The sequence below is a fragment of the Melozone crissalis genome, unplaced genomic scaffold (genome assembly GCF_028551555.1).
Source record: "Melozone crissalis strain CALT ecotype California unplaced genomic scaffold, PUWL_Pcris_2 ptg000009l_1, whole genome shotgun sequence".
Classification (NCBI taxonomy): Eukaryota; Metazoa; Chordata; class Aves; order Passeriformes; family Passerellidae; genus Melozone; species Melozone crissalis.
Genome location: NW_026535787.1, coordinates 20,452,936 through 20,597,114, shown reverse-complemented (window position 1 = coordinate 20,597,114; position 144,179 = coordinate 20,452,936). Strand labels below are relative to the sequence as shown.

At 38.9% G+C, this 144,179-nt stretch overlaps 1 protein-coding gene across 1 annotated transcript; it reads right to left on the bottom strand.

Annotated features, from left to right (window-relative positions):
* Nucleotides 1-44,818: 44,818 nt before the first annotated feature.
* On the bottom strand, nucleotides 44,819-105,166 carry NECTIN3 (nectin cell adhesion molecule 3). Its single transcript, XM_054270276.1, has 9 exons — nucleotides 104,893-105,166; nucleotides 81,070-81,408; nucleotides 74,008-74,304; nucleotides 72,196-72,313; nucleotides 69,966-70,117; nucleotides 55,980-56,118; nucleotides 54,545-54,626; nucleotides 47,719-47,781; nucleotides 44,819-47,221 (listed from the first exon to the last, which is right to left on the bottom strand). Exons 1-9 carry the CDS (start codon nucleotides 105,092-105,094, stop codon nucleotides 47,045-47,047), a joined length of 1,569 nt encoding a protein of 522 aa, XP_054126251.1. The 5' UTR covers nucleotides 105,095-105,166; the 3' UTR covers nucleotides 44,819-47,044.
* Between the last annotated feature and the right edge of the window lie 39,013 nt (nucleotides 105,167-144,179).

The window sequence follows — 144,179 nt, the reverse complement described above, 5'->3', positions numbered from 1 at the left end:
GATATTGGGTGGTGAGGTCTGGCCCCAAGGCTGGGGATACAGACCCCACAAGAGAGGAAAAATAAAAAACGAGGGGGTAAGGACTGTCCCCAGAAGGAGAGCAGTGAAGAGAGAGAGAGCACTGCCTGGGGATCAGCCCTTAAAGGAGAAAGGGTAGGGAGTGGTCCCCAAAGCAGGGCATGGTCTCCTAGGGGATTTTAAAAAGACAGGGGGGAAGCCGCTGAGAGTCCCCAGCTCAGGGCCAGGGCTTACCTGGTCCGGTGGTGGCACAAACGAAAACTTGGGCGGTGGTCCTCGTCTTAGAAGTCCTCCTCGGGTGTGGGGAGTTACGACTTCTAATCCCCCAGGAGCACTACCCCTAGAACGGGGTCTGCTACTACCGAGGGTAGTTCGGCGGCCAGTAGAATTATAAAATCCCGTCTGCGGGGTCCGGTGGTCTGGCGTCCACTTGTCCAGTTGTCCACTGAGGGCCTCACGTTGGGCGCAAAACTGCGGCGAGGCGTACGTGGCCCAAAGGGTCAGTGTCCGGCTAGCTAAGGGCAGTGGCCGACGCCCAGCTGCAATTCCCTGCCAGCATCCCTCGGCGTCGGATGGCCTTGGGCAGTGCTGGCTGCGGACAGGCTCTCGCTGATGAAATAGACAAGGCAAGGAGCAGGACACTCACCGGGGGTTAAGTTGGTTTATTGATGTTCCTGATGAACCAACAGAGGAGCAACCAACCAGGGAGTGGCCCCGAGGGGAGGGAGAAGTGGGATTTTAAAGGAAGGGGGTGTATATGGGTGGGATTTACAGGGAACCAATCGGGAAGGGTGGAGGGATGAACTTAACATAACTGACATAAAGGGAAAACCAATAAATACAAAGTAAAGGAGGGGCCCCGGGATCACAGCCAACCACAACTCCCAGAGAGAAGATGATTCTGGAAAGCTAGGAGGAGTGGGGGGTGATTGACTGGGTCTAGGGAGGAGAGAAAGTCCACATATAAGGAAATAAAGGGGGAGGAGGAATTATATAACTTAACTGACAGTTAGTGCCAATGGCGGGAAAACTGGGAAGGGCAGAACCATTTACATAAAATGGGGGGAACAATACAAAATGGGGGACCTAGACAATAAACTTAACAAACACACTACAACATCAGCCTACCCCTCAAAAATGCTCTTACTTGGACAGAAATGCTACAAATAAACTTCTGAAGCCCAAATCAATCTGCATTCTGAGGCAGGGCACCTGTTTGGGTGCAGCCTGGCTCCTGTGGCTTATGAAAAGGTCTCTGCATAGAGTCCTCTCACCACTTTTGTTTTGCCTCTGAGTAACTAAGCCTGTTACTTTCTTGTAATAATGCAAGGAAGGTATGCAAACTGTCCAACACCTCTTTGGCAAGAGAACAGGCTTATCTGCTGCATTTGCCCTAAGGACAGGCAACACAGTTTCAGTGCTAGCCAAGAGCAGGTACTTCCATCTTGTCTAGGTATTGTCAACTGTGAGGTATTTCTGTTGTCACAGTTCAGAGTTCGGGCCTGAAACAAACTTTAAAGAAGGAAGATAAGAAACAGTGCAGCATCCACATCTGCAATCTGTGTAATTCAGCTGCTGTATGAATATGTGTGTTTGGGAATTGAACCCAGCACTAGGAAGACTGAGCTCCTATGGGACTTTTAACACAGGGAGCTGGTATTTTGGGATAACAGGTTCTAAGCTCCCAAAGGAAAAGGCAAAGTGCAGTCATGCCAGCCCACACCTGTTCATTCCAAACTGCTCTTTTACAGAAAGCTGACTGCCATGAAAATCTCACCCTAAATCAGAAGGTAAATAACTAACTTGATTAGGCACTGTAGTATATGGTATAGATAATTAATACTATTAATATATAAAATATTGTAAGATCCAAACTATGTCCTTTGACCATCCTGGCTGGGAGCACTGTCTTATTCATATACACCTAGTTCCTGGACTTGGTTGAGATAACATCGGGGTTTGTTAACGTAAGAATAGAAGCTTCCAGGGCGATAATCGCTGGCTTCCCCGGGTTGCCGGGACCACTCAAGAGTGATTATTGCCTCGAAGATTACATCTACCAAGGATCGAAGGCGCCACCCTAAAACATGTGAATGCTGGCTTCCCCAAAGTCTTCTGACAAGATCGAAACACCTAGACTGAGTCTTTGTCTACCTCTGCACATGAAAAGCCATGGTTATGCGTGTGAAGAGACACAAAGAACATTTGGTCATCTCTGCCTTGGGCAGAATAAACTGTATAAAAACTCGCTGTGAGAGGCAGCATTCGTCAACAGGGGGAGACTCTGACACTCGGGAGGTCAGATCCGTGTTCACCCGGCGCTGACCCTGGGCTCGACGCTGACCCTTGGCTGTGGTGGTTTTTGAAGACTGAACTTTGGTCTCGCAGCCAAATTAATAAATCTTTGCTAAATTTTCTTAAAAGTTTGGCTCTCGATTTGATAATTTATAACAGCACTTACACATACTAAGGGTGAATACTAATCTCTGGCTTAATGCATTCTCCCAGCTCTACTGAAACTTCCTTGGTCCTCTGTCTTTTATAGGTGAATGTCATACTGATGAAAAGCTCTGCCACCAGCACTTTTCCTTCAGTAGAGCTCAAAAATATTTGATCAAAATAGGCTGGTTCAGTATTCTTGTTTTAAGTGCAAGGAAACAGACAGAAGGAAGGGATTACATCCCAATCTCTGCAAATCAGCAGCAAACTGGGAAGAAGGCTCTGTCACGCAGCTCTGCCCCAACACTACAAGGAGGCCAACCCAGCACTGCCTCAGCCCCTGGGATGGAAAAAGACCCCTCTGTCTGTCCATCTATCTCCATGTCTGTCTTGGGGCATCTGCCGGACAGGCGCTGCCCCACGGGCTGCAGTGAAGTCCTTTCCAAGACTCCCACCAACCTCACCTATCAGCAGAAGCCCATAGCTGAAAAAGCCAAATATCAGACCTCATAAGCAATATTTTCTAAAGGGTAGAGAGAACAGATGTCCATGTGTTACAGTGCTAATATAAATATCAAGTCCATTGCTTCTGTTGCCAGGCATTCTGGTTGTGACTTCAGTTTCCCCACAAAGAGAGCACAGAAACAAAGCACAGATGGGAAAATATTAGTTGAACTATAAAAAATAAAAAAGTTATTGTTTTTTTATTTTTTTCTGTAAAAGAAAACAGCTTTTCTAGGAAATGGAAATGTAGTTCCAAGCTAAGTGGTTAATATTTTTTTCAAATTCAAATGGAGTGGTGGATCACATTGGTAATTAGGATTTTAAAGGATGCAAAGCCAAGGCAGCAATCCTCTGGCTTCTGCAAGGGTAATTATCTTTTAAAAAAAATCAATATATACTTCTACATTTTTAAATATGAGGTAAATTCTACAATAAGGGTTAAAATCTGTTCTTGCTTTTCTAGAAATATATATAACATTGGAGAATCATGTAGCATTGTGTGTTTTTTAATTGTAATACATTTCAAGCAGTCAGTTTTGTAATCTTTCTTATTTTGTACTGTTACAACATATTTTATTATTGATGGATTGTTCCTTTCCCCCCATGTTATTGGTTTTGCCCTAGCTGTCCATCTCCCCAAAGATCTGCCCCTCTGTTCCCTGTTCCTCCTCCTATTGAATGTCAGTCCCTCCCCAAGCCTGCCCCCAAGTTTCTCTAGAAACTTCCCTATCAATCTTGTGTCCTTCGAAACCCCACTGGTTTAAGTTGTTCTCCACCCCTGCAGTTCCTTATTGGTTTAATCACTGTATTCCTTGCCTTGTGTTCCACCCCCAATTTCTCCCAATTGGTCAAAGATTGTATCCTTCCCTGGGACCTCCTCCCCCTTATAATCTGATGTATGGTGTTGAGTCTGCCGTTTCTGTCACTGAACCTCTGGGCGTGAGCTTGTTTGGGAGCCATACCGAGTGCCTGGCCCTGGTCCTTGTCCCTACCCTCGGCACAGTCTGCAGTCCACCCGAGCCGTAGAGCCGCCGTGCCCTGCAGCTGCACCCTGGGTTCGAGGGTTTTCTGGGGGCAGCCCACCCGTGCTGTCGGTGTCAGGGGCTGGCCGGGCTGAGGAAATCTAGCATCGTGGCAGAATCACTGTGATGAAATCTAAAAAAAGACTGATTTTTTTTATTCCATTCCAAGTGATGCAAACTATTTTCCAAGAGTGCTTAAGAGTAAAAATAGGATTTTTCCTGGTGTTATAAAAAAAAATCTGCCAATTTTTTTGTGAGAAAAAAGTTACGACTGTTGCTGCTGGGATGCTACTTGTTTGTTATGGTAATTACGGGTCGTTGTCATTACTAGCTGTTTTTGTATCAGTAAAAGCCCTAGCTGGGGCCGAATTAATGGCTCTTCTCTGGGACAGGGAAGGGTGGGGACCTCCTGGAACAGTGAGGAGAAGAGACCTGGGGGGGGGGGGGGGGGAGACATGCAAAATAACCCCAAGACCAGCATGCCACGAGAAGCTACTGCTTCTAGCTTGCTGAAAAGACCCCCAAAACAACGAGCCAACATAGAGTTGAGAGATTGTAGTGATGTCTGGACATCAGGAACGTCCAGCCTGCAGAGATGCGGAACACCTTTGTAGTCCCTCTCACCCTGACCGCGGAGTTGTCCCGACGCCAGGACCGAGAAGGGGGGCGAGACTGCGGGGTTGAAGACCAGAGGTCACATCCTAAAGGCTCCCACGAGGTCTGGACCCCCAGCTCTGCCCCAGTGGACAAATCTGTGCATATCCTTCTCATCGCCCTGGGAGAGACGATGGAGACTGCAGGCCCATCGAGCTGCCCAATCCTGAGCTGCTCACTTTTAATAAAGGCATTAAAAGAAGAAAAAGTCTCCTGCCCTGTTTATTTCACCTGGTATTTTATTAAACTGATTTTTTTTATTACCTGAGAATAAGTTCCTCAAAATATACAGTCTTTAAGGTAATCTATGCATTGTTAATCTTCTGATAATATACACAGTCACATATAAAATGTTTAAAGGTACACCCTGCAGTGTCAGTAATAATAAAAACAAAAATTTTCTCTAATCTGAAGAAAAGAATTGGATGGTTATATGCAAAGATCAAACTATAGGAGGGACTGAGAGACATTCTAAAGGAAAATAAAACAAAATGGGGAAAGCAGCAATACACTGGCAAAAAAGCAGGTATGGTAAGAATGACCAAGGCTGCTATTTTTTACATGCTACCAACTCATTGCCGGACCCAGACCTTTGGTTTTGCTGCCTGTACATGAAAAAAGTATGTTTTAGAGTTTCTGTTACCCTTTACCTCATAGGAGAAGAAATTCCCAGCAAAACAAAGGAATTTTAAAGTTACATGACTGCAGCCTCAAAGAACAAGTTGAATCAATAAACCAAACAGTCAAATAAAAGGCTAGGAGTGTAAATAGAAAAGAAAAAAATTAGGGCCTAAGAAGAAAATAAAGTTAATGTCAGCAGATGTGTCCAAACTTGGAAGAAGTTTGTCATTATTTGTCAACAAGAGGCAGTGAGTACAAACTGAAGTGCAGGAGATTATATTTGAAAAGAAAAAATAAAATCTCTTTACAGTAAGGCTGGTCAAGCACTGGAACATGATGCCCAGAGAAGCTGTGGAGTCACCGTTGTTGGAGTCGCAGTCCTGGACAACTTGCTCTGGCTGACCCCCTTGAGCAGGGGAACAAAGTTAAGTGGTCTTTAGAGGAGCCTTTCAACGTCAACCTTTTGCTGTGTGATTTCATCGAGTGGGCAAAACCCTGTCCACGAGGCAGCACTTCCTGCAGGCCGCTTGCCTTAGTCCAGTGTGATCCAAACAAGAGACATCTCTTGCTTCCCAGGCTCATTTGAACTACACTCTCTCCACCCCATCCCTTGAGACAGCAGCGAAGGAAAGTAATCCTTTTCCTCTCAGATTCTTTAGTAACGTCCTAGACAAACTGCCAAAGCCCTTAATTTTTTTTCTGAGAGTGAACCAAACAGATTTGCAACGCTAACCTTTCCCTGGTTAATGCCTGGGGCAATGAGCTTTAAAGTCATCAATGTGAAGTTAAGTTTGTGCATTAAGTCTTCGTGTCTACTCTGTGAGGTTGCTCAGGAGATGATTTATTACCACAAAACGTGACAATGTTAAAGGCTTTTTACATCATTCCTTAAAAACTAAGCTGGGGATAAAAAAGACCACACGAGTCAAGTAGCAATTAGTCTTTTTCTGCTGAGTTGAGCTAATTCTGGAACATTGTCTCACTTGTAATGTTTTCCTTTCACAAAAAATAAAAAAAAATAAGTGAAAGGAATCAATCTAAAGGTGAAGATAGATCCTGTACACCAAGTTTATTTGACTGTTAAAGATCAGACAGTAGCAGAACATTTTGTATGTAGATTTGCTTTAAAAACTGCTCTCTATCTAAACATGTCCCTGATAACCTAGAGAAATCAACTGATAAGATTGACTGTCTCAATGGGGAAAAAATAATGAAAAGAAAAAAAAATGTACCTTTTCTAATAATTAAATATCAAAGCCTACAAAGTCATGCAAGGTGTCTCTTGCCAGACATCTGGGAAGAAAATTTTGCTCCTTTAAATCTTGCTTCTTTTTCTGAAAAATAATTTAATAGGTGTGATTTCAAAACATACATTAATGCTTTTGCTGCAAATCTATTTCTACAAGTATGAATTAGCAGAAAGGCAGCTCAAGAGATTTCAAGGGTAGGAGCTGAAGGCAGTGAGAGCCCAGCATGTACTTGTGAATGGGAGCAGTAGAAATCAAAGCCTTTACCTTCTGCTTCATGGCTTGATTGACTTGGCAATTACACAGGCCATTGCTCTGATCTGCTACAAACTTTCTCTCACCGTGTCAAGTCTCATTTTTAAGGGCTTACATTCCTGATCAGATTTAGTTTTCAATAACCACTCCTTTTCATCAAGGAATGCTTGACATATAGTAGAGTGAGGTAGAAGCAAAGAAAGAGAAATTATGTAGGAGCAAATTATAAGAGTCCCAGAACAAATTGGCAGTATTTGTTCAGGTGGAAGAAAGTCATATTAAACACTTGCTGTGTTCCAGAACATCACAGAAGGGCACATTGCTGTGTTTTATCGAGGAATTGCATCCTTTTAAAAATCAAAGCCATTGACTTTCTGTTGTTCACCTTGACAGCCACACGAAGGCCACCACTTTGGATTTACAAGCCTGTGAATCATTTCCACTTGATCTATCCATAGCCTGGTCTTGCCATCTCTTGGATGGCTATGGCTCCTTTCAATCTAAAACTTCTGTACAGATCTTGGAAGTCACATATTCAAATGACTGTACTGCAAATGAAAAGATATATACAAAGATTTTATCAGCCTAGGTTTAACAACAAAACAAAACAAAACAATCCATTTTTAAAAACTGAGGAATGTAGAAATAGATTTTTATTCCCCTTGTATTAATAAGGAAAAAATTGTTTCTGAGATTCTCCAGTAAGAATTTGCTATAGAAATACTCCAACATTCTGTGATTGTCTACAAAGGAACACACATTTATTAATCAATCATACTCCCTCACAGACAAAATGAGTGCCAAAGGCTGATGTGCATATTGACAAATGAAACAACAGCAGCCCCAGGAATAGATAACTTTCATCTTCCCTTGTGGTCCATGTTGAAGCAATTAGACATTAATGCTTTCTAATGGTACCCACAATCTATATGCTGCTCTTGCATGCTTTGACAGCTTGGAATAGGCAGAGCTCAATTTTTTTTCCTTATTGACTGAACAAGAAAAGTTTTAACTTCTATGAATGAGATGCATACCCTTGTTTTAAAGAATAGAATAGGATTTAAATTCTGCTCACAGGCAGAAGAAAAATTAGATACTACACTTTTACAATTACACCAAGTGAGGAAAGATGTTTCTCCTTTCAAATGAAGTGAAAGAAATTACTTGGAGCAGTTCATTAGCTACACCAGGGATGTCTGTGCCCTGAGTAGCCCTTGGCTGCCCCAGTCTGGACATGATTTTTGAGGCCAGAGCCAGGGTGTCCTGCTGCCAGGTGCTGCCAGATACAGGGTGACCTCTCCAGCCTCTGGTCACACAGCACCCATGAGGGCAGAGAAGGGCTGAACTACAAACAAGGCATAGCTTGCAGTCCCTTATGTCCCTCTTCTCTGTATTCTATCTGCTTTGTTAACCATCACACAAGACAAGCAAGACGGGCAAGAAGGGGGAACAACCTTGATCCTTGCTTAGAACAAAACCACAGCACACACATGACCCAAGCCAGAAACAGCACCTGCTGACTCAAAGGTTGTGACAGTCAGTTCTTGCCTGAGAAGGCTGGAGACAAGGCAGAGCCACAGGGGTGAGCACGCAGCTCCCGAGAGCCCCGGTGAGCCCTGGTCTCCAGTCTCTCTGGCTCAGGTGTCCTCACAGCCAGGTGTGCTCAGCCATGGCTGCGGCAGCAGCTGCAGGGCGCAGCAGATCAGCCTCTGGCACACACTGTAGTGTTTTATCCATAACCATGTCCTGGAGTTGGCTTCTCAACATCACTGGTGTTTTAGGCAGTATCAGGGGAGAAGTAGGGGAAGAGATAGCCTCAGGAAGAAAAGAAGACAAAATACGAGGTCGCTGTGGGGTAACAGTTACCACTAAAAATCTCAGTGTCATGTAATTCTTCCTGTTTGACTGCTTTGGAAAGCCCACATATTCCATTCCACTGTAGGATCATTACACCTTAGTGGAGATGACTTACTCCAGCTGAGAGCTGCCTACCTGTGGAGAAACACTTTCTGCTCTGCTGTCACATGAGCTACCACTGGTATCACTCTCAGCACATGGCTTTGTTCTGCTTCCAAAATATTCCCAATTGTCTGTCATTTCACACTCTCCTGCCTTCATCTTCCTCATACTCCCTATTATTTCTTTTCCATCTGACACCTTGTCTTCTTCTTCTGTACAGAAGTACAGCCAAATTGCATAAACCTGTTGCATAAATCCCAACTGCAAACACCCCAAGATGCCTGTCGTGATGCCTTGTTTCTGGTATTCTCTTCCTCATTACCCTGCCATCCGCCTCCAATCCCTAATGTTCTCCAGCTTTCTAAGTCTTCAGGCAAGAGCTATCTTACTATCATATTTTCCCCCTGGTGTAATGTCAAAGGCCAACTACCTTGCCAGGTTATTAACAGCAATTATTGCAATTACTAATTCACGAAGAATTATTTTGCAACTAAATTAAATATCTAAAGTAAGAGCAAGTACACGTGACGAATACCCAAGAGCTGTTAAATCTCTGCGATTAGTACGCTGTTCAGAGCTAAAGAAAAAGCCTCTGAAGCAGCACTGAATTATAGCTTTTAAATTTTTTTTAACTATATTTCATTGTGGAGTTGGAGAGAGGATAAATCACACAAACATTACAAACTCCAGACTTCTAGGGGCATTCATTACCCAAAATCTTAAACTTCAAAAAACTTACTGCATATTTACTGACCCCATTAGAAAACAGCAGTCAATTTTCATTTCCCTTTTCGTCAATTTGTGCAAAAAAATGAAAGCAATAAAACTAGACAACTCTGGTGCAATCAAAACTACTTAACTTTTTTGATCTTCTGTTCCCTTCACCATGTTTAAAGCAAAAAAAAAGGCTTCCAGCCAAGGCTTCAGTATCATGCACAGCCATGAGAGACAAAACACTTATTTTATCAGCAATGTATTGACAAGCAGTATTCTATTTCCCCTGCTAAGATGGAGTGAAGGCAGTGTTTTCTGGTGAACTGCATGCATACAGCCTCTAAACTGGCTGGGCAGTGGGATCAAAACAAGAAGACATGACTCTCCATCTTATGGCATTTGTTCAAAATCATACTTTTTCTTTCCTCCACGGAGGACCTTGTAAAAACCGGTTCCAGAGTTTGGTCTTTGCCGAAGGTGCTGCACGACAAATGAATTGTGCAACAAGAAAGCTCCATGGGCAAAGTCATTTGTGCTAAACAACCTCTACTGCCCTGTTTGACAGCTATGGCTGAGGAGCTGCTCCAGATGGGATGGAAATTTCCCCTCTGGGATCAGAGACATTTGTTCATCAGACACCTGTGCCAGCACAGAGGGACCTGTGCCAAGGGAAGACGCTGTGGGCATTTGATTCTTGCTACAGTGTTTATCTCCAGTGCAGGCTGTATTTCTTTACTCTCCTGTAAGGACTGTTTCAGCACCACTGCAAGGGTTTGCAAATTAGGCAAATACCTCCTGTTAAATGTTGTCTCAGTTTTCACCTTCATCTTTCTGAGCATGAAGCTCAAGTAGTGAAAGACCATTTAAGAGTAGGAGCTGTGAGCCCAGCTTTTAAGTGGTCACTCTTGTTAGCAATCTTTCTACATGGAAGATGAAATCATAAAATATTTAGTTAGAAGGGACCCCTAAGGATCAAGTGCATGGATTCAAATCAAACAGTTGATACATGCATTGGTGTACAAAATGTTAAACATGTAATAAAAATACCTAAATGATTTTCAGCCTGCAGGGAACACCTGTTGGCTGGAGTTGGGAAACCCACACCAGGAGTACATTAAACGAGTGTATTCAATTAAGAGCAATCTTAAAAGCAAAGCTTTCATAATTAAGATACTATAAAAGAGACCCAAATCCTTCGGAGATATCAGAAATGCTTAGCACTGCAGTGCTGTTTGTCTGCAGTCTGTTCTCTGTAGAGAATTTTCCTTTGAGCATTGTCTGCTCATAAAAGGAATATCCGTTCCATCAGAACTTTTTACCATTTGCTGAGCTTTGACAGGCTGGAGAATGATGTCCCCCACAGAGTCAAACCATGTGTAAGAACAATGGCTGTGTTGCATTGTTCTCCTTTTTCTCATCTCTCTCAACAGATAATTTCTGAACACAGATTTGCTAAGACTTTTAAGCTATAATCCATCGCTAACCAGAAAGAAACCTGGTAAAACTTGGCATCTCCAGCCTCACTTAAAGTTCCTCAAAAAGCACATTGATACCTGGTTTCAAAAGACATCTTTCAGGTCACAGCATTTTTAGGAAAACTTGACTTTTTGCAAAAATTACTATATTCCATCTCATGCTTTGCACCTGGTTATTATTCAAGCTGTAGCTTGTTAGCATGAAGACTTCCTACAGGCTTTTATGATCTGATAAAGCTCCCAGTATGCATTACGGCCTTCACATTAGAGCTGCATAATACCATTAATAACAGAACATGGAAGGGCAATTTACTGATGAATGACTGTAATTTAATACACACAATACACTAAAAACATTTTAAGAGAAAAATACATTACATATAACAGAGAAATATATCGTTTTAAGAAGGGACTGAAGGCAGCAAGGCAGAGGTAAAAACACCTATTAATAGTAGCTATTCCAGACAGTCTCTTTGCTGGCTTGTTTTTAACATTCATTAATGTAGACTCCACAGCCATGCCACTGCAGGCCACTTTTGCTGAGGCTTTGCTGTCTTTATCATTAGCAAGCTTTGCCAAAGTCCATACTGAACCTCCTGTGCTGCAGAATGTCCTATCCATCAAGGAAACAAATTTCCTATATATTGCAATATCTTTTTAAGCATTTGAAGACTACTATTGTGTGCCCTGTTAGTCTATTCTTTGGGGTGTTTCTGAGTGACCACAAGTTTTTTAGACCTTGCCCTCTCAGTTTCATCCTCAAGGCTTCCTCTGATTGATCCTTCTCTTCCTGAAAGTGTGATGCTCAAATCTGGATATAGCACCTTTGTTGCAGAGTAAGAGGAGAGATGATCTGCTAGCCAACACCTTTGCAAATAAGATTTCTATACTTCCCCTATCGACTATTGCATCTTCATTGCAGTTAGTGCAAGTGAAGACACAGCAGGTCTGCGTAACCTGAAATCAGATCTTCCACTATAAATTAAATTTAAAATCTCAGCCTCACACTGGAAAAGGATTCTCAGTATTTTGGCAAGCTGATTCATTAATGCTATCTCTTTCTGTTGGAAAGAGATGACTTCTAACTGTGAAGACTTCCCAAATGTTTTTCCCACAGGTTGTCATCTTATTGGGATGGAGTTCTAAGATGTAGGTCTGATCTCTGTTCAGCAACTATTTTCAATGGAAATCCCTGTCTTCAAGGATATTTCTGATCGAACATATCCTCAGAGGTCTGCAAGAATCATGACTATTGCTTACTTGGCATCTTTACCTCAAAAAATGAGGTGGAAGAGAGGACCAGTCACAGAGCTGCTAAGCTAAATGGATTTTCTCACAACACAACAGTATTAGTGGAGGCACAGTAATTGGACTGCAAATACTAACCAAACTACCAGAAGAAATCAATCACAAAAAATGGATTCAGAGCAAACCAGTTACCTCACATGATCTAGCGCCTAAGCAAAAGGCCAGAAGGTATAAATACATCAGAGCTATTTCCATAAAGAAGAATCAAAGCACTTCGGCTTATCTATTCCCACCCACCCCCTAGTTACAGTTTCCTTGGGTTTCATGGCGAGTCTGCTGCTAAAACCAAACAGGTGACACAGCTTCACAGTTGATTACAGTACCACAGTGTGCCAGTTTTCCCCTCTGTCCCCTCACTGATGTGCCCAGTAACTGTCATCTCTTGGAATTCAGAGCCAAGGGTCATCCACAAAGTGGAACACACTTCATTTCATGGCTTTCAAAACATCATTTTGAAATGATCACTCATCACATGATCACTCATCATTTCCAAATAAATCAATCATACCTCCGAGGCTGGATACTTAATGCCATACTTATGCTTAACCACCTCCCTAAAATATACTCTCTCCAACAAACTGTCTGCAGGAGGAATATATATCTATGTCAGACCAGCTTCCAAGTAGTACTAAATTCATTAATTCCTATTAAATTTTCCTTTATTTTTTTAAGTGTTTCTCCATCATTTTAAACACCTTCCCCTTTCCTCAAATTCATTAGACAGATCACCATGACCCAAAGCTCTAAGATACAACCTCTCAAGTAATTTTGAGAATATGTATCGGCTTTGCATCTTGGAGCAGTGTTGCCATGTTCTTCTAAAGTTTTTCTAAGCCTTCTGATGTTTTTTGTCATTTTTGTACATTTTTGTACATTTTTGTACATTCTGTACATTTTTGTCATAGAGTTTGTCACGCACTTTTCATGTAAAATAATGATTGTTTTGCATTGCTTTCTAGAGGAGGAATGAATTGATGGACTGTTGGTTTGACCAGTGTGGTTGGAAAATTAGCATCCTCCAATCCATTATCACCTTTGAAATTCTATAAATATTGAAGTCAAGAAATAAATGCGCTCTTTTTTGCCTTAAACATCTCAGCATGTGAGTGTCATTCATTTCAAGTCATTTCGCGACAGACCAGAGGCATGGTTTTTTGCATAGTGTTTTTTTGTGTTTTTTCCAGTCATTCATTTCATCTGGGTATAGAAGAATCATTTAATTTCTACCTACAAACTCTAACAAATCTGTGAATAATTCATGCAGTGAAGGAGACCAAATTACTAACCACCTGTGCCTGTGGATGTCGAGGGATTAATAATAATTTATAAACTCACTTTTCTCTTAAACTGCATTCCTGTGGCACCAAACAACACACTTGATCAGCAGCGCTGTCAACTTGGGAAAGCGAAACAGATGCATTACTGGAAGGCAAAAGTTCTTTTCTAGATTAAAGATAATTCCTGAGGAAGAGACACTGTAAATCACCTCACCCGAGACTTTGAGGTTAACACCTTATTTCATAGTGGAAGAACAGTATGTCCTTATGCCACAGCTTCAACCTGGGAGTCCATCTATGCATGAGGGGGAAAAACAAACAGATAAACCCACAACCCCTGTGTTGTGGACCTCAGTATACGGCAAAAGGAAATCAATATTTTCCTTTTTTTGTTACCAGTCAGTGAAGCCGGTCTGTCTGACCCTCTTCCACACACACTGACCAAAGACTTTTGCTGTTCTGCACAAGAAAGTACCAGCTGCCAATGCTAGATCAGATCAATTCCCTTGCGCCTGCTTTGTAAGCGAAGAGGAAAATCTTTTATTCTAGAAGCCCTCCTGCTTCAAGAATAGAGCCTGAAGTGCTGTCTCTGTTGTGACGGTGGAGCTCAGGTCTCTCAAGCAGGGGTGCTGCACAATGCAGAGCTCTGTCACAACTCAAGGGGCTCTGCCAGGTTTTGTACGAAACACTGTTGATTGCCCCAGCCATGCCTATGGAGTATTTGATCCAGAGTTGCTTCCTTTTGCACATTCAGCACACTGGGTTGCCTCCATCTCTCCTGGGAACACTGGCATCTCCCACCCTGGGAAAAGTGTTGCTCCTAGGGTCTTCCTTCCCTGCCCTGAGCTTAGGGGTTGTCATTGCAGCCAGGAGAGGCTCTCAGCCCTGCACCCTGTCCTGGGCTGGCTATATGGTGCTTGTATCCCCAGTCATCTGTTCTATTTATGCTGGATAATAAGTTTTGCACCTTTGTTATCAGAAACTACTTGCTCCCTCGCATCCTATCCTGGACTGTGTTGTCTGTGGATGGACAGAGCTCTCGTTTGCTTTTAGTCAGTTTCTAACTAATTGTGGCAGAGAAGTTCCCTGGACTGTGGTTTTTCTTTTTTCTTTGGAGCTGTTCAAACCTGCTCTGGACTGAACATCCAGGGGAGCACCGGCAGCTCACACCTGTGGCCCCAGGCAGGGCCGGGCCTGGCCTGCAACATTTCCAGCACCTGAGGGACTGATAACAGACTGAGCTGAGCTACAGCCTATGAAGTGAACTTGCTGAGTTTGTCATCTTTTCGGAGCAGCGAGAGGTTTTATTGCTTAATATTGTTCATATTGTTCACTTTTCTCCAAGAAAATATTTTTCCTGAACCAGCTGGGAGAGGGGCCACTTGAATTTGTTTTCTAGAGGAAACACCTTTAGTGGTTTTTCTCCCAAAATTGCCCTAAACCAGGACAACCCATCAGCTACCCACAGGGACACACCCAGCCAAGAACTTGGAGCTGCTGCACCAGTGCCATCTCCTCCACCTCCTCTCCCCATGTGCTGAGGGCCCTTGGCTGCAGAGGATGCCGTGGGACAAGCCCAAGGACACTGCCTGAAGCCCCTCAGTGTGCCCCCTGTCCTGAAGACAAGCCACCAAGGGTCACCATGGATGCTCATGGTGCATGTGCAAGGGCGGCAGAGCTCAGGCGCTTGATGCCCTCCCTGCCCACTGCCCTGTTCCAAGAGTGACCACTGACACCCCTGGCTGAGCCTGCCAGGCCAGCACAGCTTCTCCTCCTCCCACACCGTGGAAGCACCACATGAGGTTTGCGCACTATCTCCTGGGTTCATTTGTCTCTCCAGCTGGCAGTGGGCTCCCAGCTCGCTGCTGTGCCACCCTTCAGTGATTGCTTGGATCTGGGACTGCACTGCACTGCTGGCGTGCCTCCTCTTGCTGGAAACATGGACAATATTTTCCTGGAGGTTAATGCAGAAAATGCAAATTAGGACAAATTGAATCATTTAGCAAATTTTCCCTTAAATTTGTTTCAAAAGAAACTTAAATTATTAAACATACGGAAAAAAGCTTTCTTCCTTCCTGTTACCAAGGGGCAGCGGGAGGTATCTTAATTTCAGTTTAATATTTTTTTAAAATCCTAAGATTTTAGAGATACTATGAAACATTTTTTTTCACTACAAGCAGCAAGAAAGTATCCAAGCATGCAAGTTACATTACAGATTTACCTTTTCCACTTGCCTCAAACATATTGTCATTAGTCTGCAGTCATTTACTTTTGCCATGGTTGTGGATTGGGGGTTGTTATTTTTGGGGTTTTTGTTTGGGGACAGTGTGTTTTATTTTTAAGGTTTCTAGCCTATAGATAAAACACTCCCCATATTCATGATGATATATTAAGAATAAAAGGAATAATTACTTTCCAAATAAAGGGTAAACAAGTAACATTTCACCATCTGTAGCCTTAAGTAACAATACTCAGTTTCTCTTAGGTGTCTCAGTAAAAGCCAGTAAAGCTCTAAAGCATAAAAGTATCTTTTTCAAGAAGTCTTCTTTCAAGGCCTTCTATTATATCCAAAAAACACATAGGCTTTGTTTGCTGATTAGGAATAGTCACAATATGTAGCTAAAAATTGTTTGACATAATCTTTCACTCAGTAATTTCAGGTACCAGCATCAGGTAAAGGCACATGTGTATGACCTAAATCACCCTAAAATACCATGGCTACTGGAAGCTGTTTACAAGCATTGCTTTCATGTGAAAAATGTCTGCTCTGGAGCTGGAATATTTCTCAAGGAGGTCAGAATCTGCATGGACAGTGCTGGATTGACTCTCCTTCACATCTTCTTACTATCTTCTTACTATCTTCTTACTGACTTATTACAGTTCTGCACCTAATCAGTCAGCTGGCTTTGCCTAAATTTGTGTCTGGTTCTAGTTGATGTCAGCTTCATGTCAATTCCCAGTTCTATCACACGGCTGAAACTGCCTATCTGGAAAAAAAACCCAGACAAACAATAAGACTTATCCTAGGAACATCCAGTGCTTCCACTCCCTGCAAATGAAGCCAATCAACTGTGAGCTAAACTAAGAACAGAAATTGGCATGAACTACCAAGCTATCTCAGCTGAACATTTTTTTCCCATCATCATATCCCTGCTTTACCTAATGCAGGAAAATTCTTTCAGACAGCTGTTATTTTTTCTGGCTTCTTTTATTCATCACCAGGAGCACCTCCCGCTGGGTTTCTCAGGAGATTGCTAAAATAACACAAGTAATACAGCACAAGTATTCTATCCTTAGTCATTGGGAAGGAGATCATTCTGGCTTTGTCTGCTTCTCTCTGTGATTTCTTTCACTGCATCAGTACAGTCCTTTGTTCTCTGTGAACACACTCATCATTCTTCAGTCCTTGTAGTACCCATGTGACAAGTTATTGCACTCAAAGTCTTATTATGGGCAAAAGGGAAAATGCCTCCTTTGGGAGGCCAGGAATTCTATATTAGACTAATTAAAATCTTAACAGCCTAACTAAAATTCAATAAACTGTTATTTCAGTGCAGTTGCAATGACACTAACCTTCGGAGTCCCAGTTATCTAAACAACACAATGCATAGCTCAGTAGTGCAAAGATCACTGTACAGGAGTGTTCCCTGATGTTCTGCTCTGCTCTCTCTTACCGTGTCCCTCAGGCTTTCAAGTGTGACATAAATCAGCCTCAAAGATCAGCTCACGGAGAAGGACAGGGGACAAGGGTTGAAACATTTTGTTAGCATTCCCAGTCCTTTGTTAGAAGGATGTTCATGATGGGGTTTCTTCCTCTCCTTTGCTGAGGATTATGCCACCAATGGCTTCTTTCTTCTCCCTCCAGGGTGCCCATTTGAGTAATTTAATACATTTTCTAGGACAGTTCTATACCTAAATCTTTCCTGCACTGATGTGCAACATTCAGATTTGCTATAGGTAAGAAATTCTCTCCATAAATTGAACACCTCTTCCTTTTCTCTTTATTATGACTAAAACTGGCTTTGTCAAGCTCTACAATTTTTTAACTGAGTGTGTTTGGCAGTTTTTAAACTGAGAATAGTCAGGCCATCAATAGTCTTAGGGCTTCCAGTATTATCCTTTGCCCTCTCCATTGCCCCATGTCTCTACTCCTTTGTAACACATCCTCTGATCCACCGGTGGCCTCTACTGTCTTACTACACCTACATTATCCCATGTTAATTTATGCTATGATAATAAGTGTTAAATTCAAATAACTGCTTCTTATAATACAAAATTAAGCTAATTCCACATGCTTATATATATTGCAAGAGCAAAACAAATTAGTTAACAGCTTCCTTGTCATTAAAAAATAATAAAGAAATGTTGCTGCTAAACAAAAAAGACCTAAAGCACTAGGATGGCTAAGATAAAATCAGGAAGAGCCTAACAAGAATCAGTCCTTACAAAGTAAACAGGTTACAGGGCTATAACAACCAAGATATCCCACTCTTCCCAAAGCATCATGACTCATGTCTTGGTGTTCTGGAGCTTTGTGCACAGCTGCAGCCACTGAAAGGTAGAGTGAACTTCCCTGTGTTGCGTCCACTCCCATGCAGCCAATTATGTCCTCCATAGGCAAAGAAAATGTTTCAGAGATAACTAAAATGATTTAGGAAGAAACACCTCAAATCCAACCATGCAGATCCAGCTATAAATTGATTCAAATGCACCAGGTTCTTTAATTTGCAGCCTTTGCTCCAGATGGTTATTGGGTTTGCTTTGGCTGTTATGAGTATGGATCGGGGTGGAGATCATGACGTGAGCAGCTGGAAAGGTGGAAATCAAACATCTCCACAGTAGGTGGACTACAAGCACCCAGAACAGGTCAGTCACATGTAAGCTTCTCCTGCCTGTGCACCTGTTACACTTGTTAGTCAGCCAGTTATGCTTTTTCTTTTCTGCTGGATACAAGATCTTTAACATTTGTTGATGTGTTTATAATCTGTACTCATTGTGATGAGGTTTTATCCACATAAATTGTCATCTTGTTGCAGCCTCACTTTACACAAGTTTGGCACCAAATTTTAGTCAAACTTGTCAATTCTGCTGAAATATACCATGCAAAAACAAACTGCAGCTTTAGGAGGGCACAAAACAAGACCATGTCACTTGTCACGCATCCCCTCAATGTCATCTCCAAGTAGGTGGGAGGGGAAGCTGCTGGTCTACTTCCCCCTCCTGAGTACCTGGGCAATATCTAAAGTCTGCAAAGTACTTGCAGATTTTCTTCTCATTTGCCAAGACTAAGCAGCTTTCATGGAACTAAATATAGTGGATCCTAATCTACAGGGCTGTGAAAAAGTCAGTCAGGTCCTGACAGCATAAACCAAATGAAAGAGATTTTTTTTTTTCAAGTATAATGTAGTTTAGAGAAGCAGATGTTACCACCTTCTGGCCGAGAAAAAAACCCACATTTTCAGGCAAAACAGTGTCTTAATACATATTGAAGAGCCTGCACAGTGGAATACTTGTTGAAATCCAGAAAAGTCCAACTTGTGAAAGCAAGTAATTGTCTACAGCTCTACTCTGAAACAAAGAAGAAAAGAAGAAAGCTACTGAAGAACTTACCCTTCTATGCTCAGCAGTGTCTGCAGTGCTACATCCTCATTATGCCAGGCACCACACAGAGAGCAGCTTGTAGAAGACTGAAGCCTGTGAGGAGATCTACTGTTACATATATTCACAAAACCAGAATGGTTGCTCTGCTTTGAGCTAAACCTACTCACCTTATTCCAATTTATACTTAAATAAAGCTGTCCTCATTCAAGCTCCAGTGTCACAGAATCCAACTGTATTTTCATAGAATTGTTGAGGTGGGAATGAGACTCTTGAGATCCTTTAGTTCAACCCCTGCTCGGGCAGGGTCAGCTGGAGTGGGTTGCAAAGGTCTGCATCCAGTCAGGCTTTGAATATCCCCAAGAATCAAAAATGTCTCTGGACCACCCACACTGTAAAGCAGTGGTTTCTGATGGAATTTTCTGTTTCATTTGTGCCCAATTCTTCTTAGCCTGCCACAAATTATTATTGAGGATAGTCTGCCTCTGGCTTCTTCACTCCCTATCAGATACACATTGATGAGATCTTCCCAAGCTTTCTCTTCTGGCTGATAAGCCAAAGCTCTTTCACAGACTTTTCTCATGTGAAAAAAGCTCCGTGGCCTTTATCTGGACTCCAGTATGTCCCTGTCTCTCTTCTATTGGCCCGTCACTGGACACCTCTCTCCAGATGCAGCTTTGCCAGTGCTGAGCAGAGGAGCACCCTGCTGTCCATGTGGACTCTCCTTGTCTGCAGAACTGTCTTCCAGCATGATCTGTGATTTGAGCCCACAAACTCATACAAGTGCAGGATAGAGTCCTCATTTCTTGCAGAGACCACCCATGTCCACAAGATATGCCTATGCCACATTGGGATAATGGCACAAGAAGGCTCTACTAGCAAGTACTGGCATTCATTCATTGTCCTTGACATATTAGTACAATTTACTTCCCACCAAGGAATGGCATGGAGCAGTTGGAAATCTTTTCAACTCAATTAAAACTGGCTGATGCTCTCTTAAAACACTATTTCCATGGTCTTCTGTATAAACTACTCTTTCCAGGGAGCTTGGTTTACATGCACTAATGCAAGTTCTTGATCCAGAAGCTGAGAAAATGCCTTGAAATTGCCAATTGCAAATTTCAAGCAATGGAAACCACCTACAATCTGAACCTGGAACCCTCAAAGGGCTTAATTTAAGCGAAAAAACTTCCTTGGTTGGTATGGCATTATGCCCACCCTGTGTTTATTTCCTGTGCTTCAGACTCAGAAGCAGCACCAGGCTGAAAACATCCATTGCTGACAAAGGACAAAAAGCAGGATTAGTCACATTAGAGCATCTGCTTCCATCCCTTCTTAAACCTTGAGAGCCTTTGAGTACTTGCCTAGTTGTTTCTCCTTTCATTTTTATACAAGTCATAGCTGATTCACAGAGGTGGCAGAGGAAAATAATGAGGGAAGCACACATGTTGCAATACTAAAAGAGACATTATTAGTGTAAACAGCCCAGCTGGAAAATGCAAACAACAGAAACATTATGAAACAGTTTGATCTTAAGTTTCCAGTGGAGCTATGTGGATCCTCCCACACACTCACAGCGCTCACCCTCCAGGACTGTTTAGAACTAATTTGCAATCCACCACATGCCGTGAGGGCCTGAGTCCATGCTGCATGATCTATGTGAGCAAAACTCAACAGCAACCCTTTTTTTCATTTTATCCAAGAGAAAAATCTGTGCTTTCTCTGCTCTGGTTGTGCTGAGCTGGAAACAAATAAGGTGGAGCATTTTAGAGTGGCTTCCTGCTAATGAGCTAACATTTCCAAAGTGGACTCGGACAGATGCAGCTATAAAAGTACTGTAATTCCAATTCATTGGCCTCTAGTAGAAATGAAGCAATGAATAAGACAGCTGCTTAAGAGTGATCCAAGAAAGAAAATTATGATTAATATTTGTCTTATTGCCTTAACGTCTTCCTTTTTTTTTGTTATATGAGGCAACAGGTGTGTTCAAGGTAGCATTCAAAGAAAATACTTCATTATTCATATTTCTTCAATCTACAAAGCTAAATATCATCTACATCAAACATGTTCCTGACCTACTGAGGCATGTGGATATGCAATGAGCATGTTTCCTTTCCTGCCAGTATAGCTCTAGTGTTGAAATGATCACACTTTCCACACCCAAGCCCTTCAAACCTCTAACTTCATATGATGTCCAAAGCAACTCCTGCATGATCTAAACTGAATTTGTAAAATTTTCCATCATTCCTTTTCCCTCTCATGTAATGCAGTTGTTGTTTGATCAACATGCCATGAAACAGCTACAGTAAATCATCAACCCACTTGGTACATAACCAGTGGGCTAAGCAAGGAAACCTCGCACTGCCTTAGTGCCCAGTGACCTGCTTCACCTGCTGTAGCAATATTTCAATACATCAGCCATGGCCTGTCCTGGGGTCACAGCCCCTTGAGGGAATTAGTTCTGCGTTTCAGGAGCAGCAGCCTCTGAGCACCGGCCAGCTTGTGGCTCTCCAAACCTCTGGAGCTCTGCAGCCACACAGCTCAGGCTCCTGTGCCGCAGCCAGTGCACAGGCACGCTCTTTCTAGAGACAGCCTCACTTCAGCCTTCTCATTCATCTGGGATCCTTCCCAAATTCTGCTTCAGCTGGGGGAAGAAAAGCACAGAAACACCACTCTCCAGCAGTAGAAATGGAGGCTGGCATTCAGGCAAGTCCCGTTCTCTAAATGAAGCAGAGAGGGATGCAATCCTTTCTTCTAAAAGAATAGCTGCTCTATCAAACACTTATTTTGGCTCATTTTCTTAAGGCAGAGAGGCTTCTTTGAGCCCTCTGAGACAAGCTGCTCACACCCTGGGCCCCTGCTAGATTATCTGAGTTAACACATACTCATAGCAAAGCCTTTTCTGCAGCCACATATTTATTTCCCTTACACCCATATAAGCAAAAATGTGATGACACTGTTTGGAAACATTTTTACTTCCCAAGACAGCTTCAGATACAAACTCTAAAAAAACAATATTATCATATTTTACCAAGTGTTTCAATATTTTCTCCCCTGCACTGGCATCGAAAGCATCACCTGGATCCACACAAGACCTTCATTTAATTTATCAGTAGATAAAGCAAAGTGAAGACATGAAGCACTTTTACATATGTAGGTCCCCCTAATGTGTGGACAGGTTGGTAAATACTTGTTTTCTTAGATGAAGCCACGCATTTCCATGTTCCAGCCCCTTACACCCACAAATCAGCCATTATCACCAGAGCCTTTCAAGGCTCTCCCTTTCCTCTATATTTAGCAGACGGACCAGTGCCTCACCTGCTTCTCTTCTTTTAACCAAATTACATTTGGGTTTTGTTTCTTCCAGGCTTCTTGCTTGAATTTTTGCAGCAGCCACTCCTTTAGTCTTCTATCCCTAGAGACTTTTGGGTGGTGTGTAGCAGATCCATCCACAGACTCCATCACCTCCCTGTGTCCCACAAGGGCTGACTGAGTCATCTGTATCCCTTGGCCACGTCCTCTGCTCCTCTAGAGAGCTGCTGTCCACATGCAGTCCCCCTCCTGAACACCTGAACAAAGCCAAAGCCAACAAGTCCTCCTACAACCTGCTCAGGACTCGACACCACATTTCATGCTCTGAGGTTGAAAAGTCTCAGGAACAGGCCTTCAATGCCCACTTCTACAAATGGAAAAAATTAAATAGAAAAGGGAAAGGGGCATATGACAACAGATTTTGATGAATCCAATCTGAGCATCTGCAGCAAAAATCAAACTTCATGTGCAATAAGCACCCTGGGACCAGTGTTTGAATTAGAAGTTTCTAAGTTATTTGTCAGATCAATCCCTGTAAGAAACAGGTTTTTACTGACATTTTTGTAATGCAAACAATTTTTATTATATTCCCCCATGTATTCCAACAGCTGTGCTAGCAATGCCCTTGGTTATAGACTTCAGACTCTCCAGTTTGTTTGTGTCTGCTATATTTAGGTTTGTTGTTCAAACCTCTTGATCTGACTATTGGTATGACTCATCAATTGTTGGCAGCATATTATTATAACCAATCAGCAACTTACAATTAGAGACAATGGCTTCTGAATAAAATTGTTGACTGGAATCCTTTTTGAGCCTGTTAGCAGTGGCCATTAGAGAAAAAGCTTTACCATTTCTAATTTTGTGTTATTGATCCAAAAATGTTAGAGATAAAACACTACTGGAAAACTTCCTGGAGATTATGTCAATACACACTAAGTATTAATACAATAACTTTTAAGAAGCTAGACATAATGATTCATCCCTCGTAACACAAGCCTGGTCTTTGCAATTACCTTTTATGATTTCCTTGTCATTATTTACACTAACAGAAAAACTTACCTTTCTCCCAAAATATTAATTTTAAGTTTTTACAGGAAAATCTATTCCAGACTGAGCAACAGTTTTCCAAGCAGCTCCTTTAAGCGTCCAGGTCTAATAGACTTTGCAACCACACAGGCAACTATGTGTATGTGTTCCATGAAGGGCAATTTTGGCAAGTTCCCTGTACTGCAATTTTCTCTTGATCCAGTTTCACAATGGAGATCAGTCAATGCAATCTCTGGATTTCATTGCCAGTGGAATATCTGCCCAACAGAGCCTGTGAGGAGATTGGAGTGACATTCAAAACTGGTGGAAGCTGTGGTGTTTGGGGAGAGACAGCAGCCTCCAGCTTTGGGCACATGCTAGAGCCAGATTAGCCAGGAGCCCTGCCTTCTTTTAGGGAGAACACACTTTTTGTTGGCTGCTGAGTGGCATCCAAGAGGCAATATTCCAGCTTCTAGCCCTGTTTGTGGGCATGTTTCACCTATAATTTGGCAAGGCAAATCATTATCTGGCACACCAAAAAGGTTGCTGACTCCAGGTAGAAGCTATTTTGGAATGCTTTTATGGCAGAATACTTTTTCCTCATTTCCATTATCCAGGGAATAATTTATTGCAAAGAAAAATATATTGCCCTGCTATCTTTCGAGAAGAATTCAAATGGGGATTAAGCCAGCATCTTCACAAACAAATCTTTGTTTGCAAGCCCAGCATACCAGCAGTATCTTCAGAGTGCTAATGAAGTTTAATTGATGGCATCGCCCTCCCCGACAAGGCGGGAAACCTTCAAAAAACCCTGTAGAAATTCTGTGAAATCTAATTTTTTCAACTGTACTGATTATTAATTATTTTAGCTCATGGTCATACAGAATTTGCTGTTTGCTGGCTCACATGGTATCAACTTCATCTACAAGCATTCCTGGCACCCTGTGATACCATGACAAGCCAGGGCTACCTGCACAATTCACAACATCTGCACATCAGCCTCCCCAGACCACTGTCCTGAGCACACGAGTTTTAAATGCTGTCAGTCATCACTCCTGCTCAAATGATAGCACAAAACCAGTAAGAACACAGAGCTTGGTGCTTTTTTTCTTCCCCTCCCCATCCTTCAAACGATGTCATCTAAGCTCTGTTTTTACTCCAATCCTTGCTGGTGGTACAAAACTCAGCAGGAGGGTGATGAAAAAAGGTGCAGATCAATCCTGGACTTACCCTGCTGCAAAACACAGGAGCACAGATTATGACATTTCTCAGTAGATCATCTTCTTGAGGGCCTGTCAGTCCAGCATCACTCCTGTGAGAGTCTGAACATCTTAATTGAGATATTCAGCCAGCAGCCTCTGGGACACATCTATACACTATGGAAAATTTGTCCCTCCTTCCCACATGTTGAGTTAGGGAAAGGAAACAAAATGGACATGCTTCATGTGCAGAGGAAATACTTCATGTTAGTCTGCACAAGTGGCAGATTCTAGAACACACACTTGGGCTGTTAATATAGGGTTTAAAAGAGCTAATTAAAAAATCACTCAGGATTAAACTGAATGGACTTACTTCAAGTCCTAAAAAAGCAGAAAACTAGCAACCAGGTTCAGACTTCAGTCCAAAAATTGTTGGAAGAAGCTCACAGTGGCAGAACACTGGGCAGCAGGATTTGCAGCAGCACCATCAATTTTATCCTGAAAGGCTTTCCTGCTACTCATTTACCAGAACAATCAGCCAGATCCCAAGCTATAATTTCAAATTGAGTTTTCATATGTTGGATTTCATCTTTCACAGATGCTTCTTCCTTGGCTTTTCTATGCAGCCATCACAACCACATCATGAGAACAGTAACGCATACAGGTTTATCAGTTCCTCAGCCTTTTGCAGGATCCAACATTTGTACAGTTGTTATTTCCATTCCAAGCCCAAACCCATCCGTTCTCCGCACCATATTTTCTTCTTGCTTTTCTCCTGAGTTCCAAAGGAGATGGGAAGAAGGAAGACCTCCTCTTCCAAAAACATCCTCTTTCCAAGGAAAGCTAAACTGGATGTGGGCATCTTGAGCAATTCCTCAGACTGAACAGTTTCCTTGATGCATAGATGACAGGACAGGATTTCAAATGAGCAGCTAAGTGCTGGAAGTGAACAAATAATTCAGTAGGAGAGATGCCAAGTGTGCCATTCACTAAGATTAATTTATTATGAAAGAAAAAGTTCACAGGAGAAAACTTCTTGGAGGATAGATTTTCTATCAGACAGTGATTTGTGCAAGGACTGCATTGGTTAACTTGCATTTTAGAGCTCTTGACAAAAGTGGCTCTTTGATGTGCCTGGTTGCATGTTCACATTTCTAAAATGCTGCACAGCTGCCATGAACACCACTCATTTCCTGTACAACATGAGACACACACCAGACTGCCTTGAGCTCAGAGATCATTCTGCTAAGCGTAAGGAGAGATAATAGCTGTTATAGATTCAAGCCTAAACAAATCAAGTGAAGAGATTTTTTTCCCTTGGTAAAGGAGATTTTAAATCAAACTTTTACAGGTAGCAACCTTATGTTCAAACCTAACATCTATGAATCAGAGAACATCACCTCATTATACTATTGGCCTCTGAAGAAGTTTTCTGTAATTTCCAGTGAGCTTTAAAATTTTCGTGGGGAATAAATCTCAGCCACTGACACACGCTGCACTTTTCTGCTAGTGACTCCATGAGAAAATGCAACAGAACATCTGAAAGGGTTCAGAACTGCACATGGAAAATTCATTTTCTTCCCATTTCCACCTGTCTGTGCATTGTGCAGTCTCTTCTAACTGCACTTGATACAAGGCATTGCACATCCTGTCCAGATTCTCACCTTGGGAACAGCAACATGAATCTGAACTATTATATCAATGAAGTTGGTTTACTTTGAGAAGCAGGTCCACTTTTAGCCCTCTAAAGAATTACCAAAGTATGGAGATATTTTCAATTTCTAGCAGTTTACATAGATTAATGTGCTCAGGATCCTCCTCTATTTCTTTCTTTCAGTAATTACTGGTCACCCTGGAAGAAAGATTTTGAGGGCCAATAATTGCAACGAGGTTAATTAATTTGTGTCTGGTCTTTATCAAGAAGCAGCAACAAAGTCTCTGGATTTACACTGCTGAAATTTTACTCATTATATGTTTTCAGTTTTAGGTGAATACAAGGTGTTAAATTTTAGTGGTTAGAGCTTTCACACTGAACATGCCTAATCCATCCAAACAGGAGGCTACAGCCAAAGGGGAGGTCTGGCTACCCAAATGTACCTCTTGCTGCCTAAATATTCACCCTGTTTCCTATTGACTGGATTGAACAGTAAGGTGGCTGCAGTGCAAACCTTTGATCCAGCCAGAAAAATAACACCTCCCTAAACTACTGATTAGATTGAAGTGAACTCAGCTGTCAGCTTCCTGACAGGCAGACAAGATGAATGTTGGATTTGATGCCCAGTGCAAGGAAGCAGCTGTGAGACTGGTACAGCCTCTTTCAAAAATCAGTCACTACACAGTTGAGTTTAAACTACTGTTTTAGTAAGTCACAACATGGAGAGGCAGTGGGAGGGAGTAGGCAAAGCAGGAGGATGAGGAAATCTTGGTGAGCTGCTTAGTACAGGGAGAGATGAACCTGCTTGGTAAAAAAGTGTCTCAGAGGTTGGTCTTTGCTGTAGGTGAAGCAAGGCAAGTAAACTGAGCAACCGGAAAGCTCCGTGAGCAAAGTTCTTGCTCATGGTTCCTTTGGCCTAAGCAATTTAAATTAAATAAAAACACTGGAGAAAATACCTACATCATGGAGTAGATTGCAATGGCACTTTATTTTTTTCTAACACTTTATGTGTTAGAAATTCTAAATTAGAAGAAACTCCAGAATTTTTAAAATGAAAAAAAAGCAACTCCTTGTCTTCATTTGGAAAAACAGGTGTCTACTAAGGAAGGAAGGAGCTTCTCCTGAAATGGAAAAATTTAAGCTCCCTCCCTCTGAATTGTTATAAATTTGAAATTAAGGGAGGCTCTCAGACAAAAAATATGGGAGCAGGTATGGTATAACAGTTCTTTATTAGGGAAGAAAATTAGAAGATAAAAATAAGCAATGCAGTAAACTAAAACAACGCTGACAGAGTCAGAGCACAACCTGACACCCTGTTGGTCAGGGTGTTGGTGGCAGTCCAATTGGAGATATGGCTGCAGTCCTCCTGGAGTGTCAGGTGTGGTTCTGTTGGAGCAGGGATCCTGTAGAAAGGATGTAGTTTTCCTCTGAAGATTCAGTGGAAGAGGCAGCTGTTCCTCTGGGAAATTCAGTGGAGAAGCCATGCTGGTGTTCCAGAAACTCAAGATTATAACTGTGTAGGAATGCTTGGCTCCTCCCTCTGGGTGGAGCATCTCACAATGGGATACTATAGCTCCTATCAGTCATGCAGTGATATTCAATAGCTTATTATAAGCAGATGTTTCCCTGGAGGGAGGAGTGGGTGTGGAAGAGATAAAAAAACCTGCCCACTTAACAGAAGACAACTGCCATACAGATGGCAAATAGAATACAATTTCCTTGGCAATCCAGCACACTTCTGAATCACACAATCAAGTGAAATGGGGTATCTTATAAATATGCAGAATTTTGAAACAGGACAGATATTCTCCTAGGTGAACATCAAACTGAAAAGCCATCACCTGATCACAGAGACAAATACCCCAGTGCTTCAGATTCAAGCTTATTCACACTCCACCTAAGTAACTTTATCTTCTCCATCAAAAAAGCCTTTTTTGCTTTTCATGAAAAGACGTGAGGAGAGGTCGATTATAAGTGAATTAAAGATGATACTTGACAATGAAAATTAAGTCAAGAACCAAAAGAAATCACCTGTTAATAGGGAAAAAATGCCACTACATCTGTACCTTAACATTTTAATGACTTCAGCTGTCCCTCTAAGAATTTATTTCTGCTTATACAAAGTAGCCCAGGACTCTCTTCAGCTTTCCTTACCTGCTGGTACAAACGTATCCTGTGCAGAGAACAGTCTTTGGAAAACATATATGATGGAAGGAGAGATCTTAACATTCTGGAGGACTTCCAGCTTCTGAAGAAGGTTTTTTTGAGCCTGCTAGCAGCTTGGAGTGCTTTGAGGCATGGTGTGATACAGGACAGGAGAGGATAGGTCTTCAAGAGATCACTCTGGTGTCCAGCAAGACAGTGATGAAGTCATTGTAGCCTCTGGAACACAGTGTGATGCAAACCCCTCAGTCTAATCAGGCAAGACAACTGCAGTGACTGTTACCTGCCTTCGTTACTGTTTTATCACGTGGCATTGTATGACTTTTGAATTCAGCATTTCTATCACTGTTCTCTATAAGCAGCTCATCTAGGGCATCTAATTCCCAGCTTTGAATACAACAGAGTTGTTCTGGCAGCACAAAGGCTGTATTAGCCTCTAGGTAAGTGCTTTCCGACATGACCTTGGTTGGAACTCCTATTTATTTATTTATTTCACAGTCAATAGAAACACTCTATCCTACCAATTTAGTTTACTACAGGTGCAACTTTAGTTTCCTCATTCCTCTAATCTATGCGTATCCATTTCTATGCTAATTTGACTTTTCACTGTTCCTTAACCACAAGCAGCAGCCTCTCATAAATTTCTTGTTCTGTTATTTACTCATCTGCATTCAAATGTTGTCTTGTGACCAGAATACCCTCAAAGTGTTTCAATGATTTCTAGTTTCTCCATTCGTTTACAAGCACTACCCTTCTCAGAGTTATTCCAGGAAGGGATACATTAATGTATGAGCTCATTGCTACAGAGGATAAGGAGGAGGAATCCTGTGCAAATGCACTTCCATTCAGCCCTACTGCAACAACTAGGCAAAATGAGCAGACAACTATGAGAAAGGCACCTACTGATCTTTTTTTTTTAATGTAAAAACATTTTTTTACAATTAAGATAATCTCCAGGTAGGGAGGTCTGCTGCAAATGCCTGCTCTCTTAGCCTTCCTTCACTACAAAGGGATTAGTTTTCCAAACACTGGTATGAAAGTTGGTCCTGAGAAAGGACCATTTACCTCAGCATTCAAACCATTGGTTAATCCAGCCCAGTAGCTTCACTGCAACAACAGCCAGCTCTTCCTGCTGCAGACACATGCAGAACAGAACAGGTTTGCCACCTGATGTCAGCCAGTCCTCGTGCATTCCCTCCAGGGCTCACAGCTACAGCCTCATAGTGTCCACAGAGCAGCACTACCCTCCCTGCTGAACATACTCCCCCAAAATCAATAGTCTAAGCAAGGTGCAGAGGTGTTAGTCAGGAGGTCACCCTCCTCCCTGCATTCCAAGGTCACCCTTCTCCATGTGCCTTTAGCCAACACCAACCCATAGTACTCAGCTTCCCTCCTTGCCCAGCCAGGCAGCCCCTATTGCAGAAGGGGGGCAGGAAACACAGCCAAGCCCCCTCATTAGTGCACTGCTTTCCTACTTAGAGCCACCAGAGAACTGGGACAGGCCAGCACTGTTTACAATGTCACATGCAGCTGGAGCTCAGACAGAGCTCATTAGGCATTGACAGATCCACCTTTAGAGCGGAAAGTGAAGCTCAAACATTAAAGCAACTGCAGAAATGCATCTTCCGACTCTCTGGGCAAATTCTCAACTTACCTAACATTTTAAAGAGCCTTACAAACATCCTACTCAACATGCCATGGCACTGTGAAGGATTTCTTGTGGACCGCTTGATTAGTTGAAACTTTATCATTCAGTAAAAGATCCCGATGTTGGTTTTCCAGATTTGCCACTGTAATTACAGATTGACTCTGCTTACTGAGGTGCAGAAGGAGACGTGCAAGGGATATAACCACACCACGACAAAGATGACACGTACCACTTCAGATTTATCTCCAGAAAGGATGCATCCCTACTTTCTTCTAAAAAAGCCTCAGTCCTCACTTCAGAGGCATTTCTGAGGTAAAGAAATGCTCTCTGCCCTTTTCTGCAGTGACTGAGGAGCCTGCATGTTCTGAGCTGCAGAGTATACTGAAAGGGCATCCCAGCTCCATATGACACACCAGCCCATATGGTGCTTGTGGCATCTTTCATTTTCCTCTTCCCATAGCCATTGCAAAGGCAGGTCCCCTCCCATGCTTAACCTACTTTCCATAGCAACTAAAAATTCCTTTTCGAATTGCAAGCAACTTGATATTTTACCTCTTTCTCCAGTTGTTTGACATTCTTAATGTGCCTTTGATAAAAAACTGATCAATGTTTTCATGCTAGCAAGATTTAAAATAGCACTACTATTTAAACCTGTAACATTCTTCTCCTTAATAATGCTCCTCAGCAAGCAACTTAGGACAGCAGAGACAAGGCAAAGGACTTTCCTAGACGAAAGCCAAATTGGTAGGCAAGAAAAAAAGAGAGGGAGAACAGTTATGTAGAAATCTCACAGCAATCAGAAAGTTCCTTGCATCAGAGTATCATGTTTATACCAATAATAAAATGTCAAAGGAAGGAAAAAAATTATGTATCTTCAGTGTGTGCTCCAAATGTGCATAAGAGAACCTTTTCTTCATTTTCCTGTATCCACATCTGTAGAAATGAAGGCATAAATCAGATGTATCTATTCTCTCTTAACTAGCTGAACATCCACATTCTTGGTTACAAAGCCATCAGTGCCTATATTTTCATATCATAGTTGATTAGCCAACACTACATTATGCTGAAGGAAGTACTGCTTCCCTGAAAATGGCTATTTGAATTTAATGGTAACTGGTTTATATCCCAGGGGTATTATCACTATTGCAGCCAGATTTCTGCAATTAATTAGTTCATCGTCTGCCCTTGATGGTGAGGAGGCACTTCTCCATGGCAACACTGATTTGTGAAGTTTAGTTTCAGAAAGAGAAGAAACCCACAAACCCTATGAATTCAGCTACACCAGCAGCAAGAGCTCTCAGGCTGCAAATTCTATGAGACAGGAGTTGCTTATCCAGCTTGTGCTGTGCTTCAGTGCTTGGCAGCCTGAGCACTGCCCAGTGACTCACTGGCCCTGTGCTAGGGGCTTGCAGCTCATTAGTGTTGACTCATTATTTCAGACATGTGAGAAAGCCAGCCAACAGCAAGGGACAGAACATATTGGGTTCCGTCCTCATCTAAGCAGCTGAGCCACTGGGGAAGGGCCATTTATTTCTTGCCCCTCTACAGGAGGCCTTGCTTTAAATCGTTCCTTCCCATTGTTTGGCTTAACCATGCTCCTGGCATTTAACACTTTGCAGTAATAATAAGAAATAGCACCTAGGCTTTAAACTGTTTTCTATGTTCAAAGATCCTAAGACAATCTGTACATTTGGTGAAACACACTCAAGACATCTAATAACTTGTCCAGCACTTAATTCCTCTGAGTTGCATAACAATAGAGGCTTAGCAGACATCAAAAGCTGCCACAAACCATTAAACTCACATAGCAAAACCAGAATTACTATGACTCTCTCTGGGTTGTAAAGTTATTGATGTTGAAAAAGTCAAAAGTTGCAAATACTTCCTCATTACTTCAATAAATTGGGGACCTACTGCTATTTTATAAGAAGACACAAAAACCTCAAGAGAATTAATAAGTAATATGAGATTATGTACTATGGAGTCAAAAAAGCCAATCCCAAATTTAAATTTTCCATGCAACTCCATTGTTTGTGGTTGCTAAACTTCAGGATTAATAATCGCTTCTCTGTTCTAGTCACTCTGAACATCCCTTACTGAAGATTTTCTTCTTTTGAAAAATAACTGGGGCAGGAACAAAAGCTTTGTTTGTGCCCACCAAGTAGCTTAATGGAGGTGGTTAAATTCTCTTTTCTGTATAGCAAACACACCATTATTTGTACAAAATCACAGATCCACACCAGAAGAAACCTTCACATTTCAAGGGTGCTCCTTGCGGCTCGTCTCCTGCCCCTGCCAAGGGGAGCCACAGGAACCTCACAGTGCCTGGAAGCACTGCCTAACCCCTGGATCTTCACTGGATGTACCTCTACTGTGAAAAATGCTGGGGGTGGGAGGGTTATATTTAGACCCCCTGTGCATTGTTAACAGCAGGGCTTTCTAAGTGAGTTAAACAACACTGTTTCAGATCCTGCTGCATGCTCCTGGAGTCTCCTCCAAAGACACCATTGCTGTTAGAACCACCAGCTTCCCATTCCCATTGTTGGTGAATAAAGTATCTATATAGAACTGTGATCTATTCTGAATACAAAACAATCCAGGCTTTAAAAGCAGCACAAATCACTGAGTAAGGCCCTGGCAGCAGTTGCCCTGCAGGCCACAGAAGAATGTTGGGTGGGGGAAAATAGGCAATTACAGTTCCAGCTATGCCTGATTTAAGGTGCTCTACTGAGCCAACATATTAGTAGGCAGTGACACAAGCAAGGCCCAGAGAGTTCAGGGTTGGTAGGATTTCAAGTGCACTACAACTCTGCTCTGCAGGGCTTCCTGGCCACTCTGATGGAATTAGTTTCATCCTGATGCCTCATTGTTCATATTATGTGTCCTCCTCCTCCAAATATAGCATTTCAAATAATTAAAGCCAGGTTAATTACTCTGTCAGCCACTGGGAACACTTACAATGCCACCATATGTGGCAAAAGAAGCCCATGCAGCTAAAGAACCTCAAACTGTTTCCCATGTGTTTGGATGGGGGAAAAAACTCCCACCCTTTTCTGCATTTTAATAAATAACACTAACTAAAGCATGGATGCTACGTGTGAGATTTGATATCTGGTATGAGATTTAAAAACCAAAGTTACAAGGGCTCACAACAAAGCAGGCCAGCCAAAGGTTCAGGAACTATTTGTCTTTTGAGGGGTTACATGCAATAGTCTGGCGTTGCCAAGAGAGAGCTGAACTTCATTAACCCAGCCCCATGAAGGGCAAGGGAGAAATACAGCTGCTGGCTACAGAGGCCATTACACCAGGAAGGAAGAATTCAAACTGAAGAAAATTCATTGTAAGAGGAAATAGTATGAATTTACCAAATGCATCTATAAGCTTGAAATCAGGATGTCCCAGCCAGCAGAACCATCACATGTTTAAACAGCCTTCCACAAAACAACAGATTTACACACGAAGCAATGCCAGTCAATGAAAGTGAATATATGAGCAACTAGAAGTGACAGTAGCAAGTTTACTTTCACAGCCTGAGATATCTCCCTAGTCTTAGTTTTAAGTTCGTAAGTACTCCAAATGTCCCAGCAGATTTACTGGGACATTTCTCACATAACTACCCCTGACACCAATGTCTCAGAGCTCAAGCATTTAACAACAGGGAAGCAGTTCACTCTCTAGGCTTTGATGTACCAACCATCTAAACCAGAGAGAGGAAAGCATTTTTGCTCTCTGGGAAGCACAGCTACTACTTACTTAGGATTTCCACAGATAAAATATCTGGAACTACACAAAAAATTTCAAAGTCACAGTAAGCACTTTGTAAGGCTGGAGAGGTACATAGTGCAACATCTGTTACACCCAAAGCAACAAGTACCCCATGTTCTCTCTGATTTCTTTTATAGCTTGGACAATTCAGCAGCCATGCTTTCATTTGCTGCTGTCAGTTCAGACAGCTTTTGTCCCCAGGTTCATAAATGTTACCTAAGTGAGTTTCCAATATAAGTCTGCTTGGATGTTTAACTAGCAATTTAAAACTAATCCTTGTCCCTCTTTCCCTGTTCATCACATCATTCAGAAGCTTGTTTGCACTGTCACTTTCAGGCAGTCTTAGTAAAGTCTGGGAACAGCCATCTTCCACAGCTAGCATTACAATTGAGATGAAAACATCTCCTTAGACTGAGCCACTCACCCAAAGTAATAAACTGCACCTTTTACTCTTTCCTTGCTGGCCAAAACTCATGTTTTCAGAAACTGCAGAATGGATCAACATTTAAAAGAATAAAAAGCATAGTTTAAAATTCTACACTTTTGTAGTGGACCATTCCTCCCCCATGACATAATTATTAATGAAGCCCAATAATATACATTTTGCTCCCCAACTCCATCATGCTGCTTTCAGGAGTTGTTTCCTGGGACTTGGGGTGTGTGTATACCACATTGCTATTTTGTTTTTGTTTTTTTAATCAGATTTTCCAAGAGGTACATTATTCTTTATTCTGAGAAAGAGTGAGCCATGTCCTTTTCCACTCGTAACCATTGTACTTCCTTTTCCATAAATCCTGAATCTGAGTGTTGCAGTGAGTCTGAGAGCAAAATCCACCAATGACTTAAGCTAAACCAGATAATATCCAGATTCTGCCAATAGGGAAGGAAACACACAGGACAGCAGAATTCAATGGATCAGGCTGCTGAGCCTTTCAGGTACCTCCACCTTCTAGATCTGATCACAATAATCAGGCAGATTCAGGGATAGTAAACATGTGAAAGATGATTTTATTGTACAAGGAGTTTTATAAGCCTGCAAGTTAGACAGCTTCCTGAACACTGGGAAAAGTTGGGTACAATGTCTAAGTTACAAATTAATGACCCAAGATGTGTGAGAAAGGTAAAAGACCATATACTCTTCAATACATATATTTGCTAGAAGCTATCCCGGTTATGAAGCTACATATTGCAATAAGCCAGCTATGTGATCATTTGCTAAAGTGATTCTGTCCTTACAACAGGATGGTGAAGAAAAAGGGGCAGCAAATGACACCATTGCTCCTTTTTCTATCTACAAATAATGATTTATTTTTATTGTTTTGAAATACAATATTTTTATTGTATTGAAAGACAATCTCCAGAGCAGGTCTCTGGAGATATTTAAGTGATATTAAAGGCACTATAAGAGATTGAGCTTGTAGTTGACCTACACCTACCACAACTGCTGTGTTGCTGATAACTTTGATTCATTACCATGGCAGCAAGGAATGAAGCATTCCCCTTGCAGTGTGACAAGTAAACCACAAACCCACAGTGAGACCAAACACACAAAGAAAATTTTCCCTTTTTAAGAGAGTCAACATTTTTATCAATGTTGAAGTTCAGTGACCACTACCCGTCAGCACTATTATGCGCAGCACACGTGTATCAAACCAGATGTACGACAGGGTTCAGTTCCTCAGTTATAGAAGCTCAGGTTGATCCATACAATAAGAAATGCAGAAAGTGGGAAAGAACAGAGCAAGTGTTGACTTCTGCAGGAAGACATCTGGGTGCACTGGTGAACTCCACCTTGCAGCAGTGTGCCCTGGTCAGCAGGCCAAGGGAAAAGGCCAGTTCTACTCTCTGTGAAGTCCCCTGGGGAGCACTCTGTCTATCTCGGTCCTTCCAATACAAGACAGAAATTGGCAAGTCTCTTATAGTGACTATGGCTGACAAAAAAATCCCAGACTTCCAAAATGAAGGAAGTGTGCAGTTGAAGCTAAAGTAGGATACTTCCTTTTCAGCAAACCTTCTCCTCATTTGTAAATTCATACCATCAGTTCAGTATCAGGAGGCTATTCTGGCATCATACATGATTCTATCTGAAAGAAGCATCCCACCACTTTCTCCTGTGTTCATTAAGATGATCATCATTATATTTTAAGCAATTCCTTAGGTACTCAGGGCATTTTTAGTCATTTGGAACTGCAAGCAAGTGCAAAAGCAGTAGTGCCTTAATTGCACTCACACTCCATATGGTTTCACTTCAAAGGCACAGGAGCAGCCTGCCAGGGCTGACAGCTCATCCTGGCATTCAGCAGGGATGTGTGGGGTACACAGCGCACATTCAGTGTGGCTCGCACTGGTGACACACTAACCGAAATCACCTGCTAAGCCATCAGCTTTAGACAGACCCCCTGTACTATCTCACAGTTTCTATCTGCTGTCTCACTCTCTTCTACCTGTGACAGACCACAGCACATCAAGGAGCACATTTCTGGGCACAGAGAGTCTCTTGCAGTACCTTTTACAGCTGCTGAAGGTGTCTCATCCTGATGGAATAGGATTTTCTTTCCTCAGTTCACTCTTGCATCCCAAGGTGCATTCATGCAAACAGGGAGAAGTGGCATTATCAACAAATATGTAAGTAAAGGGAGATCTATGCTTTGGCTACACTGTAACTTTCATTTACCAGAAAAAAAAAAACAAACCAAGGAAAATTTCAGAAAAAAAATCTATAATTATTAAGAAGTATTATAGCTGAATGAATTTCTGAGAGACAGCTATTAAGGGCAAACACATGCGATGGAGGATACTGATGAAGAACACAAACTTGATACAGCAGAGAAATAAACCTAAAATTTACTTGTGTTGCAGACATTTTTTTCCTTGTAATCTGATGCACAGAATTTGCAGAAGACTGCAGAATACAACTAGGTTTCAATTCACTATAAAACCACATATCTTCAGGTTTCACAAAGGCTGAATGGAAGTGTAGGTTCTCTTGAAAAATTTTAGTATCAGCTCAAATTTGAACTTCACCTATGTTTTTTCCAAGGTTTGCAATTTGGGAAATAAAGAAGCGTTTCAGTTTCCACTAAGCAATGTCACTGTACATACAATGCTCTCTCAAATAGAAAAAAACAGGAAAAATCTGTCTTTCAAAAGAGAAAATTCACTTGAAGGGGCACAGCAGCATTGTATCATGAGGGTCATACCATTTTATATTTCTCTGTATTTTCCAACTGATTGCACAAATGTTAAGCTGCATAATAATTACTCCAGGCAATCACAGACCTAATGAGGGCAGCAGCACTGACCACCTACCTGGCAGTAACCACCAGCTTTCTTTGGTAACCAACTGTACAGGCCTAAGGGGAAGCAAAATCACTTTGTCCTGACATTTATTGCTTTAATTGAAGATACATAAAAGCTATTACAGGCAGTCCCATGTGTTCACTGAACATATTTTTTGAACAAGAAGTATTTCAATAACAGCAGAGCAATTCAGTGAGAAACATACAAAAAGGTACCTTTGATACTTTTTTATCTAAGAAAGGACTTCACTTTGGGCACTTGCCCAAGCCAGGGGGAGATCCAAACAGCAGGACAAGCAGCTTACCAGTATCAATGTACCAATGGCTCAGAGTTAAATACATTTTACACCGAGGCTGAACTCCATCTTTATCCCTTCACCAGCTGACTTGAAATGGTGACTTTCTGGAATCTCAGTCTTATGGAAGAGCTGTCCCTGCTAGTCTGAGTCTGTGTAAATATCCAAAATGCTTTAGTCTTCTGCATTTACAAAACCAATGTATGCTTATCCTGGTATTGGAGCCAAATATGTATTAAAAAAAAAAAATCAGAGACACAACACTTTTTTCTTTATTTATAGGAACCTTCAGTTTTGAAGACAGTTATTTGACAGTTTTCAAAGTATTCAAGAACATTTCTAATGAAGAGAGCCTGATTATATTTTAATTATTTCCTGTTGCTAATCAGGGTGAGATACAAGCTCTTAATATAACGGAAGCTATCTTGAGATAGGGTGAGTGCTATCCAGATGCACAGTAGTCCTCAACAATCACTATTCCCTTCAGCTTTATTTGTTTAGTGCTCCAGTAAACAAGTGGGACTTCAGTGGCAGCTCTTAAAATGGTCTTTTAGCACTTGGGTGGTAGAATATACCAGCATCCAGTTCGGTGATTTTTTTAATGAGGTTTTTTTTCCCTTCTTTTCAGTTTCATCTTCAAAAAATGTCAGGCATGTAAGTCTAAATTAACTGTAAATCAAAGCAAATACATGTGCTAAATGCACAGACTTACAGAAAATACAAAGGTCAGTAAAAAGATTTCAGATTCCAAGTCACAATGGGAAGGGGGCAGGTTAATCAAAAGCCCCACATACAGGGATCTTGTTTAGAACTTGTTAGTTATGTCTGTCAAGCATGGGCAACAGTGACCTTGTATTTCAAAATTAAATTTCTGTCTCCAAGTAAATAAAGCAATACTTAGTTAAATGCAGAGGAGAAGCAAACCTATCTTTGTAAGAGAAAGTAGTAAATAGGCTTCAGAAGAAATATGAAAAATACTTAGATTTCCTAGAGAATTCCAAAATTTCATTTATAAAAGCCAGCAAACATTTGCTGTTGTAGTGTGCTATTATTGATACAATTAAACTTGTAAGAAATGCCAAGATGGAGTTTGTGACAGCGAACAGTTTCCTGAACTGCATCAATCAGCATGTATCTCATCATATACATATTGTGTGTAGGAACCTTACAAGAATTGTCTTCTGCTTATTTCCCTGAATCTTAAAAAAAAAAAAAAAAAGTATTACTGTGTGACATCAGTGAAATATTTTTATTTACAGAAGCAGCAACTTGGCTAGCTGGAGTTAGGGGAAGTTCAATGTAATTTAAAAAACTTTCTTCCCAGTTTTTTTGCAAGGTTTGGCTTCTCTATAGCTTGGGATTTTAAGGTAAGTGCCTAGCTTGTCTGACTTTTTTCTAAACTATCAGTGAGCTCCCATAGAAACTGCTTAAGCATAGCCCTTAACAAGCTCATTTCAGATTAAAGTTTACTTGCATGTCACTTCAGTGGGTTTTTTTCACCTTTACTAAATGTCTACTCAGGAACTGGAAGACATGAATTGTATGTGATCAAATTAAATGCCATCTGCCTATGAACATTATGCTGTGAGCTGTAATCAAACAAGAAGAAAATTAACAGCAGAAAAAAAGCACTACCACCTCTGTGACTCCATAGGATTTCCTAAGGAAGCTCTTCCTTTTAACGCATGTTAGAACTCTTTCACAGTACTTGTCAAATGGTGCTGGAGTAGGTCCAAAGCATCTCCAAACATCTCAGGGCATTGTTTAGCCTACTACTGCACAATCATATACCATGGTCTGCAATAGTTTGTCTAAGTCACCATCTCAAAAGCTCACCAACATCAGCTCCTTTAACTCTAGAACATTAGGAATTAAAAAAAAACCCAAAACCCAAAATATTGCTAAGTGTCAGCAGAGGGGACAGGGCAAGGGGAGGCAGAAAGCAGAAAGAGTTCAATCCAACTGCTGATGTCAAGAGAAGCTGAATTGCAGTGGAAGCCCTTCTGCCCAGGTTCCCAGCCACCCTCACAGACAGGGCAAGTGGAAGGGGAAGTCAAAGGTGTAGTGAGCACGTGCAGCACCCAGGCATGTCCGTCGGGCATCCCCAGCTTTGTCTTTAGACACCAAAGGCTGATGTCTTTTCCAAGCAAAGGCTTGCAAAGCTCTGATTCATCTTCTGTCTTCCAAGAGGAAGACTTACCTGAAAGCTGAAGCTTCCATTACAAGAGAAGCCAATGCCACTACTTGCTTGGCTATTCAGTTGCAGTTGAAATTATTTTCGACTTTCACCTGAGACTTTGTATTCTGGGGTGTTGACAGCAGCTTCTTCCACCCTCCTCCCTCAGCAGTCTTTAAAGGATAGATTTTCTTGGTTAATTAGATTTTCTTCAGTTGAAAAGACTGAATTATTTCCCAATACAGTAACTCAAAATACTTACTGTATAATCAATGCTTTTAGATACAAGTATCCACTGGGCATTTTATTTCACATACACATGGGGTCAATTACACTTGCTGTGCAAATCACGCACTTGAGTGTGATCAGTGACACTAGAAATCCAATTATCTTTGGCTTTCTACATGAATCTTTGAACAGACTAGGGCAGAGCTGTGTGGCTAATTAAGCTGTATACAAATCCCACATTAAGCAGATGGTGAAACTTGAATGTGATTTCATAGTAACACATTTGAAAGTGACAATTCTAAATTTCTCACTTTGTCTACAAACTGGCTTTGGGATAACCTACTATAACCTGCAACAATCAGCTAAGTAGCATCAACATCCAGATTAACCAGATTCTTCCTGCTACTAGGACACATCCGAAACTGAGGAGCTTTGTAGACAATGGTTACCTTTGGTTCATTTAAAATTGTTTCAGAAAACAGAGTCACTGCTTTGATAGAGAACAATATTTTTCTGTTTGTTTGCTGATTCCTAGCCATACTATTATGTTATCATTATACCACACTTTATTATCACCAGCTATTCTGTCTCAAGAAGGGAATAGGCAAGTAGTCTAAATGTCACCTTCCTGTATAAGCAGGAAGTGTTTCCTCCAAGCTCCATTCCATGTTTGCCATTTATCTTGCTTACTATAAATCACGTATCACCTGAAAGTCAGGTGATTCAACCATCTGCAATGTCACATCATCCTAATTTGTCCAGCTGTAATGAGAATACCTGACGTTAACAAATTACCCATTTTCCACTTTGAAAATTTCTTGGAGTTAAACACAGACACTCCACATTCCTCAAGCTGTTACAGAATATGAAAGAGGAGAAAAAGAATTCAGCAACACTGAATCTCAACCATTTCCATACAGAGTTGAAAATTAACTAACACTGGCCCAAAAAGCCAGAGCAGAAAGGTAAGAGACAAATATGGGACAAAATAGAACTTATTCTCCATTTTTGAACAGCATTAGGTTTTTTTCTTTTGTTAATAAAGCCCTAACTAGGTGTATTAGTGAGAAATAATTTGGCCAATAATATAAAAAAGAATGGAAGAGGTTAAGGAAGAGACTGTTATCTCTCCCAGCTGGAAAAGAGAGAGATATGAGATGACTGAACAAAGAAAAACCGTAAGGACATAGAAGGAGCAAAGGTAGAGGGAAGGGACAGGAGACAGACAACCTACCAAATTATAGAAACAAGCAGGCACTTTTAAGATGTCTGACAACTGTTTAATGTGAAACGCTTTCATTACTAATCCTCAATGGGACTGAATGAAACACATCGTGAAAGAACAGAGGCAAGAAAGAGAACTTTCTGGCTTATACCATTGAGTGTACAAAGTCAGAGGCCACCAGGGGCTTTGCTGGCTGATCAAGTAACAATCCCACAGTGAGGAATTCTGGAAAATCATATTTCTGTCCACACAAACCTTGGCAATGGCCACACCAATCCTAGAAAATTAGAGACCAGTCAATTTTTTTACATGCAGTAGATACACCTGTGCTACATGACTTAAGGTGTGAAGTCCACCCAGGAAGAATTCAGAGTAGGGGGAAGCGTAAAGCAGACGGCTTGACTTTTTGTTAAAGCTAAATCTTCTATTAGAAGATTGGACTTCTAAGAACCAATCTTCTAATAGTCAGATTTAAAACTTCTTAAAAACACATCCAAACAGGTGAGACGTCTTGCCTTGCCCAATATTTGGGTTTTTTGCCACAAATGCAGTGTCATTAGCAGTATTGGTGGCCAAAATGAAAGTAAGCAACACAATGAGATGTCACAAGCATTACTAAAGCTTTGCACCTAAAGTGTGTTCCTTCCTCTGGCCACCCCTTAAGCCTTTTGTCCATTTGCTTAGCCTAGCTGGATAGACCAATCTACATTTGATGCTACCCATCAATCTGAATTTTAAAGCTAATACAAAGACATTTTATTTGCCCACGGCCATTTCTCTCTTACCTCTCAATTCATGTCAAAGAAGCAAAGAACTTTTTTAATTGTGGGATTAAAGTCAGGCTCCTTCAGTTTTTATGCTTAATAAGAGCAGTCATGTCAGTAGGTGAAGTCTGGTCCTCAAAGAGCCAGGTTAGTCAAACATAAGACAGAAATTCAACTGCTCTACTTGATAATGAATTAAGCTTTTGCCACAAATAGTGCCTGAAAGCAATTATTCCCAAATTATGACAGCAGTTCAGAAAAGTTATGCATATCTCTGAATTCTTTTTCTGGTGAGTACAAAACACTATGGTGACACAGCAAAGACCCCATCTGTACAAAGGTCTGCCTCTCTGCTGACCAGCCAGGAGGCAACTGGCAGGGCTGAAGCATCTTCTGTGGGTATGCTGCTGCACTGCACACAACCTCCTACTGCACATAGTCCACATCAGCAGGGAAAGAGTAATTTTCTGGAGTTTGTTATAAGCTGAACTGGGTAAACAATACTGGCCCAAAATACTTTGCTGTTCAAGCACAGAATATCTGAAGTCATACAAAGGACTGTAAGACTTCTTAATAGGACAAGCAAGATGAAGTGTCAGGGAAACTGAAGCTGCAGGCACACCTTAAGAACAGGATCTAATGTGGCAACACTGTTAGAGATCTCACTATTCAGAGATCCAAAACAGTAATAAACAAATAAAATCTAACACTGGGAAAAGGACCAAAAAAAATCCAAAAAACCAACAACAACAACAAAAAACCAACAACAACCAGAAAAGTCAGTGGAATCTTTTATAGCATATTTTAAACTTCTTCCTCTGACAATCAGTATTAGAGAAGTTATTTCCCATAAATCTCTGTTAGATAATAAGTCTAATTTAACCTAGTACACTTCAGATTGGAATATAATAAATCTGTGGCTAAACTCAGTCAAATTGAAATGATGTTTTAATATATTTAGCATGCTCTATGCATTCTGTGTGTAGCCTTGCACAGATATGCAAATTCATCTCAGTTGATGAGGAAGCTGAAGTCTGCTTTAGTTTGAGACCAAGTTGGAAATCATTTCTGATTTAAAGTCTTGAATACTAGTCCCACAAAGGGATAGAAGAGTCACAGTTTGACTTGTAGGCTTTTAAATACAATTTATTTTCTAGTGACATTTGAAGGATCTAGATTTAGATATAGCATAAAATCAAGTAGAAACAAATATAGAAAAAAATTCACTGTGGTGTTGTAAGTGCAGATTAAAATACCTAACACATCCTACTTGGGATTTTCACATTGTTTGAATAATTAATACTAAGATTCACAGGTTATTTTTTGTGCATTGGCAACATAATTCAACTAAAGGTATCAAGTTATTCACCAAGAACCATGTCATACCTTTTAATAAATGCAGAAATATCACATATTTACCTTCTGTCAGAAAGTTAAACCCAGTCTCCCAATACTCTGGACATGTACCACAGGTGGACAGAAAACCCCAGGCCACCTCCCACAGGGCAATCAGGAAGGAAACTACACAGACATTTCTTTTTTCACCTGGAGATTTACCTGTTCTTGTCAGGAACCTCTGAAGTGGCCCAAGTTGTCAAAACAATTTCATCTGCTCTGCAGCTACTTTTTGGTAGAGCACTCACTCAGCCTTCACATAAAACAATGTTCCAGATAGAGTGCTTTCAGGTTTGTGGCATTAAAAAGTTACTATAATAAATTGTAATCACCTATGTAACAACATAGCACCTGAACTTGCATCCCTCAGAGGACAAAAGAGCAGTAACATTGCCAGAAAGAAGGCAAAGTACACAAGTCAGAAGGTGAAAAGTCTCCCTTCACTCTTCGTGAATTATCACACATCTTTATTGTGCTTTACTTGAGCTCAACACAAAATACATTAGATCATTTGTGATTGAACAGTGGGAGTCCTTTAATAATATTTTGTTAGGTATTTCCTTACTTTTAGTAGTACAATTTCTTAGACTGTGGATACAATACAAATGAAAATTTGTATTGTATCCACAGTCATTCTGGACATACTCCAAACATTAAAATCTTAGATTTTTTACAATTAGACTACCTTGTAGAATTTAGAGATACTGGGGCAGAGGACAATTTACATTTACCAATGCTAGAGATGCAAATTACTAATCTTCCCCTCCTCCCTCACCAGAGATTCTGGGTGCTCAGTTCACCTCAGTACTGCATTTTCACACAGTACTATATGTTTCCTGTTATGTAAGATGAAAGTTAGAAGGATTTCAGCAAGCAACACCACAATATCTCAAAGTGGTAGAGTTAGTAAAAAGAACATGTTCTGCATATACAATCACAGAAGAAACATAACACCAAAAATGTGGATGCATTTTACCAGACTTTGCATTTTAAGTAATCTTAAATCTAAACAACAGAAGAAAATGTTATATTTTGAATGTTTTTATTCCAGTCAAATTACAAATACAAGCATTTAAAAATGTACAAAAATATAAAAGGACATTTTCTACATCTTACAAAAGCAGATCAAACTTACTTCTATATGTACAATCCTTTTAGTGAGAAAGCCTAATTAGCAGACATTTTTTCTGTTCTCTTCTGAGCATTCTTTGCCAAATTTCTCCCCCCAAATTCAGCCACACTTAAATCTAAAAGTAACATTTCAAAAACTTAATATACTAAATGTCCCTGAATAGATTACAAGAAACTGTTTCTCACAGATAACAAACCTGTCAGTGGTAATGTATTTCCTTAATGACTTTAGGGCAAACTACATCCTGATGGGTAGTTTGCAAATCAAGCTTTCTGTAGTTTGTTGATATGTAACTTGGACAACACAGCTGGATTACATTTATATTTTTTAAGCTATTTTTACACATTAAAAAAAAATGATAGCTTTGTTGATATAGCATTCTTCCTTCCCTAAAGTTTTATCTCTTTCAAAAAAAAATAAAACAGAAAGGAAAGTATCTGCAAATAATTATAAAAAGCAGTAGAAGAATTTTTTCTGAATCCAAAATAAATGTTTTTTTGCAAAAGGGATTGAAGTGATCACCTGCTCAATACCACATTGTACTAATGAATGCAGAGGAAGCACTGCCACAGCAAAAGTTTTGAGCCATTCTATAATGTCTATTCAAATATTTTTGGTATCAATTTTTGCTCAGTAATATTGATCAAATTATCTTAAGCAGTATAGTTCCTCTCTGCATTCTGTCATTCATTTGTCCACGACACTGTTGTCTTTCAATGTTCTGACAGCTGATGCTTTTTGGAGCTGCAGTAATGTAAGGATAGGCGAGGCAATGCTCATGTAGAGATAGCTACTTAAACTAACATTATGGAAAAACAATTTTGAGGGACACAAGCCCTTTTTTAGGTCTCAAATGCAGCAGGAAACTTTAATATTGAAAACAGCTGCTCAATTTACATGAATGTGCCCAGTTCCCAAGAGAAAAGCAAGGTGCCAATGCTTCAAAGATAGCTCCTAAGAAGCAGGTTCTGTCCAACCTTTCTTTTTTGCCATTTCTTCAGCTGTCATCTTCAACCACATCATTTAACAGAAAGCTGCTTAGCAAGAGAACAGGAAATACCTACTTCTACAGAGTCCAGAATACAGGCACCCAAGCCATAATCTTCTAGATGCTACCTGTAACAAACTAAAAGAATTTTATTTACCTGGCCCAATTGTGGACAGAGGTCCCATGAACTTGTACAGTGATGGAGATGAATGCAGGTTGAATACAGGTTTAACAACAGCCCCCTGTCTGCAGCACACTCACCTATGCTAGCTTTCAATTCTGCTGCTTCTACAGCTTGACTCTGGCCTCTAAAAAAATTCAAACATCTGCAGAAAAACACACTAATACCCCAGAAGTAATGTTCAGTTCTGTACAACAGGTAGTTCAGCATGACACCAAGCATTCTAACATCTTGTCCTTCATGTCATCTGACTGAAAATCATCATTCTGTACTTATGTGCATAATGTACTTAGAGAATACTCAAGTCTCTTAAGTTTCTCTGGCAAATTTTAGACACAACCCATTTTTCTACTGTCTTAAAATATTTTAAGATTGTCCTATGAGCTCATTTCAGCACTAACACATTATATACACATTTTTACTTGCTAAATATTTACTTTTTAGTTCACAGGAAAACTTATTTTTCTAGCAAGATCATGAGCACATTTTTTAAGCATTACCACAGACACAAAAGATTCATGTGGGATACTTTTAGCACTGGTAATGTCAGGACATTCTCCAGTTACTTCCCACTACTGGTTAAGATTAAAGGACAGTGCTAACAAGCATTTGAAGTTGATGAAGCTTTTCTTTTCTTGCTAAGACATAAAAACACATCACAGGCAGTTTTGTTGTAAACTAAGAAAAAAACAAGGAATGTATCTATTACCAAGGAAAATAAACTCTGCAGCACCTAAAATAGGAGTCATATTTGGGAACACAGATGTAGCTTCACAAAAGACACTTACAGAAAGTTCTGTCTGCCTAGTCATCTAATTCCTTCAACTAGGTTTCATGTAGACCTAACTGTAAAACCAAAGCCAGCAACAAGCAGAATCAATAGACAACAAAAAGCTTTTGATGTAAGGCAATTGCTTCACTTTTAAGAAGGTGAGAAGAAAAACAGTGTAGTTTATGGACCAGCCAGTCAGTATTTGAGAGGTAGTCTAGTTTTTCATTTGACTGAGAGAGGTAGAGCTGGTTGAGAAATCAATAGCTAAGGCCAGTCAAATTCATATCTCAAGTTGCTAAGATGGCTCAGCCTGAGACTGCTAATGTTACAAGGGATTCAGCTGTCTTGCTCATATTTACTCACTTTTATATGGGTAAGGTTCTTTTAAAATATCCAGAGAGAATGCTCCCATAGATAGCCAGCAAAAAAAGCTTAACATTTTGGCACGTGCCAAACAATTAATACAGGTTATACAGATTATGACTGTGAAGGTTAAAAAAGCTAAGTGGCTCTCCTCATTTGGCAGATCAATATTACTACAAAAACACAGACATACCAAGTACTAGAGGCAAGTTTTAAATTCCATATGGTTTACCTGTATAAAATTCTCCATCCATTTTTTTCACACATTAAAAAAACCCAATTATTTTAGAGATGAAAGCCAAAAAGACATGAGGGTCATAGAGTCAACAGGTAATAAATTCCTTGTGAAAGACATCTGGGTACAGAATCATACATAATGCTCCCTTGTATTGATGTAGGCTCTTCCAGGTCCTGAGCTTTGTGGGTATCTGTTGCTCCAATTTTTGTAGTGAGTTTGCTGATAAACAGGATACATAGGCTGAAGACCCTCTTGCTCCTGTGGCTCTTCAGCCCCACAAGTAAGTTGCCTTCCATTCACAGTTTTCTAAACACATATAAGAAGTAATAAGTTTCACAGTTCATGTATAGAACCTGAAATTCCTATTCTTGGTAAAGCTTTAAGCAAAATCAAAGATACATTATCTCCAAGACAACCCTATGAATAAAGAAACAGGAACTTATAAATTTCCCTAAGAGACAGTTGACTTCAAATGCTTGTTTCAAATGAAGTTGGACTCTAAAGATCAATAAATCTAAAGAGCAAACCAGCAACTACAAAAATGTCTGTCAACACTCCTCTGCTTTATATTACTCACCAAGAAATGAAAGCTGGAGTGTTTAAGTATTTAAATTAGTCATCAAACTACTATAGGATATTAAAATGGTACTGCCACTTTTCACTTAACTCACACAATCAAACAGTTATTGACCAGGATGGACAAATATTTTTTTTGTTCATGAAAACCAACATTATAAGTTTATTTTATGGAATAAGATGAAATCAAAGCTTCAATCAGGAATTCAAGCCATCTTATTATTTACCATGTGCTGCAAGTTTCCAGCATCTCTCTCTCTGTACTGGCTCTGCAAAGTAAAATGTTCTTTCTGAAAGAAGAAAAGTTACAGGGGAAACAAGTCAAGATTCAAAACTGCAGAAGAGCTTTGGTTAATACAAAAAACCACCAGTCATCCCAAAATACACTCTGCCTTAGGTAGTGTCTTAACTGGTTATCATTTAGAATCCTTCTTACAATCCAATGGCAAGTGGAAAAAAGATGAGGATCAGTCAGGGTCACCTGTCCCAGCTGTGTTCCCTCTCCCAATATCTTGTCTCCCTCCCAATATTCTGTGTACACCCCAAGTCCATCTGCTGGCAGGGCAGTACAAGAAGCAGAATAGGTCCCAATGCTGTCCAGCAATAAAAAACTTCCCTGAGTTATCAACACTATTTTCAGCACAAATCCCAAACACAGCCCCATACCAGCTACTCAGCTACTGCCAAGAAAATTAGTTCCACCCCAGCCAAACTGCCAACAATAAGAGATGAGGTTCAAGATCAGCTAAGGAATCTGGAGGTGAACAAGTTCAGGGGACCTGATAAGATACATTTGCAAGTTCTGAAGACACTTTCACAGGAAGTGACTAACCCACTATCCATCTTGTATTAGAAGTAGTGGCAAGACTGTGGTGCACACTGTCTGAGAAAGGGGAAATAAGACCCCCAGGTCTAAAAACAGATGACCTGAGAAACTACAGGTCAGCCACACTTCAGTGCCCAGCAAGATGAAGGAGCAGAAACTATGCTAAGGCATATAGAAAATAAGGAGATGGTTGGTAACCATCATCATGGTTTCACTAAGGGCAAATTGAGCCTGACAAATTTAGTGGCTGTCTATGACAGGATCATAGTGTTGGTGGAAAAAGGAAGAGCAACTGATGTCACCTACCTGGACTTATGCAAAGCATTTGATGCTGTCTCACAGACATCTCTAAACTGAGGAGACATGGATCTGATGGGTGGACGACTCAGTGGATAAAAAACTGACTGGATGGTCATGCTCAGAGACGGCTCATTGCTGGCTCAAAATCCAAGCAAGGACCAGTGACAAGTGACATTCCTCAGGGGTCCGTATCAGGACCAGCACTGTTTAACATCTCTTTGGCAACATGACAGTGGGATCAAGGTCCCCTCAGCAAGTTTGCCAATAACACCAAGCTGAGTGGTGTGGTAACATGCTGAAGGCAAAGGGATGCCCTCCAGAGGGACCTTGGCAGGCTTGAGAGGTGGCTCTGTGTGAACCTTGTGAAGTTCAACAAGGCCAAGAGAAAAGTCCTGCACCTTTCAGGTGCAATCATAAACACAGGTAAGAGCAATCATAAACACAAACACAAGCTGGGCAGAGAAGTGATTGAGAGCAGTTCTGAGGAGCAGGACTTGGGAATGTTGGTGGATGAGAAGTTACTTCATGCAGAAGCATTGAAATCTCCCTTCTTTCACATTTTTTTTTTTCTTCACCATTATGATAGAAAAACTTTATTTGTGAAATGGACTGTTTTCAAACATCCAGTTAATCACCAACTGCCTGAGTTAATGGCTGATTAAATCACACCAAGTAATGCCATCTAATAGAATTATGATTTAGGGTACAGTTTGTACTCTGGTATCATCACTCCTAGTAAAGTTCTTCCTTTATGCTACACTTAGTACAGGACCACAATAGGCTAAAGCAACACCTTCGCACAATTGTATGTATTTTTTGTTTTGCAATTCCATCTTTTCCCAACAGTATCACAGTGGTAGCAGCAACACAAAGTAGGCTAGGTTGCTGATCTTTGTGCAGAAGCCCCTCCACAAGTATTCATACAGGTAGGTAACATTTCCAGTGGTCATATATCCGTATTCTTACTTCAAGAACTATTTTGAAGAGAACCCAATCTCAGTAATATTTTGTTCTTACTTTCTCCTCCTTCCCCTTAACTTTTTACCTTTCCACATTTGTTTAGTAAAGTTCTGAAGTAATTTTGAGTTAAGTTTTAATATGTAAAATTTCTCCAAAAATCATCTAATATTTCCTAACCTTTTCCACTCGTCCAACAGTTATTTTTCACCATCTTCACAGGTTTATTTTTCAACTTTAGTTTGTCAAGCTTTTTGTCTTATAATTCTATTTCAAAGTATCCCCTCCTGCCCTTAAAGTCAACGTGCTTTTGCTTCTCAAGTCCTAAAATGCAGTCTGCATTTCTGAGAATATGTGACTTACCACTTAGCAGGCAGTGTTGCTCCTTCAAACCTGAGCTGAGAGCATGAGTTCACCACACAAGGAGACAAAACACACATGGGGAACAAAAAAAGTCCCATCTCCACCAAAAGCTAATGTTCTTTAAACAAAAATCAAAACAAAACAACAACAAAAAATCTGCTTGCTTGAGGAATTCTACCCACAGTGGATGTGGACATGATTTAGAGACTCACTGGAAACCAGAATAGCATGTGCCTCATTCTAACCCCAATCTGGTAATTTTGTTTTTCCTATTGCAAGATCCTTCATCAATACAGATTATTTTATTGATGCACATTTTGTGCTCCCTTCCATTCAATCATTTGTCTAAACAGTTCTTTGGTTTAAGGCAAATAATAACAATACTGCTTCCTTTTTCATCAAGGAAGAGATATTCCCACCTGTATAAAAAGCATTAGGAAAAGAAATAGAAGAGTGCAAGAGAACCATAATCCATAAATGAATCAGTATTATACTAGGTTTAAGGGCTCAGTGGCTGATGTTTTCAAATTTGATTCAGAAACATCATTTGATAAATGGTATTTGATACTTTTAATGGTGCTAAGACAACTTCATATTTTTCTTTCCTGTTTTGATCAGTAATACAAATATTACAGTTAAAGAAGTCTGCTTGTCTAAATAGTGAGGCATTCTTCCAACCTGCAAGTCTCAAGTCAGTCTTCTCATGGCCAGACATACCTACTGGGCTGCATTTCCCTTATCCACTCCTATTTCTGTTGTTACAGAAGAGCCTTGTTAAATTCTAAATCCTTCAACAACTCTGAATGCTGCACTGCATTGTGCAAAACATGTTTTTTTCTTTCCTTCAGAAGTACCTGTCAAATTAATAATAACTTCAGTTCTTTAACATTGTCAAAGACTGCCCATCTTGAGCATGTTTAGAGGAAAGTAAATAAGTTTTTGCTTCTTAGCAATATATTGTTTGAAACAGTGAAGCTTACTCTAATGATGCCAAGGACTCCCAGAATTAGCGCACCCTCTTACACGCCTTTTTAAAATATTATGCAATAGAAAAATTCCTGTTTAAGCCACTGGAAATATTCCATTGCTCAACTTCTTCCTTATTCGCCTCAAAACCCACATTGTTAAGCAGAGATTCCTCTCTCAACAAGGACATAACCTTCAGGCTTGCTCACCACTCTTTCACATTACCTGTAATAGATAGTTCTGAGCAACAGAATAGCGTTTCCATGGCAATGATTATTAAAAGAATACCTGGACAAAAGTAACAGTGCTGTTGACAAAAGAGTTGACAAGTCTTCATAGTAAATAAAGCTATAATGTAATTTTTTCCATTGTATTTGTATGCTTTGGACTTTTGCCTTCCTCTTTTAGGGCCATAAGTGACCCAGTTTTTCTCAGTTCTGAAGTGACTCACAAGAACACATGAATTGGTATCTTCAAATACCAGTACAGAGAAATTATGAGTACTCAGTTACATAGTACTTGTACATACTGGTAGCTCATTATTAACACTAGCAGGTAAATGAGAATGTATATTTAAAGTAAACTGAAAGTTTCCGAGTCTCAAGAAGTATCCATGAAAGATACCAGCTGTCCAGTACTATTCACAGGTCCAGTTAATTTCTCTTCATTTTAATGCCATCACCTGCTGACTCAGATATGCATAAAATCAGTTAAATACTGATTGCTGGAGTACAAAAAGGAGAATTTCAGCATCATGTACTGAATCTTAAATACTTTACAAGATAAAAAAAAGCTACTTGTCCATGATTTGAATAACAGCAGAGATGATTGAAAAACTAGCACATTATTTATAACAACTTACCAGAATCAGCCTAAATTGAATAAATCCACTTTCAATTCTAAGTTATTGTGAGTATGCAGAAGACACCATTTAAATTCACTCCTTTACTTTGCACCTTTGTGCAGCCTATCATTTCCACTCAGGCTGAACTGATCATCTGTTGTGGTTGACAAAGCAGTGACATTTCCCCTACAGTTCTTTTTAGAAGATCCAGAAGTTTACATCTTAACTAGCCAGTGAGAGGCTCACCTGGCATCTCATTCTGGGTAGGCACGACAGCAATTGGAACACCAGGTAGTACAGTGGTGAGTACAGACATTTAGTCATACAAGATGAGACATCCTGACAGGCTGCTAACTTTTTTCTCTTGCCTCTTTACAGCTATCCAAATGTTGGCTTGGTACACCAAAACAATACAACCAATCACTTCTTGGCTAAAGCTAGTATTTTGACATTTATTTCTGTTAGATAAAATGAAGCTCTTGCCTCAAGCATAACAGAGTACATACTGATTAGAGGCAGTATCATCTAAGAAGACAGCCTCCAGCTCCAGGTCTTTTCAGTTCTGGAGTTCCACAGACAGAAAGACAGGTACGCTAACAGTGTTGTGGCAACATCCATTTCTTAAATAAAATCTGGCTAACACCTAACCTGAAGGGGAATCTTTCTCCTCCCAAAACAACTTAAAACTCTGTTTATCTAATTTGTGGAAAACAAATATTCAATTCAGTCTCTTTATGATTTTTTCTCTATTTACAAAATACATTTTCATAAAACATTTAATTAAACATTCCAAGACTACAGCCAGGTTCAGCATAAGTTCTTTAGTACCCATTAACAGAAATCACAGTAAGCACAACCTAGAAAAAATTCAAAGACAGCAAAGTTCTGAAGAGGAAAGTAATAAGGTACACATTCTCTTATGTTTACCTCCTTTATAAGTTGCTCTGTAAAGGACAAATAAATGCATTTCCTAGTGTTGTAATTTTGCCATCTAGCAGCACTACAGATGCACAAATACCACAACAGACCATATATTTTGATTCTATAAGCAAGAGAATATTTTTCAAATACTTTAAGCAGAAATATTAGCAGAAGAGTAATTCATGAAAAATTGCAATTGTTGAGTACTGTAGTAATAGAAGAAATAGCCTTGATGCCCATCCTGAGCACAGAAAAGCACTGGTTCTTTTGTATCATCTTTGGTACTTAACTACCTTTAAGGTAAGAAGATGAAGACCTATTATTCTTTATGCCAACAAAATGTTTTCTACCTTCACAATGTTATAATCATCAGGCTGCTACTACTAGATCCGCTACTATTGCAGCAGTGGATCTCAGAATATTTTCCTGCTTCGCTCAGCAACAATATACACAAGTATTACCCATTGTAACATTTATGACATAAGGAAGGCTTTTATCAGCAACTGCTATTTGCTGAGCTTTAGTAACCATCAATCACAAAGAAAATCTACAAGAATATTTTCAATGTTATTAAGAACTCCATCAAAATCTTTCTTAAAGGTAGGTGAAGATTTTTCCCCCTTTTCCCCCTGTATGAGAAAGGACTTTTATAGGTCCTTAAAATTGCAAAAATACATCATAGTATTGGAAAAATGATATTTCTTATAAACAAATTATTATTTTAATTAGCTCAGTGTTATGATTTGGCACATCAGTGGTTAGAATCACATTATTTATGGTATGTACTGAGGATGGAACAAAAATTTTATTAAAAACAATTACAATCTAATTCTTACAAATACTGATAGATGATGGAAATTTTCTTCAATGTAAGCAGAAATCTAAAAAAATCTGACTGATTAATGTAATATAAACACACATACACAAGAGACTTTAGGGGCCATGGCAAGGATCTATAACTGACATTAGCTTAAGTGACCTCTCAAGAACAGGTCTCCTCTACAATGCCTAGTGCAAGAGAAGCCTGAATTCACCTGGGGTTTCCCAAGCACTCTAGTCAACTTCAAAACCGTGCTGTAAGGAAGAACCTACCCTTCCTTGCTCCCCACTTACTCAAAGTGTTTCATTTGCTAGAATCAGCTTTCCAGTGCGACCTCCAAAAATTGGTTTGATCAGACTACACCCACACAAACATTAAATGCTGGTAAAGAAGTTTCTTGCCTATTGCTGTCTTGCTTGGACAGCATTACTTCAGATGACAAGAAGCTACCCCTGAAAGCACATGAAAAATTCAACTGTTTGTCATGAAATTGGTATGGGGTCATTTGCTGCTGGTAAATGCAAGCAGAAAAGATAAAATTAGAAGTTACATAATTGCAAATATTTAAAAATGATTTAGTAATCTTCAACGAGGCTCAAACTCATATTTTGGTAGATTAGCCACGTCAAAGCCCAAATTTCAACCTATCCCCACCCCTCAATCGTTAATAACTCAAAAGATTGGCAGTTGTTACCAGCAAGGGAGCTTTTGATCAGGTCAGTTTTTAAGTTTACAAGCATAATTTTTCCCTTTTATGAAGACTGCTTCATAAAGCTATGTATATTCTCTTACCACAGAATTTCAACTATAGATTTTTCTAATTCAAAAGGAGCTGTGTCTGTCAAAGGCTGTTACAAGTTTCCACCTCTAAGGATGACTTTAACATTATAGATAACAGATCTGGATATCACACACGTAGAGAAACAGCTTGGTTGTGAAACCATTGAAAGGTTTCCATATATTACCGGGAAGACAAAATCAGACCAAGTTAACATAATAAAGCAAAGTTAACACTTTCCTTAAGTCAATTTAAGATGCATATAAACACTTACTCACCTGAAGCATAGCTTCTTTCTGTGGCACTGACAACATTCTCTCTCCAAATGAGGCTGGTTTGTGAGTGGGTGGAAGATCAATCCTGTAGTAAAAGGGGGAATGAAATATAACACATCATGTTTGTCAAGTCCAATTGAATGGTCAGATAATAACTTCCAAATCATCCAGCATTCAGTACTCAGGGACAAACACCTTTCAGTCAGCAATGACTCAGATGTGATATATTGTAATGGAATATGCCTACCACTGGCTATTATTCAGGAAGACACTTTTTGTAGAAAAGCACTATCCAGAATTTGTTATTTATTGCATCCTGTGTTTAGCAGACTGAACTTCCCTCCAAACACTTCAACTAAGGAGGATTAGAAACTACTGGTATCTAACATAGTTTCTAAGTTACGAGATACAGTTTAAACAACTTTTTAAATTATAGACTTCCCTTAGAAAGCCTTTGAGAAAGCCTTACTAGCAATTCTTACATGCAAGACTTTTTCAATTTTAACTTTCTCAGTGAAAGCAAGTGGTTATAAAATAATTTAAATGTTTAAGATCATTCATAGAAATAAGCTTCAGATACAGAATTTAAGAGAAACCATGTTAAAAGTTGCTCAAAAGAAGACTCTTGATTCATCTTGCTAGCTCAATCCAAATGAGGAAACTTATTTTATGCTAAAGGTTCTTAGTTATTTTACTTTAGTTCTCTTTAACTATATGAACAACATTTCTAATTCAGTTTTAGTGTTAACTGTATATGGGATTTAAGAAACTGTATATGGGATGTAAAAAGACATATATTTACAAATATTGTATGCCTTTGTTACTTTTTTATGCATGTTCCAAACAGAATCTAGACATCATCCCCTTGAACTGACAAGATCTTCTCAGACGTTTTTGTTTCCTTCTTTTTTGTTTGATCATATTGAACAAAGTAAACTGCAAGTCTGTGCCAGAGGCTTAAAGAAATAACCAAAATTCCAGAAAGCACAAGAAATCAGTAAGCATGGATCTGTGGAAGCTTGCTTCATTTTACAAACATTTCAGGAATTATTTTAGGGGGCCTTCACGTTTGCAAAGCCTGGCCAATTTACCTTGCAAGTTAGATCTGCAGTTACAACAAACTAGCAGTCACTGGCACCAGTCAAGAGGGAACCCTTTTTTGCCCTCCAGTTAAATCTATGAATAGTTTTCTTTCAAAAAACCCCAAACTTCTCATGAGATAAAGCTCTTTATTACTTCCAAAGTAATTCTTACCTTCCTGATTTCTTTTTTCAGAAATGTGTGATTTCACATTTGTGTACTCTGAAAATAGAGCCCTGAAATTAAAAAAGCTGAATAGCTGCTAAATTAAGTCAGACACTTAAATTACTGTACAGAACAAACTCTTTCTTCATATCGCTTTCAACTGAGTAAGAAAAAAAGTCCAACACATACTCACACTTTGTCAAGATAGGCTGGCCTTTTCTTCCTTGGGGTCAGCAGCACTGTCACAAAGATGGTAATGATAAAAAGAGCAAGGACTGCTCCAATCACAGCCCCTGCTACAGCAACAGAAGATGTCTGCTTAAAGGGCACATCTGCAATGTGATAGCATAGGTTACAACTATAAGAAGTTCATATACTTTTAAAACTCAGATAAGCTACTTCAGCGCTGTTCTGAGAAATGCTTCTTCCTTCCACTGCTAAACAGAAAGCCTTGCCCTGCACTAGCACTTTTGCAGTATTGCTTCAACTTACCCAACTAAATAACTGGGGAAATTAAGAGAGTTCATGAAATCAAAATTTTTGTTTTAAAAATTTTATGGACTACTTTTATTAAGTATGAGCAGCATGCTTTCATTCTCAATTTCAAGGTAAGATGACATTACAAAACATATGATTTGCACTTAAATAAGCTAACAAGGTGTTAATTCAAAAACCTAGGCAACTATGGTCTATTGACAATCTTTCTTTAAAGGCACTAAGTTTGCAGAAAGCAAAAAAGAAAAAACTTAAAATCGGGGTAAAAAACCCATATACTAACTACTAGAAGCAATGAATATGCAAACAAACACTAAATACTTGGCTTACACTTATTAAAGCAAACCCTAAGACCACGTATCATCTTTAGGACTTCACACTTCAAGCTACAAGAAAGTAATTTTTATAAACAAATTTTAACAAAGGGAGAGAAAAAGCTGTGGTTTTTTCCTTTTACAGCATTTTTCTTTTGACCTTAGCATTGTGAAATCCATTGCTGAACAACTCCCATACTGAATTAGCATACTTGTCAGTCTTTAAAGGCCACTCCTTTCACTGTGCTTAGAAATCAAATTTTAAGACTCAAAACTGGAAAAGCTGCTAACATACTTTAACTTAAAATCATCAGTGCTTTAAACTAGTGCCAACAGGCTCAACAAAAAGTTTCACAATTGGAATAATTCATGTCAGCTGCACTAAACACTTACCTACAAAATTTAGGCAGCATACATTAAATAATGCTCTCATTTACATTGAGTACTGAATCACAAAATTCAACAGCGAAGAAATTGAAAATTAACACAGTTACCTTCAATGTATTTCTAAAGCAGTCTATTATTATTCAAATGCAACACAACCATTCTCTATTTAATCTCTTACTGACAGAAATTTTGAGAACCTCTTCAGCTGTATGTTCTATTCACAGATAAAAACCCTGAGACTACACAATATGATTTATCAATTCCTCAGATTTCTTATGTTGTTCTGCCTGCATGCTGGAAAGCTGAGCAAAACCCCTCAATTAAAAAAAAAAAAAAAACAACCTAAAATACAACACTTGATTTGCACTCTAATAAACAATTCCTGTCCCCTCACTGCTTATCAAAGATCTGACATGAACATTCTCCTGGGATTGCACTCACAAAGTATATTTAAGTAACTTGCAAAAAACTGAAATAAGCTTTTTTTTGTGACTTCCTTAATGTTAAGGAATAAAGTCCTAGAGTAACAACTTGCAGAAGTTACTTTGCTCCTCAAAGATGAACGCAACATACTACCCTTGGTTTATATAACGGTTTTCCTGGCATAAGCTCCATGTGTCCATCAGATACCAGCCTGGACACTATAAACTGTCCTGGCTTTGGCTGGGATAGAGTTAATTTCTTCTCAGGAGATTGTACAGTGGTTTGGATTCAGCATGAGAATAGTGCTGATAACCCACCATGTTTTGATTTTTGCTAAGTTGTGTTTATCCTAAGTCAAGGACTTTTATTTTTTGTGTGTGTGCCTCTCTCATGCTCTGCCAGTGAGGAGCTGCACAAAAGCAAACTAGGAGGGAGCATAGTTGGGACAGATCACCTGAAGAGGACAAAGGGATATTCCACACCACAGAACATGCCAAGTGTATAAACTGGGGAAATTACCCAGAAAGAAGTACTGTGCATCACTTGTTTGTTTCCCCCACTTCATTATCCATTACTATTATTATTATATTTTACTTTGTTTTCAATTAAACCGTTCCTATCTCAACCTACAAGTTTTGCTTTTGATTCTCCTCCCCATTCCACCAGGGTGGGAAGAAATGGGGGTGGGGAAAGCAAGCAGTTGTGTTGTGCTTAGCTGCAAGCTGGGCTTAAACTACGACACAAGAATAATTCATAATTTTTCCTGAAGAATGGGCACGTGAATCAGTGGAAGGGTCACCTAACTACTGCATTTTAACTGGCTTAAGTTTAGTTTACATTGGGTGCCCTCTTCTTGAAGTGCAAAAATCTCAACTAACTAATATACATTCTTAGGTGTAGAATTCTTGAAGATGCTTTGGCCTTGTGATTATATCAGAAGAGTTCCTTGACTGCTTCATCCTAACTTCATGGTGCCTTTTCTTCTAGTAAATTCTGCTATCATGTCAAGACATCATAAAGTGTTATAGTTTCAATCAAAGCCCACCCATTGAGTCTGATTTTGGGTGAGATTACAAACACCCATTTACTTCTGAACATCACGAAAAATAGTAACATCCCAGCACAGTGTCACACAAGAACTTAAATGCAATTATCACAGGGTACACTTCATTTGGTTTTTTGAATTGGTTTGGCAAAACATTGGTCTAACCAGCGGAATGATCATAAACCCGGACCACCATGACAAGCTGAACAAGCCAGAGAGCACCTAACATGTATGGTGCTAGCTACAAAGCAATTTAACCACCAGATGGTCAGAAATAGATGAGAATTGATTAATTCCAAGAAATATGGTTAAAGCAAACAAAGACAATAGAATGAAAAAACAAGACTATTTTGATGTATTCAATGCCTAGTTAGTTTATCAGCTGTGCTTGAAAACAAATATTTTGGATGGCAAACACCCCCATTTATCATTCTCTTAATCTTCTTAAAAGAGTTTCTAAAGACACTTGTTTTATAAGTTTATGCTCTCTTAGGTGAATACTAAACAGCCCATCTCAAACAGCTTAAACACTTTAGTTCATTCTATCCAGCCTCTGGGTTTATTGTGCTTTTCCATCTCCAATTTTTAAGAACAGACCTGTGCAACACTTTTGAACACTACCTATGTTCCAGAATGTAAGAAAAAGTTTATTCACACAACAGCCATTTGTACGTACAATCAATTCTTTTTACAGTAGACATAATGTACAAAACATTGCAACGCACGTAAGCCCTATCCCTATTAATAACTTCAACTCCAGAACATTTCAACTTCTCAACCCATAGGAATTAAATATATATATTTTTAAAAAAATCAAAGCAAAAAATCCACAGAGACAAAAGCAAGATATCCCATGTGGAAAACTGGTTTATGGTTATGTTTATTTCCAAGTAAAACCATCTTTTAAAGATGATATATCAAGTTTTTTTTGAAGAGAGGTATAATCTCTTTATTCCAGAGATAATTTGGATCAGAACCCTCTGCTAGAAATTTCACTCCTTTTCTTGTGTTTGCACTCAAACTACAGATAACCACAATATCACTTGCTATTGTTTTTGAGACTGGTCAATCATGTATCAGTACTCCATTAATCCAAACCTAAACTTCAGTTGTTTAGGGATGCTTTTCCATTTGAATTTCAAATAAAGCTGTTGTCTTAATCTTTTTTAAAGACATGCAGTCATATGCAATCACAGTGTATTGTCTACAACACTCAATATAACTATTTTTGGGAAGCTCTAAATGCTGTAAGCTACCAAACATCATGAGGACAGAAAAGAACTTCCAGCATCAATGCTCATGGAGCAGCTGTAATTATGCAGCCTATTTCACATCAACGGTAGCAGACTTCTCCCTTTTCAGTTTTCAAATACTAATAGAGCCATATCAGCTTCAATTTCCTCAAGCTAAACATTGAAAAATGGCACTTCAAAAGATTTAATATTCTACTTATGAATTCATTGTTGTTCTGGAATTTATCTAAAGTTGTTTCATTCCTCCTCACATAATCAGCAGATTTAGTTTGGTGAATCTGCTCAAGATAAAGGAGAACTATTTCACATGTCAGACAAGATTTCCTATGTATAACAGATACAATGTCATTTTAAAGAACATGTAAAATCAGTATGGATTATATGCAGGGAAAACAAATCCACTGCGGTACAGAGACTGCACAGAGACTGAATTCCTGTTTCATAGACTCTAGTTGCACCACTAAAGAGTGCGCTTTCAATACCTAAAGCAGCAGTGCAAGTGTCTACTTCCCTACTAATAATCTGAAACTCTGGCTACCCTCTTCAAAGCAGGTATTGTTACTTAGTCAGAAGCAGCGTAAAACCGCTGTTTTAACTTCTGGTCATAGAAACTCTAATGCTTTTTGGCACCTGGGAAAATAAGCATATTCACATCAGCCTCCAGCTTTGGAATCTATAGGGGTGTTTTCTCCTTAGCTGTGTCCAATTAACCAGCTTTTAAATTCAATGGTAAGATTCCAACAAAGCCTCCAAAACAGGTCTCAAAAATTGCACACTGTGAAGTTGCAAAGAGCATCTTGTATGCATTAATGAGTTTTGACACCCTGCCAATTACAGGCCTAACAAAACATCTCACTGTATGTATATATACAGACACTAAAGTAAGCTTTAGAAATCAATGACTAAAAAAATAACCTTTCATCTTATTCAAATACAAGCCTTTGACCTGTTTACAGTTACTCCTCAAAATGTTGCTGATAAGTTAGTTTCAGTGCAATTACTTAACTTTTAAGTATATAGTTACAAGAAGGCTCATTAAAATGCTAAGAGGTATTCATTTTTATGCAGAAAAAACCCTAGAAAATAAAGCTTTAGTTCTGCTGTAACTCATTTTAATTGGTAAAATATTTGTTATACAGAAGCATTAAGTTTACTGTGGATGGTACCTAGATCGGAGTAATTCAAAGCCCCCAAAGATTATATTTGATCATTGCCTTGGGTAAACTTATTTTTAAATCTGAGAGGCAAGACAGCCATTTTTTATTCTTAAACAATATTGAATGGCAACTTCAATTTAGTCTTTTTTTTTTAACTCTGACATAGACCAATATAAGCACTCTGTGTTAAAACTCAAATCTTAAACAGTAGTACAGCATTGGGAAAAAAAAGCAGCTCAAATACATTTTCCCCAGATTCAGTATTTCCATTGTGTCAAGTCACAATATAAAAACCTTCAAAAAAAGTTTCAAAAAGTTTATTCCTCCTCTTGTGTAAGTATAAACAATCTGAAAGTGACCAGCCAATGAAGTGAACTACAGGTACATGTTAGTTTTCAGTGGTTACTACACATACCACTCCCTCCGAGATATTACCGCGCCATCTAAGTGAGAAACAAAGTCATCTTCCTCATAAAATTCACCATGCATAAAACCCATTCCAAATGTTCCACCTTCATGGTAATCCACTGGTCTTTCATAACGGTCCTGGTACCTGTTAGTATTGTCAACATTGTTCAACTCAGGTTTTCCAGGGTCTTCTAAATAATCTTTAGATATTAAGTTCATTGGGTGCTTTGTTTCTTTTTTTATACTGCCAGGGTAAGAACCCATATCATCTGACTGAAGAACATCTATTTGGGACTCTTTTTGCATATCTGATGGTGGAATGTAGCTCTTAGCAAAGTAGTCACCGCGGAACGTCTTTCTTCTCTTATAGCAGACGGCTCCAACCAGAGTACCAAGAAGTAACAGCAAAAGAACCCCACCCACCACACAACCGACAACGATACCCCAAGTGTCGTCCTGCTTTGTTGGCAAGGTTGATGTTGGGAAATTTATTATTCTAGGTTCTGTTGCTAAACCTGTGGTGCCATCAGTCGAAGGATGCCAGGGAACCGTGGGCAGCCGAGTGGTAGTAGTAGGAGGATCTAATGGAAAGAGCAAAGAAGTAGACAAGACACAGAAAAGGCACAGAATGTCAATGCGAGCTAAATCAGTTAAGGGTTTATAAGAAAGCAAAGTTGATGGGTATGTTCTACAAGAATAGTTTTTCATTCTCAAGTTCATGGCACTATAGAAGTCTTAAATCACTCACAAGCTTTGAACTAGCTTCCTTACACATGGTTTGGAGTTAAGCTGCAGCAGTACAGCAAGTATGAGGATCGAACAAAATAAAAATAACCTTTAGGTACAACAATTGCCCTCCTCAAAATAAGGAGATGGAGTTTTTCTACTCAGATGTTGACTAACATCATTATTTACTTCCTCCAAGGAGGAAAAACCAGAAGCAGTCCTCTAACCTTCCATCCAGCCATAGGGAATTCCGGAGCAAATTAATTCATTATGCCACAGTGTCAACTATTCCACATTAAATTCCCCCTTTAGAAATAATTCAGGGCACTGAATATAAGAATGAAAAACCATGAGTTGCGTGCTCAGTCACATGAACTACTGATTTTAAGCTATTCTCTCAAAAAACATTTGTTTCATTAATAAAACTTACTCAGCCTCACCTTGGGATTAGTGAAAGCATAGTTAAAAATGGCATGTATTAATCTCAAAGTAACATTTATGTTGAGCAAGGAGCCTTCAGGTTTTCAAAACATTAAAAAATTGAAACATTTGAACCAAAAATTATATCTATGCATTCCTTCTATAAGCCATTTGATTCTTCATGCACAAAGAAATTTCCATATTAATTCCTCATTATAAAATATAAACTGATTTCATGTCAGGTTATGCATGTAAACAAGAGACGGCCAGATACCAAGCTTCTCCAGCATGCAGCTTTTTCCTTTGTTCTTTAGGTCTATTGGAGATGTATGCATCTCTATTGCAGGCAAGGTTCCAAGTGATGGGCTGATGACACAGAGACCATACCAATCAACCACAATATTATATACAACTCCACTTCTTATTTCTATGCCACACTGAAAAGAAGTTACTTTTTGCCTTGCCCATTACAAGCTAATGATTTTAAAATCAAAAAAGGAATTCTAAACATGTTATTATAACTTGAACCTTTCAGAGAGAATATTGCATGGACAGTCTATTATATCATGTAATTTAGTTACATGCCCATAAGCAAGATCCATGAAAGCAGTACTACCACCATATCAGAAGTACCCAAAATTTACCACCATAAAGTAAACCAGATAGAACTAGATCTTTGTCAAGCTTTCAGTTATTTGACAAATCACAATTAAATAGCCATAAATATGATTTTTAATCTCACCACTCAGAGACAGACATACAATTTTCTCATACTAGACAGAATTCTCACATTTGTCATGATTACTACATACCTTGCTGCTGAATGCAACATTTTAAGCATAAGTAAAGGTTTACACAGTTTTTCAAAGGGCATAATTTTATTCCTTAACTACGTGAGAAGTGATGGTTCGTTAGGGAACTATGCATAAATGGAATTAATTTGACAGAAGAGAGGAAACTGAACAAGAAAGATGCACTACCAAAATGAATAAGAGGAATTCAGATTATGATTTTAGTAGAAATTGACTTAAAGTGAGTTTGGTAATTTAACAAAGAAGTAGAGATTAAAGAATCCAAGTTTACCAGGGTTCTATGTCCCACACATCCCTAGGTCATGAAGTTCAAATCTCTCCTCCTTGAAAAGGTATTTGCTTAAGACACAAGATTTATGACCTTAAAACACAATTTCAAACAGTACCAGTAAAATCCTTCCAGGCTATATATAGTTCTTTGGCTCTAATTATTTGGCTTTGTAATTGTTTTGCCTCTGATACTGAGGTCCTAAGTCTTATCTCTCCACAATCACAAGGATGTAGTATTTGTATCCTGGCAAATTTTACCATTGCATACATGAAATAAGCACAGTGGCAATTACAACCTTATTAATACATTCAAAATTCAGTGTTTTACAAAGAGTTTTTCCTTCAAAACTTCCCATTCATTCACCAGTTGTCAGGCTGTCCAGCTGCATTACCAACAAGCACTAATTAACATATTAAATCAATTGCAAACACAGGATCAATTAAGCATTTGTTCATATGTATTCCTGCAATACATAACCGTGATAGCGCTAAGATTTTTTTATTTTGGTACTTTTTATTGTTGAAGAATGACAAAATTAAAACTGTACCTTCTTGTTTACAAGGTCAATTGCTACTAAGAATATGTGAGTTCACTTCTGACATCACCCAGAACTTTCTAAATGCAAGCTAATTTTTTTTTCTTCCTGTACCAAGCAAGTTTCCCAAATGGAGAACAACTTTAAGATGAGGAATGCCAAAGTTTTATGTCCACCTCATAATATTTTGCTTGCAAATAACATCTCAGATGTCATCTCCAAATGAAGAAAATGCCACTCATATCTGTAGCTATGAAAGATGACACTATTTCATTTCAGCAAGTTCTTTAATATTTCACATAATCACTGATAAATGTTTGACTTCTTAATGCTTTCCACAAAACATTAAGGGCATAATTTAAATTTTGTTTCATATGGCACTTTATTCAAAAGCAACAATTTCCTACTGATGACTTCCTTTAACACTTTATTTCGTACCCAATGTTTAACAGCTCTTGTCTCTTTCACTGATGTAGGCTTCTGTTGTTGCACAAAGCACAACATATTAAAATATCCATGTGGGTCAGGGAGCTGAAAGTATCAGAAATTCTGGAAAATACCTGAGTTTAGTTTAAATACATCTTGTTTACAGTTTTTGTTTCTTACTATGTTCTGGGGCCTGTTCAAATCCTTATTACATGTACCCTGCAGTAATGATGAGGACAAGCAAAGACCCCAACAAAATTTTTCTACTCTTACATAGCTACCACCCCCATTAAAATAAGAGACATAATTGAACAAAGCAAAACCCAATTTTCTGGTATGGATATAGCAACGAAATTGTCTCCTTCCATTTCCTAGTTGGTTTCAAAGCCTTTGACACCGTTTTCTGCCAATAAAAGCAAGACTTGCTCTTGATTTCAAATGAAGTTCTGATACTACCTCAAATTAAAGGACCATGGTCCCAGTGCACTGCTTAGTTTTCACACTCTTAATTGTTTTCCAGATGTTTCCCATCAAAGTCAGTACCAACTTTCAACAGTGTCAGCTAGATATTTTTATTTTTCCCTTAAATTACTATTCTTGGTATAGTTTTCTCAGGTCTTACAATACCAACAACTTATCTTGGGCAGGGGAGTTTCTACCATTAAGTTTAGTAGAGGCATCCAACTAACATAACATGTTTCGCATCCCAAACACTACATCTCCCTGCTTCAATCCTCCTGCTACACCACATCCTTCAAATTTCTGGGACTCACTTCTGCTTCTGTTGCCAATTCAAAGCCAACAATAAGCCAAATGTCAGAGAGAAGAAAGTAGAAAGAGATGGATAAATCATCCCCTAAAAATCAGATCACTATCTTCAAAGTTTTAGGTTTAAATCCTGTCTTGCTATTATCAGCTTATCATTGTTAAAAAAAAAAAAGTCAACAACAGAACACAATACTCTTAAACCATAAACCATTTTGGATTTAGCCTACTATGAAGTATTTGAGAGGTAAAGTGACCAGTTCTACAACAGGTAAGATAATTCAATACTGTCATAATTTATTTGGGTTAGAATTTGTCATATTACAGAAACAAAGTTTTGGGAAAAAAGGTTCCTTGGAGACTTGCTGTGTGTTAACATAGACAGTCAAAGTCTGTCTGGTTCCAAAAGCCACAACAGAGTGGCCAGAAATAGTTCTCTCTATTTGCAAAAAATAATCCCACACCATTCAAGATTCAAATGTCCCCTTTTTTTGCCTCCTACAAGACAAGGATCTGCTATCAATTACATCTAATCCACAAGTGAGTTGGCTTTGAACAAATTACAAGATCTCTCTTTGCATACACCATTTTACTGAGTGGCAAGGACCTGCCTGTATATGTATTACTTGTATGTTTGCACAGATACATACATACTACTGTGTCTTGACTTGCTGTTCTTGCTAAATCATCCTTAGATGTTAAGTATTTAAAAATTGAAAAATAATTCTGTGCAGTTAGGCCTTAAAAATCTGCTCTTTCAACTGCTGAAAAGCTTATTAGCAACTCCTTTATGACAGCAGGAAAGTCAGCTTTCCATAGAGGAAGACTCAAAGTCTGAGAGCAAATGATTTGGAAATTGATGATTCTTTCTTTCTTTCTTTCTCCAGCCACTGCTACTCTAATGTCAAGTAGTCAGTGAGGATACTGCATAACAGTCACCCCACAGTGTCTTGCCTACAAAGGTTTCACACTGGAGCTAAACATTTTCCTTAGGATTCTTTTCAGTGTGTGCTCCATCACCTCTATTTTGGCAGCATAATACTAATATTGCTATCAACAGTTTCTCTCATCAATCATCCATTTCAAAGTTCAGTGTGCTTTTGTGGTTTCTAGCTGGGATTTTCATGCATCAGATAAAAGACTTCGGTATTTTTTTGGGACACAAGAGAAACTTATTATTATTGTAACCTCCAGCATGGAAGACTATTCAGGAAGGACACTGAAAATTCAAAGCCTACTAGACCAGGGAGCAAAACCCCTTTGCTAAAGAGCAGTTTGTCAACATCCCTCCAATATGTAATTTAGAAAAAAAGAGAGTGCCCGTATTCACAAGGTGCTCTCAGAACAGAGGTTTATATATGAAGCAGCAAAACCTAAAACCAACTATCAGTCTCTGCTATGTTAATCCTCACAGTGTCCACTCTACAAGAAGGTGACCCCTTGTGCTTACAAAATACACCTTTCTAGGATTGCTGCCTAACAAAGGCTGGCTTTACTTTTAACAAAAGTAGTCTCTTCCAAAGGCTGTCATGACAGAAGAAGTATGTTCCAACCTTAAGGCAAGCCTCACAGGTCACCTCTCCCTTGCAAGGGGAGAAAGGGAAAGCCTCAGTAAACAGTATGAAGGTGAAAGATTCAAGAAAACAAAATTCAATTCCTTGTGTAAGAAAACTGAGTAAATCAATATTGTACAAGGAAGAGCTTTATATATCAAATTGACAGCATGTTTTAGAAAACTTACTTCAATGCTTGAACTCCACTAGGAGCATGACTTGCTTTTGCTGGACAACCATGGAAAAAGTTTAGCTTTACATCATTGAATTAATAAAAATTGCTAAAATGACTAGGCCTTAAATGACATATAAAAACAAGTACCACACTTCAAAAACTATTTGAGTATTTCTCTATTCCTATAATGATGTAGAATCTCCTGAAGCTGCAAGCTGAAGATACTATTTAGTTCCTGTTAACTACTCCTCTTTCATTTCTGTATTTCACTTCAAGAATATTAACAAGATTTAGGAGCACAACAGAACTTATTAAAAATATAGCTTTGCCTTTAACAATGAATATCAGGACCAAAACCAATCTTTTGCTCAGCTATATTCCAAACCTACAACACGTTTCAACTTAATAGGTATTTTTTTCTAGCAGTTAAAAAGCTTAACAACTACGAGCATGGTGACTGTTCAGAAACATTAACTTCATAAATCCTTTTTGACAGCTTCATAATTAAAATTTGAAAGATGGTGTGATCATACAGCTTTGTCTGTTAACTTCCAAGTTTCAGTTCACATTTTATACCAAGTTTTATGTAGTGGCTAAGAGCAAAGACAGAAAAATAAGCTAATTGATTATTTCAGCTTATTGCTCTACAGTACATCACTGCCATGTTTACTATTAATAGATACCTGGTCAGTTAAGTCAAATATTACAGGTGGTAAGTGAATTGATTATTGGTCACTTGTCCATCCTGCATCATTTAAGGGCTTTTCAATTAAAGAACCAATCACTTTGTAAAGTTATTTTCAAGAGTTACAATAGAACGTACTTAGTATTTGTTTCTGAGAACAATACAGGTGTTACACTAATAATTGCTTCACCTCTCCTTTTTTTATCAAATCTCCTATATACAAAAAGTTTATACACAGTGCTTTTAATAATTTTGTCGGCATGATCAACATAACACTTTTAAAGACTGAAATTTACTGAGAGCTAAAACCTTTATTGTTACAGGTGGACCTACCTGGCAGAACCATGACACTGTATGACTGCACAATAAGTGAGGCTCAGTTTTGTTGCTCCCTGAAAACAGCTAAAGTTTGCTAATTGCAGTTAAATTGCTACAGTAAAACCAAATTGCTGAGCACAGCTGAAAAGCAGCACACACATAAACAGCGTCCATCAATTCACAGCAAACGCCAACTGCTGCAGCTTAACTATCTCTGCACTGAGCTGTTTTAAACTCTGTAAGATTTGCATTAGGCTAGAACACAAACCATCACCACAGCCCAACTAGCCTGTATGCCTACCCTGCTTTTTAAAAACTTGATTCATTTTAGAAAATATCATCTAGGATTTCCTGGTTGGCCTGTTTTAGTCTGTTAGTTGAAAACATAATTGGAATGACAACCTTTAATTTTCATGCATGACAGTCACGGTAAAAAGCATGAGGTCTATTTAGATCACATAACATTTACAGAACTGACAACTTGAATAAGAGTGGACTTGAAAAAAACTTCTCCCCATTCCTTAGAATAAGGCTGAGAACAGAGCTATAAACTGCACTGTTATTTTTTGAGCAAGTGTATTTGAAAGTTATATTTGAGTCTAACATTTTACCCCATTTAATGATGATTTTCTAATTTTTTGAATTGATATTTCTTACAATGTGCCAGTTTTTGTACTTGTTTTGAGACTGCTATGCAGCCATGAAGTCTTCTCTGTAGAAGCAGCCTTAGAAACAAAACATCCAAAAGTAACTCTCACAGAAATAACTTTCATAACAATTGGCAGCACTTGAAATCTTTTAAATTATATAAAATTCTAGGTATTAAGTAGTTTGCAAGTAATTCAACTGTCTCAAACTATTTAGAAGTTTCCAGTTAACCAGCTCATTGACTAGACAGTTAATTAGAACTTACTAGCTTTCCACAGTGGCCTACAGTGACTGACTTCAACATTATCATTCATTCTAAAGATACAGAGAACTGTCAAAAGTGAATTCTGACTGATATGGTTTCAAACATTTTGTACTTACAGTTTTAGTCTTATATTCTCATTTTAACTCTTAAGTGTTCATATGGAGTTTTAACAAAGAAGTCATCTATGTTTGTATCCACCATCTCTGCATTCTCTAATGGGCCAACATGTGCTTTGACTTAATTTACTTAATGAAATAACTAATATCAAGAACTTACTGGAAAGCAGCAACACAAAACAACATAATGAAGTTCTAATTTTCATGTCTATTATCTTCCTTCAAAACCCCTATAATATTAGCATTTATTCATCAAGCTAATTTACTTAATCCCTTATGGAAATCTGAACAGCTTTTCCACATGTGTATAGAAGTATTCATGCTTACTGTAAGTCATAGTGCTCTTTCACATAAAAGGTGTCACAGTAAAACATTAATTACATTGTGTTAATGATGCAAGGATGTGTGTTCCAGCAGCAGTAGTGCTACACAGACACACAAATTCTCTACATGGTACTAAGTAGATCAGCAAGAGTTCTGCATGAGGTATTTAAGTTGATGATTACTGGGTATCTGCACCCTGAGAAAATGACACAAGTAACTGGTATAAAATGGACACAATTCAGAACATAACTCTAACTTCCTTAAAAGAGCATGTTTAGTTTTACTAAACATAATTGTTTTCCTTCCACTAACATCTGTTTTCTCAATTTATTAAAGACAAGGTACTACTTATTGCAGTCAATGTGTCTTGTCAAACACAGGTTAACACTGCACAAAAAGTAAAATTACCAAGAGAAAAAAATCATCTCAGAAGCACCTTAGCCATAAGAATTTCCACTATATGTTCCTATTCAAGAGTCAGTTTAATCCCAAATTGTGCTGTAGCTTTTAAATCCACACTTTCAATGGTTTTTCACACAAAAAGCATATATTTTTGCTATATTTCATGCAACAACTGGCTCTTCAGTTTGCTCATTTGATCACTGACAAAAAAATATTCCAAGTTAACATACTGTCTTTGCTAAGAAGTAAAACTTACCCAATATGTAGATAGTCTTCTGATCACTTTTCTGACCAAGAGCATTAGTCACCTTACAGATGTAAGTCCCAGTGTAGTTATAAGTCAAAGGGCTGCTGAATTGGAGAGTATTGTTAACAGCCAACAATCCTTCAGGCCACTGTCCATCCAACCTAAAAGAACAGTTATATTTCAAATGTGTATATTTACAACTAGTTTAAACAGAAGGAGTTTAAAATAATATTGCCAATAATCTCTAGAATGAATTTTTCACTGTGCTCTGACACTTCCAGTGGGCTTCCCTTCAATATTCTCAGTGTACACCTGAAGGTTTACTCAGTATTTAATTTCTGGGCAAAATCCTTTAAATGTCAGATCTGCTGGAACTAGCAAGCTGTCTAAAATCAACACTTCTACAGCTAAGCAAACAACATCTCAAAAGGACTTGGAGGAACAAGACAACCCAAGCTCTGAAAACTAACAGTCTAAGAAGCACTTCTGCTGTCAGGATTAGCTGCCTGTTCATTTGCGTCCAGTAGATATTTCTGTCCATACATTATTAATTTGGAGGACATTTTGACTAGAACTTCTGAGCAAGAATTCCAGCACTTTCTCCTCTCCTGAACTGTCTTTTCTTACCTCCCATCACTCTTCTGTCTAAATTACAGCACTGAAATGGAATGTGGTACTTGGCAATACAGCTGGGGAAACAACTGGCTGAATAATTATTTTTTATCAATTGACTTTTCTAAATCTATCATTTCCCTGTACAATTCTGTCTGAGATTGATGTAACAACTGCGTAAACGCAAGAGAAAAAGGGAAAAGGACAAAGGCCCTGGAACTATTCTAACAGAGTTGCCAACTGTTCATTAAACATCTGTAATTCCATGCTATTGAAATCCATTTTGATTTATCTAAATACCTATTAATGGCCAAGCAGGCCTAAATCAATATTCAAACTAGATCACTAGATGACAATATCTTGAAAGCATTTAGAAAGTGTGATTTTCTTTAAAGCAGTATTGAACAAAAAGGCAACCATCACTTTAAAACAGGTACTCAAAGGAAAAGAAACAAACACTTGACAGTTAACACTAAATACAATCTTCAGAAAATGTAGTTCAAGACAAGATCCCTAGTCCTTTGCTGTGATTATTGCCCAGAATTGCTGATAAAAGTCATCAGTCACATACTTCATAATTCACAGTACCAGAAGTACTTATTTCAAGAAATGTTATAAAAACAGTCAAGTGGTTTGAAAGCTCTATCCAAATAAAATTCTCATACATGCAACATTTAAAAATATTACTAACCATGAAAATCTCACTATTCCAGTAAATACTATGCCATCTTGGATTCCAAGGGACAAATCTTGTTGGTAAGGTAGTTCTACAACCTACTGTAATCTGATACCAGTCAAACAGTACACAGTTCAACACAGCACTTCTCCAAGCTCAAGCTACCCTTCTTTTACATGGATTTCCCCCCTACACATGAACTTTCTTATTCACTAGTACTAGATTTTTGGATGGGTTTTGTTGGTGCTCAGAAAGGCATACCAGGTTTATTCCAGAAAATTTAGATTTCCTGTAAAAGTTTCTTCCATTTTAAGTTTAGGAAGTCTAGCAGTGATCTCTGAAGCTCAAATGGCTATAAATGTATTTAAATAGGTTCATTTCTTCTAGAATTGTGAACATTTGTAGTATTGATTAGTTCTTACGTATGTTTCAAATTCAAATGAGAGAACTAAGAACCTAGTGCATCTGAAGAAGCAAATGGAATAGCTGTTGGGGGCTTTTTTTAAACACAGGAATTTTTATGCGCTGAAATTTCTCATCACAGTGATTTTGAGCTAAGCCTGGGATGGTAGTCCACAGATTCATGAAATGTGGATGATACATAAGCTTTTAAATTTTTTCATTAGAGGCATATGTAAATAATAGTTGGATGCTTATTAGAGTTATTGGTCTTTGCTCTACATGCTGCAACACAGAAAGCTCAGTATACCTTGAGTAACTAAAGACACTTTACCCTGAGAGTAATGACAAACTGTTTAGGCACATAAATTTACAAGATATCACCTGTATTCATACAAACACACATCTTGTACTCCCCTTTTAAAAAGCTGGATAAAACCAATATGACCAATACAAGTCACATACTCTTTGTTTTCAAAACATGCATTTACTGTAAGCAAAGTGATTATATCACTTGAATCATGTGCCAAGTCCCTTTTCATAAATATTTACCTGGTCCACATGAATTCCATAGGTAATGGATTTGCATCGGCATTACATTTGAGCTGAACATTTCCTCTTCCAATGAACCAGTTTCCATCATACCCAGTTACTGAAACTTCTGGGGTATCTGACAAAAAAAAAAAAAAATCATCTATGAACAATCACAATTTTTACATTAAAAGCGAATCATGTGTAAGATTGTTAGAACAGACAGGTACTTTTCTCCTGTGTTTTTTTTTTGTTGTGTGCTTTAGTTGCTGGTTGCCTTTTTGTTTTTACTTTGAAGATCACCACCAAAATACACAGAGAGCATGATACAGTTCCAAGCTACAACATTAATATGCAGCAGTGAACAAAAAGTTTTAATCAGTGCAACTTTCCCAGTGTGTTTTCAGCAACCACACAGCACCCGGAGAAGTAAGAGGACTTCAGAAAAAAAGAATCAGTTTCATGTTTTTGGGAAGGAGGAAGGGTAACTTAGAACTTCTCCTCACTAACAAGATACAGCAAAGGACCAGAAACAATCTTGGGAGAAACCAGATAATTAAGAAATCAACAAAAAGTTCACAGATGCCAACTGTAAAGATTAAATTATCCATTGACATCAAAATATAGAACTATGTTATGGCTTTAAAAAGCCAGGAGGTGATTTCAGAGAGGCATTGGAAAAATATTTTTTTAAAAGCCAAGGAACAGACAAGCTAGTATGATTTGGGATAAACTCTGGAGCCAAAATGGAGAAGCAGTTGCAAAAGCTAATAAGTGTTAGGGAAGACTGAAGAGCACATGCTGCTTCTCACTTGTTGCTACGTACCTTACTATACAACCTTGTTAGAAATTCTGAAACATGCATTAACACTAATCTCAGATGAAAATATTGAAGACCAACTTGCACCCTCACTTCATTTTCAACAGGAAACTATTATTTTATTCACTGTTTGAGACAATACAAATCCTCTTCAGTTTTATTTCTGTATCAATGACCCTCCAATCTAGAACTTTATTTCAAGACCAATAAAATAAAGCAGCGTTAATCACTATTTTATGCCAAAATAAGTGATTCTTTACCAAACAGAACAAAACCAAGCCAAAATCAAATTCCAGTCAAATCAAAACAGCCAAGTCTACTTTTCCCAGCCGCTACATTTGTTCTACTTGAACTGACAGACTTCTGTGATTTAGGAACTTTAAAGCAGCACACAGCCAAGACAGGCCACCAAAGGACCAACACGAAAATAGCTGGTTTTGTTCACATATGCACTAACAAAAAGGGACCACATGCCTAAAGCTTACTTGTCTTAACTGGTTTTAAATAAGGAACACTGTAAGCCACCTTGTTTTGTATTTATGTCTTTTAAAAGCCATAAATTTTTTAAAGAAGCCCAGCGCAGGTTTGAATTATATTTTTATGTTCTTGTTTCTTTGTGCTAGTTAGAGTGGACAAAGCTTGGTGAATAATCTGAAAGTAACTTAAGACGTATTTTCAACTTAGCATCTCATACATGAATTTCCATTAGCATTCTTTTTTACTACTGCTGAAATTGTAAGACACTATAAACAGCTTTTGTATCAACCCTCATGTATATCCATGATTCAATATCCAAAACAGTAGAAATGTAACAGTATTCTAACTTCATGACTTTATTTTCCATACAGAGACCCTAGGCTTTTACTCCTGCCTGACCTGCCTCTTACCGCAGCTTTTCTATACAGTTTCCATTTTCCTGAAGCAGAAAGTGCTCATCTCCTTCCCGTGGAACACTGATTAAGGGGGAAGTTGCAAGATACAAACCAGGAGTAATTACCTCACAGAATACTTACACTGTATGTCCAACACGTAAGGGTATCGCATCTCCTTTTCAAAGGTGGGGTGCCTCACAACACAAGTTATGTGTCTTCCTCTAGCAAATCGTGTCGGGACAATCACATAGTGGCTTACAACTGTCACTGTTTCATTTGGAAACAAAGCAGAGGTGGATTCCATTTCACCAAGGCCTCCTTCCCAGTCAATCTGCGCAGCAGGTTTTCCAGTGGCTGCTGTACAAGTGGCTGCTACTGTCCCGTTTGCACCATCTATTAGAGGCTTTGGTCCTTTCTTTAAGCTCACAACAGGTTCAACTAAGGAGGGGGAAAAAAAGGAGATTTAAACAAGAATTCCACATCTTTGAAAGTGTCACTACTTAAGTTAAACAAGATCTAATCCGCTTGCAAATGCTCATGTAATCGGATATCCTAGAAGACTATGCATATCTCAAGAGATGATAGTTCCACAAGGCTTTGGCCTGCTGACACTACCTGTACTGTCAGTTTGTGTCACTTGAAATCTACTTCAGTGTTCTAACATTAGGAGTTGAAGCTTTTCTTGATCACTATTATAGAAATTACTTCCAAGCTGCATCTTTATTATATATACAAACTACACACTGAATAAAGGATCTAATACGTACACAGAAATATGCAATTGTACATGAAATTTATCTAAGTTTTTAATATACAAAGTAAGGTATATGGAAATAAAATTTCAGTAACAAAATACAATAAAAATAAAATTCATTGTTTTATATAAAACTAAAATTTTTGCCTATATATATATTTTGCCTACATGGAACTCAATACTAAGACTAAAGTAATTTGCATGTGGAAGGAAGTGATCTCCTCATAAAGCGACTGCTCACCCCAAAATTGTAAAAACTTGGGGAACACAATTCTTTCTAAAAGGAAGTTGAGCTCTTCATGGACAAGTCTAATGCTGAGGGCTATAGACTAAAAAGCTTCCAAAAAATTTCCTTTTGGTTTAGCAAATCTGTTTTGGCCCTGTACAAGCCACCCACCAGCTGCAGCCCAAGTCAGAAAAACTACCTGGTGCTTCAGATACAAACAATGGCTGGGCTGTTTTAGAATGGCCCATTTGTGTCACCAGTTCTGTAAGGGACAGGTTTGCAGTAGTGTACTAGCCTGTTCCACAATCCTGGTCTCTTGCTCTAATCTGGCTACTGAAGTCCTCTGAAGGAAGGTCATTGCTACTCACCATAATGCTTCAGAATCCACCTCAGTGGATCAGCCCTCACTAATCACAAAGCAGAGATAAGTCTTGCAAGTTCTGTGCCTTTCAGTATCAGAAGGAAAAAAGTTAGTTCATGGAATTTCTTTCCAATAAATTGAAGCTGACCCACAGACACATCTTGTAAGAGAACAGAGCAAAGTACCATACCTGGCAAGTTCTCCAACTACCTATACCTTCCAAAGATAACAAATTTTTTCAGCTTCAGCCCATTTAGTGCCACGACCAGTTTTTGACTGTTTTCTGCTCAGTCTAACACTGTTCATGTCTGAACAAGCTGGTTTATAATTTGCTCAATTATACTAAAAGAAAAGGCAACTATTAAATGGATAACCTTACAAAAACGTATCTTCTGTTCTATGCATAGAAATGCTTGAAGAATACAAGTTGTTATGAAACTGAAGGATTGTTTGGGCAGATACCAAGAGCAAATTATTCTACTTTGCTTCTCTGAATGACCACCTTGTGAGATTTGTTAGTAACCCTACTGAAAATAAGCTAATAGCAGGTTATTTTCTACCAAGTTGCACACTCACTCTTCTAGATCTGAAGTATTTTTAATACAGCTTCTTTCAAAATCTGATTCCCTGCTCTGCAACACGAGCAACAGCTAGAGCTTTGTGCAGTAAGCTTGCATATCTGAGCTGATGTACACGTGAAGCATTGTCTCATCTGCAAAAAAAGCCTTTAAAACCTAGTATGGAGAACTTGACATAACATAGCTTTGTTATTTGACCCACAATTTGATTTTCCTGATTTAACATGAACTCTACTGCCTTGTCCTCCCAAAATCAGTGGTAGAGATTTCTTCAATAGCTTCTGTAGCATTACTAAAATGCAGAAGTTTAACCCCAAATTTATATTTAGAATTTTACATATATGAAAGTTCTAATTTTTGCTGTATTCCTCCCTTCCCAAGATTTCCATAATAGTAAAATAAATTAAATTAGCAGCTATCATTAGCATTTCATGCCAAAACTCTAGACTTAAATAATTTCAGCTGGAAATAAAAGCTTGTTATGTTCTATTCCTTTGATTTTTCTTCAAAACAAAATATGCAACTGTGTAATTTTTTCTCCACCTCTTTGTGAAGGGATATGTAAGTAAACAAGAACTCTTAACTAAGTTGCTGTCCAGATGTCCAGACCCAAAGAAGACTACTCAATACTGTACTTTTAGAAAAAGAAGCCTTCAAGCAGCATGACAGACTAATTTTAAACACCTGCTTTCTCAAATGATACCAGAGATTTGTCAGTTTGAGTTCATTGTGCAATATTTGGTTTTACATTTGTCAACTAGACACCAAAGGTAAACTATTCAAAACTACTCAGTATCATAAAATACACTTATTCCCAGTCCTACCTGTTTCCATGTTTGGTTTTTTTTATACATCAGATATGTTTAGGCTTCTATTGTCATATCTTCTCACAAATTGTGATTCTTGTATAACACATCAACTGCAAGGTAACTAAATAACCACATACTGAGAAATTGAAAGCAGCTGTTAGGATACTTATTTCTATAGTTTATCATTCAGGACTACTCTGTCCCAACAACCGAAACAAAACAAACAGAAACCCAGATACTTATTCTATGGCCTTTCTAGATGTTTCAGTCATGGATTAAGAAGTATCTGGTTAATGAATCCATAATTACAAGGGGGTATTGACATCTCATCTCTCACAGTGCAAAACAGTTTTACCATTTTCAATTTGGAAAACGATTATCCAAAGCAGGGTTTTGGCATTCTTTTTGGTTTAATTTTTTGTTTTGTGGAAGTGCAATTTCTATATGCAGTCCTCTTATCCCAGAACCATTCGTTGCACCACATGAGTGTGATTTTTAACGACTTTCTCTGCCCACAGTGGTGGTGGAGGCCACAAGAGGCAGCTGGGAGAACATTAGAGAAGCTGCTACACTCACTCAGTAGAAACCTTATGCTCTATTTAGGCCAAATTAAAAAGATAGTGAGGACAATGCTTTGTGTGGAAAAAGGAGCCATCAATCCCCTAAGATGCAAAAGCAAGACCTACTTCCACAGTGTGAGAGCAACATTATGGCGTGAACTATACTTGAGTATTAAAGACAGGATGGCTGATGCATGGAAGATAGAGGGGCAGTTGTTCAAAAGGTCTCAACTAATTTGCCCATCTATGCTTGCCCTTTTACAGACTCATGACCACCACCTAATTTAACCCAGCTTATTCAACCTTCACCTTACATTCAACATAGGCATACTAGAAATCTCTTGCTGCTCTGGTCCTTATACTTTTTTACAGAAAATGAACATAATATAGCATCCAGACATGAGCATTAAATCCTACTGCATCAAGTTTCAAGGCCAAAAAGCTGCTTCTTGGTTTTCCTGTACTTCATAAGCCTTTTTCAATTGCTTCTGTTGGTTTTAAAACTATTTTTCTGTGCACACTGGGCACAGGTCTGGATGATGTTGGCATGATTACAACACACACAGGATTATTTCGCCCCAACATTAAATTCATTGATTCCTTGGCAATAGCATGACACTGGAAATTGTCATTTTCTTCATCGCATCTGACATGCATTTCATTAACTTCTTTCCAAAACAGTATTTCAAGTTTTTATTTTCTCTCACCTCAAAACCAGGAGCTTTACCTTTCTGTGTACTTTATCCTGTATGCTAATTAATACTTAATTATTAACTTATTAAGGTTTTCTTGTTTTAATAGTTTGGGGGGGGAGGCAGTTTGCCTCTTTGTTTTAAGGCCAGTAAGTTCACTAATTTGCCATCTACTTGATACTTCTTTCTCCTGAGTATTCTGTAGTACCCAATATCTATACTGCCTGACATGCATAATCTTTTAATTCCTAATTGGAAGACTTTCTGCATTAGAATGTCTAGGATCTAATTCATGACCTATGCCTTTGACACTCCTTTGTACAATTCATTCCTCACTTGTAGCATTGGTAAGAGCTAGGCTGCAGAGGAACAAGACCTACTTTATCAATACCCATGATAAGAAATCCAACTTAGCAAGACAGAGTTAAGCCAAACCAAGTATTTTTTAAGTAGTCATGGGCAGCACTCAAGTTAATCACATAAAAATTATATCAGCTCTGCAAGCTACCCAGCAACAAGCCCTTTCTTCTGCCCTGAGACACCAGTTTGCCTCATTTGGTCAGCATCATGGGATCTTGGGAAAACCAACAGCTTGACACAAAAATTATTTGCCATTTTTTGCAAAGTTTAACAAGGTAAGTTTGGCAAATCAAAGTTTCAGAAAAGTTCAATATATCTGTTTGATTCTAAAAGCATTTTCGTATTTCTACTGTCTTAACCTCTTCTTTTACAGTGCATTTCCTTAAGATGACATGAAGCACTAAACAAAGCAAATGGAGTGGGCAAAGTCACCAAACATGGCTCATCTGTTAAACTTGGGGCACACAAGAGGTTTTAAATATGGTCTTAAGTGATCAGTGCGCTGTGGCAAAACATAGGGCATTTTATCTTGCAGTTATTTCTTTCTTCCATTTGTCTTCAGTGTGTCCACTTTGTAGTGTAAAAGCATCTAGTACATGACTTAAGTATGTCTACTACACAGGGGAAGGAAACAAATTCTTCGCTGAATAAGAACAGACAGGGACTAGGAAAAAAGGCAGTCCTGCTTCAACTGGAAACAGCCTCAGTCTTAGGACAGGAACTTTTTCCCTTACTTAAGGAAGAGTTTTTTGTACCAGTGGGAGAATGCAGCCAATGTATCATTGAAGATTATTTTAAGTTACATCAAGATTTAAATTACAGCAATTGTATGCCTTAAGATTCTGATGAGCTTGGAATTGCTGAGTTCAGGCCAGCAAAGTTTACAATTTATTAATTTACAAACATATTCTGAACATCATTACTTCCCCAGTATTTTGACAGTTTAAGCCTACAAGTCAATGTAGCAAAGAGTTTCTAAAAGGACAGAAAATACACAGCTGAGGCCATAGAATTTAAGTCCAACAGAGGGTTAGCTACCTAGTGGTACACGCAAGCGAAGCTGCTGGTAACTAGGATGCAAAAGCATCTTTGCAAATAACAGCTGGGTTTTGCCATTTAGAGAGTCCTGAGAGACTTACAGCAATTGGCAATCATTTACATCAAAAATGAAAAAAAGCTATGATCAGAACCACTGCATGCCTGACTAATGCTTCTTTGCTTATTTCAAATGCAATTTTTCATAACGTATATTCAATGAAACAAGTTGTGGTCCTTCTACTCTTCCAAATGTAGAATAATAAGCACCTGAAACATACATGTGTTTTCCAAGTTCCTCCAGAAACCTGATATTATGAGTGCAAAATGGACACAACAACTAATGTTACCTGAAAAAAACCCCAATCTTAGAAAGAGGAACTGACTAGAAAAGGTGAGGGGAGGTAGTAAGAAATTCCCACAGCTTACTGGCAAAGCACGATAGCTGAAACCTGAAGTGAAGAGACTGCTTCAATAACCACACACATAGCCACTTGCAGTACTGATGGAAGTCAGGTGAAAAAGAGAACCATAAGACCACATGCTTTGTGCATCACACAGAATTTTGGTGAAGTTACTGGTTTCAAATTAGATTAAGCCAGTTGCTTTAATGCATTTATTTTGCCCCACCTTGTGGTGAAAACCAGTTTACATACGGTGCTACAGCCCTCTGATTAATCCCATTGAATATTCTACTACTATGAAAAGCTAGTATCAAAGACCAAGAGATGATCCTAAAAAGCACACCTGCTTACAGAAATAGTCATTCACAACCATCGCAGCTACAGAAAATACCATTTTACTCCTGGGCTAAGAGATACAGAAGTACCTTACACCAGTACAAGAAGAACACTCTTGTAAGGAGAGGGCAACTTAATAACAGGCTTTCAAGTTTCAGGGTAATAATTTTACCTTACACTGCAGTAACACCTGAGTTACTTGCACTTCAGCACTAATTCCTTATGACAGCAATACTCAGCCCTCAACAAGAGGGAGAAAATTAGTGTAAACAAACCCTCGAGTCTATCAAAGTTTCGCGTTATGACTATCCACAAACAGTCAAGAGCTTAAATTGACTCTTTCTTTCCACAACTCCCAGCAGTCATCTAAGACAGTTTTGCTTTACATTTACATTGTGCAAAGAACAGTTTGAATCACCAGACCTAAGCAGCTATACTAAATTATTGTGTTAGCAGCATATTTATAAAGTCATAGAATTGCATTGGAAGGGACTTTTCAAAGGTCATCCAGTCCAATCCCCTTGCAATAAGCAGGGGAATCTTCAACTACACCAGGCTGCGGCAAAGTCCCATCCAAATGTTTCCAGGCACAGGACATCGACCCTCACTGGGAGCTCTCCAACCTCATTACAGATGAAGGACCATTTCACTGAGACAAACAGTTATCAACAAGGTTTAGAAATACCTGCTTTTTCCGAAGACCGGTGATTACCCACTACTAACTGAGGGAATGTAGCCAAGGCGGTAGCTAAACCTAAGTTCAGCAGCTTCCCAGCACATACACAAAAGTCCCTGGTATCAGCATTGTCTGTCAAAGCTCTAAAACACTGCTAATACAAACTGAATGTTTGTTTTCAGCATAATGCCTAAATAGGAACTCATTATTTTTAATAACTAGACAGTCAAATAACAAGTTCTAAAGAAGCAAGAACCAAAAGAAGTCTCCTCTATGACATTAGTAAAAATTGTACACCTGTAACGAAAGCCCAGCAAACACATATTTTGCATTTTCTTTAGGTTAAATGGTAAAATTCAACTTATTTGTAAGTTATTTGCAGAATTTTGCTTTCAAAAAAAAGCTGACTTACCTAATACTGTTACAGTTGTTGACGACTGTGTATTTCCAAGCGGGAATGTAACTGCCTTGCAAACATATTCTCCTGCATCAGAAAAGCTTACATTTTTTAAGATGATTGTTGCATCAGTAAGTGAGTAGTTTTTAAATGCCACTCTTCCTTGGTATTCTCCTTGAACAGATATTCCATATTCAGGGTGATGAACAGCAATAGTCTGTGAACTTTTACCATCTATCTTCTCCCAAGAAACTTGTGTTATTGTTTCATTTACATCAATTACGCATTTCAGTGCAACCTTCTTCCCCCAAACTGCTGTCACATGTGGATCAACAACCGGTCCAGCTAAGGCACCTAAAAACAAAGCAAGTGTTAGTTGCTACACAAGAAAGACATGTTGCTTGGTTTTCACAGTAAGCCTTCTTCCATAATTAGCTTACCTTTTTAGAAGGGAATTCCTGTTTTTTTTTCTGATTAACTGATTCACAACAGTGTTGGAATACTACAGAAACACATTTCAAGCAAAAACATCAAACCTAGGCACAGATCAATCATTTTTCAGAGGATACTACCACTAATACACAACTTCATATAAAAACAACCTGACAATTGTGTAACTGGGTAACAGTCTTTTGGGAATTTAACTGGATATGAACATTCTGTGAATTCAGATTTACCAAAACCACAAGACATGGTACTTTTTAGCAGTCTGATTACTGATCTAGAGCATCAAGCATAAACTTCCGTTAACTACTGCACTTGCGTGTTTCTCCTTAAATAATCTTTATGAAGTCATAGCTTTTATAAGTAGAAATAAGTGAAACTTCTAGCACTTACCATACCAGTAAATACTCAAACAGCAAAACAACAATTAAAAAAACAAACAAAAAAGCCCCTATCAAAATCCCACAAACCACTCCATGTTTACAGTGGCAGTCACTCAAAGACCTCAACTTGAGCTCTCCTACCCTACCTCCTAATGAAGATATTTACCATCATACATATGCAATCCTTCTGCTTCAGTGCAGTGGTGTGTCTTCACACAAGATCTTATCTCAGACAGTAAATATGCAAGAGTAGGCATAGGCAAGTGCTTGCTTAGGATTCAACATATTTCTGCTTAATACCTAAAATGTCTTCCACAGTAACAACTACATTCTAAGCTCAGCATTTTACACCATCCTCCTCTCAAAAAAGGAAATCCACTAGGACAAAGCAGTTCAGTATACCATAGGTTCACAACTTCTTTTGCCAACAGATGCTCCAGCAACTTGACTAAATAGTTCTCTTGGAGCAAACTGACCTGATGAAAAAGGACTTAAGTCTTAGTCCACAGTGTATTTCCTTTTTCTGAGCTCAGATTCTAAGAGAGCTATTTCAAATGCTCTGATTCTCTCTTCAGATACCAAATGCTCTCTCTCTCTACTCAAGCTGTAACTGAAGAAGTTCACTGATGAAGCAAAAGTCAAGTATAAATTTTATTAGCCCCATGCTCATAAGCACGAAGAAGTCATCCATCTTGAGACATTAGCTAGCTGCCTTTTCACTCACCAAACTCATACAAAAAGCAAGCCATGCATTCAGGAAATCAGTCCTTAAAAGGCTTTATCTACAAATCCATTGTTAAAAGCTTTCTCCTTCCCATTGATTGATTTTTTCATCGTTCAAACTATTTCTCAGTCAATGAAGTCACCCAAAAAAGTGATTTAGCTACGGATTTCTTCAGTATAAAACCAGTGACTAACATCAATAGTATGAACACCTTAAGCAACACAAATGAGCAAAACTAAGCCAGAAATTCAGACCAATATTGTTGATATATCAGTAGGTAAGTGGGGCTGGTGAAGGGACAAAAATAATAAGTAAAAAAAAAAAACCATAACATGTTTCAAATAGAGACTATCTGCCATGACAAGTAGTGCAAGAACATTCTGTCTATTCTCCTCATGCCTTTTATCTAACACATTATTGTGACAGACACTGGAAAGAGGGCAGCTATTTGCAAACTGGAATGCAGAGTTCTGTCCAAAATTCAGCTCCACTTGCCATTGCTACATTTAAACATAAGGTGGAATGTTCCTTAATAAGTACTTGATTATTGCTTTCTACCTTATAAATTCACAAGTTACATTTGTGAAATGAATTTCAGAACGCATAGGATATAAATATTCTGTAATGTAATTTAAGCAAAGAAAAACACTTTCATTCAGGAATCTGCTTTCTGCAACATTAAATCTACTGAATCTTAAACTATAATTTATCATAGTGATTAGTTGTATATAACCCCAAACAGCTTAGTACGGAAAAACCACACAAAAGTGAACTTACAAAAACCGTTCACACTTCTGCGGAAGGTAACAAACTAAACTGAAAAAATATCCCGGTTAACTGAACACATGAGCTCTTTTGCTTCCTTTTACTTTTTTTTTTTTTTGACAACTCTGATTCCAGTAATTGGAGGCTTTAGCTACATAAAGATGACCATTGTACATTTAAAAAGTCAATACTCAATTTTCCCACCAAGGAATACTTCTAACAGCTCATTTGTGCTATGAGAACATTGTGTTCTCACATGAATTACATGAATATTTTCAGAAGTCAAACTTTTTCATTGCTGCTATTTTCAAGATTTACAGACTGAACTGAGCAGGACTCATATATTTATAGACATAAACACACTTGCAGGTATAGAATGTTTATCAGTTAGATCTTTTTTCTTCCCCTTCTCCAGCAAGGGAGGTAGAAAACTAACATATCACTACTCCAAATTTTACATTTTTACATTTATCTTATCTTCTGACACATGGTCAGACTCCAAAGAGCAAAAAACCCAAACCAACAAACAAACAAACTTATCTTCACAAATTATTTAACTTGAACTTACATACATCTCATAAAACAGTATATAGACTCCAAAATGTTTAAAGTGCTAGAAATAGTTCAAATCTGATGTGCCAGTGCCACATATTTGATTTGGAACAGTATCTCCATCCAGTTATTATTTAACTAGCTGTAGTTGCAGAGCAATCAAGCTAATAGTTCAAACTAGCAAGCTAATTACCATGCAGATATTCAGGGCTCTCCAAGGCTCAGGATGCTTAAGATAAGTATTTCCTTTGACATAAAGACTTGCACTCAAGAGTCAGTATTCTGCTCACAGATTGTAATTGAATAACGAGCTACATGTCTCTCCCAAAATAACACATTTAGAGGCTCATAATGCACAAGGTTCTGAAGAACAAGCCACTTCAAGACCACACTATTCAGGTCCTTAACTGATCCAAATTTAGGACACACAGGCGCATAGAACATGCATTTATTGTTTTAAAGAGGCCTGTCCCTCCTCCTCTTGAAATCTGACCTTTTCTGCCTCAGGTTCACAATATTGAAGTCTGTCATTCTCAAAAAAAACTTCTGGATACACTTTGTACTTTCTTAGTAATCAAGATGTTTTGTAAATTCTCAAGGTAAACACAGCGTCATGAGGTTTTCTTTTTTCTTTATATTTGCCCAAGCTTATACAGATGTGCCTTCCCTTTCCTTTTTGCTTCCTTGGAATACATAAAATTGTACTGTTTCACACAGAGCCTGATGAGATTGCCATCTCAAGCACTTTAACATGATTCAATTTCAGCTAAATCCCTATGCACTAACTGATTTTTGATCACAGTGATCCAATGCCATGCTTGGCAATAAAGTCAAGAATACTACCTGAAACAGCAAGGCAATGACTCTACTCATGCAACTTGACAGAATGTTTAAAGAGTAAACAAAGCAAAAAGATCCCTAAGGCTCACTTGCAGCATTAAAAGCCACAGAACTAGGTGCTATCAAATACTGACCATGATAATATTTTCAACATCAATTCTGAATTAAGCTTCTACTACTAACTGAAAAAAAGATACTGAGGAGTTATAACAACCTTCATAACACAACAAAGTATTCATGATTTGGAATGACAGAATACTTTCCACATTTACAGGCTTGTTATTTGTTTCAATAAATAACAGCAGATTTAGATTTTCTATATGAAGCAGCCATGCACAAATCTAACTATAAAAGCAATGCATTTTGCTAACCACTTAACAGCACCCTTCTGGCAAGACAGGGTGATCATACTGACCCTTTCTAGCCACTGATTTTCCATAACCCGCCAACTATTTCCACAAGACAAAGCCAAACTACAGAAGAGCATAAAAGTGAATTTTTCCCCCTCTATCAGCAAGTTATTCAGCTCATGGGTATACATGGCCTTAGCACAAACTAGTGGCAGGGAACTTAGAAGAGGCCCAATCACAAATGGAGCAAAACAACAAGAACATTCCATTTTGCAGACAGCAAGTTGCTATGTCAGCAGAACACTCTAAAAGTCAGGCTAAGCATTATTGTTTGGCCAGTTGAATTTCAGCTGACATCAGAAAGCTTATTCTTGCAGTCCTCCTCCTCCTCCTGTGTCAGCACTCATCAGGTACCTAAGAGACCCCTACCTTCAAAAACTCACTTGTTCTCTTCCCAATTTAACCTTCTGAATTAGCCCAGCCAATCGCAAGAGGCAATGCAATACAGGCAATGAGCACAGCTCCACAAATCCAGTGGCATTTTCAGATTTGTTTAACTGGAAAAACAAATCACTCAAAGACACTGTAGAAAACAGGCTGAAACCTCAACTTAAGACTTTATAAAAATATATGCTTAAATGACTGGGAAGAAGTCAGTGTGTCTTTAGAGCACCAGGGCATGATCAAATTACTGTGTCAAAAAAAGATCAGAACCAAGGAATGGAGGAGATTCAAGATTAAGTAGTACAAAATGCCTCAACACCAGCTTCCAATTAGAAGTGCTAACCAAGTACGTAGGAAAAAACTGCACTTAAATCAAAGAGAAAGTATTATAACCTAGTGTTACTCTCACCTAAGGATCTGCTTTATCGCAATCCTTGCTTGAAGTGGAGTGTCAATCAGTTTTTTGAGAACAAGTGAGCTCAGATCAGGAACAGCACAAGATTAGGTTCTATAAGCATTGCATTTACAGGACTCTGCTCAAGTTCCTTTTTTTTTTTGTACAAAACTTGCCTTATTTTTTTAAAGAAGAAAACCAGGAATTTATTACTTCCATCTCAGAGAGCAAAACTTAAAACCTTGTTCCATGTTTAGCACACAGTATAACAGGCATAGAGAAGCCTACCTGAATGTAAAAAGTTTCAGTGAAATGATGCATAGCAATTCCATAGTCTGAAGCCAAGACTACTGAAATTCTCAGGCTCTCTCAGGTTGCTTTTTCTTTTTACTGAAGTTCAAGGGCATCTATCTTTTAAATCAACTTTACCTAATACCGACAGGAAACTAAAAACATTATGATGTAGTGCATGCAAATCCACCACTTGCAAATGGTTAACTTCTGAATGTTAACTTCCTATGCCTGCAAATGGCCCAAAATGAGGTTCCAGTGTTGACTTGGTTTATGGCATGAGCAGCTCTCCTCTAGGTGACTATAGCCTGACTTCTTACAAAAACCATAGAAAGGGGAATATAACTTCTAGTTGAAAATTATAAAGTTGCACAAAGTTGTATCTTTTCCAAGCAACTGAAAATTCAAAGAGACTGGCAACAAGAACTGTGTGAAGAGGTCAGTCTCAATTTCAGTGCTGTCTCAAAAGCTAGCTGTTGCTGAAGGGTTTTACTAACATCAAGCTCCAGACTGATGGATTCTCAGTTAAGTGCTATCACAGGATGTTCTGCATAACTCTGAAACACTCTGAACCACCATCTGGCTGCTCCTAAAGGTACAGCTGACAAGATATCACACCATTTAGCCAGGAGGCTTGTCTTACTCTGCTCCTTCATTCCCCACAGCTGATGGAAGAGACTCTCAGTTATCTCCCTCTAGTTGCTGCATCAACATGTGTATCTACATAGAGGGAGCAAGGAATAGAAATAATTGTTGGGAAGGCTACAGCTACCATTCGTAAGATAGCATCCAGAGCTCAGAGAGAGAACTCACACTGCCTGTTAAAAGGCCAGGTAATGCAATACTGGACAAAGAACTGTCATCCTAGCACAAAGGAGTCAAAGATGACAACCTATGCAAACCTCTTCAGCTCCACAATAAAAAATTACCTACAAGACTGACATTTGCAACACAGAAAGTAAAGAAAGAGATTTTAAAGAGACACTTTACTCCAATGCAACACAAAGTCAAAGAAAAAGTAGTTACAACTTAGAGTTTAACATTAGCTTTAGCCCAACTCATAGAGTCAGGAGTTGGAGCTTCAGAAAAACTCTGGCCCTGGAGTCAGACTTGGCTGTTACCCACCATTCTTATTTCAGAATGCCATTTTCACATGTGAACCAGTGCTTCTGCTCTAGTTTATCTCCATGTGAGACAGCACTTGTGCCCCTGCATACTCTGCTTACCACCATGCTCCACAGACCTTTAGCAGCAGGACAAGCTAAGACACTAGAGGAAGTTAAAATGGAATGTTAGGCTCATGATTCAAATGGAGTTGGGAAGGACACTCTTAGAAAGCCAATTTTATAAGGTCAAAACTTTACATCAAACTACTCACTAAGAATGTTTACGAAGTCCCATGAACTTTAAAACTTCGTGTGGAATTTTGACTTAGACAATATTAACATCAATGTCCATTTTACATGTTCTAACATTATAATCATTTATACATATTAACACACAGCAAATTAAGACATGCATGTTTATGCTGACACTAAACTTTCAGATGTTTTAAAATATGTTGAACTAATAAGTAAGGCAGCTGGAAGTTTTTCTGTAATTAATATTTCCAACTCTGTTTCACCAAGTCTTCCAATCCCATCTCCTTCAAAAGGAATAAGCAGGACAATGAAGTACTATTTTTCCAATAAATAGGCCAGGCTCGAAAGCTGGACTGGAGGAAGACATCTCATTTCAAGTCCCACTCCCTCAAAAAACTAGTAGTAAGAGTAAACAAATAGTTCAAAAGTTATCCATATACACACCACTACTGCCTAACCACTACAAAATGCTTCACACCCCCATTTAAATAAATTCAAATCCCTAAGTATCAGAGCAATAAGTATAAATACACAGAAGAGATTGAAACAAGCAGTCCTTAATGTAACTCAAACATCTTACTGGAAAGTTTGTTAAAGAGTTCCAGATGATCTTAGAAATCTTTTGAAACACAAAAGATGAGTCAATAGTTCTGACAAACTGATCTGGTGAGAAAGGCTGAAGTCCTCCTGTGTGGCATCCAGCTTAAACACATAACCAAAATATGTAACAGAAGACTTGAGGTCAAAAGGAGAATTGTACATCTGAATCTTGGTAGGGCTGATGACTAATGCATTATACACAAAGAAACAAGTGAAGCTACACTTAACAAACCTTTCCCAGTCAGGCAGAAAAATACCTTCAAGCTGCAGCGGGTCCAAATTAGACTAGCAGCCAGCAGGAACAGGTCTAAGTAACACATCAAGAATGTTAAATAACTGGTTAGAGAGCAAAGTGTGTTCTGAAAGCTACAGCAAGTGCATAGTGATTACATATCAAGAATTGAAAATGACACTCTAGAATATGCTAACATAGAAGTAAATGCTCTAGCCAACATCAGTGAGGCTCCATCTGGAGTTGTTCAGCTTGAACAGCACACAACATATATCAGCCATCTAGAGAGTCTGAAAGCGAAGTGCGCTCAAAGGCCCAGAAAGCATGACCTACAGGAAAGGACTGGAAGAACCCATTATTATTCTCATAAAAGGTAACCCAATAAAGGTCCGAAAGAACTTACACTGCAAAAAAGAGAATGCCTGCGAAGATTAGGAAGAAGATGAACTAGTAAAGCAGTAAAAAAAGAAGAAAAACAGAAGCAAAAAAATCCCCCAACCAACCAAGCCCATTGAAATAAATAAATCCTTTGATGCTACAGAATATGAATTCCTCAAATAAACACCCTGGCCAAAATGACAAACCTCCACACCCTTTACTTTAGAAAGGTTTGATATTTAGTAATGAAAAAAAAAAAAAAAAAAAAGAAACTAACCTAAGCTGATCCTGCACATGATCAAGGATTTTATTTGCTTTGTTATTATAAGATTAATAGATATTTTTACTGAAGTAATAAACTAGTCTTTCTTAAAATTCTTGTTAGCCAATATGACACACGTGCTGAAGGACTTAATGACAAATTCTCACTTCAGGAACTTGGAACATTCCATCCCATATACTTATATCACTTGTTCTAGCATGATCGTTGGGTTCATCCAGCTCTAGCTACTGTGAGAAGACTTCAAAATGCACTCCTTTTACAAGAGTCTCAGTCCCAGTCCTCTTCCTAGAAACCTGCTGTTTCTTCAACTGTATTTAAGACTATCTTCCACCTGCTTTGCAAATCAAGAAACCAACCCAGATATACATGAACAAAATAGAGAAAACACAAAATAGAAATTAACACTGACAATATCTAGAATGGCAAAATCATTTCATTTTTAATGCTCAGTAAGTAGAACTTCAAATACATTATGAAACAAAATGCTAGTACTTTCTGCTAACACATAATTACTTAGAGCACTTTCAGATACTTTTCTCATGCTCAGGTCAGCTTGCATTTGGTTTAACTCAAACACTGCAAGCTGATAAAATAGCTTCTTTCTTATCAAACGTATTTCTAATTTCCTTCTATTTGTATCCTTTAGTTACTTTTTTCAGTAAAAGTTCTCCTCTTCATCAGAGGGACAGCCAGCTCACAGCAGGTGACCGGTCTCCTCCATGACTGATGTTTTTTTATTCTGATCCACAAGCAGATATTAATCTTTTGTCCCGTGTTTTGTTAAAAGCTTTTAACTCTTCAAAATTTTAGGTTTGTTGTATATTTAACTCCCCATGAAATCTGTTAGCCTTATTTTGTCCTCAGCTGAGTCACTGTGGCATCCACAAATCACTCCTTACAAACAAGTCTTACTCTCACCAACAAGTAAGATTTAGGAGAAATGACAGCCTTAAGCTTTGAGAAAAGTAACTCATTCTGATAATGTTTAATAATAAGTCAAGTTATAACCTTATGCTTAGATATAACTCTAATGTTGCTTGCTTAAAATTTATTTTAAAGCCCAATCTCTTCATTTATTTGCAGAGCTGTGAGTTCAAGATTATGAAAGAAATTCCATTCTGGAGAGCTACAGGAACACCCAATCACATAGTTTTAGTCAGCTAGTGCTTCAGCTTTTCTGACTTCTGTATATAAACTGCCTCTCATGATACAGACAATGTCATGCATTATACAAAAATTGTCACTTTCTGGACATCGGTTCATTTTTAAAAGTTTTCAATTCTAGTATACTCTTCAGAGCTAAGAAACTTCAAAGCTGGCATTACTACACGTCAAGTTCAAAGAGGATGCCAATACAACATCATGACAGAGGACATGCTTCCCAACAGTGCACTGCCTAGTTCAGACCTTGTACAGGCAGCCCCTTCAAACCAGACCTCTGGCAAACCTCACAGAACTGACCACCACATACTCAAGGTCTTCTTTGCAATTGTACAAATATTTAATATTTATAACAATTCATACACAAAGTTGAATACTCTCCTTCACAAAGGATGCCTCATGGGCACCAATGAACAACCATCTACACTTCAGCTTGCTTAACTATTCAATCCCTCAGTTTCCTAAGGTACTCCAATATTCTGTAACTCATCTTTATTCCAATTTGCTATGAGTAACTAGCACTTATATATAATTAGGGCACCTCATACTCCAAGAAATGCAACTGACAAGATCCTACTATCCTCCAGCACCACCTACAATATAGCTTCCACCACACAAATCCTTCCAGAAAGAACTTCCCCAGACCACGATGACTGCTAAATCTGGTCTGGTCAGATAAATAGCCTGCCACTTCCTTGCAGACTCCATGCCTCTCCACTCCTTAGTTAGAAAGGCAATTTAATGCTATTACAATATCCACTTTTTTCTCTTTTTTTGGTTTTTTGTTTTTTGGGGTTTTTTTGAGGGGAAGAGAAATCGGGGGTAAGGGATTGACCGATTGACCACTAAAATATTGCAGAAGTCTGAGAAGTTATTGTCTTCTGCCTAATTTCAAAATGTGGAAGTTACTAATGACATAACAGCATATTCTCTTCCACCTACCCACAAACTTGCAAAAACATGGGTTGGTGCTCCCAACCCAGTCCAAAAAACAGCTTTCTTCCAAGTTAAATGGCTGTTGTTTCAACACTACCATATAATAAACTTGCCATTTCACAGACTAACAGAAAAAAAAAAGGCAACTCAATCAGAACCCAAAAATACAAAGTGTTCAGTATAGGATTCTTGTCACTGCTGTTTGTTCTCTTTCATTATAAAGTAGCAAGTCACTTTCCTGCTACACACTGGTATTTACATAAGCTGCCATCCTAACCATGAGGGTAATTACAATGTGCATCTTGCTAGATTACCAAAAAAACTCATGTCTATCCCAGAGTCTAAATTATAAGCATTATTAAGATATTCTTGACTTAATCACTCTAACTTCATTTGTCAGACTGAAGCATTCAGACTCAAATCACCGGAATCACTACTCATCAGTACAAGCCTGTAGAGGGGAGGGAAAAACCCAACCAACCAAACTTCCACAGAAATCCTCTAATAAGGTGCTCAACAGGTCATGTTGTCAAATGTAAGCTATAGTGATCATTTCCAACCAGGTCACCTAGCAATTACCACAAACACAAGTGAACTCCTAGGCACAGCTTTCTTTATAATGCATTTATCATTGGCAAAGTCAAACAAGCTCTAATACTGACATAGAGAATAATGATTTCATGTAGGTAAAGAGGCAAGGGACCTCAAGAGGCCATTCAGTTCTGCTCAGAGTTATATCAGACTGCTTGAAGATTGGTCCAGTCAGGTTTGGGATATCACCACCTGACACTGATTCCTCAAATATTTTGGACACCTTCTCTCTCACAGACAAGTTTTACTTCCTTACATTGGCTCAGGATTTTCCACACTCCAGCTTGTTCCTATTCCCTCGTGTGAGGTGTCTGAAGAAAGTGTTGATCTACGTTCTTAATATGTTCTCATCAGGCAGCAAATAAGGGCTCCTTTTCTGCAGCTTTCCCTTTCCCAGGCTGATCAGGCCCAGCTCTTGTAGCCTCTGCTCACACACCTTGTGCTCCAGTCGACAGTGACCCACTTCTGGGCTTGCTCTGGTAGTGTCTCCCTGGTACCATGAGCCATAAACTGGATACAGTACTCTAGTGACAAAATATATTCCTTCCCTCAATCTGCTGTAATGCTTAGAGACCAAGATAAGGTCTCCCTCCCTGTCCTGCTGTGAGGACAAACTGCTGATCCTGCTCAATTTGTTGTTCACCAGGGCTCTAGACCTATGCCTGCCAAGCTGCCTTCTGGCCCCTTGGAACACAGGCTGTGCAGCTGAATGGAGTTATCTCAGTCCAGATGTGAGACTTTAATATCACATAACTGTTTAGGCTGGAAAGGACCTTTAAGATCACTGAGTCCAACCATTAAGCTACAACTACCAAGTCCACCACTAAACTAAATCCTTAAGTGCCACATCTACACATGCCGAGTGATGGTACTCAGTGTGATCTGCTCCATAACCAACTCTGGCACTGAGGTCAGGCTGACAGGCTTGTAGTCTCCTTGATCCTCCTTCCAGTCCTTCTTGTAGCTGGACATCACATTTGCTAACTTCCAGTGAACTAGAACTGCTGGTAAATAATTCAAAGTGCCTGGGAGAGCATTTCTGACAGCTTTGTCAGTAGTCTTGGGTGGATGCCATCAGGCCCCACAGATTTGTGTGTGTCTAAGTGGCACAGCAGGTTACTGATCCTTTATCCTTGGATTATGGGGGCTTCATCCTGCTCCCCATCCCTGTCTTCCAAGCTCAGAGGTCTGGGTACCCAGAGAACAACTAGTCTTAACTTTAAATACTGAGGCAAAAAATTCATTATGTACCTCACCCTTCGTCACCGTTTCACTCCACACTCAAAAAAGGATGGAGATTTTCCTTAGCCCTCCTTTTGTTGCTTGTGTATTTGTAAAAATATTTTTTTTACTTTCCTTTACAGTAGTAGCCAGATTAAATCACAGTTGGACTTTGGTGCTTCTAATTTTCCATCTGCAAACATCACATCCTCCTGAGTCGCCTGCCTGTTCTTCCAAAGCTCATGAACTCTCCTTTTCCTGAATTCCAGCTCTCTGTTTAGCCATGCCAGTCTAGCTCCAAGCATTCTAGACACTCTTCTTCACCTTGCCAGCCTGCCTTTCCTGAAGGTACAAATGGAGCTAGCTAATTGCATGACTCCAGTCATGCAAGCTATTCCACAACATTACTGCAATCCCAATGAGATCCTAAGTCTGCAATTGCGCTCATTTGTGCTGCCTTCACAAGGGAAGGGATAAAAACCAATTTCCATCATATCCCCCTTGGACACTTGTTGATTGCTCCTTGCTTTACTTCTTTTCAGATTAGTGAAAAATCAAAGGTCATCTCAACATGCATAGTTTAAACCCTCCTCACAAGCTAGCAATGCTTTTGGATAAGAACCCTCTACCTTACTTCATCAGACAGACCCTGCCTCTGGTTCAGTAGTCCTTGTTCCTCAGGGAAAGGTCAGCGACTAGAGAAGTCCAAATAATTAATACCTGATCTTTCATGCATTTCACAGTATTTACACCAGGTAGCACAGGAGAGCTGCAGTGGTCAGCCAGAATTTACATATTAATTGTAAGACTGCACAGCACACATGCTGAAATGATGGTCAACCCAGCTGGCTATGAGAAGCAATGAAGATATAAATCAAGTTTACCATATTTCTGTGTCTGTATTTACTGACTTGTGCAGTGCTATATCAGTACTTAATTATTTTGTTACTTAGTAACCTAATTTTTCATAAGTATATACTTTCTGTTCTTCCGATACTACACTGCACTTCTCAGACTACACCTCTGCATTCATTATCAAGGCAAACTTAAGCCAACTCAGAGAAGCAATTAACTACCAATTTCTGAAATCCACAATTACTGTTCAACTTAATGTTCAGACATAAGGTCTAACAAAAACATGATCAAATTCAAGCTACACGTCCTAGAACTATGCCATATTTTACCTACTCAAAGGTAAGGGTGGAAAGGAGGATTTCTGAACTGCTCAGTTCAGATGAATGAAGCCAATGAAGTCAGAGTACACAGGTTGTTTTCCTTTGCCTTAGTTCGTCCCGTATAAACACAATGCAGTTTAACAAAATCAACAAAAAATCCCAATTAACTCTGACAGATACCACCAGAAACGCTGGCTGGTTTTGACAAGGCAAAACTATCAACATTTAGAGGTGTGCCATACTAAAACACAAGGTCTATGAAACTCCTAACCTAACCAAGAAGTTTTAGGCACAAACCTCCTAACTTGGGATAACTTAAACAAATCATCACAAAACCAACTATCTAGAGCATTTCAGCCATTTTGGGGAGAACAAGGCAAAATAAGTTTGTTCTATATTTCATTGTATAACCACAGTTGTTCAATACTGGAAACATTGTTGTATTAATATCTTTGTCTTCAGTAGAATATTACTTTTATGTAGGAACAATAAAGTAAAAGTTCAAGTCATGCAGAACTGAACATTTCTTCAACTTTAACTGGAGAAAGGGACATGGCAGAATCAAAGACTGCCCACTGCATTTAGTGGTATGAGAGTACATGGTCCACATAACTACCAAACACTTCTGTACAAGCAATGTTTCTGAACTGCTTTAAATAAACACACTGTTATCAGGATTTTGGGTACTGGGGAGTTTCTGTTTTGGCTTTTCTGTGACATGAGTAAGTAGTACATGAAATTTTAAGCATTCAGTAACATTCTAAGCATTCAATAACAGTTGTAAACATGCAGCATTTCCTGTCCCCTGCACTGTACTTCCTACACTGAAACCAGAAAGCCATTAGAAACTGGTCAGGAACACTGGTGCACTGTGTGTCACACATACACTGATGTGTGTGACATCCTAGCAGAAGGAACAAGACCTTCAATCCCTAGGACAGCCCTCACCTGCCTCAAGTAGACCACTCCTTGACTTTTTCTATGTTGTCTCTCCACACATCACCTACTTTGGGGAGAACTGAGGTCTGCAGGAAGAAAAGGGAGGTTGTACTTTGCACTATGTAAAAAGGGAGGATGTACTTTGCTCTATGTAATGTTGCAAAGCCTCGAACAACTTCAGAAGGACAGCTAAATATTAACTTCACATTTTCAATTACCTGTAAAGCTTTAGTGTTATCTGCCAGTATTGAACAACTGTGGTTATACAATGAAATATAGAACAAACTTATTTTGTCAGGAGCAGCAAATCTCAGCTGTCCATAAAAAATCTGATGAGTTACCAGTTACATTACAAAGTTATGGGATGGCTGCTGCCCCCTGCATTGCTGACACTGCTGGCTTTTTTTAGCTCTTAAGGCCAGCTCAATGCAGGCAGTTCCAGAAAGTTAACCCCTTTTTGTCCAGGAACTGCATCACAACAGTAAGCCTAGGGAATGCTGTTTAATAGCTGCTCAATTTACTGCTGAGCTACATTTTCAGTATGTCTCACACTGTCACCCAGCTCTGTGCTGTACAGGATTGTTCTTACTGGCTACTTATTGAAGTAACAGAAAAGATATAGTCAGATCTTTATTTAACAAATTCTCTAACATACGTAACTTACATTAGGAAGTAACAATGGGATTCAATTTTGAAGTGTTTAGCAGTCAAATCGATTTATAGGAAAAATTTGTTTCAGGCTTTACTTTGACATTTTAATCTAAATAGAAGACTTCCAACTTCTTCTACTTTCTTTCCAAGGCTAGCAACTATAGTATACTAGCTCATGCCTGCCCATGCACACTATGCGCTTCATTTAGACTGAAAGGGACTTCTGGAAGTTATCCAATCCCATCCCCAACTGAAAGGGCCAACTTTGAAGTCAGATCAAATTGCTTAGGGGTCATACCATAGTCAGGTTCTGAATATTTTCAGGGACAGAGATTCCACAACCTATTTCAGCGCTTCATTGTCTGTGTGGGAAAACATACTGCTAACACATTATAGTGACTTCCCTTGTTGTAGCTTGTGTCTGCTGCCTCTTATCCTTTCCCTTTGCATAGTTAAGGAGAGTCTGTCATTGTTTTCCCTCTACTGCCTATTAAACAACGCCAGTAGCAATTAGGGTGCCCCACTTCAGACATTTCTCAAAGCTGAACAAACCCACTTCTCCAGCCCTCTTCATACATTCTGTGGTGACTCCCTACCCTAGCGGCCTTTCACCTCTGCACCTGCTGCACATTTGGGAGCACAAAACTGTGCACCATACTTTTGATGTAGTTTCACAAGCTCCAAATAGTAGAAGTCCAAATTGCTTCATTGAACTGGCTGAGCACGCCCAGTGTGCTCTTTATGTTTTGCACGACAAAGCACATACTGTCCCACAAGGACCTTTATGATCTTTCTTGTAAAGGCACCTGACACCAGTCTGCACCACATCTCTGCTGCTGCATGGGGTCATCCCCCACAAGACAGATCTGCTTTTGAATTTCACAAGGTTTCCAACAGTTATTTCTGACCTGTGGACATCCCACTCAATTAATCCCAGTTTTCAGCAGATAACTGACCCTCATAGTCATCCATAGTATCCATAAATTTGCTTGAAGTGCCTTACAACCTGGAAGACAGGTCAGAATGCAGCTGAACTGCCCCTGCACTGGTGCCACCAGTGACCAGCCTCCAGATGGACTCAGAATCTTCTGAGTTCAGCAGGACACAAAAATTTTCCCCCATCTAATAATCCACTTCCCAAAACATATCTCACCAGTTTAGCTACAAGGAAATATTAGGAAATCCTATTAAAAGCCCTTTAAGGTTAATAACACTCACTATTCTTTTGCCCAGTATCTTCTCCCATGTACTTACAGCAATCAATTCAGGACCTCTTTTCACAGCAGTCTCAGATTGTGGAGACACCATCAAAACTGCTTTTCCTCACTTCACTTCAGTTTTCACCTATTTGTAGCCACACCAACTTATTATACCTAAGCCATGTCTCTTGAGACTCAGAATACGCAGCTGTAGAGTAGCTCTGGAGATTCATCACAAAAAGAACTTTCACTAACAATTCTGTAGAGTCACACAGTCCTCACCTCTTTCTGTAAGGTAGAACACTGCTGAATCATTTTAACATTTTCCATAAAGCCTACACAAATCTGTTTCTCCACAAAAGATTACATTCTGATTTATCAGGAGGTAGTTTAAGTTATTAAATATTCAGGTGGAAACACTGATACATCAATTGTGATAATCTGGTTATAGTAAAAAAACCTAATTACTTACAACTGTTGAACTTAACAGTTGTGTTATACTATATATATACACACACTATATATATGTACACACACTATAGATATACTATGGTTTGGGTTGGAAGGGATGTTAAAGATTGGAAGTAGAACATATAAGCCACATGCAGAAGCCTAAACCACCTGGGATACCTCAGGCAGCTACAGAGAACTTAGTATGCTTCTTCCTATAGATCCTATCCCGGATAAATGGCTATATTACACTTGCTAGTTACCAGAGGCAGATTATTTTATGCTACCTCAGCTACCAGTAACACACTGAAACTTTCAACAGGATGCATTTAAATTTCCCAAAAAGTGATTCACAGTATGGTCACAACCATCAATTTCTCATAGTTGATTACTTTAGCACTATAGTGTCTTTTTAAATGGTACAGTGCCTTAATGAAGTCTTAATAACATTACTTCTGTTTCAAGAAAGTTTATCTGTTGAAATCAAAAGTGCATTGAAGCGGTTAAAATACAGGAACAGCAGCATTGGTGAAGGGTAGACAAGTGGATTTTTATAATGCAATCCTTATATTAAAAAATCATATTAAGCTTAACAGCTCTTGACTTCTCTTCCCCAGCTGTTAGCAATCAACCTTAGCAGAGTTAGTTATTCATTGTGGCAATGGTCAATAGTCAATGTTGGAGAAATTAAAGGAATTTGGGGAAAAAATTACCCCCAAGTTATATGTGAGTCAGAAGTCTTAATCCTTAAATTAATCTGTTGCTATGAGGAAGTTACTTGGTATTTGATGTCATTTAACTTTTACAACACTAAAGTTACTATTTTTCTACCAAATTATATACACTGAAAAGAAATTAAGTTACCCATCTTGAACATGTCAACTTCTTCATATCCTTTCTCCAGCATCTCTTCATCCAATAGGCTGGTTTTGGTTATGCTTGTCCCAGCAATAATTAGTTTTCGGCTTATACAAATACATCACATGCAGCATGGCTGGGTGGTATTTCAAGTTAAAAAAGCAACAGAAGTGGACAAAGAATGCCCACACAAAGTATGAAAATGTTAAATCCAACACTAATCTGAGTCTTCTAACTGAGGGGCTAATAAAAATAACAAATCCAAAAGTAACCAATAAATTCATCAAGCTAGCTCAGCTGGTTTTTTTCCACTCATTGGTACACATATCAGCTATGGAGACCTGCTTGACTAGTCTTTATTCACCTTTAGCAGGAGATTGCCATTTGAATGACTCAATTTCAATTTTGCACATGCCACTGCATTACACTGAAGTATTCAAAACAACAGTCACTTTCAAAAGAACACTCAGCTCTGTACAAACTAATCCCAGAACTAGTTTAAGAGCTATCATGTTATACGAACCTTGACTAACAGAAAAGGAGAAAACAATGAATCCCTGTAGACATATAACATTATCTTAAATGCCACATAATGAAAATCTGATGTGGGAAGGGGGTCGGGGAAGGGAAATGGGCAAGAGTGTTCTACAGCATGCAGATAATCTCAGTATTCCTGTCAATTCAAGAGTTACACTCAACTAGCCTACTCACTGAAAATAAGATGGATGATATTTTACACTATTAAAGAATTAAAATTGCTCTTACTCCTGCACACTACTTGAAAAACAAATGAAAAGAAGCAGAAATACTTAATAAAAGTATGCAGCTATGATAGAAGAGGATTGTCTGGAAGCTTGTTTCTGCTTTTCAATACCTGAACTAAAAGTCACCTTCTTGGTAACATGCTAAATTTTACCTACCTTTACCTTCCCATACACTTGAAAAAACCAAGGTAAAAGGATAGAGGACATCAACAGAAGCTTTAAGACATTAAAGGGTTTTTTTCATTACTGCTGCTAATTTTCTTCTATTGCTAACTTATGGACAGAAAGACGAATTTTTGGGTTCACAGTTGAAGCAGTTTAAAGTCTGAAAGTTAATTACCTGAAAAGTAACTCCTGAAGTATTCATGTATTGGATAACACCCAAAAAGTGGGTTTGGTGTTTTCACCATGACTTGGAAGTTGTGCTACACCTCAAAGCTCTTCATCACGAGCTTACGTACTAAGCAACCATGGGCCACCTTTTTTAGAATCAAATGAATGCAAATATTGTCCATGAGGCCCCTCAGGAGCCTCACTCATACACACCTCCACCTCCTTTTAACACAGTGTTTTACACCTTCACCATCCAGGACATCCAGCGGAGTAAAACAAGCTTTCACCCAACAGCTTTACCATCTGTCCCCATGACAGAGACAGAAACACAGTAATTATTTCCCCTGACACATCCTTTACTGCACAAGTCACTCTTTATTTGCTTCTCATATATTTCCTTGCATTTTTTCCACACTCAGCTATTCCCATCTTTTCTTTCTTAGCTTTTCTTGTGATTTCTCCCCATACTCAGAAGATACTATTTTCTAGGCAATCCTTCTGCTTTCTAAACAGAAATAAACAATAATACTAATGATCCCTTTAACAAGAAAGCTTGATCAACCTATTTCATGCCTAATCAAAAATTCATCATCTCTAACCTCTCAATAAAAATACATTACTGCATTTCAGACACCCATGAACTCTGAGGCATGGAATACAACTACTCTCCAAATAAGTACTGCTCAAAAAATCTTGTTTTAGACAGGCTAACCCTAGCAAAAACAAACCATAGAAACATAAAAGTGTTTTGGTTAAAGGCACCTTTAAAGACCATATATACCTCCACCTCTAACAACCACTAAATCCAAGAACATGTGGCATAACAAAGTAATAATAATTAAATAATTGCATCTATACCTATTTTTCACTTAGCAAATCTGGTCACTTACTTCCAACTATCAGCTGCCTTAGAAAATTCCTGACAGAAACTTCTGCATAACAATCCACATACCAATCAAAACAGAAGTCATCAGGGTAAAAAAACCAACCAAGCAAAGTTCCAATAATTCTCATCCAATACAACACATTCATTCCAAGCTGGAAACAAGCTTAAGGTACAAACACAAACAGCAAAGTAATCCGACATCACAGAGCCACCTTTAAGTGGCAGTGCACAGGGGCTCCAGAGCAAGCAGACAACACACACAATCTCAGCACTCTCACTTGCTGGCACACATACCCAAGCAGTCTGCAACCGCACCTTCTGACAAAGAGCTGTTTGGACAAAGCTGAATTCAGCCACACAGCAGAGGGGCAGGCCACAGCCACAGGTTGGTGTAACAGCAGATGCAAAGTTTGTTGCTCTTCAACACATAACCAACACTAAAAAATGACTTTTACCAATAGCATTGCAGGCAGCTTGCACTTAGCAAGATTATCTTCTGTGTACCAAGTTTTACTCATCTCTTATCTTAATTTCATTCACTCTGGATTTGTTTTCTACAAATTAAAATTCAGACTTTTGATTCCAGAGTTTCCAATTTATTTTTTCTTTGAGCTTCACAAATGCTCCACTCACTAGCCCCAGACACTGCTTTCTGAAGCAACACACTCCCAACTCCTTTTCCCTCCTCACATCAGATGCAATCTACATCACATTGTGCCTACCTTAAAAGCTCTACTACCAGCACCTGAACGGTAATCAACTGGTACAAGTAGTCTATAAAGTTTACGTATTTTTGCTTCTGCTGCTACAGAACAGTCCTTTGTTTCTCAATATCACTCTGTCAGCAATACTACATAAAAGAGATCAGAAAGAAAACAAGCTAGATTTGACCACATTTTTAAACAGGATACTTGACTCTCTATCTCACAAAAAGTAAATGCTGCTAGAGCTTCTTTTGTTTCCACTATCAAAGAGAATGCATATCCCATGACATAAAATTAAGTTGCTTAAGAAGGCAAGAGAGAAACACTGTTTAAATCAAGTAACTGGTCAACTGTTATGTAGCATAAGTGGCTAAATAACCATCACAATTCTTTTATAATACTCCAGGTGTTCAGATCCTAACTCAAATAACATTGTACTTCATTTCTATATGTAAATGGGAGTTCTTGCACACCAAAAGCATCACAGTGTAACAGTAACATGGAAAAATAGCAGACATACCACAATGAAGCAGCTAAGAATTCTTTCAAAAGATCACACCTCATATTCTAATGAGTTATTCTCAAGTACAGTTTGGACAAACTTCTGGCAACATTAAAAAAATTTTTTGTTAATTATCAAACAATCCAGATTTAAACTCTCCTATCTGTTGTTCTTACCAGTGCAGCTGCTCTTTTTCTTCACACAGCAGCTTTGTACACAGCCCAACCTACTACATGGTTCACCACTATTTCATTCCAACTTTTCAAACACCTTCCACAGCATTCCTATTCCTTCTTTCACTGCTGTTGTACTCCTTCACCAAACACCTGTTCAAACAAGCATTCATTTCCATACCATTTTCAAAACAGAAATGCATATTTATACACAGATTTCTTAACTATTAACATGAGGAAAAAACCACATTCTGTTGTCTTGCTGATAACTCTACTACACCTTCCCATTTCCAAGTTAGCAACCTTCTTTGCTTGACATTCAAATTTGCCATGACTTCACCTGAAAAAATAGTAAAAATGTTTCTAGCCAGATTGTTCTCATCAATAATTACTTTGGGATTTTATTTTTTTTTAATTATTTTTGTATATGGTACACTGCACTCTTATATTATCTACACCTTTATAACCCAATCCTTCCAGCTCTACTGCCAGTCTGGATATCTGCATTCCAGGCTCCTGTAAGAAAAAAAATTCATTGGGATCTTAGATGACATATGTATACTTCATTGTCTAACCTTATCGAGAAGCTTAACATAACCAGCAATTTAAATTGAAAAAAAAAAAATTATTTCTTCAACAAAATATCTGAAAAATGCATCTTGAACATCCTTCTATTCACCTCACTTTACAGTTCTGCTTATTTTTAATTCAAGCTTACATTTAAAAAAAAACTTTGCAAAAAAATTTTCACTGTGTGCAAACAAATGAGACACAGGAATTATGAGGAATTTGTTATTTAGTAGCACACAAGTCCTCATTTACAGTATATGTTGCAGGACATAACTCCAATAAGCAGAGCTGAAAAGCATTTGCTGCAATGCAAAATAAGTTACTTTCTAGATTGAAGGCTATGATGATGCTTCTATAGATGCCATACCCTAGTTCAAGGTTACACCACTTTGATCACATAAGTTCAGGACGCACTTTGTGGCATCGTGCACTGTTTGACAGGGAAGTGGAAGGAGTACTTGTATGTATAACCTGAAGCCAGTAGTCTTACTTTCGTAAAAAAAGCAGCATTTATTAAAGCAGGTCTATATTTACTTAAAAACAGAAAAGCTGCTATTTCAGATTCCTGATATATTTTCTCTTTCCCCCTTCAGTTTTTTGGTGTCAGTGTTGAGATGTTTTTGGCAATATTTCTCTGAGGAATTATAGCTCAAATAAATAATTTCTAACTGTCAATCAAAATGACTGGATAAAAATTTATTTGGTTTTGTAGCGACTTTATTCTACTAGGATTGGGATCATTTATGGCAGCGCTTTCAAATCTTTCTTTTGCTACCATTATCAGAATTAGCTGAGTAGCAGGACAAAAGGCAACCAAAAGCAATAAGTAATTTGGGGCGCCATCAACATGTAAACATGCTCAAAACATATTTAAGAGCACTTTTAAGAGCACAGTATTAATATTTTTCCTTCATAGTCACATGTTAGTTACAAATACAATGAAAACAACTGTGTGAAGTTTAAAGGTGAAAAGAAAACTAAAACCTAAGATATTGACAAAAAACCCTCCTTCCCTGCTGCTTACCTCCAAGTCTAAAAGTCTCTAACAGTTTTTCAAGTTTTCCCTTTTACCTTCAAAACTTTGTGCTCAAAGAACAGAATTATTTCAACACAACATTGCCACTTCTGGCTGAAGTTCTGAAAAGTTATCACTTATGGAAAAAAAAAAGAATCTGGGAAGACTGACAACCGGAGTTACACTTATCAAGACTAAAATGGTTGAGTCCTTGTATGACACTAGGCACGGATGCTATTAGCTTCATTGTTACTATTAACTTCACATTTAGATGTAAAAATAGCTTGTCAAGGTCATGTCAAGTCTGTAACTTCACTTTTTTAATTGCAAAAAAGCAGAAATAACACTGAACAAAGGGAGGGGAGAAAAGTGCTAGTGCAAAAAGTTTGCCTTCTCGATATTTACAAACTTAGTAACAATCACCTTTTTTGAAAGCTACATCATTGCCAGAGGGGGGAGACTACTACATGCACCAGCACAATCCTACAGCGCCTCAACTCCCTCCCTGAGAAAGCATTTCTCAGATACTACACAAGTGTTTTACGGCGGCACGGCTTGCTCGTTCCTGGTTATTTTTATCACATGAACCTCCAGAGACTCTAACTTCTTCCTCCTTCATTAAAGGGAGAAGGGACACAGCGTCTCCTATAATAAAATATCCTTGCCAACTATTCCCTTGCATTGGGAATAAATACAACGGCAGGATGAGGGTTTTCGATTTGCTCTTGTCCAAGTCTACTTATATCCCTTCTCATCTTCCACTGCTGTAAAAAAAATAACACTACACCGCATGCAGTACATTAGAAATAAATAAATAAATTCCTGCTCAGTTTCCAAGTGCTACGTTGCTTGTTTGTTCCCCACAGGAAGATGAACGGGAGGGGGGTAGGTGATGGCATTTTCCTGCGGGCGGTCACGCCAAGCCCGGCGAGGCCCGCACCGCAGTGTCCCCGGCAGCAGCTGCTCAGGATGCGGGTGATGTAGAGCAAGCACACGGTCCCACCGCAGCGGCAGCGGCGAGCGACCCCACACCGAAACCAGCACGGGTTTCACCCTCATTGAGAGGGAACAACGACACCGGCCCACGCCTCCTGAGGCAAAGCGCGTACTATTCCTCCCCCCAGGCACACCCAGATAAAACACCAAGACCCTTCTGTCCTTCCTACGGGATGGGAAATAAGGGGGGGGGGGGGAAGGCAAGCGCCCGTGAATTCCCGCAAATAAGCGAAATCCCGCCGCTCAGGACGGGAATTACAGCGGATAACCTGCCGTCCGCCGGGGGAAGCCCCAGCACGAGAATACACTTCCCCTATTGCCCCACCCGGGCCGCTGCCACCTCAGCCCAACCGCCGGGGATACTTGGCCTCCCGGGACACCCGCTCTCTCAACTGCGGTCGCAGCGGATCTTCCCGGAGGAAAGAGTCCATAGGTCTCGGCGGTGCGGGCTCCGGTTCGGACCTGCCTCGCATACCTCCCTCCTTCACCATCCCAGCCACGTCCTGCCCGGTTCCCCCGGCGCAGGGCGGCCGGCGGCCCCCGTCGTCGGGCGCCAGACAAAGTTTCCCTCAACTCGGCCGCGTCCCCCGGCGCTGCCGGGGCTCGGGTTTCTCTCCTCCTCTTCCTCCACCCGCCCCCTCGCCCGTCCGCCAAGGGGAAAAGTTCCACTTACTGCAGCAGAAACGAGAGAAAACCAGCCCCAGGAGCCCCAGCCCCGGCCCGGGAGGCACCGCCAAACGCAGCAGCCGCCGCCGCCGCCACCACCGGGGGGAGGCACCGCCACCAGCCGCTAGGAAAAGTTCCCGGCGGGCGCGAGGAGGCGGCGAAGGAGAGAAACCAGCAGCAGCCTCCGCAGCAACTCCAGCCCCTGCCATTCTCCGGGCTCGCCTCGCAGTCGCCGCCGCTACGACGCCCGGCCAGTCCCACCCGGTCCCGCTGCCCGAGCCACCGGCACCTCCCCACACGGAGCCTGTGTCACTGAGCGGGGCGGGGCGCGGCGCTCCCGCCCTCTCCGAGCGGACCGCACCACCCACCGCAGAGAGGGGAGAGCAGGGGAAAGCGGGACGCGTGTGCCAGGCGCTTCTACCGCGACCCCCACCACCCCTCCCCCGCCCCGGGGCGAGTCGCCTCGCCCCCACCTTTCCCGCCCCGCACTGTGGGACACGCAGACGCGCCCGCGCATCGGGGAGGGGGTTTCCCGTCGGTATCAAGGGTGCCGCGGGAGGCTGGTGGGAGGGGGCGTAACGGCGTCCTCCCCCGGGGGGCTTTTGGTACATTCCGCCACCGCCCGAGCGCGGTTGGGGGCGCCTGCCCGGCCGGACTCTGCACTCGCGACCAGCTCTCGCGCCGCCCCTTAGGCTCCTGCCGTCCCCGTCCCCGTCGCCGGGCCGGGGTGGACTGGGCGGCCACTGCCCCACGAGCTGGGGATCGGCTAGGAGCGCTCGCCCTGGGCGGGGAGCGGCGGGGGACCGGCCGCAGTACTCTCTCTGCCAGATGCCGGACGAGGGCATTCCCGAGAGCCGGGATATCCGGCCGGGGCCGCTCCCGGATGGTCGTGGAGGGCCGGTTCCTCCTCGGCGGAGGCGGCTGGCCGCTGGGCTGGAGCCCCGCACTGGGGCCGCTGGCGTGCAGCACGTGCCCACTGGTTTTGCCAACAATAAACTTTCCCGGCGTTGTCCTCGCGTCGCTTACGCTGCCCTTGGCAGAGCCCCGTGCGGGGCAGCGAGGGGCCGGGCAGGGGCTCCGTTGCCGCGGCTCTTCCCGACGGGGCTTGGGCCGACGTCTGGGCGGCACTCGGGGAGCGTGGAGCGCACGGCTCCGAGGCGGTACCGAGCCCGTCAGAGACGGCAGGATCCGAAGGTCTGAAACCATCTGGGACCAGAGCGAGCCCTGTGCAGAGTTCACCGAGGAATACCAAATACAGCCCTGTGAAGCCCGCGCAGAGGGGCCGGCAGGGGTCCGGGGGCGGCAGGCAGCGTTTCTGTCACGCTAATGCCTTTAGGGAATCCTGGCTGTAGCACAGCACATAGCTTTGCTCTGGGAAACGCTGCCACCGACTTGGGCAGAGCTGCCCCGCAGGGAGCGATGGTGCCCCAGCCACGAGCGGAGACCAATGCTCCGAGTATTGTTAGGGCTTAAGTGACTGCTCGAGGTGAAGAGGGAATTTGTGCCTCTGCCCAAGGTCCCTGGAGTCCAGCTAAGGGCTGTCTGAGAATTAGAGCAGTCTGTAACCAGGTCACAAAATTAAAGGTGACTTTTATGAGAAATGCAGTTTCTTTACTGCATCTCGGCGCTGATCGTTTTGTGGGTATGGTGTCAATGGATGTATCCCCAGCTGAGATTTTTTCAACAGCAAAATACAGAATCTTAAAAGAAGTGGCTTGAGAGTCTTGCCTCTTTACAGTCTAGGTGTTCTTTTTCATTTCAGATGCACTGTCCTTGCAAAACGTCAAGGAAAAAACTGAATTGCTATAAATACCATACTTGCTGTTGAAACATCTGTGGCGAGTGGGTTTCACATAAGTACTATATATTCCCCAAAATATTTGCTGATTTCTTTCAATAGTGGACATAAAGAGTGGTTTCTCTCAAAGATGTGTTTGGCTAAGTTTATCAGATGCTCACAATAGTATGTTCATTCCGTCTTCAGCCGTACTGCTTGCCAATTAACTGGCCTCATTTATTTGTAACTGTGAAACAAAACAGAATTCAGGCAAATAGTTACTACAAGCAAATTGCTGGCTATGATGGATGTTGGACATTCCTCAACATTTTGCTGTGAAAACCAACATAACTGAAAGGACTTAAAGTTTTATGAAATGAGTGTAATTTTGCCAGTCTAATCCTCAGCTAGTGCAGAGCTGTACTTGTCCCAATTTGCAGTAGGGACATGGAGTCGCTCAGGTGGTACACAGGATGCTGTCCAAAGGTTCACAGACACGTTCGTATGGTAAACCTTTTTGTTTAAAAGACAGTTTCTCACTCTGCTGATACTTTTGATGCCTGGTCCTTTATTCTGCTGTTAGACTCTGCCTTTTGATTCCATGGTAACCAATGTATTCCCCCATGCCAATAAACCTGGATAAATATAATACTGAATTAATCATTAGAGACCCATTTTTATTTATGATAAGAGCCTTTTTACCTGGGAAAACTAATGAGCATAATTGTAGCAGAATAATTTATACTGCTGTGGCTTTGCTGATGTAACATCCCAGGTAGATGTTTTAATTGGGTGTAATTATTCCATTTCCCTGTATAAATGAGTCCTATACAGATTAATCCCATTTTATAGTTAGCAGTCAAAACAAATTACATTTCATAATTGCATTTACACCAAGTTTAAGGCATTCCTAGGATGGGTAGGGAATATAATGAGGCCACAGCGTAATTGAGAGTGCAACCTTAAAATCCTGTTTGTGACAAGTATATTCAAATTGCCATCTGCTATATTTTTATTCCTTCTCATTCCAAAACAACAAAAAGCATTAAGTCTGTTTAAAATAAAATGTTTTGAAGGTCTAGCACCAAATTATGTACATCAATTCATGCAGGCTAAGGAAGCAAATGCAATTTGTCATATTTAAGCAGAACTGTGCCCAGGTAACATCTTCCAGTGCCAGATTCAGCACTGTTGTAATCAGGCATCCTGGGGAGTTTGTGATACAAAAGGAAATTTGACTTCATGATACCAAGTCTAAATTTGGCTCCTCGATGCTTAGAACACTCCTGAAGGCATGATGCTCCAAACAATTAATCTTGCATAATATGGAATAAATGCATATAGGACACACTGGCTCAGTTCTTGTAAATCCATTGTCACTGGCATATTTTTTCCATAAAAGATGCTTTTCCACAGTTGGCAGCTGTCCTGTTCAAAAGCATCTTTGAGCTGTAGAAATACAAAAGACTGTACTTTATTTCCAGTCCCCATTTTCCTCTCTTTCTGGCCATTGTTCACCCACCTGCCCTTCCCCCCAAGGGAAAAAAAAAAAAAAAAAAAAAAAAAAAAAAAAAAAAAAAAAAATCTCTTGCGCTTAGTTTAGACCGGGGAGTTTGGCAAGTGTTTCCTTCTCAGTTCTTTACCCTTTTGGTAGTTTGAAAACAGAGTCCTGAAGCAGTGTGAAATTAATTTATATGCATAACATTTGAAGTGACGGCACAAATTCCCACTGGAATGAAGGGCTATTCATTTCAGTGAGAATGGGCAAATAGATTTGTTGCAGAACAATGTGCTTTTCTCAACACTCTCGCCTCCATTCCAATGGATGGGACCAGGGCCTCCCGGGCAATGTATGCTTGCACACCACCACCCGTTATGACCCTTTAAAATAAAAGCACACCAAACCAACCCCAAACAAAACCTGCCTCTTTTTTTCATGTGCTTCCAGCTGGGTGAGGTATTTAGCCTGTTATTGCAGGGAGTTTCTGTGATTTGCTAACAGGTGGTTGTGCTTCTGCATCGTCCCTCCAGCTGAAGTCAGACTAATTGTCTCTGGGTGTGCCTCAGCAAAACTGCTGCCTGAGGGGCTGTTTTCTGTGCTGTATGGAGAAAGGTGCCTGTCCAATTCCGTGTCTAGAAAGCAATGGAAAAGCATCTCTGTAGGCTGTGCAGCAGGCGTGACTGACAGCAGTGCCAGCAAGACCAAAGGACATGGTCTGCATGTTTATGTGTATACATTTCCTGACCCAGTGATGGACTCCTTGCTCTGATCATCCATGGATGTGTTTGGGAAGGGCTCAGACAACACCCCACAACACACAGTTTGCCTTACCACTAGTAGAGTGTGTTTTTAATACTGTTGGATACACTGAGAAATTTTTGAGGGAAGGATGCTCAATAATCATGTCTGTTATGCATAAATGATTAAAATTAGAAATATATTATAAAGATGAATTATTCTTATGTTTCCCACTCTTTGCATACAGTATAATGAAAACCAATCTGTGTTGTCACCTCATAAAATATCTATCATAATATTTTGATTTAAATCATGAACAAGCTTAGCCAAGAATAATATACATATAGTTGCATGGTATATGATATTTTTAAAATCTATTTGCCAATCCTATTAAAGGTGACATAATTAAATCTTGTTTCAATCAAGGACTATCAATTTAAGGATAAATATGAGTGTCTGACTCCTTCTGAATTGCAAAGTACAACTAAAAAATTTGTTCTCTTGCTCACAGAGTGGTCAAGTTCTTGATGTATCTCAGAAAAGTTCCAGACCTCAGGCTTTTTGTCACAAAAGAGTAATGCAGTTACTGACAGTGATCACTCTCCAGCATTGTGTTTCACATCGTGATCAGGAGTACATATCATCCAATCTGCAGTGCAACTGTGATTCCTGTTGTCTCAGCCAAGAGATTTAAAACTCACAGCCATCTAAGTAAATTCCTCATACATTTCTGACAGACAAAAAATAATAGGTGAGGAAATGGTAGACTTTCCAGTTAGATCTGTCTCCACTTACCTCATTGACAAAGAGAACAGAAAACTTCAGGGTTCCTCTCAGAAGCATATTTGCAAGGCAATGCTTCCCTGTTTTCTTTCTGCTCCGCTTCCCTTTACTGTAGTCTCTTGCTCTCCTTCTGCATGCTTGTTTTCTTGCCTTTTTTTCTTCTTCATTTATTTGCATTTTTATTGAAGTATGATATTTTATACTAATAAATGCAAAACTTACTTGATTCATACATGTCTGTTTGGACAGATGCACAATTTGCATACTTTTTTTCTAAAACTACAACCTTTCTAGGCACAAGCATTATATACGTAAGATGAGTAGAAGGAGCACAGAAACATAAGAAGGAGAAAAGTGAAGGGAATGGGTAGAGAAGTGAGGAAAAAGAGAATAAGTGAGTGAGGGCTTGTTATGGTACTATGACCTTTTAAAAGCTGGTATGTGGTTAGAAGGCAGAAAGAGGGGAAGAAAACCAAAGGACCATGCCCTGGTCTGTAGCTGGGGAGTAGCTGGTGCACCAGAGGGAGAATGCTGAGTGATTCACTCACCCTGGGGCTGCTCCCTGGCTAAAACTATTAGCCAGAAGCTGAGGATGTTGCCAGTCTGCTTGGGGCCATGTGGACATCCCTATAGGGCAGTTCCCTGCCCTTGGCACTGGTCTCTCCAGTGGTCAAACACGCCTCCAGGCACACCTCCACAGTCTGGCTGACTTCCTTGCACCAGGGAGAGACCCTGACCTCATGTTTCATCCGAACGCTGTGGTATAGTGGTGGAGGAGGGATGATTACGCAGGGATGGTCCAGCTCTGTCGAAGGATTATTGGTATCTTCACAGAGCTCTCTCACAACTGGAGATAACCAAAATCAGCCCTCTTTTCTACAGTGCCAAAAAGAAGAAAGATGACTCCCAAAAAAAGAAATATATATCTCAATGAAGTCACAATTTTATAGTGCATACCTACATTTTGCAGTGATATTTTGATTATGCCAATTCACTGACATGATCTCAGCCCCAGCAGGAAGTTGGTTCCTGATTCAAGGAAAAGGAAAAGAGATTTTTAACATCCATTTTAATGTGAACATTTATTCATTTTTAGTATCTGCACTGTTACACTAGCTTCACTTAATTATGAAAGTAGAAGCAGGTTTAGAATTCCCTGGAGGAGCTTGCTCTTTTTTCTTTTTAGACTTACTCTCTTCATCTTCTCAACTGCTCCTCCCTTAGTCTTTTCATTTTCCTTGAGAATGCTTATTCTTACCCTTAGAAATGAGCACATCTTGGCAAGGATTTAAGTACTAAAAATGGTGTAAACTTTGGGTTCTTTTCTTTTTCCTCATTTTTTCCTCTGTGGATTGATAGTTAAATGCAGCAGGTTTTCCACTGTGTGATGAGTGAAGTGCATGAGCCAAAAGGTTATGCCTGCCTATGCCTTAGGGATGCAGCTTGGAGATGTAGTGTATGAAAGATGCATCAAGGTAAAGTCACAAGATGACTGCAGTAACATGCTATATTCCTGCTGCTTACATCCATGTTTGATTCTTGAAACCATCTTAACTTCTGTGAATTCAAAACCCAGCATAGGATTGAAACATAGCATGGTTCAGTAATAAAAGGTCACATTGTTATACCTGTAGGTTTCTACTTTATGAAGCCTGTGTACATTGCATCTTCTGTTCTGCCTTTTTTGAGTATCAACAAAAATTGATTTGGCCTGAAACTAAGTGAAGGTTTCAGTCTTTGAATGATTTTGAGCACATTTTATCTCACAGATCAAGTATTTTGAAACTTTGAGTGGCAAAGAGGCGTGCATAATAATTTTAGATGGCTTTTACACTTTACTTTTATGATTTTACATATGTAATTGAATTCTGAATTTCCCCTTCTACTTTCAGCCTGAAAAGGGTAGCCTAGAATGCACCTACACGCTTTTTGATCCTTTCAGAAAAAACCCCCAAAAACCTGAAGGAACCTTATGAAGCTTTAAAAACAGATCTCTGTGCACAAAAGTGCTTCATTTCGACACGTCTTTTTTAATAGACACTGTTACAGGCAGGTGAAAAGCCTCAAAAATGCTGTTTTAACCTCAGATCAATGCCAAGGCGTGTCTTCACACCAAGAAAAGCGACACTGGTACACACAAGGGCATTGCTGAGGCTGGAGTCTTCATCTATGCAAATATCTTGCACCCCTTTTATTATTCCCATATACAAGAGAAGGCTGCATTTATGAGGAAGCAAAAAGCCTTATACCTGCAAGGAAAAAAATTCCTTTAATAATAATAAGTGCACCTAAATTGCAATTATGTAACTATTTTATGAAGAAATCACCTCCTGATCAAAATCGTTATGTAACAAGCTCAAAATCTGAGTAGATTAAGAGCACATAACAGTGGATTTTTTTATTTGGTCATCCAGGGAAAAATGTAATTTCAGTTGTGCCAAAAAAAAAAAAAAAAGCTTAATTTTTTGGCTTTTATACGCATTTCTGACCCCTTCAAATTAGGTCAGTTTTTCAACAAAAGCATAATTTAAATGTGAAGTATCAATGTTTCATTTCAGAAATATTTACTGTTTCCTTGTTGCAGTCCTCCAGAATGAGACATTCTGCAAGTTTCTGGAAGCTGTCCCAAATTCACAAATGTTTTCAGATTCCGCAAAAATGAGGTTTGGATTTGTTATATTTAACTAGTGGGGCTGGAATAAGGGTACACCTACACCACCTTATTTAAGTGTTCATGAGGCCTGAAGTTTTTGTCCCTAATTTATAGCAATCCACTCAGAAAGGATTAAGTAATCCAAATCAGCCTATCCTGTAACAGAAATACAAAAGCCCTCTTTTCAACTGACATGAAATATATCAGTTTAAAGGAATATGCTACATGAGGTGTACAGTAACTGAAACACCTGACATTCTTCTGATGTCATCCTTTATCAGACACAGTCCAGGAGGAACGGAGGCTTGGCTGGTAGAACACGCTCCTGTGTGACTTTAAGAATGAGAGGAACCCACTTAAAAGAAAACTCACTCTAAGTGACATGTAGATGGAAATACCTTGAGAAACACAGGCTGTAAAACATCTTTCTCCTGCCCACAAACTCATACCTGCTAATGCCTCATAAAATTAGTTGCATCCTCAATACTATCCTTCAACAGGAAGTTTTAAGGCCTAATTATATATTTAATTATTTATGTTTTGTCAGTTCCTTTACATCCAAGCACATTCAGTGGCATGTCATATGGGAATAATTCTTCAACAGTGATTTTATTATAGTTTCTATATAATGTCACTTTGGTATACCCACCCTGTTCCCACCCCTGAGCATATGGTGTCTCTTTTTTTAATACATCTGAATTAGAGAAAAGTAACAACATTAAACATGAATCTCTTGGTTTTTGATGCTTCCCAGTCGTAGAGTTGTTTGCAAATGTTTTTAATATCAATTTCACTTCTGTGCCACAAGTGCTTTGTTAACATCTGTCCTGCAGCAGATGATCAGTTTTGTTTAGTGATTTATTTATGTATCTATATTTTGGTGTGAAAACATAGTAGTCACTCTTGGGCTTTTATCTGCAGAAGGAATGGAGCAGAATGAAATGCAGTCACACTTTGCACTTGAAAGGAACAATGCCATTTTTTCTTTGTTTTCTGCTGTAATCCTAGGTATAATGGGCAGAATGGCAAAAATAAGTTGGGGTCTTTGTTGCAATTCTCCCTCTCTCAGCCAGAGCAATGCTTTCTCTAACGTACATCACCTATCAAATGTTTAAGGATCTTTTTGCACCAGCTGCTATGCCGTTTCACTTTTTACTTCAGCTAAGCTCTCTAAACAGTTTGATGAGCATGAAAAACCATGCCAACCTGACAAATCCTGTTCTTCAGATTTTTCTCCTGAAGTTAGTAGATTGTGAAACATCACGATGGTAGCCATATTCACTTTTGCTGCAATGGGAGCTGTTAGCCCTCTTATCACTGAATCGTGGAGTCATAGAATTATAGAATCATAGAATCATAGAATCATAGAATCGTAGAATCGTAGAATCATAGAATCATAGAATCATAGAATCATAGAATCATAGAAAGGTTGGAGCTGTAAAAAATCTTACAGATCATCTAGTTCCAATCCCTCTGCCATGGGCAGAGACACCTAGAATGACAAATCTTAGAAAAGTCATTACCTCATGACTTTGCAGGGCATGGAACTTCATGAAGTTTTTTTTCTCATAGTTTCTTTATTTCTTACCTGTTTATGATAATATGACCACAAAAAACTTGTTAATATTTGCAGTTCTGTTGTGTAAATGATTTCATGTGGTTCAGGAAGAGCATCATCCAGTCAATGAACTGCATTTCGAGAGAAGATTACATGTTCCACTATAAACCACTGCCTTGAGTAGGCTGGATATTTAACTTACACATTTTAAACTGCAAATATTATTTTATGTTATTTCTATTCTTTATTTTTAATCAGTTGTGTTCTTCTCTGTTGGCAATCAAGTAAATGAAACTCACAGTAAGTAAAATGGGAAATACAGAGAAGTACCAGATAGTCCTGGTCATCCTGAATCCCTGGCACCCCAAATCTGACTCTTTTAAACATATCAGAAATGAATGGTTTGTCATGAGATGTATAATGGTGCAATGCCTTTTTAGCATGAGGTTTAAATAAACTGCATAAATACTTGTGGTTATATCAGTAACAGAGTGATTCTAACAGATCTTGTTGGGGAGAGGCGGTGTTCAGGCATAAATGCCAACAGCCCCCAAAACCATGTAGATATTCAATGAGAAACCAAGCACATTTTTGCCAGGACAGAAAAATTTCACATTTTGATAGCACAAAATGTATAGCCAATTGTTATCAAATTTCCAAGGATTCGTGGGTGACTGATCTAAAATACTCATTCTAAACCCTGACAGCCATTTTTTAGCTGCACTGTTTGTTGGTTGTATCACTTCCATTTTCCATGAAGCACCTTCATCAAGGTCTTAAGTTCTCAGAAAGGCGAATTAATAAAAAAGCTTCTCCAAAGTCAGACTGACTTGATTGATATATTCTTATTAATAATATTATTAATAATCTCAGAAATGGCATTCATAGAATCATAGAACTCTGGCTTGGAAGGGACATCAAGGATCATATGGTTCAATCTTTTCTGGCAAAAGCATGGCGTGGAAAAGATGGCCCAGCTGAATCTTAAAAGTGTCCAGTGTTGGGGAGTCCCTGGCAGGATTCCAGTGGCTGATTATTCTCTTTCTGAAAATTTTTCATCTTGTGTCTAATTAGAATGTCCACAGGAGTAATTTGTACCCATAAGGAACCCATGAGGGAAGCAAATAACTCAAGTGAGGCACTAATAAATAACTTCATTTGTAAGGATGTGAACCCTGCATAGAACTGGGGTGTTAGAACTTTGGCCAAAAAGGTGATTTTGGTGCTCTGTTCAATCAATAAACAGAAGACATTGTACCCTCCACTATATGTGTGGAGAATAGGATAAATTATGTACTGCACAACTCCTTTCCAGAAGGAAAAATACTATAGTCCTTAATTTTGGTGTATTATGAGCAGAGCTCTATGCCATTAAATATTTATATGTCCCTGACCAGTAATACATAAGTACATCTTTTAAAATTTAAGGTCTCAGAGGTAGAAGACAGAGAGAAATTTATGGCTTTCTAGTTATACACTACCAGAGGAACAATTCTTGTGTTCTACACAAAATAGAATTCTAGCGGCAACCCAGTCATCATTCTCATATCTTCTCTATCTCTCATCTTTCTACCTGTGTATGAATGTATTTATATAAATAGGTGTGTTATATGAAACTTTTCTTAAAAGTAACCTGATCCTGCAAAGACTTATGCACATGATTTATTTTACATGCTTGGTATGACAAAAATAGTGTCTCTGGCACATGTAGAATTCAGCCTATGTGTTAATCTTAGCAGTACAGAAGCGCTGATCTGACTTGATTACAGTGAGTTGGGAAATTACACCAAAATCTCCTGTTATAATAAGAAAATGTAGGTGAATTCAAACCAGATTTTCTCACAAGGGAGTATACACCATTTTCAAAAAAGCTGGAATTTCTGGTGAGTGAGAATCTCCAAGACTAAAAGTTATCTGAAATATGTAAACCCCTATTTACTAAATTATGTTTATTACATAAAACATATTCAGTAGACAGAGAAGACAGTGTGGGCCCTGATAAAGAAAGAAGACAGTAAATTACTGATTCAGGGGTATGTATTTGAGACTCAAATGCAGACTCTAACTCAGGCAAGAGAGGAACCTCAGCCTGGGAGATGAAAAAATGTTTTACGGGAGGTGCTAGAAAGCTTTTAGATCACAGCTGTAGACCACTCACAACTGTTAAATGCAGACAGGATGGAAAATGCCTACTGGAATACTTTCATGAAACAGAAATATTCTTTCTTATTCAGCTGTTATGACTGTTCCTGCTCCATTTTGCAGAGAATATTTTTACATCCTTTATTGTTATAACAGCAGGGAGAGGTATTTTTTTTTCAGTTACTGTGAAAGTCACGGAAAGTACTGTTTTAAAGTGACCAAAATTGTTCACATCAATGAATGTAATTTGGCAAATAATTGCAGCTGAAAAAATATGGAAGCAGTGTAAAAAGATCAGAAATGTTTCATTTTAAAATCACCAACTGCTTATTTTGACATATTTTAATGAATCATTTTGGGTTTCTTCTTTCAAACAACATTTTTTTATTGACAAGTGGTCTATATTTTTCAAAGACAAAATAATTAGAGGCACATAATCTGGGAACAAAATGCAGCATTGCAATGAAAAAACACAGAATAAGTCCATTTCTAATTCAATGTAGAAGATTTTTCTATATTTTATTGCAATTATTGAACTAAATAGAATCATAATTTGCTCTGCTGTATTAATAATAATTGTAGGCATCAATAACCCAGTGTATGGCTATTAGTTTAGACCCAATTACATTTTGAATGAAAAAAACCCAGCTCATAAGTGTGTGACAATAAAATTAATTTGTTTTTTCAATATTCACAGGTAACACAATGGGCTAAAGGTATCTAGACCATGTGTGAATGAATGACCAGCAAAATTCCTCAGAGCTGAAGTATGTTAGAGCAAGGAATGAGGTCAGAATTTCAAATAGGCCTGGCTTAATTCAAGCTGTCCTTTGAAAGATGTACAGGGTATGACCAGGCAGCTTTGCAGAAAAAACCTGCCACGATAAGAAGCTCATCTGGAGCCCACAGAGTTCATTGAAAAACTGTCTTAAGGCCATCCTGCATAGACAGATATTGGGGGAGGTGCGAGCTTGCTGTATTTCCTGAATTCGTGGAGATCTGCTGAAGAAGCAGAGTGAAATAGCTACACAAGCAGAAAGCTCATGGCACTCAGAAGTGAGTATCTAGAAGATGTGTTTGGAGCACACCAGGCCCCAGCTTCAGAGAATTGGCATGGAAGTGGAACACACAGAGCCCATAAAATGGGCAGAGAAGAGTTAGGATATGTGGCACAATTCCAGGGTGCACAAGTGTTAACTATTAAAAAAGCTGTGCTGATGCAAAAGACAAAAAGGATTTGGACCATGTTCTTTCACTTATATTTTTCTGAACTAATGTAAAGCTGATCCAGTAAAACCCCACCAAGCATTTGTCAGCTCCTGGTTGCAGCACAAAAATCCTCAGCATAAAATTCTCCTCATGAGATGATGGGGTTCAGGCCTTTGTACAGAAAACCTCTGATCCACCAGTCAGTTAAGAGCCACCACACTACAAAGTTTAACCTTTTCTCCTACATTGCAGGAGCAGTATAATGATTTTGTAACTGCTTATGCAAGTACCTCTGTAAGTTAAAATAGCTCTATATCCCCATTGGTTGTCACTAATGAATTAAAGTTTGCATATGCCAACTTTTTCACATTTGTGTGAAAGAACAACAGAGGGGACAACAGAAGGGATTAGTCTTAATACCTTAGGGCTAAATAAATATTTACTGGGTTTGGCTGTCATTTCATGGCTAATGCTAAGTACAAGGTGACTGCAGGATTGCTGAAAATGTACAAACAACATTAATCTGCTGGGTTTCCCCTCATTTTGAAATGTATCATAGATTCCAATTTCATGGCACGTTTTGATTTTATATATATTCCTTCCCAGGTGAAATAGCCATTTTTGTCACCTGTGACACTTTCATTTCTCATATATGCTTCTAAAATGCAAGGCTCTCTTTCCTCATTCAGATATGCCTTCATGTTAAACTCTGGCAGAGATTTAGTGCAGCAGCAGCTACTTTTTGACTCAATCAGGCAGCCAGCTATATTCTACAAAATACTCCCTGTGTTAGGATTCCAGACTACCCATAGATCACTCCAAAGAGGAATGTGAGCATTCAAAACCAGCTCTTTTCTCTAACAAAAAGAACTTTGTTGCTCTCTATGCAAAATTCAGCTTAAAGTTAATTCAATTCATTCAGAATAGACAACTAATGACATTAATACACCAATGTAGGTGCAAATGTGCAACTTTCTGATATTTTATATGAGTAAAAATTCATGGGACTAATTAACAAAATAGACTGGTTCCTACATTGTTTGCCTCCATGCAAAGTAACTATAATTCACGGAATTTGCAGGTGTAGGCGAAGATGACAAATTAATGTGTTGCAAAGTGTCTGCTGTCTAGCTTCAGACATTTGCAAAAGAGAGGCTCTTGCCACTCTCCTTCTTTTGGTTCCAGACTATTCCCAAAGTCACTCGAAGGCCTTAAACTTAATCCTCAGGGTAATTAATGGATGGAACGCCAGCAACACAACAGATCCAGTTTCAGCGTCTGAATGGCTGAGACAGATTTTTCTTCCTGGAGAGAAACACAGCACAGAGCTAGGGAAACTGCACTTACCCACCCATGGACTGCATCTCTGTAGCACATCCAGTTGCCACTAGGAAACCTTGTAAAGGTGTTTGGTGGTGCAGCCACAGTTTATGGCTAATTGCCTGTTCAGATGGTTATGGCAACCTCCCTTGAAGGTATATTACATGGCTTTGTGGAAGCTTTGTAACAGATGATAGTTTCTTAAAAAGTTTAGTAATTTAACAAGGAGTGCCCCCCTTCTCCCATCATAACCAACCAGAATAAAAATTTCACAGCAGGATAGGAAAAACTTAGCTAAGGTTTTTAAACTATCACATGGATTGTTCATAAAGACTGAGGCTCAGGATGAACCTATGGACAGCTAGAGGAAGTGTCTTTTATAAGGTGTTCTTTGATTTGAAAAATATAGAGAGATTAATCCGATGAAAAATTTATTTATTATTTCCATTCTGGATTTTCTTCAAAGACAGTGTAGAGGAAAAGGCATCTTTGTGGTGCAGTGCATCTCATTCTAAATGGACAATCAAAATAAAGTAGATGAACATACCATTGAAAGTGCTTTCTTCTAACTTTGGGCAATTAGAAAAGCTGAACTAACTAGCTCAGGTGCAGGCATTGGCATTATAGACATGTAAATTAGGGAAAGGGAAGTTTTAGGAATATATTGTGGGCCAAGATTCATCACAATTTTTGTGAGTCTTTTATGTATGAAGTTTGCACCTGAACAGACTTTATGTGACTGCAGACAATCTCAGTGTCCTCTGTATAGGCATGAAAAGGAAATTGAGAAGTGTGTGAAAGTGAAAATGGGCTATAGTTTACAAAGCAAAGGGAAAAGATGCTGCACCCTTTCTGACTACAGCCCTCTGTGGTCACTGCTGGCTGTGTGCATTGTCTACTGTGCTGTAATGCCAGTTGTTGGCACCACGCTGTAACTAACCCAGACTCAGAGCTGCTGCAGAAAGGAAGGTGCAGCATTTCTTGCCATTTGTGTCCCAGCGCTAAATCTTTGAGCAGCTCTGTAGTGGAGCTCCGCTAATTGCCAAAAGTGACTCTTGTTTTCTCACATGCACAAGAAATACAGTAGCTCTAACTTTTGGAAATTCTGAATTTCCTTACTTATTTCTACTTATCTGAAGTTTTATATTCCTGTCAGGTATTTTTTAAAAAATTTCTACTGTCCCATGAGAACATAAACACTATCAGCATACAGGGAAGATATTGAGACCAACAATTTCATGGAATACACAAGTAAGGAACAGCCTCTGTTGAAACCTTGGAGGCACTAATACTGTCAGTCTTCTTTCCAAACGGAGGTTTTGTCTGACTTGAATCACAAGCATAACTGTGCATATGCTGCTCTTGTATATGCACCTTTTAATGAGACACACGTACAGGGGTGTCAGGCTCTGAAGGACACAGAGGCTCGTTTGGATGTTGGTAAAAGGTTTTGTGCTGTTACTCTTCTCTCCATGTGTATGAGGACATAAGTGTACACGTATGTGTGAGTTCATGTGTAAAAGCACTCTTTTCTGAGATTTACCCTTGACTAATTATAAAAAATGGTGCTACAAACCCATTTTCCACTCTAAGTCTTCTCCTTTCAGAGGCATCCATCTCAAATGTGAAATCTGGATGGTGTTTTCTCTGTTTTCTGGCATCCCATAAGAGAAGTAATTTGCAGAACATACCCTTACATTTTTAATTCACATGACAAAGCGTTTAGTTCCACTGAAGGATATAGTTTGGGAGAGCTTAACATTTTGGAGACCTATGCACAGTGACATGCAATCAAAGTAATTTTTTATGGACCTCCTACTGATTGCTTTTCCAGCTTAGTGCCATACACTAAAACTTCAGTCATGACACTGAGTAGCTTCTGAACTTGAGGCATGTAACATTTGTCAGGTTGTTATGAAAATTTCTTACCCATATCAAATAGATTCAATATCAACTAACTCCTATGGCTGTTGTAACATCTCTTCTGTACTTTTCAGGGGGAACATTTTTATCATTTTACCACAAATAAGATTAATATTGAGACAGCCAGTGATGTGTCTTGATATTTTGATAGAGTGCAGACACTTTCTGTTGAAGAAAAAAACTACCTACCAAAAACAGTAACAGGAAGCAAAATTAAAAAATCTTAACAAACTATGATCAGACATGGTGATATTTCACAGGTGCTCACAAGACTTCAAATTTATGACATCAACACAACCAAGTGAAGGCATGGGTGTTTGGAAGGGATACCATTACTGAGATATTTTAAAGAAGTAAAAATTAAAACCCCAATGGAAAATTTGAGAGGACTTAATGGAAACATATACTTCTAAAATATGGTTTGACCAGAATATTGAAATTTGTGAGTGTAACTAATTCATTAGGCACTTTTACAATCATTAATGACCAGAAGCTTGAGTCCTTTGGATAAGCTTGTGTGGAAAATAGGGCAAGTTAAGCAGAGATATCTCCTGTTGTCATGATAGAATTAATTAAATACTGTCTCAGAATGATGTCTTGGTTGACCATCTTATCCTTACTTAAATATGCTCTAACATATTCTATCCTGTTATTATTTATGGTCACTGCTTACTCAGAAACCTAAAAGATAGGCCAATAAAATATATAAAAAGATGCCGGAGTCACTCCAGAGTTCAAGCCAAATCAGTATCTTGACAAGGTCATTAAAATGTTATGTTCATCACCTAAGATGTTTATTTTCAATTTTTTCACTTGGGTCATTACTTCTCATGTATAGCAGGTAAAACTCTTTATTGTCTAAGTGGTAGTCACTTTAAATAAAAATATTTTTTAAAATGTTTCTTACTGTTCAGGGTAATGATGGTACAGAACTACAATCTTCCGCACAGGGATGCTAAGTGAAAATAGGAAAGTGCTCTAATCATAAATGTTATGGTGAATACCTCTGTAAAAACTATGAGTCTAATTTGTGTTTTTCAGGATGAAGAAATGTGTGGCAAAGTTAAAAAAATGACCGGTTCGAAAAATGAAATGCAGTATCTAGTCCTGCTTAATGCTCGTATGTATTAGAGAAAGAAGTGCACTTCAAGAATGCAATTTATGTTCCTTTCTGTAATTCTTGTGCAAAAAAGCAGCCATTAGACTTTCAGTGTTAAAGTAACTCTTGATAATTATCAGACCTCTGAAACCATATTGATACAATTCTGAAGCCACATAGTCATAGAAAAGCCAGTGTCCCCACCCCTTCTGATTATCATTTGAATGATCTTTGTTGCAGGACTGGTACCCAAAGAAAGAAAAACTCTTAGGTAAATTATCTGCTAGACGAAAGTTCCTTAGATTCACCATTCAGCCTACAGTGACTGGATTTTCTTAATGGAACCTCCTTTCCTTCCCACACGTTTCTGTGGGAAACAGGACTGAAAGGAGGACAAAGTCGTCCAACATTAGAAAAAGTATAAGTAAAAGAGTATAAGAAAATCTTCTCTTTACGTTTTTCTGTACTAGAAGTCAGGGGGAGGGAGTCTGCATATGGTGTACACACTCACATTTATTTATGCAAATAATGATGTAACTTGAGATTTCTCTTTCACCTCGTAATATTTGTATGTAATTCTTACATTTTCAGTATCCATGCCATTGTAATACCATGCTGATCTCTGAGTGGCTTCATTTCATCTTACTGAGAAACACGACTGGCCCATGTTTGCATTCCCATGACTAAAATAGTTTTAGAATCTGCACCCAGGCTTCTTATTGTCTTTGCTTGCTTTTGTCTTCTCAGACTCTTAGTAGAGGAGATTTTTGTAAATGCTTGTGGTTTCTTCTGTGCAATATTGTGCCAATATCACCTGAAAATTACAGACCACTTCAGTGAATGCATACATACAGACTGCTAGGAATTTCTGTTCTTTGTATTCTGCTGCAATGTGAGCCTGCACAAGTTTGTCTGACATGTGAACTGTGCAAAATCTTTGCTGAGCTTTTTTTAAGCTCTGGTTTTATCCATGGGAATGCACGGCATTTTATTACTTCAAATCTGAAGATCTTTGTTGTAACGAGGACAGAAAAGCAGAAACCAAAAGCTTAGTGAAAGAATTTTAGTTCAAACAACTAGCTAACTAGCTAGAGCTCTGATCACCTTGACTTATAGCAATTTTGAATATAAAACATATAATAAGAAAACACATTTGTTCATAGAATACCACTAAAATAATAAAAGCATATTTTCAGATACATATTGAATTAGTCTGTGTTTTCCTGATATTATATTTGTTAATTCCAGCAAATTTCCTCTATTTATTTGAGGTGATTTAATAAGTGATTAATATAATTTCTTTATAGCTGGGCAAATGCAGACGTAGAAAGTAAAATATTGACAATTCAAGTGACTCTTTTGGTACTATGTTGTTGATAGTGAGGTTGAGATAAGAATCACTTCCAATAGGTTTATATTTTAAGTTAATGCATCCCATCATATGGTGCTGGCAATTAGAAACAAGATGCTGATGTCAGGCTCTGTGAAATCACACATAACATTGTACACAGCTTAATGTACTATTCAGGAAGTGATTGCTGCAGAAGGAAGGAATGGAGTTGTTCCCCAAGAACTGTATCAGGAATATTTTATCCAATTCCTGTGACAATTATTCTTGCTATTTTTTTTTGTTGTTTTTTTTTGTTTGTTTGTTTTCAACATTTATTTTTATTAGCTAACCCCAGAGTAAAATCTCATTAATCTTCCAGGGAAGCTATTGGACATTCTAATGGACATTTACATACATGTAAAAAGACATGTATGACATTCAGACAGCTGTCTGAATACCTATGGTTAAAACTTGGTTGTTTTGATACAAATCAATCATACAATTTTGAATAGGGAGTGTTTTTGGCTACATGTGATTTATATGAGCTGCTTTAACATTAAAACAAGATATCTGATTCTGTGAGCTGCAGATTATTTCCACTGAGGGACTACTGTACATTCATGTGTCGATCAGTTAATATTGAGAATATTCAAGTGTTTGCAGAATGTGGATCTAAGGAGAGAGTTTCATATTATTTTCCCTTTGACTGCATCTTTCCTCTCATATTAGAAGATGACTGTCCCAAAGAATATTTACTGGAATATCTACTGATGAATTATATCATTGCTGATACCTTTCAGTCAGCATTCCTATTGCAAACAAAAATCCTGTAAAGCTAGGATAAAAGCTTTGAAGATAAGAAAGATTACCATGGGAATGTCATTATTTGGAGAGACAGAAGTAAATGAACTCCCATAAAAGCCTTTAATAATTGTTTTACATAAATGCATATCAAAAGGGAAAGTGTCAGGTTCAGTAGATGCTCAGGTTGTTTGTTTTTTTTTAATTTGTTTTTAGTTGAGTCAGGCTTATATACCATTTTAGTTACTTCAATTTAGATTCTCATTTAGTATAAAGCATGGCAATTTTGCTAGAATAAGTGATACTACATTGAAATATATAGAAAATGCCTTCTCCCCTCCCTTCCTCTCATCTGCCATCCCTTCTCCCTCCATCCCTTGGTTCCTCTTCCCTCCCTTAAGCTTCTGTTCCTTTTCCCTTCCCTTCCTTTCTGTATGACTTTAGAAATGTATTATTTATGAAATATGAGTATCAAGAGTAATAGACTTTATAGGATATTGTAACCCTCAAATATGAAGAAGCTAACTTCATACTAATAAATTGTATATCCAGTAGAAGAATGAAGACTGAATCTGAGTTTTCTTTCAGCCTGGCTGAGAGTTGAAAAATTCAGTATATTTTAATTAAAGCAGCCTAATCAAAGTCCAGGTCATGCTCTCAATTCTTTCTTTTCTCAGAGCAGAGGAAATAACAGGTATGCTAGAACTGCTATCTTCCCTTTGAACTACACAAGTCAGACATTCGAACTTACAGCTGAACGTTCAGTTCCCCACAGCTACCCTGAAGGAGGGCAGGCAAATATCTGAGTGGTCATCCTCTGCTTTGGCTGATTAAATTCTTTGCAAGTGAGACATTCTAATGCAGACAATTGTTTATCATCAAGAGCAGGAAAACAATTCCACATCTCTTCCCTTCCATTCAGGACAACTAGGTGTGACAAGAACTGCAAGAACTGTGGGACTTAATTTGTGAGTTATAAATAGTGAGAGCAAGCTTGTTCTTTAGTTATAATTTTGGTGCTTGGTAACACGATGCCTATGTGCACACCAAATCATTAATTTCTTGAGGGGTTCAGGAATATCCCAGCTGTCTCCTCATGGATGAGATAATGGACAAGCTTGAGACAATGGACTAAACTGAAACTAAGTGATTAACTGGACCTTCATAATGCAGTAGTTGACTGATTGTTATCAGAGCCCACCCAGTGGGAACTGTAGACTGATCTAGAAATTGCCCCTGATAAAAGTAATTTCTATGCCTAAATGTGTTTGTTGACATCCTGGCTGGAGTGTACCAACATGTCCCTGTTGCTGAAGTGATTGGATTCCACATACATAAAACATTTGTAAATAGACAATAGAAACCATTCCTCCCGAAATGGTCACTGTGGAACATCTTATGTCTGTAGCTATGATATTTAAGAAATTTTTTCTATGTGAGGTGTCGGATTTACAACAACTTATGTACATATTGTGCTGGTCATGTAGGGCCCTGGCTTGCTGGATAAAAACTGAGCAAAACTGCAGCTTTAGGGGTCTATCCTTATCCAGGGGAAGATGACACTGCAATGACTCTTACAACAGGTACCTCCATTGCTGCTGGCCAGTGGCTGATTGTAACGCTCCATAGATTTGATTTCCCGTGCAAACCCAACCTTATGTCAAAATCCCGGTAAATAATGTTTCTTTTTAGCAAGCAAAGCTCTGCTTGTGCATTAGCCAGGAATCGACTAAAGAAGAAAAAAGCTGATTTCCTGAAGTCCTCTGGCTGGTGAAGAATAATGAACCTGAAATAAGAATGGCTTCCAGCCACATGGAACAAAGTGAGAGGTCTTAGGTCAGAGTTCCTCTGCTGCTTCCCTGCTGACTCGTCTGGCTCCATTCTCCCTCCTCTCTCATTGCTGCTTGCTGTTTCCAGAGGCTTCTGGGTTTCAATAAACCCATCCTGCAGCTTCTCCAACTTGCCCAGTGATGTGACTTTGGAACCAGCTCTAAGACCTGATTTGATTATGCACTGGCTTGTAAACTTAAAGTTTGACCACTAAGAAGCTTCTCCAACTTAATATTTTCAGAGCCACTTTGATCTCCATAGACTTGGAAAACCTTTACCTGAAGAGATAGGTTGTCCAATGTATGTCTATTTGTAAGGAGATCAATTTTCAATCCTCAAACTGAGAACAAAAACATGGTATGTAATGCATCACAAGGCAGACTTGGGGGTTTCTTTTAATTTAAATTTTAAAAAAAAGGAAAAGGAAGGGAAGCCAAAGCAGTGAATGCAGGAGTGGTCAGAGGGCATAGGCCCTGTTAAACAACTTTCATCTTTCAGCAGTCAACCCACGCAAGCTGAAAGTCCAGAGCTTCTCCCAGGAGCTTTACCACTGCCAGGCATTCCTAACAGAGCAATGTGTGATTTTTCACTGCTGAGAGCAATGTAGACACCCCTGTAGATGATGATTACAGGTAATGTATAACTGCATTTGTCAAGTATTTGAGGCTGTGGTGAAGTGCTACAAACTTCTACATCAGGGTCATACTTTCTTTTCAGAGCAATCTCTAAAATCCCAAAAATACCAAATAGTCAAAATCAATAACAGGAATTATTCTTTCCAGAAACTGCTCCTTCACAGAAATTAACTGTTTGATGTCTCTTTTTTTGTTTTTTAGATCATAAAACTGTGGTATACTACAGTGCTGTAAAGGCAATTGAAATTGAGAAGATAAATATGATAGCCAAGCTGAATCCTGAGAAATGCCAGTTTTGTAAATGTCTCAAGTACTACCTCTACAACAGCAAACACCTGTAACCTGTTGAGTGTTCCAGACTTCAGCCAGTGACCCAGACACTGGGTCATTACTGAGGAGGTGAGCAGAGGGAAAGCTAGGAGGTTTGCTTTCTGCTCCGCTGAAAACTATGGGCATGCTAATGTTGAAGACTGGGAGTTCTGGCACTTGGAAGTTCTGGCACTTGTTTTAGGAGAAAGTAGAGCAGTCATGAAGAACTCTGTACCTAAGTCACAGGAGGGATTCAAAGGGGAGCCAGAAAGATGTGAAGTCAAAGCAATAGTGTTTCTTCTCCACCAGCTTTAGACACAGACACCATCTGTACTGGGGGCATTATAAGGCAGTTGCAATGATCGTCCAGAAATTATTTAAATGAAAAGAAAATTCTATGAATAGATTAGAAACAGAGTTAAAAAATCATCTGGAGGAAAAGTCCCAGAGGGCCTGATTTCCACCTGTGCATATTGCATGTATTTACAGTGTAAAAGGTCCTCAGTGGGCACTGGTTCAGTGTGCACTGTGCAAACATCATGGCTAACGTGTGTTTTTTGAGAGCTGATCTTCCAGTCTTCTCTGGCCAATTTAATAAACAGTGAAGTGCAGAGTGCTTGGCATCAGAAGTAACGCCATCTGTTCTCAAAGCATGGATCCTTGTCTCAGGGAAGGGAGCTGCTGTTGTTTTCCATGAGAAGGTAGGTAGTTGCCTCACTGGAGGTGAGGATGACCTGGAGTTCTCAGACTATTATTTGCAGTAACAATTTTATCATTCTCCACACTGTTCCTTTTCTGATAAGCCCCAGAAGTTATTTACAGTTTGAATAATTTCAAAGTTGCTGGCTATTATAGTAAGAGAAGAGATTGTGAGGCAGCGCAGTTTGCATGGTGCAGCAGCAAAACATTTCTCCAGGTTACTGCCCTGTGGGGCTACATTCATTAAAGCAAAGGCTGGACCAAAACTCCTACAGGGCAGAGGGTCATGGGCTGATTTCAATTGTGGTGTAAATAAAGTAGTTGGCATTCTTAGTGGGCATTTGCTCTTGTTCCACCTTTCCTGCCACTGGGAGCAGGCTGGCCAACTCCAATAACCTTGAATAGAGATACCGGCTGAAAAGGTAGTTCAATTTCAACAAATGTAATGAAAATAAGGGGTCACAGGGATGAACAAGACCCTTTTTGCATTTTTTTATGGTAAATGCTGCCATTTAAGATCCAATCTTAAGACAGACATGAAAATGCACACATAAAGGGTGTAATAAATGTCTGACCATGGCAGAAGTTTCATTTTGGTCTCAGAATGAAAACGCCAAAGACAGTGAGCCATGAGGTAACACTTCACAGGAAATGAAGCCTCATCAGTCTGGTGCTTGTGGAACCTCCTGTGCAATGGACTTTTTGCTGGGGACCTTCTTCTACCACTGGGAGTTTCATCTCATTTACAAATCCTATGGGTAAATAACCATGAATAAATGGAAAGATTGTGAGACAACCAAATGTTATAGCAACAGAGTAATAACTAATGCCAGAATTTATGAGGTCTCCAGTGTTGTTTTAAAAACTAGTAGCCAAGTTAACAAGCCTGGGTGCTTCAGTCAGTATCTGCATAGCATAAGTGACTGGGACTTGTTTTGTCACCCAGGGTACCGAAGGGGCTGCACATACTATTTTTTAAAGTGTTCATAAACATAGGAATTGCTATGGTATCAATTGCACTAGAAGATTACCAAGAGCCTTCAATCCTGAAATGTTTAGCAAATTAATTAAAATATCTGAATCTTCATGAGTCCAAAAATTCTTTATTGTTTAAAACCATAATCTTCTTGTTGTAAATAAGGGCTCCAGTCACACAAAATAATCCAAAGCCTTTTGCAATGCATAATCCAGTGAAAAGACTGGTTTTGGTTCAAAGTTGGCTAAGCTATTTGTAGCAGGTAGGGACAATAGCACGATTTGAAAGTGGTCAGCTGTTTGAAAGATCCTCTGATAGAAATCTGTGAGGGAGAGCAGCATTTCACTGTCTAGGGAGGATTTTGTGAAAAGAAAGATGTTCACATTTCTGCATTTAAAAATAAGCATCTCTGGAATGATGTTTTTCTAGAAAAAAAAACTGTCTGAAACTGCAACTCCAATTTGCTCCGCTATTTACATACATTTAAATACAAATACAATTGCAAATTGTTTTAGCAACAGCTGATGATGAAGCACAGATAAGCCAAGGAAGGGCAGACAATTGTCATTAATATTCATTTATCTATGTTGCCAAATCACCACTTTTAAAATAAGGATGGGAAGTCAGAGATGTTTAATTGGGTAAATAACTTTACTGCTTCCTCATGCTGCTGAAAGGAAATTCAAAGGATTTCCAGATATTAATCTTTTCATGAATCCAAAGGAAAATCTTGGATGAAAAGAAACAGTTACAAAGTGGACCTCGGGGACTGCATTATGTAAACTGTGGGGCTAATCCAGGGATTTGAATGTGGGTATCATGTCCTGACTGTCTATTCAACTGTTGCTTAAATTCATCTTGCAGCTAGTTACACTGAAGGATATTCAGTGTGGCTTTTAATGCACTTGTGCAGATAGTGTCTCTATCAAAAACCTCTATCAGCTATTTACAGGGCAGTTATATATGCACTTCAGACTGCTTTGTTCTCTTCTGGTGCTCTTCATTTTCTCCAGCCACTTTCACAAAGAGATGTTCAAATGCTGATATGTAAAAGAAACATGTTAACCTGGACCTTTAAAGGATGGCAGAAGATATGTCCAGGTGCAGAACCACCAGTATAATCTGCAGTGTGAATGCTGCCAGCTTTTCATTGATGAAAAATATCATGCTCAGCAAGGCACTCCTGCAGCTTCATAACTTCCCTGAGCTCCTTTACAACATTGCTAGGAGCCTGCAAGTTCTGTATCTTTTCCTAATTTGACAAAACAAATGTGTTCAGTGCTCCTTCTCTAGCATGGACCAATATTTTTTTTTGGTCCCTCAGTTTACCTATTATTGACTTTAGGTATCTGAGTGTTCCTCAGTGATTTTCAGATAGATCAATATTAAAAAGTGTTGAGCTGGACACTACTTTCAGAATAAACCTTAGAGATTCCTTTAAAAAAAATCCTCATTTTTTTTTTAAACTGGGGTCTTGTTCTAATGAAGGGAAAAACTCATGAGTCAGCGAGGAGTGATCTAACGTTTCTAATCTAATGTTTCTCACAAATAGCGGTATCCTAGGTTTTTAACGACTCAAAATTTAATGAGGTAGAATAAATCAATTATGGTTGTTTCAGGTAAACTAAATGATACTATTTCCATCTTTTTAATACTTTCACTTAATTTGTTAATCGTTCCATATTGTAAAAGACTTTTGATTAGAGGAGAAGCATACAGGAACTTTAATTCTCCACAGAACAGTGTAAATGAAATTCAGGTTAAAATAATAACCAATGAATGTCTTTCCTGAGCTGTTTGTTCCTTGCCTGTGTACAGAGAAACATAAGAATATTTAAGAAAATACATTAGGAAAAATGTGAGACAAGCAATTCTAGGATTTGTCACATTTTTTGTTCCCAGGAACACAGACTCCAAACAGGTAACAACTTCACCTATGGCTTTGTTTTGCCCCTTTCCCTTCTCCTATCCATTCCCCATCCCCAGCTCTGGTCTGTCTGTGCTGGGCACACAGAGCAGGGGCCCTGAGGGAGTCACTGTGACCCTCTCAGGGGAGAAGATGCTGTGCATTCTATGGGCAAGTCTCTCCCTGTGCTGCTGACACAACTCAACAGGCTTCACATGAGGAGAGGGAAATGAGAGAATCTGTGTGAGGGGCAGATTGGGCTGGGGATGGAGCCCTGCACTAGGAAACAATGGTCCAAGGCTTGCCATCTCCACCTGGCATTGCTCAGGAGCCCACAATGGTCCCGCTGCCCAAGTCCAGCTGATGGAGTCAGACCAGGCCATGGTAGTGATTGCTAAAGATGCACTCTGTCATTTTAACAAGCCAAAGTTTCAAGATGACTCAGTGAGGATGTTGACCTGTTTGAAAGGTCAACATCCACATACTGATGAAGTAGTCTAACAAGTAAAATGATCAGCCAGATATTTGAACAAGACTAAATCAGCCCAGATATTTGAACAAGAAACAAAATTTGTTGTATATATAGTGTTTATCTCCAAAGCTTTGCTCTGAGCTTTTAAGGCTCTCACAGAGAGCTCAGCAGTATATTTTGTGACTAGACTTTTTGTCTTGTCTGACTATGACCAGGCTCCTAAGTCCATATTTTGACAGCTAGCTAGGAACTGACAGAGCACCAATAAGCCCATCTGAAGTTGTGGCTTTTGAAAACCAAGCTTCCTTCCTGTCTGTGCTGAAAATCAACTTAAATGCCTTCATTTAACCACCTAAAACTGAAAATATTGTCTAGATAGTTTACATTAACCATAAATTACCTAGAACTGTCAGCTTCAATAAAATAAATTATAGCCATTCCCTGCCCTGACGAAAGTTGCTTTTTCTCTTAAGATCTCATTTAAAAAGATCTGATTCCTTGTTTGGCATGTGCCCCCTGAGCAGTTCATGTGTGTTCAGAGCCCAGGCTCATTCTCCTCCTGCCCCTTTCACAGCCACATTGAAGCTGTGCCATCAAGGAATCAGCCAGATCTTATGCACTCAGTGGCAAAGACAGGCAAATAGAATGCAGCAATTTTCTTTTTAATCTTCCTGTCTTGTCATCAGTGTTGCAGCTTTTTCAGATCTTCAATTTTCTCATTTCTGTGGAAGACATACCACAATCAGAAACCACTTACTTTCTTTCTTTCTTTACCCCATCAAAAAAACTTCATCCTAGCTGTTAATTTTCTCTGTCTTCAAATCATATTAACTTTAACATGCACTGATGCCTCCTCAAACCTTTGTTTCACTTATCATCTCCTTTGTGTTATATCCCAGAAATGTGAACTTCTACATCTTGCTGTAATTCTATTACATTTTCTTCTTAATACATGTGATCCTTATCCAGTGCCTTGTTTTTGGAACTTTCTCACTTTCCCATGCAACTCATTTAGAAGTCATTAATAATTTTCTGACTCAATTTTATTTCCTTCTTTATATCTTCCTTTATCTAATAAGAGAAAAGCATGAGCAATGAAGAAAAAAACCTCAATGAAGAAAAAACCCTCAAACATTTTCATCAAATCATTTATTTTGTAGTAGGTCTTAATGTGACGTGGTTAGCAGAAAAATATCTGGTTTAAGTACAACATTTGTGAAAGTGAAGTGTCATGTTTGTTTTGCAATTGTCTTACTTTAATATTTTCTTCAGTCTGGAAGAAAAATATCAAAAGCTACATGTCAAAATGAGTCAAAAAGCACCTTTTCCTTTACAGCCTTGTGCTGAAATGAATGGTAAATACTAGTTCCTGCCTCCTGAAAGCAAGCCTTTACCAGGCAAACAGCAATTTCAGAGAGCTGTACACTTTGTAACAGCAGCAGCAAAAAGGGAAAGTTCTGTGCAGGTCTAAACAAAATACCAAAATCTCTACCTGTACAGGTTTATGTAAGTGATGTTGTTGAGAACAGTCTGCACCACCTTTAGCTTGCAGGGTAATGTGCCTTTTCCACTCACTGCAGAAAACAATGCAAAGAATGAGGCAGCAATACCTGAGTGCAAACAGAGACACCCAGCAAACACAGGGAAGTGACTGACTGAAATGTTCACAAGTGCCCAAGGACTCTTCCAGCACAGAAATATTGAACATGGTGACACATGAAGGCACTAAAAAGATGAAGCCAGTGCCACTTCTCCATCTTCTCTTGGGATCTGAGGAGAGCAAACACCACTAGAACAAGTAGAAATACTTTAATAATAAAGTAGAAGTTCTTATCCTAAGGGCTGCAATAAATCAGGCCTCCAGTGCAGTGACAGCTACAGAACATCTGCAAGGCAAAGAACTGCTACAAAGTGTGCTGTCTGTGGGCATTTCCCTTACTGCTAGTGTGTAATTATCCCTGTCCCCCTTGACTGTCCTTGCCTGCTGTAACATCCCTGTGATGCCCTGTCAGGGGACTGGTGCAGTGGGAGTGACAGAGCCAGTTTGGCACAGGAGCTCCAACATTAGGGAGACAGGGAAAGAGCCTGGGGATGATCTTCCAAGTGAGCAGTGGGATGAAACTGAACCAAACTTTCCCTCTCACTTTCTTTTTTCCAGTCTTGTGGATTCATCAGCTTCCTGTTGGAAAACCTCTTGGTGCTCACTGGAGGCGGTACTGTGCTGATGTGCCTGCATGTCAAATATGCTGAGATGCCCTGCTGTGGAAAAAATGAATGAAGGAGAGGACAAAATAGCGTACATGTGTATTCCTAATAAAAATATAAACACCACAAGCGTATGGCCTGATACATTTGGATCAGGTTGGTTTGACAAGTTCCTGCCAGCAGTAAGAATGAAGGAGAAGTCAACAAAGGGTCATGTGCATATGCTTACAAATAATTTCTTAACTGTATCAGATGGCCTTAGGCTAGTCTTTTAAGGATGATTTTTTTTTTAATTCAAAATGTGCCCAAAATGTTTGGCAGAGGGGATCAGCTTAACTTCACAACTTGCAACTTAACAACTGACAACATCTTTAGCAATATCTGGCATAGATAGGAGATCCTCAGACTTTTTGCTTGCTGGGTCACTTTGATGCCTTAAGTTTTAGCTTTCATATTATCCAGATTCTGTTCTATATTAGTGTGTAACTCTGAACTTCATATAAAGTGTTAGCAAGTTCTCCTCAGAGTTTAGGTAGACAAAACAATCCTTTTCCATCCCAAGAACCAAGGACGCCATTGCAGCTTCAGGCCCAAAAAGTATAAACAGCAAATTGAGGAGAGCAATCTGGGAGGATGGGACTTCATAACTTGAAGCTGTAAGCAGACAATTAACCCTAATATGCAAATCGACCAAAACTTACAAAAGTGTGAAAATGTGTGACCTGTTGTCCATTTTGGGTGTGGCCTTAGCTAGGCTCTTGTACTGCCCAAGGTGTATTCTTTGAAGGCCTTTTAATAAATACCTACTTAATTCTTTTAACACTGTCTATCCTCTGTTTTAGGGAGCCTCTCAAGGCATCAGCTTGGCCTGTGAAGACTTACAGGTCCTGCCCCATCACAAGGCTGTTTAAGGGTCTAATTAGTGTGTTTTCACTCATACTCATTTTGCTTTGCTGAGCAGAAACTTGTTAACTTCTTAACAAAAACTTATTGTATAGGCCTAAAGTTCAGCTTTTAAATCATTACCAAACCATTTGCCTGATTCATGCCATATGATTACTTCACTTTACAGCTTCTAAAGACTAAATTTGGGAAATTTCTGTAATGTCATGTTCGATTTAAATGAGCCCTCTGGCTGATAGAAGCAATGCCATTTATTCCCATCCTTGGTGGTTTTTCTGCACACAGAGTCAGCATTTATACTTCTAATGTTCTGGGGCATGGAGACCAACTCTGAAGCCTGTAGAGGAAATAGTCTTGGATTCAACAATGCTGTTGTCAACTTTCAGAATTTCAGGTACAAAAGCAGTTGTGGGGAAGGGCAAGATGAAGCTTTCGGATTTGGATTCAGTTCAAAATCTGCTTCAGATTGCCACTGATACAGAACTTTATTTATAACTCTAGACTTGGATTTCTATTAATCTAAGGTGCATGGAAATATTTCTTTGTATAATAATCTCCATTCACCATTTTGAAAGATTTGGTTGCATTTGCCACCAATGTAATTATGTTCAAAATTCTTTGTGATGACACACATCATCACTGACACACCCATACTTGGGTTCAAAGCTCAAGTATAAACCCCCTCTTCACCTTCAGAAATGAGACATGTCTTGCATGCGGGAGTATGGGTTTTCTATACAATGTGTTGAAAATCCTCTCATGGTTGGTTTTGTTAATTTTTATCTAAGCATCTCAAGGAAGCCCTCAGCTGCAAGCGTATACATACTTTGCAATCCTAAGGAAGGAAAAGTGTGGAGTGCCATATTTCTGATATCTTTGCAGAAGTCTCACCAATAGATCCATAGGAAACGGCATCAATTCCACTCGTTTAAGAGACACTGATCATTTTGCATGTGTTTGACCTTTGTTAGTCTGGATTTTAGGTCTCTCTTGAGCCTGATGAAAGAACTAGCAAGCTCAACAATTTACACAGCAAGTGTTAAGCAGCTAAGCGTTATTTGCTTTGGATATATTTGCTTTGCTTTATTTGGATAAACAAGCTTTCTATATGGAAGTCTTTAGTACTCCCTACACTTGCTAGAACTCATGGAACAGGATATGCTTTTGGATACCAACAGCAAGTCTCTGGTAATGATAAGTAGGCATTAATTAGTCTTAGCATATTGAGCATATCTACTTCATTTTACATCATAAACATCAGAAAAATGAGAAATTAAGTAACACTAGATGAAACCTGACAATACATTGCATTTTTGCAACTTTTTTTTTCTGGAATACTATTGCATTAGAGATTTGTAAGTGAAATACATAAAAAGCTGCTTAACAACCTTCTACTTCTAAACTCTGCTGTGTGATGCGTCTGTCCCCTTAGAACCTCTCCCTCCTCTGCTGAATTCCCAGGTTATCCAGAGCTACCACCCTCCTTCTAGGTTGTTTTTCTGTTGCCAGCCCAGTGGACACATCATAAAATAGCAGGATATCTCCATTTAGTGTAGATTCCCTCTGCTCAGCTATGAGCAGCCCATGTTGGCATGGCCCTCTGAGGCTATTCTGATGCAGAAGGGTTGAGATAAACCTGTGATGGGTCAGGTCACAGGGTAGGCTCAAACTCACTTCAAGCAAGCTGAGACTATTCTCCCCTTCCTGCTGTTCTGTCTGTAGCACTTTGTAACTGCTTTGAAGGAGTTCTTAGCTCAGTATTTCAACCTTTTGAGCCCATTCTAGTAAGCACAGCCCATTTTTACTGTTGGCAATATCACTATACATTACATTAGAGGATGCTGATTATTAAGACATGTAGTAGCCAAAATAAAATGTGATTTAAAAAATAAAACATGCATGTGTAGGTAATGTGTTAATATTTGGAAGGCACAGTTCATAAATGGTTCTGGACTAGCACTATGGATAATCCTACTGCAGAGAGCTGGAAACAGCTGCCCTGAAATCAGGACCTTATCTGATGGTGGTTGTGAACTGGTGAGTCAGTTAGTGGCTGGTCTTACATCAAAGTGGATTAAGGAGGAGCAAATCCAAGGTTGCTGATAGAATTGAGATGAGAAACAGTAATAAAAATGGACTAGATCAGAAAAGAATGAATATCAACCTCTGAACTGCTGAGCAACAGGCCGGGTGTGCACACTGTGTAAGAATTAGCTGGGAGGTGGAGAAACCCTGTTTTTCACACGGGCATTAAGATAAGATAAAGCAGTTAAGATAAGATGTCATAATAGTTGGTGTTTCTCTAAAAGAAAACAAGTATATGATGTTTCTTAGCAGCTAATAAGGGTTCTAAGCCCTACTAGTGTCCCTGTTATTACAGCACCACAAAAAATGAACCCCGCCTGTCCAGCTGGGTTTCTGTCATTGTTTTATTATTGAGTGAAGACCACCTCCAAAAGCACACTGCAAAGTGAGTTCTTAATTCAGTATGGACTCAGGGAAAAATGACACCTGTCAAAGGACATAGTAAATGTTAAAAAGTATCATTTGGATTCTTGAAGATCTCCCATCTAAACTCACATCATGCCCTAGGCTGCCAGACTTTGACATCACAGCCTATCTCATCATGGGGCATATACAAAGCTGTTGCAAAGCTTCAGTGTTGCTGCACAGAGTGAATGAATCACAGATTCTGGTCATTTGAGTGGGCTGAGTAAGGTTTGCTAGATCAAGACATGGACTTCTGAACAAAGAAAAGCATTTAATGAAAAACTGATGTTTCCTAATATATATGAATAAGCACAGCAATTTGCACTTATATAACTCTTTTCATGTACTCCAGAGCTCAGAGCTTCTTAACACTGAAAGGTGAGTTTTTCTTTGCTTACATTTTAAAGGAAAAAATTAAGCACTTGGAAATGACTTGCACAGAGTTGAGTCATAACTCTGGTCACTCTCTTGCTCTCATTGTCATATGTTGCTGCATTCTCTTCACTACCAATTTAATAGTTTATTGTTTGGGTTTCTTTGCTGTTTGCATACAAAAGATTAGTTTACAGCAGTTGTAGAATGATTTGCTATTTCAATTTATAGATTTTTTCTGCAAGCTTTGAAATGTAAAAATAATTTCTGTACTATTCTTTGTAATTTACAAATAATTAGTAAAGGATGAACAAAGAACTTGGTAGCACATATTTTTGTTTTGACATCAGAACTGGCTTGCATAGTGCTCACTTTGTTCTCTTGTATAACTTTTTCATGGGTCTCCATTTTAAAATCTGATTCACTGCACAAACAGTTGTTGATTCACGACAGAGAGAGTGGTATGTTGGGAGGGAATGGGAATGGATAGTGAGAACTGCGCTATCCAGCTTTGCTAGTCATAAAAAATACATGAATATTTCAGTGAATTAGCTGTGTCCTGGACATGCTGAATATAAATCAAGTATATATTTTAAACGTGTAACCCAGATATTGCAAAGGTTCAATGAAAAAGATGCAAAGTCTTTATCTTCAGGTCACTAGTTCAAATCACAAGTAAAAGATCTGAGGCCCATTTCTTCACAGAGGACTGCTAATAGCACTGATTTTTGCTCTTAGTTCTCTTATTCAAGAGGCAAGAGCAGAGGGAATGCATTACCTGCTCTGCCCTAGAGGCAGGTCAAGGCTGAGCACATTGGCAGGTCTGCTTCTTGCTTTGTCCCTGTTGAATAATGAGAAAATTAATCCCTCGGGTAGTGAATTTGTCTGACACTACAAATTCAGGCAGATAGAGGGAAAGGATGCAAAGGGTCTATGGATTCGTGCTGCGTAAATCAAAAGACACTCAGAAGTAATTTGTATTGGACAAAGATAAAACTGATGCAACACAGAGTCACACCAGCTCCTAGCTAATCAATAAGAATATTCAGTAAAGCCATTGCAAATGTCCAGCTTTTAAATGACACATAAAATTTTATGAAACAGGATCATCACATAAACAGTGACAGCATGTAAAAACTTCACCAAATACACCAAAATGAGCTTAATGGTAATTCTCACTGAATGTATTTCATAAGAACCTATTTTCCAATTATATCCTTCATGAACTTATATTGAAATAAAGGCTATTAAATTGAAGTCAATCCATGAAATTATTACTACAAACATTCATTATTTTATGAAGCAGCTTATTGATGTTCCTTAGCCTGCATAAAGAATTATGAACTCTTGTTGCACTAGCACACCATGGCTTGGCTTTAGATTACAAATTCATCCCTGTGTTCATAAGCTCTCAACAGTGTTTCTTTGCTTATGGGTAAAATGTGTACACATTTACCAGTCTTCCTAGTATCCCAGCTAAATAGAAATGATTATGTTAAAATGCCAGTACCTGGCACTCTTTCATGTGCAAAAATGAAGCTGTAGTTCTACTGAATATGAATTACAAGACTGCATATAATCAACTATGCTTTTTTTTTTTTTTCACTGTGTTAACAAATGAAGTTAAAATCCATGCATGTATAACTGTACTATTACAATTGACTCACAAGTCAATCTATAGTCTTATATAGGAATTTTAGTCATGGGTTTGAAGTTTCAACCTGTGCCTACCTGAAGGATTCTCAGGCTGGTGATGCTAAGTTTTCCAAAGTTCTCATAGTCACTAGTAAAAAAATTACTCTAAATAGTAAAAAGCAGGAAGATAGGAAAAGTCTGAAAGATCATAAATTTTCACTCTGTCTCTGGGAAGACCTAAGGAAGGAAGCAAAGAATAATGGAGGTTCTGTCAGCCATTAACATTTTCTTTCCATGTTCTCCCAGAACAAAACTGTCTTCCTAGACCTTGTGAGTAATCCCACAAGCAGTTCTTATTTTATCCCTTTTAGTGAAAAATATCATGCTCTGTCATACACTTCATCACTGAGTGGCAGATGATGGTGCTGACCACTGTATTAGGCATTTTCCTGGTCTCTTCCAGTTGCTTGATTATGGTTTACACTAAACAATATTTCAAATGAAGTCTTCTTAGAAGAGCTGGGGGCTTTGAGTAGCAGTGTCTCTGCTGCAGCCATGCTGGAAACAGATGGATTGCTGGTGATGTACAGTAGCAAAATATTTTTCTCATTTTGTGTTTCATGAGATACCATATGTGCTCACACAGATAATATGAGACAACACATTATTCTAGGATCCTGGAGACTTCTCTGATGTGAACTGATAAATCAGCCCAGATAAGAGCTAACAGTTCAAGTCCGAATGGAGATAGTCAATTATGTGAGATTTTCACTTGTCAGTATATTCTGATAGACCCATTTATTATGTCAAAATCCTTTTAAAATGGACTTGGACATTGCTGGCGGCATAAATGACATTAAAATTTCTTTTCTGATTTGAGTTACTTGGTCTGTGTAAGTCTTGCACATTTGGGGAGCTCTGCTCCTGCTACTTTGGGAAGGAAATTTGTATAATATTTGTTTATCACATTGTTAATCCAGGACATTAAAACAATATGACTGGGCTCAGTAGTGAAATATGGACTTTCCACATCGCACTGCATGAGAAAACAAACTTATATGTGTTTTGCATAAGGTCTGGGCAAGGTCCTTTCTACAAGCAAAATACAACATTGCTGTGCTCCCCTTATTACAAAGGGAGCCAGAAAACTTGCTTAAAAAGAATGTATTCTTTAAGAATCTTCTAGTTTTGTTTGAATGAGGTATTCTCTTCCCATTCTGAATTATTTTGTGGTGAAAGAGTCTTCTTTTAATTTCTTCATATTTTTCTTCAGTCCTGTCAATTCATGTAGTGTGCACTGGCTGATAGTATTTCTCTCCTAGGAAAGAGTGTGCTGCCAATTATACTTGTGCTCAGGTGACATTCTCCTCCAGTTACACTTGTTTAACTCTAGCAAAATTAGAGGGACAGAACATTCAACAGATGAAGTGTTTTACTTATGGATAGATATTTGGTATACTGGCTTTTGAGAGGTAGCTGTGTATGATGTTTTCTTCCACACTTGAAAATCACTGGTATACTTCTACTGGCTTACTCTGTGAAAAACAGAATCCAATGTTTGTTTGTTATACAGTTCTCTCACTTAAATATATATATATACACACACGTATATATATATATACACACATACATATACAGATGCTGTGGATATAACTGTGGATAAAGAAACTCTGTTTTCTCCTGGGAATCACTGAGACATTTGTATAAAAAAATGAACCAAACCAAACCAAATTGCGTAACAAAAATATTTGCTTATAAAAATGTTAGATAAATTTCTATTTTCTTTATTAAAAATGCCTTTAAAGTTTATTTCAGTTAATTAAAATCAACAGTTCTAAGCAAAGAAAAAAATTAGGCTAACAGAATAATGAGGTACTTCTCGTACCATTGACATCCCTGGAACTGGGGGCTGTGGTAGATAGCTGACATTCACAGATGAGTGACATATCTGAGGTAGCTGATGGAGACAGCATGAAATCACTGTTTTCTCTAGAAAACCAGATCAGCTAAAATGTAACTGACTGTGAGAAAATTCAGTGATGCTATATTTGCAAAATAATTTCTAATTGCTGCATTAATCAGGAATGCAACCCAGTTTTCTGACTTAGTAATTGTACAGTCATGTAATATAAACTCGAGGTGAATCAGTTGGCTCCATAGTCTGGGTTCTTAGATGTAAACATTTCGAAGTTTTGTGATGAGAATCTATGCTCTCTGTCAGAGTTTGTTTGGAAAGTATGCTCTAATTTGAGGGAAATACGTCCTTCAAATAGACAGAAATGTTACCAGAATCAGAAATATGTACTGATTTTAGTCTCAATTTAAGCATGTGTTTGGGCATGTGTGTGTATATTTCAAAGACTGTCACAAGGACATTATAATTAATTTCCTTCTAATATGCTTAAAGTATTTTCTTGTGCACTGTAAATTTTACTATAAGAACAAAGATTTTAGCGAGATAGCTGCTTGCTCAAACAAAAAAGTTTATTTAAAAAAAAAGAAAAAAGAATTTTCTTCCTCTAGAGTTAGAAAGGAAAAACATGAGTGTATACTTCATTCTGAAAACATTGCCTAATTCTCATTAGAAGTCAGCTGACATTAGAATGAAAATGTTTATACCAGCATGCCTTCTGCAAAACTGTGCCTGTATCACTGAAAATAGGACACAAAAAGAACAACTTCTTTTCAGAGAGAACAGGTGCAAAAATCATGTTTGGATGTAGCAAGGAGAAAAACACTGATGAATTCTTGTTCTTTTCCTTAAAAATAATAAATTTCTTCATTTCCCATTGCTAGAATTTTCAAAGTCTCAATGTTAAAATTAAAGCTCCAGCGCACAGATTTGTTGATGGGATTACTTTATTTCTGGGAGGGTTTGAATGATGACTGGCCTTTCTTGGCAGTTTCTTTTCCTCTCCTGCCAAAGGTTTCTCTTTCATTTTTTCTTTTTCTGGGGTGATGTGCAAGCCAAAGATTTGCATACCAGCATTGTAATGCAAAGAACGAAGTGAAATATTTCTATTAGAAAAAGAAGAAATAGTTATCTGTTAATTTTTGCTGCTTCATGTAAGCAAATGCTAATAAAATATAAACCCATTCAGTAGTTCTTTTGGGGTGAGGGATTCAGTGTATGGGTTTTTTCTGTCTTTGACAGAGAATTATTTATTGCCATTTAATTGACAGTCATTTTAAAAAAGTGTTGACATAATACCTTAAACTTCAAGACTTTTCATGAAATGACTGGAAATAAATATCGCAACAGTGTTCTTGATAAAATGCTACTCTTGTCTGAAAATTTAGTATCATGCATGGTATAATGGCTGACTGTTAACTGAAGATTTTAATTACAGATTTTTGCTTGAAAGTTTCTCAAGTTTCAAGTGCCTCCTATAAGTAAAATATACTAGAGATTTATCATAATATATAAATATCCAATGGGAGACGTTGTTACTTGGTTATTGATGAGAAGTGTGAGCAATGAGCAGACTTCTTCAAATGATCAGGTTAAAAAATCCTAGAGAAAAAAGTTCTTAGTCATAGATTCCCTACTGTGTTTTTTCCTAACACCAATTCTTTTAAATTCTCTAGTCTGTTCCACAATACTCCACAGTGTCACACACATTACAGTCCTGACTTTTACAAACTCAGGTATTTTTCAGTCATTGGTTATCTTGGTAGCTGTAAATAACATAGTGCTCTTCTTAAAGAGTGCTTTTATCTGAAGACTGAGAATTTAACACTTTGGAGTTCTTCCTAACGTGTGATATGAGACCAGATAATAGGTAAGCCCCAAAAGAGTCGAAATCAAGAGGTACAGCTGTCAGGTAGGATATACCAATTTGCACTGCTTACCTGGAAGATTGTTGAAGCCATGTCTGTGTTAGGGGGTGCATCCTGCTGGTTCCTCCATGGATAGCAGACAGCAGCATTGCAGGTAAACTGAAAACAACTGATAAAAAAACACCTGCAGAGAGCATTTAGCTACAGCCTGCCACACCCCTTCAACAAGGGTTCCAGATGTTTCCAGCCTGCTTTAGTCTTAAGCAAGATGTCCCAAGGACAAAACAAAAATTTATGTCTATTTAAAAAGGATAAACTTGTTTGAGTGGATGGAGAGAGGCTGATTGTTGGTGGCTGGAAGAAAGAGCTTGCTAAATAATTAGTTTACCAACCACTGAATTTCTGCTGAGTTGTACTCTGGCACAAATGGAATAATTGATACACTATATAACAATCTTGTAGCCCACTACAAAAGATATTTCACTTTTAATAAACACCCCTTGCTGTTAGGCTACCTAAAGTCTCCATTTCTTCTTTTGAAGTAGGGTGAGAGACTTGTTTGTCAGTGGTGAGAGCTGGACTATCAATACTTACATTTTTTCACAAGATTGCAGACATGCAGTAAGCATAACTATCAATGATATTTGATGCAAAAATAATTACATTGACATGGATGCTTTTAATGGGCATTTCAGTTCACACTGTTCATCTAGGACATACATAATGTTGATAGCTAGGTTTGAATAAAGTAAAGTTAGCAGAAACAGCTGAATGGTTAAGTTATGAAGATGAAGTCAAAATGAATGAAAATACAATACTGAGCCAATAGAATTCCTCATAGTGGCACTTTTAAATGAAAATAACAAGCCTTAATAATAAGCCTTTGTCTGCTGTTTTAAGGAAACTTGAACTTCAATGTATAAGTTTACCTCTGTAAATACAAAGTTATATCATCAAGAGAAGCCTTATCATTACACTTGTTGGAGGTAGGGGAAGGGAAGGATGTGTTATGGAGTAAACCAGTTAGGATTAGACTCTGATTACATCCATTTAGCACTGGAAATACAAAGAGGACTCCTGTGATCTCAACGAAGTTTGCTGACTGATTAGTAGATATGCACTTTTACCACTTTCAGTTTTTCCTTACACTCTTTATGGGCAGAAGTTTTTGATCCCATAAAGGAAAACTTGATGTTAATTTTCCTAGCAGCCAATAAAGATAAAATGTATACTTAACCTGTTTAGCCTCTTGCTGTTGAGTTGTCAAGACAGATTGCTGAGAGACCTGATTTGGCCAGAGCCAAATGGGGGTCAGCCTCAGAATGTCTGTGCATATGAAAGTATAAGCTCATACTGATGTAAGTACAGGGCATATTGCATTTATCTCTGTGCATCTTAGGGGTATGATCAGCAAGCAATACAAATGAACTTCCATTATTATGCCATAATAATCTTCCTAAATTTAATTGTTTTGTATATACACCGTCAGGGATCCGGCCCACCAATATGGATGTTTGCCTTTAAAAAAGAAAAAAAATTTGCTCAGGCCCACCTGTGCAATGTATTATGGAAAAAGACAAAGCTTATTTCCCTTTTCTAGTTTGTCATATGAGACATATGCACATAATTTTGAATGTAATTGACCAATGATGTGACTGTCTGAAATTCAAGACAAATTTCAAAATATAGCTTAACTCAAAGTTGGTTTATGAATATCTACACTAACGTAACAAAATTATTTTGAGATATTTTACCAGTGACCTAAAGTAGATTTCATTTTTCTCTACCAAAAAAGCTAAATAATCTTCAATTTATGAAGTTTAGAATAATTTATGCAAATACACATATATTCTAGTATTATAATCACTGAGCAAAACCCCAGTTAAGTTAATGCCTGTATTTATTCCTCCTTGAAAAACCCCAAATGATCCCCCTAAAGAGCAGAAAGAGGGACTGTGGTTATTGATAATTGCCTTTACCTGCCCTATGTAATTTCACAGTGAAATGCAGGTACCAGAGCCTGCTCCTAGAGCAAGTCCCCAGGATTATCAGTGAGTTTTAATCCTGACATGAGATATATACTGATGCTGCATAAGATGTGCCTTATTTTCCTGCAATCACATTTGATTTTTCTGTGTAGACATAAATTCCATTTGGGTAGGAAAGACTGTGGCAGGGAACAAAGTGACTCTTTCTTCCTCCCCAAATGGAGACTTTTTTCTTGGTTTGAGGACTGTGGCTTATTTGT

What these genes read in the sequence shown, in the direction of transcription:
- NECTIN3 (XM_054270276.1), bottom strand. Translation starts at nt 105,094, where the DNA reads ATGGCAGGGGCTGGAGTTGCTGCGGAGGCTGCTGCTGGTTTCTCTCCT. An exon ending in ATGGAATTCATGTGGACCAG is followed by an intron (nt 70,118 to 72,195) that starts GTAAATATTTAT and finishes CTGTTCTTTTAG; the next exon opens with GTTGGATGGACAGTGGCCTG. An exon ending in CCAGCCTATCTTGACAAAGT is followed by an intron (nt 54,627 to 55,979) that starts GTGAGTATGTGT and finishes CTTTTACTACAG; the next exon opens with GATTGATCTTCCACCCACTC.